Here is a 144,179-nt window from a genome sequence, read left to right on the forward strand (position 1 = left end):
GTGGTGTTCTGTTATTGGACTTCTGTGCTAGTCACGGTTTGTCCATAACGAACACCATGTTCGAGCACAAGGGTGTCCATAAGTGCACGTGGCACCAGGACACCCTAGGCAGGAGGTCGATGATCGACTTTGTAGTTGTGTCGTCTGGCCTCCGGCCGCGTGTCTCGGACACTCGGGTGAAGAGAGGGGCGGAGCTGTCAACTGATCACCACCTGGTGGTGAGCTGGATCCGCTGGCAGGGGAGGAAGCCGGTCAGACCTGGCAGGCCCAAGCGTGTTGTGAGGGTCTGCTGGGAACGTCTGGTGGATCCCTCTGTCAGTGGGGTCTTCAACTCCCACCTCCGGAAGAGCTTCACCCAGATTCCGGGGGAGGCGGGGGACATGGAGTCAGAGTGGACTCTGTTCTCCTCCTCCATTGTCGATGCGGCTGCTCGTAGTTGTGGCCGTAAGGTCTCTGGTGCCTGTCGCGGCGGCAATCCCCGAACCCGGTGGTGGCGCCCGGAAGTAAGGGATGCCGTCAAGCTGAAGAAGGAGTCCTACCTGGCCTTGTTGGCTTGTGGGACTCCTGAGGCAGCTGAGAGGTACCGGCAGGCCAAGCGTGCTGCAGCTCGTGCGGTCGCGGAGGCTAAAACTCGGGTCTGGGAGGAGTTCGGGGAGGCCATGGAGGAAGACTATCGGTCGGCCTCGAAGAGATTCTGGCAAACCATCCGGCGCCTCAGGAGGGGGAAGCAGTGCTTCACCAACACTGTGTACAGTGCGGGTGGGGGGCTGCTGACCTCGACTGGGGATGTCGTCGGGCGGTGGAAGGAGTACTTCGAGGACCTCCTCAATCCCGTCGTCACGTCTTCCAATGAGGAAGCAGAGGCTGAGGACTCGGAGGTGGGCTCGCTCATCACCGGGGCTGAAGTCACCAAGGTGGTGAGAAAGCTCCTTGGTGGCAAGGCTCCGGGGGTGGATGAGATTCGCCCTGAGTACCTTAAGTCTCTGGATGTTGTAGGACTGTCTTGGCTGACACGTCTCTGCAACATCGCGTGGCGGTCGGGGACAGTGCCCCTGGATTGGCAGACCGGGGTGGTGGTCCCTCTCTTTAAAAAGGGGGATCGGAGGGTGTGTTCCAATTACAGAGGAATCACCCTCCTTAGCCTCCCTGGTAAGGTCTACTCCGGGGTGCTGGAGAGGAGGATCCGGCCGATAGTTGAACCTCGGATCCAGGAGGAACAATGCGGTTTTCGTCCTGGTCGTGGCACACTGGACCAACTCTATACCCTTCATCGGGTACTCGAGGGTTCGTGGGAGTTCGCCCAACCAGTCCACATGTGTTTTGTGGATCTGGAGAAAGCGTTCGACCGCGTCCCTCGTGGTGCCCTGTGGGGGGTGCTCCGGGAGTATGGGGTCCGGGGCCCTCTGCTAAGGGCTGTCCGTTCCCTGTATGACCGCAGCAGGAGCTTGGTTCGCATTGCCGGCAGTAAGTCAGACCTGTTCCCGGTGCGTGTTGGTCTCCGCCAGGGCTGCCCTTTGTCACCGGTTCTGTTCATTACTTTTATGGACAGAATTTCTAGGCGCAGCCAGGGGCCGGAGGGTGTCCGGTTTGGGAGCCTCAGAGTCTCGTCTCTGCTGTTTGCGGACGATGTTGTTCTGTTGGCTTCAACGAACCAGGACCTCCAGCACGCACTGGGGCGGTTTGCAGCCGAGTGTGTAGCGGCCGGGATGAGGATCAGCACCTCCAAATCCGAGGCCATGGTTCTCCACCGGAAAAAGGTGGCTTCCCCTCTTCAGGTCGGTGGGGAGTCCTTGCCTCAAGTGGAGGAGTTCAAGTATCTCGGGGTCTTGTTCACGAGTGGGGGACGGATGGAGCGTGAGATCGATAGACGGATCGGTGCGGCGTCAGCAGTGATGCGGTCGCTGTATCGGTCTGTCGTGGTGAAGAGGGAGCTGAGTCGGAGGGCAAAGCTCTCGATTTACCGATCGATCTACGTTCCCACCCTCACCTATGGTCATGAGATTTGGGTCATGACCGAAAGGACAAGATCGCGAATACAAGCGGCCGAAATGAGTTTCCTTCGCAGGGTGGCTGGGCGCACCCTCCGAGATCGGGTGAGGAGCTCAGTTACCCGGGAGGAGCTCGGAGTAGAGTCGCTGCTCCTTCACGTCGAAAGGAGCCAGCTGAGGTGGCTCGGGCATCTGTTTCGGATGCCTCCTGGTCGCCTCCCGCGGGAGGTGTTCCAGGCATGTCCTAGTGGGACAAGGCCTCGTGGAAGACCCAGGACACGGTGGTGGGACTATGTCTCCGAGCTGGCCTGGTGTCGCCTCGGGGTCCCCCCAGAACAGCTGGAGGAGGTGTGTGTGGATCGGGAAGTTTGGGCATCTCTGCTGAGACTGCTGCCCCCGCGACCCGGCCCCGGATAAAGCGGAAGAAAATGGATGGAGGGATGGATGGTGTTATTTCTGAAGTGTTTTCACAGACAAAAATCACATATAGCTGCAAAGTACAGTGAAAATCCATCAACCAAACGCTTTAATACATAAGATTTTTAGAAAACAAACTAGAAATGAAAGTGAAGCTGTTTCTTTCAAGCCAATTAGATCCGATTTTTTTTAAGTTAACCTACAGCTGCCAGTTTAAAACACCTACATTCATTAACATAGAAGTCTCCTCTGATGAAGTATTTACATTGTGCATGAAGGTTTTAATTTGTGTAAGCGATTCTTTTGCAACGGTGATTAACTCTATGTTAATGAAACAAGAAAAGGAAACAGTTAAAAGCACAGGATGTTAGCTGTAGAAATGCACAGACCCTCTTGAGTAATTATTTTGATCACAACTTTCCTCTTCTATAAACATTTTCCTAATAGCACTCAGTTCTGACGGCTCAGCCCACCTGCTCAAGGCTGAAGAGCTCACACTACTGTCCTGTAAATGGAAACAGCGTGGGATATTTTGGGTCCCTGTCACTGTCCCCTGTCACTGTCTCCATGCGTGTCGTCGTGCCCATGAGGGAGGGTGGTGGGGGGGGTTGAGAGGGCCATCAGAGACCGTCCCGCAGGAGGGCTCTTTGCGGCAGATTTAGCACGGTGCATTCCTGCTTTTCAAAGACGTGCTGCTCATGAGTAGACGAGGTGGAGCTGCTGGCACCGTGCCCATATCTGCGCCCCACCCCTCGGGACGCCTGTCTGACATGGGCCGTGCCGAAACTAAAGTAGGCTGCGAGATGAGATTTAGAATCTAATACGGTGCGTGCTGTGCATCAAAACGTGGGAGTTTTTCATATTTCAATGAAGAGGCCGGTCGAAAGTTACAGATAGACGGTCATATCTGGCTCTAGACACATTAATGAGACTGTTTAAAACATGTTGTATGTGGTCCAGTGTGTGGGCAGGGACCCTGGGTGGGACGTGTGTTGTGTCAGCGCCTGTCACTCAGCCCTCTGACAGACAGGAGGGCTGTGGGAACACTAGACAGGGCCGTGCGGGGTCTCCATGGCCTAATGCAGAGGTCCTTTATGGGTTCATCAAACTGAAGCCGCCCCGCCGCAGCGAGCGCAGGAAACAGACTGGCACATGAATGGAGAGATCATGTCAGAGCAGGAGATGGGCCCGGGACAAAGAGAAGAGGGGGGGGGGGTGGGACATGAGGGAGGGAGGGGCAGAGGAAAGAGAGAGAGAGGGTAAAAATAATATGAACTTGGGCTAAAACAGTGTGAGTGTGATGTTGATGGAAAAATAATTAGCTTAAGGCTCCAACACAATGAAGGCAATTGATAAATCAATACAGTTTACACTCAAAAACATGGTCAGGTACATATGGGGCGGCGCTGACTCAGACAGTGGAGCGGGTCGTCCATGACTTTGGCCGTTCAAATCCCGGCTCCCACATGCAGACAGTCATTGTATGCTTGGGGGAAGACACCCACCTGTGTGAATGTAGTGTGTGAGTGGTGGTGGTCGTAGGTAGAAAATGTTTTGAATCCTTTATTTAACCCCCACCTTAACCGAGCACATTTTCCCTTGTTTTGGCGTGACCCAAATCTAAAAGCTTCTTTAAAAAAAAAAGCATCAAAGCAGAAAATGAGGATGAAAATAAAACAAAAATGTGACAGAAAAAGCAACAAAAGAGCGACACAAACACGACTAAACGTGACGAAAACAAGACAAAAAGGCAGAGAAAAGCAGAGAAAAAAAGTGATGACGAAAGCAACAAAAAACGAAGAAAACCAGACAAAGAAGAGACGAACACAGAACAAAAATGTGACATAAACCATGTGACAACTAAACAAAAACATTTCGATCAGTTTTGTAGGTCTTAGCTTTCACTACTCTGGCCTACAGGCTGTAAGCTCCAGTCGAGAAGCTTTTAGATTTGGGTAAAGCTGAAGGTGGGGGGGGGGGTTAGAGGTCAACCAGGAAAGTCCCACTAAGATTAGGGATCTCATTTCCAGGGTAGTTCAGGCCCCAGAGGCAAAGCTATTGTACATGTTTTAACGGTAGGGGAAACCGGACACGGAAACACAGGTGGGAATCGAACCCGGGACCTTCTTGCTGCGTCACTGTGTCGCCCGCGATACTTTATTGATCCTTTAGAGGAAATTACGCTGTTGCAGCACTGACAATTCACCTTTTATCTTTTCAATTATAGACGGTTACGGTACGGGACTGTTTCTGCAAGCACAATCGACAATAGGTGTAAGAATCCATTCATTTCTACCTTTGTGAAACCTTTAAATAGTGAGTTGGAAAGTGAGCAGAGGAGTCTTATCTCTGCTTTTCACCAATGTGCACTTGCGACATTGCTTGGTGATGGTCTGTGTGTAACTCTGAGCAGCTGCCCTGTTCCAAAACAAAAATGTAACCCTCAGGAGACTAATAAACGAAACTATAGCAAACTAAATGGGGAAAAGGGAAAAAGAGGATGGACTGACAAAACAAAAAAACAAGCCAACCACATGCTAGCACTGTGTTAGCGCTGAACTGTGGATATGGTTCAGGTACTAAAGATTAAACTACTGCATGCATGAAAAAAAAGATGTAGGTTTATATCTGTAACAGTGTCTCGGTGCCGCATGTTGAACCCCTCCTAAAGTTTCAGAGCTGGAGGTGAAGCGTGCTCCGATGGAAACAGGCCCATTGTGGAGAGGGCTGCTGTGGCCTCCAGCGGAGCACGGCGCAGTATTGGTAAACAGATCATGTAGCATTGCACCAGCGGCGTCAGGGCTCGCACACAGATGCAGGGAGATAGAGACGGACGCTGCAAGTTAGAATGGGGAGGGGGGAGTTTTTAACACGATAACTTCAGGGGAATGACGGGGGATGACCAGGACGAGAGAGGGTATGAAGCTAAACATGGTTCAGATGATGGATAATAAGTGCAGAGGCGAGGGAGGCTGCAAAGTGAAATTAAAGCATGACATTGGTTTGCAACGATGAGCGCTTGGTGTTGTCAGGGCCCATAGCCAGTGCACTCGCTAAAAGCTAATGCACTAAAGACGCACCTCTTTGTAAATATTTAGTGCTTTTACTCCGTGATGTACAGCATGTGTTGACGCGGCGGGTTTTGGCAATATACTGTGTGAGTTTGGATGAGATTGTCCCATAAATCATAGTTAAATTATGTCTGTCAAAGGAGAGGCCCTGAAGGTCATAATAGATTTCATGACTGTCAATTTGTGAGCTTGCAAGACGGGATCATTTAGAATAAAGGGTGAATTCATTTATTTATTGTCTATAAGGAAAAAAGACGTCGATACAAACACGTAGAACAGATGCCCTATGCCCAATGTAAAGCACAACACTGGAAAAATGACCATCTTAAATGAGATAAATTACTTTAAATTGCTTGTATAAAAGTTCTTCTATGTTGAATTTTATACAAATGCTATAGCGCCAATCGAACAAGAATAAAACCCACTTCAAATCAGACAATTGTTTTTCACTTGAAATGACACAAAATGATCTGAATTAAGAGAATAACAACTACTACTAGAGGTTTTATCTCATCTAAGACCAGACCAAATCTACTCAAACCTTAGAATTAATCTCTTAATTGAAGTAGATTCGTAATTCCTTCCTTAAAGAGGGGGTATTCTGCTTTTTTCAATCACATAGCACCAGTCTATAGCACACTACAATGATGACCAAACCTTCTGTTGGTCTGTAAATGCAGTAAATTAGAATAACTGCCTTGTATAAAATTGCTCTCTCAAAATGGCTGTAGCGAATGTCTTGAAATAGGCCTCTGTCTCTTTAAGAACCTCTGACTCTTTCCGACACGCCCCCTTCACATGCTGCCTGTGGCATCAGTGGGGAGGGGGTTCTGCTGAGGAGCAGTGGTTGGTTACTCAACTGGTGATGAAAGGTCGGAGGCGTCTCCAGGAGGTGGGGGCGTTCCTAGGAGGACTCAGGCAAACCTATCCCTAAAATGGCTGCCATCAGAGTTTTCACAGATTACTCAAAAATACGTGAATGTGCCAAGGCAACACTTCAGGCATGTTTTTAATGAGGGAATGACATAACAACATGATGTAAAGCTTGAAAAAGTCCATTTTGCATAATACCCCCCCTTTAAAACGATTATTCTTTTTCCAGTGCACTTCCTTCAAATGCCAGTGTTGTACATAATATATGACCTAATTGGGTGTATTGACAGTATTTATACCTTTGTTTCTCCCATTTAACTCTAATAATGTTAAAGTACTCTCTGATTTGTGTGATAATGTTTCTCAAACTCATCTTGAGGACCAGAGGTTCTGTGCTGAAGGGCCGGATTTGGCCCTCGGGCCTGACGTTGCCTACCCCTGCCCTACAAGATAGTTTTTGTGTATCTAGCTTGATCCCTTGTGAGAAGATTGAAGTCAAAGTGAAAAGTATCCAGTGACCTTTTTTCCTGGTGCATTATGCAAACTTCTACGCTTCAATCAGTGAGAGTAAATGTCACAACTGAGAGCAAACATTCGACAAACACGCCGAGCATGCCCAATGAAAAAATAGGACAGAGCAGTTGCGGCACGAAGGCTGATGTGTCGGTGGTAGTGAGATTAAAATTCCGCACATTTTTGTGTCAGTTTTTACACAGTTCATGGGTCTCACCTTAAATCACTTCTGCAAATCAGATAACCCGTCTGGTTATCTCAAAGTCCGGCTTCAAGTTGACCTATGTGAGCCTGAATATGTATGTATCCCGCAAACAACCTTTACCCAAATCCTCCATCTTGTTTCCCTCTGAGATCTCCATGAATCAAGGTTTCTACAGGGACTTTGCCCTTTTATGTACGGCTTATTTCCCAGTGACAGATAGGGTACGGAACAACACGGGACGTCCCCATGGAGATGAGCATCAATCTCCCTCGAAAACATATGGAGGCCTAAAAAATGTATACTGCGGTGACCTCTGGCCTCTATAACATGTTTTAGGGGCCTCCCTCTCCTCATGCAGACGTATTTATGATCCGGACAGGACTTGGTCCAAAGAAAACTGGGGCTTTACACTCTGCATTCCTCAAACACAAAACTTGGCACTAAAGAACCGAGAGAGGATAAAGGATGGCGATGACTCCCTTGAGCTCATTTGTTAGGATTGGTAATTGACTTAATAACACATTCATCTCAAATAGATGCTTCTGGACGCCACAGACATTTCACAATAGAGCTCTTTGATGTTGGTCAGCTCTTTGACTAAAATTATGATGAAATATTTTAGTCAAAGTAATATGTTTGCTGACTAAAATTGTACTGAAAGTTAATTCACATGTTTTTTATGTGACTAAAACTATGACTAAAATACCCAGATATTTTTGGAGACTAAAATATGACTAAATAAAAATGAAAAAAATCACCCAAACTTCCAATGACAGTTTCAAAGAGCCACTGCCAAAGGAACAGCTCTGTGCTTTGTTCATGTGGAAGAAGGTCCAGCAGTGGACCTTCATTAAATATGATCATAATAAACACTATATGCAAAGTTGACTAAATTTAGTCGACTAAATTTAAATGCACAAGACAATTATTTGACAAAATTACATTTAGACTATAACTAATTTAATATGTTATAACACTGCTGCTCTGCAATTCTGTTCCTGCAACCTCCACAATCATAGCCAAACACACAGACTTCTACATTGACAGGTGGATGAAGTGTCTTGCTCAAGGGCATCATATCCCAACGTGTACTTACGACATTGTGAGGACCAGTTTGAGTTTTTAACCAACAGAGTGAAGACATTTTTGTAAAGTGAAGAAATTTTGGGTGGTCCTCACTTATTTGAAGGACTGTTTGAGGGTCAAGATGTGGTTTTAGGGTTAGGGTTTTGAATTGGGGTTAGATTAGGGTTAGGGTTAGGGGTTTAGGGTTCAGGGTTAGGGTCTGGGTAATACATTATGTCTATGAGTGTCCTCACTAAGATAGAATTACAGGAGACATCATTTTGGGACAAGGAGTGGCCGCCACAGAGTCCAGATCTTAACCCCACTGAGGATCATTGGGATGTGCTGGAGAAGCCTTTGCACAGTGGTCACACTCCCCCATCATCAATACAAGATCTGGGTGAAAAATGAATATAACACTGGATCTTTTGACATCGCAGAAGCTTAAAGGAATAGTTCACCGTTTTTACATACTGAGATATGTTCTTACTTGAGCTTAGACGAGTTGATACGTACCTGTCTGGTCTTTGTGCGTGCCCGTGGAAGAGTGTAGTAGCTTCCAACTTCACCCCGTTTGGAGCTATAGGAATACATTGGGAGAGGCCAAATGCTAAAATTCTAACATCTTTCGTCTTTTTGCGTGACTGAGCGTGCACAAAGACCAGACAGGTACACATCAACTCGTCTAAGCTCAGGTAAGAACATATCTCAGTATGGAAAAACGGTGACCTATTCCTTTAATGAAACTGTGCCGTAATCAAATCTAATGGTGCTCAAACGAACTATTTGAGCATGTGACCTTTTTTTTGGCCAGGCAGTGTATTTTATTAGATGGTACTTTGTGTGAAAGAGCCACTGATCTACGTATTATCGTGCAACTAGTATGTATGATAGCAAATGAAACATACTAGTTGCAAGCGGGCACTAGCTTAAACCACTTTCAATTGCTATGGTGCTATGGAGATAAGTATACACGATTCTTTTCAATTTACAAACTATGTTACAAGTCCCTGTGGTGTAGCATGAAATTCTGAGGTCAAATTAGTACGCTCATCCAGCACATTTCTTCTATGACTTTGAGCTCTGAACTGGGTTTTTGAGGGCCTTTCTGTGCCTTGGGCTCCAGACAGTAGTACCCTTTACCCCCCAGGCTGAAGCCCCTGAAGTCCCAAAGGTTTCCCCAAGAACCATACGTGATTCAACATATCAACAACTTTGCTCAACAGGCTGATTTCTCAAAGCCCGGGAGCATAAACATTTGAGAGAAAACAGACAAACGATCTGCTGATCTAATACAAGAATCACTTGCATTTCAGAACAAATTTTCAGAGATCTCACCAGGTTCTATAATTGTCTTAAGATTGACTAATTACGGCCATAAAAACTGCGATTTCGATTCAAATTCAAATATTGTATCAGCCCTAGTGTGGACCATAGTCTTGAATCCTTTCCCCCGGCCCCTAAACGCCATTGTGAGCACCAGTCAGTCCTCTGTATCCTGCACACAGTGAGTAGTTTAATTGGTGTTTGTCAGCGGTAGCCGGTGTGGGCCCATCTGCCGCCGCTGGTATCCGGACTTACTGTTATTTCGGGGGGTAAAGCGCCTGTGGCATGGTCCCCCCCTTCAATGGGCCGGGGCGAGCGGTGGGCCCCATGGCTAATCTGCTAATGTATTCCAGAGGTCAGGAGGGTTTCACACCAAATCAATGCAGGGATTTACACAGCTTTCCCAGGAATGTGCCCCATCCGCGCGGCGCTTACAGGGAAAACATCCACCTCTGCAGCCGGCCCGGGACAGCCAATTTTCCGCAGCATTTAACCACAAAACAAGGAAGCAACCAGAGGGACAAAAACAGACTACTTTAATATGTCAACTGGCTGCAAACAAAAGTACGAGGCAGGTGCGGTTTGAAGAGGGTTGCGTCACCACAGTGAATAATCTCCCTCCTTCTAGCTCTCTGCCTCTTTTGCTCCCACCTTCAGGTTATTGCTATGTCACATGAGCAAGTAAACCTCCACAAACATGTTCTTAATATGAAACTGTACACAGACAATGCTATTTTTATTGTGGGTTATTGAAACACTGAGCCACAATAAAGATCATTATTCAAACCCTTAAATAACTTTTAGCAATTTTCCTCCGATTATTGCTGATTTAAGCATTAAATAAGTCTAACCTCCACATCAGTCAATTTAACAGAAAAAATCAGGCAGTTTTCATGGTAATATAATAGTAGTAGGTTATTTTAGTTTACACTCTTTAATTCTTCTTTTATTTTCCCTCACAATCATACAGCTATTGAAACAAAAGGTCTCTGGAAAAGATAAGATAAGCCTTTATTGATCTCACATTGGAGAAATTCACTTGTTTCATGCGCTCTCAAGAACACACAGGGGGTTCAAATAGACAGGAAACGTGCAAAGACAGGAAAGCGTGCACAGAAATGATAGTCAATAGAGGTATCTTATATCACATTAATAAAAAGCTCTATCTGTGACCCACTTTCAGGTCCCAACCCACAAATTGAGAACTACTTAGCTGGTATACATCTTTACAAAGGTAAAGCATCAGAATGTGCTGGCAATGTTACAAGTCAGGTCTTAAGAGAGGCGAGCCCCCTCACAGCAAAGACAAAGACTTTCTAAATGTTACACAGTGTGGCTTTAACAGCCACAATCTATTTGACACACAATCTATTTCAAGCTGTTGTTTGTCTATGTAATTACTATGACTTCTGGGATTTCTGTCGCCCAAAGTCAACAGATTTTAAAATATAAAATACTGGCATTGTCGTTCACATAAAAGCATTTTGACACGTACAGGGCTAGATCTTGTGGCGGCGCACGGGGCGGCGCAGGCTCTTGGCGAATTATTTTCCGAGTGGCAGCGCTATATGTGCCATTCGCCTCCGCCACCTGTGAGGGGGCGTCACAAGAGGAGGTGACTGCACTGATGGAAACACGGCTGACATTCACTTCCTCGCTTACATTGCGCTGTCTTGCGTTCTTTCTTAAGCCTTAGGCTGTCACAGGTCAAACTAAAAACTTTATTTACCCCATCGTGAGCTAAACGATGTTCACGTCTCGAGAGAAAAAGAGCTACAGCGTCCGCTGTGGCGTGGATCGGCCCGTGCTTAGCGTGAACGCGAAGCAAAACAAAAGCACATGTTCACATGTTCAGTCTGGAGTGGCAAGATCACAAAGTGCGCTCCTACTGAGCGCAAAATGTCACGCTAGCGTCTACGTTTTGATGCACAAGATTGGGCCCACAGTGTGTTAGCTGTATTCACCAAGAGAGACCTGGTATCTAATTATATACTTTTTACATGATTACCATGGTAACGTTCACTTCAGAACATTCCATTCCAAACTTTAACTAATCTTAATTAATCTCCATGGCTACAAATTATGGTCTCTAATTGGCCGGTTTCTGTGACATCATCAGTTCTATTGCTGGAATGTGTAGAAGTCTCTGATCTACAGCTCAGATGGGTCAGCTGTGTGCTCTGACCAGCCAGAGATGACCTTTTCTCATGTACATTGCTTAATTTATACATTTACATTTATATTTTCCTTGATAATCTTGCACAGATACCGGCTGCGATGAACTACAGCGTGTTTTTTACAGTTTTTCTTTGCATTGTTCCTTTCTATCAAACCATGTCTTACGTTGAAGGCTGATAAGTTCCCCAGGCAAAGTGACGCTGTTTTCTGGATCACTAGATTGTAGAACTGACTCTTTTCTCTCAGCTTTGAGATAGATTTCTACTCACATAAGGACTTGCTTTAGCAAATGCCAAGAAGGAGAATGGATTTTGGTCTCAGTTCACTAAGAGTATCTCCCTTCCACTCAGACGTCTGTGAACTGGGCTCAGGTGAGTGTCGATGGCCTCCCCCAAGATCTCCCCAAGATCAGCCCGTCTCCCACATGCTCACAACATCGGCAGGGGGTTCTCAGCATAGACCTACCCTGGCTCCCCATTGCAGCAATGGCTGCAACCAAATCCACGGTATTCTCAAGAGACTCGGAGCGCTGAGTCGGCCAGCATCCCTACACTGAGGATGACTCCCAATAGAGAGGTTTTGAAAAGAGACGTACAGAAAGACGTGGCAGCTGCTTGCCTGCCATCCAAGTTCCCTGCCACGGCAAACTCAGACTCCACTCCCTTCGCACCTACAGTTGATGGTGAGGGACGCAGAGCAAGCCCCTCCCCATAGACCGCAGGTGTGAGGGGAGTGGAGTCTGGTCGTGCTGTTATCGGGAGCTTGGAGGGCACGCATGCAGTCTGCTCTCCAAGCTCATGGCTTTCTCACGGCTTTCACATGGTTTTTCTCAGGGCTTTCTCACGGCTTTCTGTACATGTCTCTTCAAAGCCTCTCGATTGGGAGTCATTCTCAGGGATGCTGGACGACTGAGCGCTCCAAGCCTCTTGAGAATACCAAGGATCGGGGTGCAGCCATTGCTACAAAGGGAAGCCAGGGAGGCTCTGCACTGAGTACCCCAGCCTGTGTGATGCGAATGCAGGAGACGGGTGATAGGGATTTGGAGGAGGCCTGTGTCGTGCACTTCAGCGTAGAGACTGCTTGGGGCGAGGCTTGTTTGTAGAGCCCTTGGAGTCCCAGAGTCTCCCAACGTTTTTACTCATAGATACTCTTAGTGAACTGAGAACCAGAATCCACCCTCCATTTTCATCGCTGGTCTTTGTTAAAGCAAGTCCTAATATGAGTCGAAATCTATCTCAGAGCTGAGAGAGAAAGGAGTCGGCATCACATCATCTTTGGGTCTTAGAAAGTTTCACTGAACCAATGTGGGAGAGCCTCTTCAGTAAGACATGGCCACCTTTCTTTCTTTATACAATCTATATCTTTATTCTGTTCATGTACATGTACCATTTGTGTTATTCTTCAACCCTATAGTCCAATAGACTTTTTACTCATGTTTATCTACTTATTATGCTAATTTTTCTGCTTTTATATTTATTTTCTGCTCTATGTGTGAACTTGCATTGGCTTTGATGCCGCTGTTTATTGTTGTCATTATTGTTCCATTGTATTTTCTGTATTGTCTTGTTGTTACAGGAAGATAAGCTGATCTCTTCACGACTGTGGCCATCAATCCATATCTGCTGTATACTTTCATTTTACATGTATTTATTTTTTACATTTTGTATCTTTTTGTGCATCATGTCATTTCATTTGTTCTTGTCTTTGTGTTCTTCTTCAACCCTATAGTCTTACTGAGAGGCTGTAAGTTCCCCTGGTAAAGTGACGCATTTTCTGGATCCCTCCATGTATCCAAACTTCACACAGATCTATCGTATATACCTGAAGTATATCCACGTTAGATTAACATGTGTGGAGTTAGCTGTGATCTTGGGGTCTCAGAAGGTTTCACTGAACCAATGTGGGAGAGCCTCTTCTGTAAGATGAAGCAATTTCATCAGACTGAGCTAAAGCTTCGACTTCAGCTACGAGATGTCACCGGAAGTGAAACAACTTGTTGCAAATTTGCTCCATTCATTACTTATGGCACTTACAGCCATTTTATTATGCTTTTTACTCATGTTTATCCACTTTGATGCTCATTTTTCTGCTTTTATATTTATTTTCTTCTCTATGTGTTGTATTGGCTTTGATGCCAATGCACTGTTTATTGTTGTCATTATTGTTCCATTGAATTTTCTGTATTGTCTTGTTGTTACAGGAAGATAAGCTGATCTCTTCACGACTGTGGCCATCAATCCAGATCTGCTGTATACTTTCATTTTACATGTATTTGTTTTTTACATTTTGTATCTTCCCCTTTCTGGAACCGGCACCTTAACGTGGTGGAGGGGTTTGAGTGCCCGAATGATCCTGGGGGCTCTGTTGTTGGGGCTTCGTGCCCCTGGTAGGGTCTCCCATCGCAAACTGGTCCTAGGTGACGGGTCAGACAAAGAGCGGTTCAGAAGCCCCTTATGAGAGACCAACAGGCCCGTTCAATCGTGAGGCCGTCCCGTGCACCCACCACCTACAGAAGGAGCCATAAGGGGCTGGTGCAATGTGATTTGGGCAGCTCCAACAGCTGCCCCCACGACCCAGCAATGGACAAGTGGAAGAAAATGGATGGATGGATGGATTTTGTATCTTTTTGTGCATCATATCATTTCATTTGTTCTAGTCTTTGTGTTATTCTTACTTACTTACTTACTTACTTATTCTTCAGCCCTATAGTCTTATACAGAGGCTGTAAGTTCCCCTGGTAAAGTGACACATTTTCTGGATCCCTCCATGTATCCAAACTTCACACAGATCTATTGTATATACCTAAAGTATATCCACGTTAGATTAACATGTGTGGAGTTAGCTGTGATCTTGGGGTCTCAGAAGGTTTCACTGAACCACTGTGGGAGAGCCTCTTCTGTAAGATGAAGCATTTTTATCATCATGACTGACCTAAAGCTTCGACTTCAGCTATGAAGAAAAATGTCTTATGAGCATTTATTCTGTTTTTATGCATCTATGCATTATGTTCTGCTATGTGTTCACTCACAATGGCTTTGATGCCAATGCACCATTTTCTGTTATTGTTATTATTATTACATTGTATTTTTCTTTTGTGGATCTGCTGGATATTTTCATTTACTTTTTTTTCATTCTTTTTGTATTTTGCATCTTTGTGTGCATCATGTCATTTAATTTGTACTTGTCTTTGTATTATTCTTCAACCCTAATACACAGCGGCTGTAAGTTCCCCTGGTAAAGTTTCTGGATCCCTTCATGTATCCAAACTATCGTATATACCTAAAGTATGTTCACGTTAGATTAACATGTGTGGAGTTAGTTGTCCCCTCCTGGAACCGCCACCTTAACGTGGTGGAGGGGTTTGAGCACCCGAATGATCCTGGAGCTCTGTTGTTGGGGGCTTCGTGCCCCTTGTCGGGTCTTCCATGGCAAACAGATCCTAAGCAGTGCTTAATTTGTAAATTAGTATTTTCAGGAACACTTTTGGTCTGATGTGATGGATTGGGGGAACAGGCCAAAACATTTGCCGGAACACTCTCATTAGACACCATTATATCAGATATATTTTTTACCCTGAACAAAAATGTAATTGGGGGAATGCGTTCCCCCAAACGGGGGATCAAATTAAGCACTGGTCCTAAGTGACGGGTCAGACAAAGAGCGGTTCAGAAGCCTAACAGGCCTGGTTAGAATCGTGAGGCCGTCCTTCCGTGGACCCACCACCTGCGTGATTTGGGAAGCTCCAACAGCTGCCCCCACGACCCGGTAATGGACATGTGAAAGAAAATGGATGGATGGAGTTAGCTGTAATATTGGGGTATCAGAAGGCTTCGCTGAACCACTGTAAAATGGCGATGGACTGTAGGAGACGTGGCTTCTCCTCTCAAGGCTAATGGAAGCTCCTTCAGGCAAACAGTTTCTATGGCCAAATCTATCATATAGAACAGGGTGAAAGTAAACATAAAAATTGCAAAAGGAAAAATATACAATGATGTTGTGGTGTGTGTTCAGAGAAACACGTGGAGGCGATAATGACAAGGGGCAGCGCGGTGGCTGAGTGGTTAGCGCTCTTGCCTAGAGAAGAAGAAGAAGAAGAAGATCTTTATTTATATAGCGCCTTTCACAGACATATAGTCACAAAGCGCTTTACATGAGACAATTGTACATTCACTCCATACTCAGTGGTGGAAAGCTACGTTTGTAGCTTCAGTTTCCCCTGGGGGAGACTGTCAGAGGCGCTTTCGCGACTACACACGTCTGCGCCAACAGACCCTCTGACCACCACTACTTTCACTCACACATCATTCATCCTGACCTATTGTGCATGTTTTTAGTGGTAGGGGAAACCGGAGTGCCCGGAGGAAACCTACGCAGACACGGGGAGAACATACAAACTCCACACAGAAAGGCCCCGTCCCTGGTGGGAATCGAACCCGGACCTTCTAGCTGTGAAGCGAGAGCACTAACCGCTGTGCTACCGTGCCGCCCATAGAGTTTGCATGTTCTCCCCGTGTCTGCGTAGGTTTCCTCCAGGTACTCCGGTTACTCCTGGTCGCCTCCCGCGGGAGGTGTTCCAGGCATGTCCTAGTGGGACAAGACCTCGTGGAAGACCCAGGACACGGTGGTGGGACTATGTCTCCGAGCTGGCCTGGTGTTGCCTCGGGGTCCCACCAGAACAGCTGGAGGAGGTGTGTGTGGACCGGGAAGTTTGGGCATTTCTGCTGAGACTGCTGCCCCCGCGACCCGGCCCCGGATAAAGCGGAAGAAAATGGATGGATGGATGGATGGATGGATGGAATTGTATAATGACAATCTCTCTTCTTCTTCTCTTAAGTCTGTGTTCAATATTTACAAAAAAGCCTAAAAGTTTCAATGAAAGTCCACGATTAGAGCAATTAGTCCAGTAATATACAGTCTACGGATAAAACTGGAACAAAAATGAGAACATTTAAATAGTAAATGGTCTCAGATGTCGCTTACCTTCATGAGGCCCAAAGCGCTTTACAGCAAGGAACCATTTTGCTTATTTGTGTAGGTTTGGACAATCTTGAAACAAGATTGTCAATGGAACAAGCAGTTTTTTCTTTATTTTTGTTCTATTTCACATGTTGTTATCTTATCGGTCATATGCAAACAAGTGATTACTGAAAGATGGCTGCTGAATGCAAGCTATATCACAAACACAACTGATACAGAATGGCGTAGTGTCTCAAACAGTACAAGATAGACAAAACCACTTTAACTAAGTCCCTCATTCATGGTTAGACTTTAAAGTTCAGGCCTTTGACATCATGTCTCTTTAAAGTTTTGCTAATATTTAACTCTTCCAACATCCTCCTGCACCGATTCATCACAATACTCGATGTTCAAAATCCTCTATACAAAACACTTCCATAGAGTGAGGGGTGTGAGTCGCCTCCCCCTCTGAGTGAGCGCACGGCCCCAGTCCACCTTTGTCTGCGCTCAAAGCTCCAGGGCCAAAGGTCAGGGCCCACCATTTCTCCACCTATCAACTCCTCTGACAGCGCCGCATTGATCGTCAAACGCACCAGAACAAAAGACATATTGGGACAAAATTAATAGCGTATTTTTCAGACCTCTGCGGGGTGTCAGGCGGGAGATGAAAATATGAAATGGGTTATGAATACATTTGACAGAGTGTTGCTGTATTTACATGATAAAAAAAAGAGGTCATCATTGTCTCTTGTTCAGTTTACTACATGGGTCGTGAGAAATGGTGAACTATGAAGAGCTGCCATCTGTCGTGTCACAAAATTACTATTTAAATACATTTGACCAGGTGAAAAGTGACACTGTGTGGCTTTGATTACTGAAAGGGTTGAAGAAGTGGGAAAGTAATTTGGGATATTAAAATGTTGACATAATATAGTTATGTAGCTTTAAATGTGACAGTAGTAGTAGTGGTGGTAGTACAAATTAAGTGGCAGTACAAATAAAGAAGTAGTGGTGTGTCAAAAAGTAAGTAATACTCCGAGTGGAAGTTTTTTGTGGTAACAAAAACCGTGGTGGAGGTAGTGCAGAGAGTAATAGTGAAAGTAACCGTTATGGTAATCATACTACGGCTAGTAATGCACAAGTCATTATAAATTAGAATATAATAAAATAGAAAAACGTAATTGTCTACCATGCACAATGATGGCAGAAATTTGCCTTTAACTCGCTCTCACACAACTCACACAATATATTCTACAATGAGTTCATTGCAGACACAGCAGCAGCAGATTCCCCTCATCAAAAGAAAAGGAACAGACGTGCGACATAACAACGTATTCAGCTCCTTGATGGCAAAGGGCACACATTGTTGTTGGCACAGGGAAGATCTTATGACAGACCCGATGCACTGCTTTCCTTTGATGCTCAGACAAATCGGTTTGTTGTTGGCCTGTGATTTTACTGCCCTGTTAAACAACACTGTTTAGCCTTGTTTTTGACAGTTAAATGACCAAACCAGGACACCGTTAAATATCAGTATGCTCTCAATTAAACACTGATAAACCCTTGTTAAGATGTGATCGCTGCCTTCAAAACATCATCTTTTCATTCTTAACTTCAAAATTCTGGTCTTTCTTTTGATTAGAAGATCACATGACTGAATTGATCCACAGCGACCAAACAGGATTCATTAAATTGAGATTAGCTTCTGATAAAAATAGCTTCTGATCGAAATTAGACGATTATTGCATATCATAAATACTTCCTCAACATCTGATAACAAAAACTCTATTCTATCATTAGACGCTGAGAAGGCGTTTGACTGGCTGGAATGGAGCTATCTGTGGGCTGTGCTTCAGCATATGGGTTTTCCAGTGGATTTTATAAATATGGTTAAAACTCTGTATGCAAATCCATCTGCAATTGTGTTAACGGGTAATGTGTGCTTGCCCTGGTTTACTGTATCTCGCTCATCGCGACAGGGCTGCCCCTTATCTCCTCTGTTATTCTGTCTATCTTTGGAGCCAATAGCACAATTACTCTGACAATCAAAGGAAATTGCTCCAATTAAGGTTCATAATACATTTCATTACATCTCTTTGTATGCCGATGATATTTTAATTTATACAAGTAACCCTTCTGAATCAATACCTTATATTCTTAAAACTTTCAAATCTTTCGGGAACATCTCTGGATACAAAGTTAACTGGGGTAAATCTATGCCATTGGGTCTAACAAGCTTGACTGAATCAACATCCCAATGGTCTCAAATATGAAATATTTGGGGGTTCTTATTAATCCTTCCCTCAATAGGCTGATTGATAACAACTACAAAAAGATGCTGCTGATCTTAAAAGGTCCTCTCCCAATGTCATCCAGGCTCGTTTATCGGTTATTAAAATGAATTTATTGCCTCGTGTTAATTTTATCAGCTTCATGCTACCCTTAGCACCACCTCAAGGCTACTATAAAAAACTACCCTCGCTTATAAACAAATATTTATGGAACCACAAAAAACCAAGGATTAAAATTTCGACCTTATACTGATTGAAATGATCAGGTGGTGTAGGTCTTCCAAATTTTGAGTGGTACTCTTGGTGCTTTGTATTAAGATCACTCTTTTCATGGTCCAAAACCAACAAGTCAGCAGCGTGGATGCCTATTGAAGAAGAATTGATAAAGCCATATGTCATGCCCAATCTCTTATATTCTAAATTACCTTTAAAAATAGTTAAAAGCCAATATGGGCCCATTATTGCACATCTTGTGTCTGTTTGGAATCAAGTCAACAAACATCTAGGCAAAGACAAAGATTTTTTTCTTCAAACACCAATATTTCATAACTATTCTCTCCTTATTGATAAGAAACCTATCTCTTTTCCGACATGGGAATGCAAAGGAGTTCACAATCTAAGAGATATTATAGGACAGCATGGTTTAAGGGAGTTTTATGACTTACAAAAGTGTTTAAAACAATTTACCAGGCTCCTCTTTCTTCTTTTATTTACAGTTGCGAACTGCTATGCGTTCTTATGGGGTCCCTTGGGGATGCACACTAAAAAATCATCCTCTCCACACCATTTTGAGCAAAGCAAAAGCCACTGACATTGTCTCGGACATGTACACACTATTAGTTTGTTCTTCACAAAAAATATTGCCTATTGAACAACTTTGGAAAACGGAATTGAGGGACCACTTGGAGTGTGATTGGAATCACATTTGGTCAAACATCTCTCTCTCTTCAAGAAATCCCAATCACCAAATGATCCATTATAAAATTATTCACTGAGCCTATTTCTATCCTAGAAGACTGCATCTAATGAAATTAAAAGATAATCAATATTGTGATTTCTGTCCAGACAATACCATTGGCACTTTTCTTCATATGGTGTGGCAATGCCCTGGGGTTTTACATTTTGGGGAAAACGTTACAAAGATGCTCTCAAACATCATGGACAGAGCCATACCTTGCACTCCGAGGCTTCTTTTGTTAGGTGATACTTCCAACTTAAATCTGACGATTAATAATCGTAGAAACTTATTAGCCGGCCTTACTGCTGCTCAAAAGATGGTGGTTTGCCGATGGAAGACAGTGCAGCCTCTGACTGTGAGGGAATGGCTCCTGTCCTACAGAGATATCATTCAGTTGGAGCTCTCTGCCGCTCGAATGCATGGAGCAAAAACTGAAAATATCTCATGCTGGTCCAATTTATTAAATACATCCAAACTGGATTAGATTTCAAGATATAAACTACAGTGTTACAATGAACATACTTTTATTACATAATTATATGTACTATGTGAATTGATTGATGTATTGTACATAGCCATATACTGCTGTTTCTGTGGATGTCTTTGACGGAGGAAAGTAGCACCTTGTATTGCTCAACTGTACATTTTGCTTCACTTATATATGTTAACCTGGACAGGGTTTTATTTTTTGTTTTATTTTATATTTTATTTTTTGTTATTTATTTATTTATCTATTTTTTTGTTTTTGGGGACTGCTTTTTACGCAAATTTGAGTTTCTCTGCCCATCAAAGCAATTAATAAAACTCAAAGTTGGCTGAGTTGTCATCTGCACAACCTCTATAGTGTGAAGTGAAGAAGAAACCACCATATTATTGTAGATTAGATAAAACATTTCCATCTGCAGTTAAGTGCAAAGTGAATCTGACCCTGAGGTGCCTGTACTTCTTAAACCTAAGTATAAGCAGTACTGTGTTGTAATGACAGCGTGAAGGGGGCGTGTGCTCTGTGGGCGGAGTCTAAGGGTAAAGTGGGCAGGGCTCGTAGTTTGAACCTCAGGATTCCCAGGCGTCAGTTTACAGGTGTGTCAGCTTCACTTTCACTGTTTCTGCTTTTCCCACAACAGCAGCAGAAACACCACAGGCTCCACAGCAGTGAACAGATAGAGATTACTGCGCTCGTTCCGGCCTGTTCCCACTGCGTCACAGCGATAACATGACAGATAATGTGTTTTATTTGACACAGAGCTGTAGTGGATTGTAAATGTGAGACTACTGTTTTGACACCTATGACTATCTGTTATCTGGATACAAATAAAACTGTCATAGCTTTAGTATTTCACAACAATGTCACTGTTAGTTAGAGATAAAAGTGAAAAGGTTCTGTCAACAAACATGTCAGGCTTTCATTTTTACATGACAACAGATGTAGAGCTTACTTAATAACAAAGCTAAGCAAAAACATTGACTTAACCTTTTCATCTTAGAACAGTGGTTCTCAAACTTTCCACACCAAGCCACACCTCCCAGGTACCACCAGGCCCGGATCAAGATTGAATCAGGACTTAACTGGGTCTGAAAAGGGTTAGGGACTAACTTGGACTGGATACTACTCTATAATCCAGAAAAGTACCTAATCTAAATTTATTGCTTAAGCACAATAATAAAAATTGCAGACGATCTTACCACGAGTAATGCAACTACCACAATTTGAAAAGCACCGTCTTAAAATACTCCTCCAGCTACGTTCTCTGACCATGTACCTTCCTCATGATCTGCAAATGGGTCTCGGGGTGCTACACTGAGGTCTACTGCTCCCAGGGTTGGGGAGTACCTAAAAACATGTATTTATAATACTCATTTTGAGTAACTGTATTCTGGTAAAGAGAGTATTTAGAATACAGTTACTTTCCAAATATCAAGGGAATACATCCCAGTACTCTTAAATTTTAGCTCCATATTCACAACATTATTGAGAAAGAACATTTAATGTTGACCTGTTTTTCCGCCTAATAAATAAAGATAAATATTTAGATTTAAAACGCCTTTTGCCACAGTTTATACAAACACTGTGCGTCACTTGATGCTGTATCTGCTGCTCCTGTGCTTTTGCCAAGAGAGTTTTTTATCCAAATATATTTATTGAATTTACAGTTAAAATCACATTGGTCACTCACACTTTGTTCACTCATACCCTTAACTGCATTCATCCACTCACTCGTTCACTCTGTCACGCACACATGCACACTTGAGGAGAGAGGCGCAATCGAGACTTCAAACTAAAGGCTCACAGTGGTATAGACACATTACATTATTTGAGAGAATACTCGGATATTGTATATATCCATCCATCCTGTACTGGCTCAGGATCAGCAGAGGGTCCAGTCCATAACAAGATGGATGAATATTGCTTGGCATCAAGGGAGCCCAGGAAGCAATCGCTGGATCAGCCGTTCACACGGAGGCACTTAAAAAGGAAAGTTAAAAAAATAAAAAATAATAATAAATAAAATAAAGTAAAATATTATATATATATATATATATATATATATATATATATATATATATATATATATATATATATATATTCACCTTCATAACTATACAAAAGTGTAACAGTAAAAATTATTTGAAACCATCATACAGAGACAAATAAGTGTAAACATGATAAGGAAACATTATAGTAAAAAAAACAAAAACAAAAAAAAAGAATTATATGTAGAAAAATATATATTAGAGAGAGGAAAAAAAAATATATATATATAAAAATAAAAAAAATGCCAACAAGTTAGGATTCAATATATTTCAATAAAGGATTCCAGGTTATTTCCCATTTGTTCATATTTGTAGAGTTTATAAATCTTATTTTTTCAAGAGTCATTACGTTCACAAGTTCATTTAGCCAGTTCCTGAAGTTCGGTGCAGATGACGTTTTCCACTCTTTGAGAAGGAGTCTTTTGGCCAAGAGAGTTTTTGAGTTCCTAATTTATGGTAAGTGAGTTTTAAACAGGTGTTCCAACAATCTTAAATTTTGTAATTATACGACACATTTATACATAAATATAATGACAATCAATGTGAAAGTATTGAAACAGAATTCAAAGTATTCAGAATACAGTACGCTGATAAGACAAAGTAGCGGAATGCGTTACAAAATACATTTTAAGGCAAGTATTCAGTACTCAGTAACTAAATGCAATTTCAAAGAAGAGAACTCTTCAGTAATGGACAATGAAGTTCACCTTAACCATGAAATCATATGCTCATTATTAAAAGTAAAGCTGTAGAACCGAGTGCTGCACAGATTATTGTAACCAGCTACTACGCCAATTTGTCTGTTTATGTTTTAATGTCAAAAACACCATTATAATAGACTGAAAATTGCAATTTATAATGCATCACACGCTCTAAATAAAGTTTCAAAAGCTGTAGATGGAGCATTAAATGTGATGAATTATGGATGAGTTAGAGATTCCTGTTGACAGAAGTCCTGACTCTCACTTTGGTATTTAGATTAAACCAGTTCTGACAGATGCATTACTTCTAACTTTGTCATCTCTCGTCAGTGAAACCCATTTACAGGTTGATGTTATCAGTGGAGCTGCTTCTGAACACGCTTCATGTCTGTACAAGCTCTCCATTTTAATTAGAGGTCTGGTTCAAAGATTAGCACAAACAATACGGGCACAATAGTGTTTCTCTGCACTTTGATCCTAAAGGGTTTGAATAAACGCGTGATTACAGGTTTTTCCGCTGCATTATTAAAAACAGCAGTTGAGCAGCTTGGGACAACTGTAACGTGGAGTTGTGTTAAAAGCGTTGAATTATACCAAACCAGGCATTAGGGAAAGGAACCTTATTTGTACAGGCTTTTCACAGACACACATGAGGCGCTTCACTGGAGACAACTTTTCATTCACTCTATCACTCTCAGTCACTTCTGCCGTTGCCACTCTGCACCATCTTACCATCACTCACTCACTCACTATTCACTCGGGTGTTCCCTCACGATCTGCCATCCAGGTACCAAGCAGCCCGACCCTGCTTAGCATCCAAAATCAGACGTGGCGGTTCTGGCCCGTTTTAACAGGGGCTAAACGCAGCCGATGGAGAGTCATCAGTGGAGCTCCAGACCTCAACAGGAAATGACATCACCCCTACTTTTCCCCCTGCAACATTTATTCAAATTAATATCAATAAAATGTCTTTCTATCCTTAAGGTTCAGATTAGGGTTTGGTTCAGGGTTAGTTTGGATTAGTTTGTTCTGCGGAGGTGACGTAATTTCCTGTGGAAAAGTGGAGCTCCACTGATCACATGCCTCTCCATCGGCTGCGTTCAAACCCTCCTCGCCTGTTTGACGCCCCTCACTCAAAATGCAACACTTTGACACGACAATTTTGATAATTTTGCTGTTTTACACATAGCCAATACTTAACAGGTCAAATTTCTGTGATCCCTGGCATCATAATATACGTATGCATGTAGTTTTACAAATTATTTTGCAGTTTTGAGGCAAGGCAAGTTTATTTATATCGTGCATTTCACACACAAGGTGGTGTAACGTTGATAGTGTAAGCTTAATTCTTTCTGTTATTTTTGAAAAGGCTGAAATTGTTAACAAGTCAGATTTCTCAAAATAAAACGCTCTTTTGACTAAAAGGTTGAATCACTGAATCACAGCTGTGCACGACATAGTGCTGTTCTCGACTGCCATGTCGCCAAAATCAAAAACCTCCACTGAAGGTCAGAAGAGATCGGGCATTCACAGTTTAGCCAAATTTGATCCTCCAAGGGGCTTGATCTTATAATAATGCATTAGTCTTATATAGTGCTTTTCCAGATGCTCAAAGTCGCTTTACAATTTCGTGCATTATTCATTCACATCATACTTGGTGACAGTAAGCTGCCCTGGGGTAGACTGATGGAAGCGAGGCAACCAGTCTGTGCCATCGGCCCCTCCGACCACCACTCACTCACTCTCTCACTACATTCACCCAGGATTCCTGGTGTTACCGAACGGTCTCCAATCCAAGTACCGACAAGGCCCTTCCCTGTTCAGCTTCCGAGATGTGAAAGACTCGAGCATAGCATAAGCTGCAAGATGTTGTTTGGATAAGAAGAGTTTATGCTTTGATTGATTTTTTTCCACTGTCACTAGTTTCTAGATACTACTAGACTATTTTTATTTATTTAATTTGACCTTTATTTAACCAGGAAAGTCCCACTGAGATAAAGAATCTCTTTTACAGAGGAGTCCTGGCCCCAGAGGGGAACCTATTGTACATATTTTAAACTAAAACATGCAAAATATTATTGTGTTTGGCCCAGTTCTATACGTTTCCATTTTGGTCCTCATGATAAAAGGCTGGACACCCCTGTGCTAGAGTCAGAAGTACTTTAACATGTAGTGAGGTGTAATGTTACTCCTCTCCATAATGCGCTGAAATAAGTAAGTGCATGTAAAACACTTGTGTAAAAGCATCTCGTTACTTTGCGCCTCAGATGATATCAATCTCAGAGACTTGTTTCTGCTCAAACTTCATTTAAATTCCCAACGAACTTCTTGCACTTCTGCACTGTTGGATCTATTCAGTCTTTTTTTTGGCCTGGCCCCATTTTTCCAGTGATTTGATCATGATGGATGGATCCGACGCTAGCGGGGCACCCAAACTGCAGAGACGGGCTGCTACACTTGATTAATTTATTTGTACTTGTTTCTTTTTTCACTGAGAATAACGGCAGCCTTTCTCAAGTCGACTGTTTACATAAAAATGCTATACTTTTCCTGGCCGTGCTCCAAGATTGGTGCAGAAATATTCTTTATATAAAAGAAACCTTGAATAGCACTTTTGTCTATCGGTGTCCGGTGGTACCAAGAACATTGCAAGTTTTATAGGGTTGAATTTGCATCGCTGTAGGTAAAGGGGCAGGAGACACGCTGTGCGGAGACTGGCCGATGATGCGGAGAGATATGAAGTCATTGCTCAACAGTGTGATTAGGTCTTGCGAGCGCTGAGCGATAAGACACAACAATGTAAATCTGTCCGTCAGAAGGCTGGGGGCGGGCAAGCTGCAACAGGCAGCTGAGGAGTACAGAGAGTTCATGCAGACACAGTTTGGTGGATTATGAAGAAAGTGCAGACAAAGCAGAAGGTAACAGGAGAATGAAAAGAAAACACTGTAGCCAGGTTTCCCCAGAAAGCAAGATCATTGTGCTAACGGAATGTATTAACTGCAAGAAATGTATGTGGAATAGTTTGGTAAAAACCATGAGCAAAAAGAAGAGCTGCTCCTGGCTATAGTCCTGGGCTCTTGACCTCTGTTCCTCTAAGAGATCCCTGGTTAACTGAAGGATGAGTCAAATGCTAAGCACAAATTTCCACAGAAAGTGTACAAATACACAGAACATGCAGTATATGTGACCCTTTACCTTCACAACAAACTTCATGAAGTTTGAAAGTTCTTCCCAAGTTGGTGTGGGTTTCAAGGTAACGGCGAAGATCTCAAATAGCCCTTTTCCACCAAGCTCATGCTGGTTCTGGGACGGTTCCAGCTTCAGAACCGATTCTTTCATGTTCACTCACAAAAATGTTGGCTCTTGGTTCTAAGAATTGGGAACCAGTTAAGAGCTGGACCATGAAACGAGTACCATTGATGTCTGGGGGCGTGGCTTTCATTTCCAGGAAAACAACCAACGATACCTAACATTTTTAAAAGACTGAAGGTCTAGTTCGTGCAAACTTTCAATAAAAAGGGAGAAATGGAGAAGCCAAAACTCTGTTTAAGAAGGTTACTGCCTTCTTGCTGTGTGATCTTTAAAACTAGAGGGTACAGTTAGTACTAAGAAATCCAAGAACTGTTAACGGCTGGCTATGACAGAAGCACAGACCAACTGCTTAACAAACTAAAAGAAAACCTTACTTTTGTAAAAACCAGAAGCAGCAGTCGTGAGAAGTCATTTACTACCCGTGTTTTATAACAAATGACACCCCACACACTAGCTTTTATTTTGGTGGAAAACCAAGTCAATACAGCACAGAACCTTGGTGGAAAAGTATCTCAAAATGGGTCCCCAGGTGTTACACGGCGGTCGCTCGCGGCTCCAGACAGGTCGCACTATTGAAGGATGGTTTAACTGTAAAGGATTTATTTCCCTATGTACCGTGTGGAACAAAGCAGTCGCAGTCACATACGTATCTGTCAAAACATGCACAATAGCCTAATCTTCCATCTGGGTTCGCCTTGAGGTTCTCTGCCTGCTCCTCCAGACAGGTTTCCTTGAGGCACTGGTTCTATAGTGTTTCTGAAGATACGTAACTTCAAATGCCCTGTTGCTATTAGGGAGATTGGACGATTATGGTTAATTATGCATTTATGTAATTATAACACACTTTTGACAGTACCTCCAGCACAGGAAGGAGCAAGTTCAAAGCTTCAACTGTCCTTCCCAAATCACAAACATCCAAAGTGCCCAGTGACAAAACATGCTCCAATTCTCACTCCGTATCTCTGCATGTGTCAGTCCGTGTATGAGTGTATCTATGTGTCTGGATGCATTGCAGAGGCAGTTACGGGGTCAAAAGTCGCGGGCCCTGGCGGGGAGGTGAGCCCCCTTGGGACTGCTCAGCCCAATTTAAAACTCTAGATTGGCGTTCACGGTCAAAATAGTTAACCCCGGCTCACCTCGTCCTCCCTTAAGAAAACATGTGCTCTAGCTCAATGACCCAGTCTGGTTTAACAGAGAGGCACTGACACATGTCTAAAGACCTGCTGGATAAACAGCGCTATAGACGCATTACGCACAACACTGCAACTATTTACTGAAGTGTTTAGTGGCGGTGCGTTAAGGAGCCAGTGCAGTGAAATAAGTATAGTGTCGTGAGTAATATAGCGGAAAAAGCAGGAGTCGTAGCAGTAGTAGTAGTTGACGAAGAAAGATTGTTTGTACGGCACAATTTGTACACAAAGTCATCCAAGGGGCTTTACAAGAACAGTTAGTAATAGGAAAAGTAAAAAAAATATAAAGCCTTCTGCAGCAGTAGTACTAGCAGTAGTAGTAGTAGTAGAAGAATAATGCATCAAACTTAAACGCCGGGAAAGGGTTAGCACACATTTCTAAACTCATTTACTTTGCACTTTTGTACTCATGAGTTGCAGTAATGGTTTAAGTGTACACTATTGTTATCTGATGTCTCTTGAAACCTGTTTGTAACGTCAGATGAAGACAGACTCAAGTATTTGTTTCAGCTCAGGCCAAGTCTTTTGGCTCACTTTTTGTTGAATGCTTGGCCTGTACATGCGAGAACATTTTCTATGTGTAACAATAAGGAAATTAGAATAAAATAAAAATAGAACAAAAATGAGAACAGACTATAAAAAATAGAATATCAAGGTGAAAAGTTTACAGTCTAAGTGCAGGCTGTCAATAAGTGACGCTGGTACAGAGATTATTGCATGTAGTTTTACAAAGGGTTGCACATGTTACAGTTTTGTTGTACTGTCTGACAGCAGTGGGGATGAAGGCCCTGCTCCTTCTTGCACTGAGGGTGCCTCAGTCTTCCACTGAAAGAGCTGCTCAGCTCCTCTACAGTCCCGTGTAGTGGGTGGGAGGTGTTGTCCATGAGGGAGGTGATCTTGGCTAATACCCTCCTGTCCCTCACCTCCTCCACAGAGTCCAGGGGGCAGCCCAGGACGGAGCTGACGCTCCTGACCAGCTTCTTCTGTCTGTTCTTGTCCCGCTCTGTGCACACGGCAGCGTAGTGGAGAGCAGAGGCTATACCACAGAGTCATTAAAAGTCCTGAGCAGAGGCCTGCTCACTCCAAAGGACCTCAGTCCTCTCAGAAGATGACTTAGATTGCGTCCATGTTGTTTGCTGCAGTAATAATAGTAGCAATGAGCAGTAGTATTAGCAATACTAGTAGTGGTGGGTTAAAGTGCTGACAGAAGTGTAAAGTACTGGAAGCTGCTGCTCTACACATAATGAAAGTTGTAGCAGTAGTTTTTAATCTGTTTGAAACCGGTTTTGAGCAGGACTGGGTAATGTCTGTTTACACCAGTAGTTTACCGATACTTGATTGATGATACAGGTGCATGAATGATTTGATAATGAGAACCAGTACAATAATGTTAATTTTATGCCATGAAAGACTAATTTATAAATATATATAACTGAATCAAGCTGAAACAACCAAACAACTTTGTTTAGTGCTGCCTCAGGTTCCACCAGGCATCAAATTGTGCTGTCTAAAGACTTTTTTCTTTGCCGGTACCTTAATTTTTTGTTCAATAATGGTAGTGCCTATATATTTTTTCTTTAAACTAAGTGATATAATTAATCAGTATCCTGCCCTAATTTTGAAGGAGGTTTCAGTATAAGCAGCAGTATCAAACCAAAAGTAGCAGTATTTGCAGTAGTAGCAGTTGTAGTGGTTGTAGGAGCAGCGACAGTAGCAGCAGCGATCTTTACTGGCACTTCTGCAAACTCAGGAGCAGCAGTAGCCGTAAACTCCCGCACCTATAACATTTCCCAGCTCCCGTCGAGCCCAGTGAACACACAGAGAAACCATAAACAGAGTTAAATGTGGGAAGAGGGGGAAGGGTCTCCGCATCGCACCAAGGTCAAGTCTATAACTGCCTGCGCGCTCTGTGATTTAGACTCTGCGGTCCGGGGCTCGGCCAATCACTGCGCTGCCTGCGCACGAGGAGGCGGGGCTTGGGAGGTGTTGAAAACCTGGTGGTAATGGCTTGTCGATGACATCAGGACACAGAGCACAGGCTTTCTTTGGCCCGGGGTTCATAGGTCAGACAGCCCATTCACTCGCCCTGTGATTTATTCGCCCGGGCCCCCTCCGATACATAAACACAATGAATGCAGTGTATGAAGGGAATGCTCTGTTGTAAAGGTGGGCACTCCTACGCCGCCCCGTTGCAGGCCTCTTTAGTATGCGCTCCATCAAAGTGAGTGACAAGAAACAGTTTGTAAAGATCTACCAGACGACAGGCCCGGATCATCTCCTAAAGGTGTAAAGACCCACAATAGGAACCACCTGCTCCTGAAATGCAGTGAAAGTCCCGTTGAGAGGCCGGGCACATTTAAAGATAGCATCAGTGTTGCTGTTAGAGGCGGCAGGGGAGAGCAAAGGATTATGGGGAAGCAGGGCAGACAACCCCGGGGCTGTCAGTCAGAGGGATGGGTACAGTCCGAACAGGTTTTGGTGTTTTGTGCACGGTTTAATGTTTAACTCGCCTCCCCAATGTCCCAGGACAGAGGATCTCGCTACAGTCAGCGCTAATGCCTAACAAGCATGTCCGGGGAAGGAAGCAGGAGGCTTACGAATCTGGTACTCTTTAACAAAAGGGGAGTATTACAAGAAATAAATGTGTAGTGCTCACCAGAATTAATATGTATACAGTGGGGGGGAAAAGTGCACCATACTTCACAGTGAGGGGATAGGGTTTTGGTGTTGCTGTGCTGCTCCATTTGTCCTCCTCACATGACGCTGTGTTTTCCTCCCAAACTATTCAACTATGGGTTAATCAGTCCACGGCAAATTTTCCAGTAGTGCTGTGGAGCATCCAAGAGCTCAGAATCATAGTGTGGATCTGTTTTGTTGCCTCAGGGCCTGGACAACGTGCTATCATCAATGGAAAAATTAATTCATAAGTTTATCAAGATAATTGGCAGAAAAACCTGAGCCATTCACAAAAGCGTGAAATAAGTAAGTGACTTGTATTGTATTAAATAGCTGGCTGATCCTTCTTTTCTGAAGTTGGAGATTAGATGCTCACAATGATCAGGATGAATCTTGGACCAGTCCTCTTTACAAAACTGCTGCAGTTCAGTGAGATTCAGGAGGTGTACTCACTTATTCCGCCCTCTCCTGTGAATGTTTACATGTTCTGGCCCAAAAAAATATGATCAAATGTAAATGTTTGGGTGGTATTAGTTTAAGCAGACACTGTTTACTCATTCTTATGTTTTTGATAAAGATCAGACCACATTTAGTGACCAATTTAGGCAGAAATGTGAGAACGGTGTACTCACTTTTTCCACCCACTGTATATACACTGTCTATAAAATGTATGAGCAAACCTTGTGCAACAAAAACACAAAATGAAATCTTTCTCTTAAAGCCACAATGCAAAACATTCCAGGTTATACTGTACGTTTGTTATGTCATACGAGCAACTAAGAAAACTCCCAAAAAAGTTAAGGGTCAGTAAAGAAATATGTTTTTGAGTTACTTTGCACTAATACCCCCCTTAACAAAACAAAGGTTCTTTGTTCTGTTTGTTGGATTAAATGTAGCGTTAAACTGGGGGGAAGATGGTGCCTTATTCTGAACAGTAAATAGAAGCCTTTTGTGCTAATCATACGGTCGGTCACCTGCCAGTCACCTTATTAATGCAATAATAGTCATTGACAAAAACACAAAAGCAAAGATACTGCACTTATTATGCCTTGATCTCACACGACTGTGCGGAAAGCCAGTCATTAGTTCAAGAAGAAGACGTAAGTAATCACTCACTCACCTGATTTATTCTCAGTATAAACAGAGACGTGTGAGTCATGGTGAGTGACGTCAGAGGAGTCTTCAGAGGAGCTGCAGGGAGCGACTGGACATAACTCATAACAGCCTGGAAAACAACAGAAAAACACCTGTATTGGTAAAAATGAGTCATCCACATCGAAGGTGAGCTCGTGGGTCAGTCAAACCATGAAAAATGAACAGTGACAACCGTGGAGGAATGGATGAAAAGTTTGTAACCAGACATACATGATTGAAGATTCATTCAGTAGATTCAAAACCCGTTACTGAAACTATAAGGTTGGAGATAAAAACTAAACACACAAGAACGAAACAAGATATCAAGAAATAATCAGAGCAGCCAAAATATCTACTCAAGTAAGAGTAATGCTACCCAAATATTTACTTAGGTGAGAGTAAAAAAGTACTGGAGAAAGGTTTACTTGAGTAGTGTGAGTACCATGTGTGAGCGTAAAAGTCTGATTTATGGTCTAATAGTGACAAAAATGATGAGAAGCAAAACATGGAATAATATGAAAATGTTTATATATTTCAAATAAAACACTAGAAAACATAAAAAGAAATCATTATGAAGAATTAAGTACACAAAACACAAAAAACGTATTGTAAATGTATTACATGCCAGAATTAAGATTTGCCACTTAAAGATTTGCTCACAGAGTCACGAGTCACTATTTTTTTCTCGAGTAAGAGAAAAGACTTTATTATTACTGTATGAGTAAAAAGTGTCAGTTTATTTGACACTACCCTTCATACACTGATGAACCTAACAAAATTTTGAACAATGTAATGTGCACTTTATCATTGTGTAATAACCTGTACCTATGTGTTAGATACACAATGGAATAATACGTAGTTTATAGGTACATAATGTAATAAGACATAATTCTAACTCTAACTCTAAACCCAAACCTAACCCTAAAGGTCTCATGTCCTATTAAATTATGTACTTACAAAGTACTAATACAAATTATTTCATTGTGTGCGTACCAAATAGGTACAAGTTATTACAGATTGTTACAGAGCACATTACATTGTACTAAATTTAGTTAGTTTCTTTAGTGCATTATGTAATGTAACGTACTACCCACATACTATCCTTGCAATATTAGGTGACACAATTTCAAGGAACCACACAATGTCGCAAAATCACTGAGATCTTTTATCTGACTGAGATTTTCATACTTTTTGTAAACACAAGATTTAAAAATGTGCAAAATTTCAGCTGTTGTCATGATTTTCCTACTTCACCTCAGTTACATTTTGGTTTAAAGTTTTGCCCAAAGAATGAGATCAGCAGACTACCTAAACATCCCGAAATGACCAGCTTATTCTGTCAATGGATTTCTTCTTCCCTGATGGCACAGGCATATTCCAAGATGACGATGCCAGGATTCATTGGGCTCACATTGTGAAAGAGTGGTTCAGGGAGCATGAGAGTCCAGATCTTATCCCCATTGAGAATCTTTGGGATGTGCTGGAGAAAGCTACACAGTGGTCACACTTTCCCATCATCAATAGAATACAAGAAATCTAGCTTATTGAAACACTGCCAATATACCACAACTTACACACGGAAGCAAGAATATTTCTACTTATATAGTATTATTATGATCCATGGTTCATATTGTCATGCTGCTGTTTGTGATTTGCCATTTCACCTACATCCACCATCCACTCAGTAACCTCCAGCTTTTCAACCTGTAAATATCCCCCTTTCCCCCTTCTCTTTTGGACTCCAGCTCATTGTACAGGCATCCCAGCTATTCGCCCGCTGTGGAGTCGTGAGGTGTGGAAACATGTGAGGAATCTGCGCCCCCTCCCTGGATGGTGCCTGCCCCCGTTACCTGCTGAGGGGGAGGAGAGCGCTGTCCCGATGAGCTTATTACGCCCTATCAGTGGCTGTGAGGAGGAGGGTCAGATGACTTATGGAGTGATGCCTAAAAAGCTCAAAGGAGAAAGCCTGGGGATGTCTCGTGTCAAGGAAGAGTGGGAGGTCTATGGGGTTTTGGCCTGGATGCAGACATAGACAGCAGAAATGAAAGGGCCCATGATTTGTGAAATACCAAATCAATAATAAAAGAGAAGACACAGTATTGACTTATGTTGAAAAGTCTGGCATCAACTTAAAGAGAGGGTAGGATTATTTTGGTAATATTTTCTCAACATTACATAACTTTGTCCCAAGATATGAAGCAAAAAAGTTTAAATCCAACAAACAAACAAACAAATAAACAAACAAACAAACAAACAAACAAACAAACAAACAAACGAACGAACGAACGAACGAACGAACAAACAAACAAACAAACAAACAAACAAACAAACAAAAGAAAACAAAACCTTTGTCTTGTAGTAGCCATCACTGATCACTATTATAAATGATTGTTCCAGTCCCAAGTCTGGTTAAAACAGGTGTTGTTGTCTGCCACTTGGTGTGAAACACATTCCCAACCAATATAGTAGGTGTATTGTTACTTAACCTCTTAACTCCCACCTGAACGGATTCCATTTTCGTTTGGCTTTACCCTAATCAAAAAGCTTCTTGGGGGAAAAGGCACCAAACAGCCACAAAAATGGGAAGAAAACAAGGATGTATTGTAAACTCAACCAAAAAGTGACAAAAACTCAACCAAAAAGTGACAAAAACTCAACCAAAAAGTGACGAAAATTCAACAAAAAAGTGACAAAAACTCAACAAAAATGTGACCAAAATTGAAAAATTGAAAAAAAAAAAAAACATTTCAAATGAGGTGCTACACAGGCCTATATAATAGCCAAAGAGGACAGAATGAATTTGGTTTAGGTGGGTGGTAAACGGATTCCATTTTCTCCAGTTTGGCTTTACCCTAATCAAAAAGCTTCTTGGGAAAAAGGCACCAAAACAGCCACAAAAAATGAGAAGAAATCAAGGATGTATCAACCAAAAAGTGACAAAAATTCAACCAAAAAGTGACAAAAACTCAACCAAAAAGTGACAAAAATTCAACCAAAAAATTACACAAACTCAACAAAAATGTGACCAAAATTGAAAAAAATAAATAAAAATACATTTCAAATGAGGTGCTACACAGGCCTATATAATAGCCAAAGAGGACGGAATGCATTTGGTTTAGGCGGGTGGTAAGAGGTTAAAAGTCATCATCAAGTAGAAGTAAAAAGTAATGACCCGAATAAAACAACAAAGTTTCTCAGTTATCCAGGTAGTTGATTAAAACTCAAAAGCTGAGAAAAGTAAGTCCAGTTGTTTTGATTTACTGTTTTTGAGTTTTAATGACTCTGATGATTAATAAAGTAAAAAAAACAAAACTGGTGAAAACACAACTTGAGTTAAAGGGACGGAGTTTAAAAATGTTTCCTCCCCCTACATGTTCCTAATCTGTAGAATGAGCTCTGACCTATTCACCACAACTGCCTCTAAAATCCTGCACCGTCGCTCAAAAAGTTGTTAATTCGGGTCCGAAGTGCCGTCATGCACGAGTTTAATATAGAACTTGCAGTTTTGCGTAAGACCTGAGGTGGCAGTAGTGAGTGTAAAAATGACCAACTTGCATCTAGTCCCTTTAAGTGTAAAAGTCTTATGTTTCAGAGTTGCTACAATAGGACAGACACCACCTCCATAAATACATACAAATCATCAAATGGACTTGGTTTAGGTAAAGTTGAGGACGTTTCGCTTCTAAGCATTTTCTTACCTCTTTAGGTCATAAAAGACACTTGTTATCCAAACTAGAGTGGTCTAAATAAGACTCCAGGCTCCTCCCACATTACTTAAACTTTGATTAATTTTCATATGTCAGCTAGGAGAAGAAGAGGAGCTTTACATGAGACAAAAGCTTTGGTCATAAACAGATTTTCTTAAGATGGGAAGAGAAACCAAATGCTTTACTCAAGTGGGAACACTGTTTCTGATGAAGAACAGAAGTAAAAAACCACAGTGATAAAGCTACTCCAAGAAGAGCACTTACTGTAAATGTAACCGACTATGCCAACATGAGCATTGCAATAATTTGTTTGCCTTGCATAAGTATTTAGCATCGCACATACCAAAACCTTGCCATTTTGTTTTGGCGCCATCCCTCACTCCCCTCTCCTCTCTTTCCCTCGGTCCATTCATATCTGTCTAACACATACGTCTGTGTGGTAACCCTGCCTGTCCCGTTCGAGTCGGGGGTCCTGTTACCCCTCTGCCACATGTCTTTGCAGAGAGGGGCGACTGTATGGTTCAAATTAAGACCCTGAGGCGTCCCCTCTTCTCCCAAACTTCTCCACAAGTCCTCACCCCCATCCCACGACTGTCCGCGCATTTGTTTCATATTCTCGACAGGATGTGACTCACGCACGTCTGATGTTCTAACTGCACGAAGTCAGTGATACAGCACGAGTAGGTAGGAAAAAAAAAAAACACATGCTGGATTTTGCTGCAGTAAAGTTATCAAAACATTTCACCCACGTCCGTGATGGAGAGCAGCACCTTCCAGGAAGCGGGGAGACAGATAGCCACGGCGGAGAACAAGCCTGTTTTGTGCTGCTTGAATGTCTCTGCTAGGGCCCATTCACGCAGACTGGAGGAGGGAGTTCTGTTTTTATGGAAAACTTCAACTCGAGGAAGTGGCCTGGAGAGTAGGAGAGAGCAGAGAGGCGCTGCATTAGTAAGCTACACCAGCGCTATCCGGCAACAGATTCATAACTCGGAGGCTGCTGTGCAAAAAAACGCTCATATTTGGTCACAGCTTTTGTTTCTTTTTCGTTTAGGTTTTTTTTTTGCGTTCGCTACAACAAATCCTGCCGTGAACTGAACATTTGTTTTACACCTCGAGAATCCTGTCAGATCTTCAAGGCTATATATTCTATGACCGCAGGATGGGAGACTATGAATGCCAGGGAGCTTGAGTGGGTGTGATGGCACAGATTGGCAGCCTCCCTTTCATCATTCTAGGGCAGCTTTGGCTACAAACCATCAACGCCGAGTATGGAGTGAATGAACTTCCACCTGAACCGAGCACATTGTCTCCAGTTCAGCTTTACCCAAATCTAAAAGCTTCTTGGTGAAAATGGTCAAAACAGCAGCGAAAATGAGACGAAAACGAGGATGAAAATGCAACAAAAGAGCCAGAAAAACGTGACGAAAACGCAACGAAAAAGCCACAAAAGAGCAACAAAAAAGTGACAAAATCCGACAAAAATCCGACAAAAACATGACGTAAAAAAAAGTTTTAAAAAAGTGGCGACAGCGCAGCAACAACGTGAGGTAAAAGCTCAATTTAGATGAGTTTTGCAGGTCTTAGCTTTCAAATGAGGCGTTACACTGGCATATAGGCTGTGACCTTTCAGATTTGGGTAAAGCTGAACTAGAGAAGGGGGCAGGGGTTAAGAAATTGAAATTGAAGAATGACTTTAAAGGGACAATACGGAGTTTAAAAATGTTAAAGCTAAGTATTTTCCTCCCCCTTTATGTTCCAGCCATGTCCTCATGTGTAGAATGAGCTCAGACCATGTTCACCACAACTGCCTTTAAAATCCTGCACTGTCACTCAAGAAGTTGATAATTCGGGTCTGAAGTGTCGTCATGCACAAGCTTAATATAGAAGCTGCAGTTACGCGTAAGACCAGAGGTGGCAGTGGTGAGCATAACATGACTAACTTGCATCTAGTCTCTTTAAACATCTTGAAAAGCAGTCAAAAGTGCATTATTATCTAACAACAAATGTCCATTGCAACGCTCCCGTCTTCTCTCCATCCAGGCTTTGGAGAAGGAAGCTATACATTGTGTTTATAGTGTCATAGTTTTTTTGTTACATATCCTTTAAAGATACGAAAGACCTGAGATTTGAAAAATCCACGATTCTCTTGCCAAGTCTGGACAAAGGCAGCGGACAGTTAGCATTGATTACTTCATTTGAGTGCGTTTTGCATTAGCATAGCAGCAGGGGGTCTCCTAATGACTGCGGAGGACTTCAAACCCCCGCCATCACGATTAGTTAGACAGAGCTTTTGCACTTATCTCTGCACGGAAACGCTGAATATCGGAGAAGCCTCCTGACGAGGGACTGTTCCAATAACATCTATAGACTCGGACAGTTAATCAATATGTTCATCTTGGACACTGATTGCCGGCTATTAACCTGTCACTTCCTCTGGCTGTGTCTTCCCCTTTTGGGTCGGAACAGAGGCACAGGAGGGATTAAAAGGTTCAAAATGAATTGGGACTATGACAGTTTGATGGATACCTCAGTGGAAGGGCATTGAGTCTGTCTTGATGTAAAAATAAATTAGGGGGTTGTAAATAGACTTATGTTGTACGAGGAAAGAGGCAAAAATGGAGAAGCAGCAGGGGGTATTTTGTGTCACCCCTGAAAAATGCGTCTTCTTCCCCCCGAATCCTTTCCCTGTGGCCAACCTGTCAGGCCCAGTGTTATCGGATGGCTTTACTGGTCGAGGTAGAGATGGGAGCAAAGCAGAGCCGAAAAAACAGCCTCATTCAAACAGGCCAGAAAAAAGCGGTTAGTGGCTCTTTCGAGACTGAATAGAAACGTTTCCCTTCACCTGCTTACAAAAAGAGGGCTTCGTCACGAAAAATAAAAGTTTTTTTCTGCCTGTGAGAGCACTTGAACCAATGCAGGCGACAGCTCGAGGCGGTGGGGGAGCGACGACAGGGGGCCACTGTTCACTCTCCCAGGATGGAAACATAGGAGGAGACTCTGAATACAGGGTTGAGTTTATTTGACTATAGGCGTTTGGTGCTCAGGTAGATGCAGCCATCAAAACTACTGCAGCTGTGACTCCCACTATGAACTTATAAACACTATATATATGGTTCACTACAGAGAGAAGATGCATTCAGCAAAGTGTTTCATGGAGATACAAGATGAGACCGATTGACCCCGCGGACAACATTAATCTATTGCATGTTTCAACATTGATATAATCATTTTCTATGTCTTTGTCATTTAATAAGAAGTCATGACTGATGCACTGATTTCAACGAAACAATATTGCACCTTTAATTTCATTAAAACTAAATGAAAATTCTTTGTGTCAGGCTTTGTTTTAGCATTTGTCTCTTTATTACTGGTATAAAAAAAGAATACAAGGTTAGAACACAGCAGGTACCGAAAAAAAAAAAAAAAAGAATATAACTTATATAAAATATATGTTTTGATGCCTCTTGAGTCAAGGTACAGCATTAAACTTAAAATAAATGATAAACGTTTAAATGAAACATTCTTTTGTGGAATAAATTCACATTATTGCGCTGTTTTATGGTTCTAGATGACAAACATTTTAGTAAAGGTATCAGAAAAAGTATTGTTTAAGTATTGAAAACCACGAATTGAAAACGAAAATAACAGTATCCAGCCCTACTCTTTATTGTTTGCCGTAAGAAGTAGGGATTATATAATTTTAGAGCATAGCAGGGATTCCCAAAGTGGGCAGATTCATCTCTTCACCCTTTGACTTAGCCTGAAAAGGGGTAGACTTATTCTATGTGTGAAATTCCAAACCGTGTCATATGTGAAACTGTGAAACTGATCTCTTGCATGCAAAACATTGTTGAGTTCAGTCCTTGCACAAACAACCAGTTGGCCTCAAGCAAAAAACGTTTCGTAACCCTTGGCTTAGAGAGCGCATCTTTAATGTGCTCATTTGATCAAAGCTTTAACCACTGTGCCACAAACAAATCTATCTACAGTGTTTTATAGCATATACTTACTATTTTTCAAATGTTGTTTACCATTGTTGTGTTTGCATCTCACTGACTCTGTAACAAGGCTTGTGGGACACTTGTTGGACTCGCTGCACATCACAGCCGCTAGGAGGCGCGCTTACCGCGGGGCTCCAGCGAGAGTCGGAGGAGTATAGAGCACTGGGCCACGGATGGGGCCCTCGCCTTGTTGCACGGGGTAAAAACGAGTCGAGCGCGGGACAGCCAGCCAGGCTGCGCTGCAGTTTGATGGGCGGAGAAAGGCTGAAGCGGCCAGGAAACGGCTCGAATTACAACTGGGGGTGCTCGGGGGGGAATGACACCCACTGGAGCGAAGGAGGAGGGCAGTGTGTGGAGACGTAAGGAGCAGAAAAAACCTCGTAAACCTGACAAAGCGTCTGAGGAACAGTACGAGGGCAGGCTGCGGAAGAGACGCACGACAGACGCTCGCTTACGTGGGGACAGTTCACATCGCGAGGATTGTATGACACTTTGCGTTTGGACAGCGACGCGTTTTCCAACCTCTTTCCCTCGTCCTCGCGGAGACTCTGCAGACTCTGCGCGGCTTTGACAAGTGGAGACGCGGCATGTAGCAGAAACTTGGGAGACTTGGAGGAGCAAAGTTTCGGAGAGGGGGGGGGGGGACTGCGCTGCGAGATTTTCCGACGAGTTCTCAAAAGGATAACGAGCGAAAAAAGTGGGATTTCTTTTTTTTGCGTGGCACTGGACTACATTACCACCTGAGTTTGGATTATACCTGAGCGCGCTTTGGTCACGGCGGCTGGAGGAGCTGTACAGCCGAAAAGAGCAGCGCGTCGTATAGATTTTTTTTTTTGGTGCATTGTGGAGTCGGAGCATTCCTGTGTGTGGATTCAGCTCATGCTCTCTCCTCCCTTATCTGTGCATGCCAAAACAGATACCTCCACGACTTTAGCGCTTACAAGTAAGTCCTCTCTCCAAGTCTCAACCCACGTAGCCTATGTTTGCGCTTGTTTACGCACTGTCGGATAACTTTTTACGCAAATCATCTTCGAATCCTTCAGTATGTTGACTTTGGGGAAGTAAACTAAAGCGTGTCATATCAAGTCTAAACTGACTGACACATGAGTATTTCAACTCATTATGACAAACCCATCTTGAGAAGGACTATTAGCTGGGCCTGTGTTTATCAAAATCAATGAATGTTTACTTTATGGAGACGCGCCACACAGCCCCTTTGCATCATCACCGTTCAGACCCCCCCATTAACGAGCGCCCTGGTTATTTATTACTTGGCTTAATTTTCTACATTACGTTTACGGTGCCAATTATCCCGTGACCGCACTTGTTTTTTCCACTGCCTCGGTGCCGGAGCCCTAAATCACTGAGCGCCTCCAAATGAGCCCCCATTGTCAACGGGAGCCAAGTTGATTTGAATTTCAATGGGAACGTAATCAGCGCCAAAGAAATTTCATTCAGAGGCTGTTTTTTTTTTTTTCCCTCTTTTTTTTTGGGTTTAATGAAAGTCGCGGTGCACCGGTGCATGCGTGGATACCTCGTGCGTCCCCGCTGTCACGACGCACCACGGCACTGCGGACACATCTGCAAAGAGTTGAAGGGTCTGAACTGAGATTATGTCATATGCGAATGCGATCAATTTTTTGTGTGTGTGTGTGCGAGAGGCTCGTAGCGCCATAACACGCGCGCCAAGCCACCGTTTTGGGTCATAAAAAGTTTGACATTGATTTTAGATTGAATGTTTTAGAATATGCATCACGGGGTTACATTGGTCAAAACATGTTGAAATAGTTAGGTTGATGTGGAATGATTTTGCACGTGTATTGTTGCTTTACTATTTGAATGCCCTTTTGTGCGTATACCACCACTTTCTCCCCCAAATGCCCATTGCGCATCACTGGTCAATGGGTTAATGTGTAAATAGAAGGAGCTATGCTTTAACTAGTTCCTCTCTGCCTGTTGTGTGCGCGTCTGTGGCGACCGCAAATCGATATCTCCAGCTGGAGCGAGAAGGAGCGCAGGGAAGCGTGACTCCGCCAAACCTCTGGAGACTCCGGTGTACACACTTGCAAACGCAGATGTCCGGCCGCGCACATGCATGCAGGCGCAAAGTAGCCCCAAATATAACAGCGCTGCGTTTCAGTGACCACCTTTTAAGCATTTTATAATCGAATCACGAAATCGCAGGCAGTGACCCGTCGCGCGTAAGTGGCATTAAGACGGAGGCGGAGAGGCGCAGCAACAGGTTTGGTGCATCTGTTGCGCACGGGAATCAAATCGTCGCATCTCAGCCATTGACACATTTGCACACACACAAAAAAAAGAAAAAAGTCTACTTCAATGTGATTTATTGCTCCCCAATTTTTAATCTCTTTTCCATTTAGAAAAAAGCTATCAAAGTGGTATTCAAATTCCTCGCCGCATGAGGTCTGGTTGATCCCACATTTCCATATAAAAGGCTCTCATCTTTGAATAAGCGATGACTCACGAGATGAGACGGGTTTACTCGCTGTGAATGACCGCTTTTTGGCGCTGCTGTACCGGGCTAATTGGCTTGCCTAAAGACTAACTAGTGCGCTGCCTACAATTATCGTTTCGAATGGCGGGAGTGGATGCGTTTCTGCCGGTGCCTCAGTGCCTCGGTATTTCTGTGGCACAGCGAGTTTGACAGCATTTTGCAACACCGTCTATCGTCTGTGGCGCTGTTGATTTAGGGTAATCCTGCGGTTCTCAAGCAGCGGGTTGGGAAGCTGAAAGCGGGCTGTCAAAGATCTGATTCCAAATTTCACAAGGAGGTGTCAAGGAAAACGTTTGGATAAGAGCAACAGCACTGAAGAAATAGTCAAACAAAGTAGAATCTCCTTATTACACTTCCTATATTAGAGTAAAAGCCGTGTTAAGACAGATATTGCGATTTTGTCATTTTTTTTAAAGGCCTATACAGATATTTCCAGTTAAAACAAAGTATTACTGTGCTGTTAGTTTGCTTTAAAGTTAATAGACAGTTTATTGACTACATGCTTTTGATGCCACACTTACGGTAACGTTTCTGTTGTTGTCTTTCTTCAGGCGATTGGCTAAATTCCAGTGAGTGACAGGCCGACCCTCAGCAGTTGATGGTTTGCCGGACGTCCTCAGATGGGATCAGTGTCCAGGGGGAGGTGGAGGAGAGGGGGGGTATGGGGCTTCTCTAACGGGATGGCCCGGCTGCTGGCTGCCGTGGCGCTGCTGTCTCTGCTGTCGCTCAGCGTGGCACGGCCGCCCCTCACCGCCGCCAAAGACGAGGAGACCACAGAGGAGCCCGAAGGTAAGACTGAGACTCCCAACGCGAGACAGGCCTAGACTGGGACGGGACAGGGACACTGACTGACTGACAGTGGGGTGTTTCTGTTGTTTCTCCGACTCGTAAACCTGGTTCAAATTGAAACATGGAGCTCTTACTGGTGGAATTGATCTGACAAGGGAAGTCTTTTGAAGCTTGTAAACAGAAGGTCAGAAGTACTGCACTGGGTCAAAAAACAGTCTTTAAAAATGTTTGAAACACTGTAAAATCAGGTGCTTTTCCAGGATGAAACAAAGCATGGAGGTAGAAGAAACTTTCCTTGTGGTTGTGGAGTGAGAGATCCGAGACACTCTCTCCATAAAGCACTTTCATCCTCATCAGAGTGCCTCGGATCTCTTTTGCCACACTCACTCCACAACCCAAGGCACGTTCCCTCTACCTCCGTCGTTTGAAGCTTGTTACGTTGAAATTCAATATTTATTTGAAGTTTGTGTGTTCTTTAGAGCAGTAGAGCTTGGTAATTGAAACTCTTTTCAAAAGCATTTAAATGTTTAAATACTGTAAGACTAAAGTTTAAAAACCCAATTCCTTACCAACCAGTCCAGTGTTGTTTTATGTCTCATCTTGCTTTTGATGAATCGTGATCTTTAGAAATTTCAATGGGAGGTTTCAAATTGACGTGTGAACCTCTAAATGTAACCGCAGTTGTCATACGTGGAAGCAGAGAGAGGAGGGAAAGTGGTTTATCAGCAAATAGAAACAAGAAAGAAAGAATGTTTGACTTTTATCCAGAAACGTGAAATGAGTTAGTGTCATGCTACTATTTCATTCAAATAAAGCTTTAAGTTTCTTGGGAATATTGGCCATGCATGGAGCTCTATACTAAAATAAACTTTACATATATCCCCCTGTGTCTGCAGCTAAGTGGCAGTAGATAAAATAACTATACAAGCTTAGTTGGTTAAGAGACTGACAGTGATTAATTACACGCCTGTACTAATAAAACAGTCACCGAGAAGATGTGACAGTCTCGATTTCACAACACAAAACTCATATAAACTTTAGATAACATCTTGCCTGACCGGTTGGTGTATATCTGCCCCCGAACCAGTACGCGGGTTCTCACTTTTGAGTTTTTTCACCTCCAGTCGCTCGTGTCTGCGGAGGTTCAGAGCGCAGAGGTATGCCGGAGTGTGGGAGGACATGAGCTGTGAAATGGGTGGGACACTGTTTGTACTGGCACTGCGCTGGTGCCCTTCCCCAGCTGGAGACAGAAAAACAGCCTCGTCTTCCAACTCTTTCCAAGTCAATTATTTGAAAAAGCCATTTCATTTTTTTTTTTTTGACGTCTTCAGCAAAATCATGAGCAATTTGACCGATTTCTCTCCCCGTCTCCAACTCCTGGCGTCTGCTGTTAAAGTGGTTTGTTGTGATGGATGGCAACGCACATTCCTCAAAGCCTTTTGTTCGCAGGCCTTCATCAGCATGCTAATTGTAAGCTAGCATCACTTTTTGAGCTGCTCCTCTAACTTCTCCTTTGTTTCTTGACCCTTGGCCCAGGGGTCAGCTGCGGGTCTTACCTGGTGGGTCTAATGAGAAGCTTTGGTAAAGTTGTTGTTGTTGATGTCTCAGACTGTTTGGCTCCATGCTGGGCGATCCCGGGCTCCAGTTCACGATAGCGTTTTCATGCTAAGAAGAAGGTTGCTCCAAGTGGTAGCCCAGGAGTGTCCGGTCAGATTAATACGGGTCACCTTGACGTTTCCCTGTCACTTCGAGGACCACTCAAAGCATAGAAAGTGGATGTTTTGCATGTCTTGCTATTCTACATCACAAGACATTTTAAGACTCACAAATATCCATCAACGGTCAGAACTCGGTGACCTTTTTGTGTCAGACCTGAGCCAGTCATGGGTAAACATAAAGAGTTGCATTGGTAAGGATCTCACACAGCACTAGTAATTGCAGATTTTATAGACCCTGTGCTCGTGTAAAGATTGGGTTTAGTGAGTTACAGTGGTTGTATTTAGGGTCAATTCATATTCTCTTCCTTGAGTTTCACTTGGTTGTTTTGATGAAGCTCCATGTCGAACCCTGGAATGTTTAAATTGGTGGTTTAATAAGTTTCCCGCAAATGACGGGCCCTTAAAAAGTTGTTAAAACAAAAAAAAAAGCAGGATTTGTGCGTGTTTGACTTGTATGCTTTAGATGGAGGGATTATCCAGCGGTGTGGTCAGGTGATGGGAGATTAGGGAGTTCAATGAGGAGAAGTCACATGATCAGGGTCCAGGGGGCGCTCAAGATTGACCCCTTTTATCTGATCTGGGGTCAACGCTGCACACGGTAAAGGCTGATGGGATTTAGATCCGCTGCAGCTGCGGGTGATTCAATCCGAGGGTCACACCGCGATTCAAAGTGGGCAACACCATCATCTTATACTTTATATCTACGGCTGACCCAATGAACTATACTTACAATTTCAAAGCTGACTAAAGTTTTTTTCCATTTGGCTTCTCTGTTTGATATATGTTGACCCCCTACATAAGAACTGAATCTGTCATATAGCCTTGTTAAAGCATTAAATAAGCCTACAATGCTGAGATCATTATAAAAAACAACTTTTTAACAGATTCAGGCAGTGTTTTTTGTAATTTTTCCATAGATATAGGAGAGGCTCTCAAATCTTTAACTCCAAGTACCACTTCAGTGTAAATTTTGGGCTACTACAAGACTGAAACCAAGTCTAAAACAGGACTAAACTGGGTCAAAACTGTGACTACACCATGCCTAAAGTTTAAAACAGAAACTAACCAAAAATGGGACAAAACACATGAACATTTTTGTTAACTCTGTAGAAAATCAAACGTTCTCAATTACACGTTTTTCGGGTAACTTGCCCTTCATGCTGCCAGTCTTCATCAGTGCGATTTAAAGTCTTTCTAACCAGCAGCTTGAAGGCACAGAAAAATTAGTAAGACAGATTGGTGGATGATTAAGCCCCCTTTAGCTTTGCGTTGCCCCCTCTCCTGCCCCTGCCCCTGCATGGCCTGAAGCCCCGGCCACCCTGCACCGCGTGTGGGAGCTGTAATTGTTGTAGCTCTTGCTGTTGCATATCAATGTCCCGGCGGCCCACGCCTGCTGCTGCTGCTCTGCTGGTGGCCTGTGTTAGTTTGTTTGCAGGACGGTTGCTGTAAGAGTCGTAGTGTGTCAGATTTAGTTGTCCATAACAGAGCTATTGTTGCCGCTGCGGTATCTATGGCACTGTTTACCTTGTTCAGCGTTTGCTTAGTGATTAAAATATCCGCGGGTGGCCTAACAGTGGTGCCAGCCTTAAAGGTGTGTCTGCAGTGTGTAGCTGTGGCTTTATGGACGCTGTGGTCGAGCCTTTTTTTTTTTTTTTGAATAGACCATGGGATAACGGAGGGCTAACGAATAAAAAACAGATGAGGGAAGTTGCCTGGATGTCCTGAAGTCAGACATGCCACATGTGCACTTAAAGGGGCTATACGGAGTTTAAAAAAATATATATATTACATATTCCAGCAATGTCCTAATGTGTAGAATGAGTCCAGACCTGTTCACCACAACTGCCTCTAAAATCCTGCACTGCCACTCAAAAAGTTGTTACTTCAGGTCCGAATTACCATCATGCACAAGCTTAAAGTGATAGTCTGGAAGTGTAAATCTTTTACAAATTTTATAAAATGTGCAAAATGAACCACCTAGTTTTACATTTGGATGTAAAGTAAGTAATAATATATATATATTCATTTTTGGAAAGTCCCTCCTTCTCGGATCTCAGCAACTAATCAGAGTCTAGTATCCTATGACCAATGAGGCGAGATTTTCCTGTGAACCAACCTGTCAGGTCCAATCAGGTGGGAGGGGGAGGAGCTTGATCGTATACTTTTTAAAATTCTGTTCCTGCTCTCCTCATTTTGCAAACTGGGCTTAATAGTTAAAGAGGGGAGGGATTTGACTGTTTACTTTCAAATTTCACTCGTACCTCGCCTCTCTTTGCAAACTTACAGACTATCACTTTAATATAGAAGGTGCAGTTACACGTATGACCTGAGGTGGCGGTAGTGTAGAGTATAAAATGACCAACTTGCATCTAACCCCTTTAAAATTACATGAATTAATAAAAAGAAATAATTAATCTCTGGTTTCGGGAACTTGAAACACCATTTACTTATTATGATTTTGTAATGGTAGAAAAAGTAGTATTTCTCTTTGTTTTGGTCTGATAAAATGTTGAGAAATAAAACAAGCTCAGATTTGCAGCATTAATAATTGCCTTTCGCAACATCACATGGCAAAAATCTGACCTGCAAAACTAAACTGAGCCGAACGTCATGCAAGTCCCCCATTATGTAAGTTCTGCTTATGGGAATTCACAGTACCGTCATCATTATACAGCCCTATTACCAGGAACAGACTCAAGTCAACAGCATCCAAGTGCGTCTGTCCTTTGTTTACGAAGGTGGGAAAGTCAAGGCATCGCTGCATCTGCAATAGTCTTCTGTCCACACAGTAGGAGCGAGGCCGTAAAAGTATAAAAGTGTCAGCTGGCCAGTTAATAGGCCTCAGTTTATATATGCGTGTGTGTGGACTTGAACTCCAAACAAATGCTGAGAGACTCGGGCTGGCGCTGGTGTGACCGGGGGGCACTTGGACTTGAAATACGACCTTCACGGAGTTTTATTAGCCTGTTGCTGCCTGGTGTTAATCTAAAAGGTTCACAGCCCGCGGGGAGTCAATAGCCTGCGTGAGTTTAAGTGTTTGCTTTGGGAGATGTGGTCAGAGAGCGTCTTGTCACCGCGGCGTTTTGACTTCACACCGGCGTGATAAGAGAGTTGAGGATGACAGTAGTTTATTTTTCATACACGATGCAGCTTCAACTACAGAGAAACACATTAGAAAAGCTGTCGACGCTTCAAGCATCGGTGCTCATAAAGATGAACACAAAGATTTTCCAAATAGATTGACATTCCTAGGCTTACTTTGTACATATTGTTTTATAAATAATGAAGTATTTCCAACTCTCTTATTGTGTATTTATTAAAGGGTTGAATTTTTTTTTTTTTTTTTTTACAATAGCCCAATCTTTACAAACAAACAATTATATTTAAGATTTAGCTACAAATTTTACGCAGCTTTCTTTAATTTGACAAATTTTGTGTTGTTTATAGTTTAACTTCCTTATTGGACGCCGACAGGAAGTGACATGGATAGAGGCAAACAATTGTAAACTGTTGCCGTGCCAACCATGTTAAGTCAATGGGAAATTATTACTTACAACAGATGTTATCCTAATAAGTCATATTTCCAAAAGCATTAATTAAAACCTGTCATATGCACTTTTGACCATAAAACAGAAATACACAGCTGTACCAAGAGAGAGGGAGGTTGCTGCTTGTTTACACGGCGCCATGATGTGTATTTTTTTTTATGGTTCCAGCAAACCATCTACTTGATCTAAGACATAGAATATGATAATGCTGCAAAGTTTGGAAAACAGAATGGGGGGAAAAAAGTGAATTTCATCACAAAATGACTTCAAGGTAGCTATGCTAATATGCTGACAAAGTGTGATATAAAACATGCCCTAACACTTCAAACACCTATTCTGCGCCTAAAGTTTAGAGGATATTTTGACAAAGGGGTGTTTCTGATAAAACTAAAGAGGTCGGGTCGGGTTCAGGGCACTGGGGGGTAACGGGGCATTTTGAAGGAGGGGGGTTGTGGGAGCTGGGGTCGTCGCCATGGACACCAGCAGGAGCCAGTTCATGCAGCAGCTCCTTTGTCATCATAAAAAGACTAAAGAGGATTTGAATGAGAAAAGCCACAGACATCAGTGAGGAGCGGCAGACACACACAAGAAGAGTGAAGCCTAAAGTCCCCGGGCCGAGGGGACGTGAGGAGGATTCAACCCGCTTTAATGTGATTTGGCTGAGGGAGACTGAGAGATGGCACTCATTACGTTTAGTCCACCTTTCCCATCGACAGAAGCTACGGGGAGGAGAGGGGAGATTTTAAAGATGAAGTGGCTTTCTGGGGAGTGATGGGCTCTTTTAAATACGACGGCAGACTTTAAAGGGAGATGGAGGAGGCAGAATCTGCACTAGAGTATTAAACATGCAGAGTAGTTGTTGTATGCTAAGTCATAGAAGAAGTGCAAGTAGTAGTTGTGGATAGTAATTAAAGTTAATAACGAATTAATATGCTGAAGCAGTACTACATATTGACTATTCATCAATAAAGTTACTGATTTAGGCATTGTGAAAAGTCATTAGACCAAAAATGCAACCCACATTAGCCTCGGGGGACATTTCTAGTTAAGTTTGGTTAGTCAATAATGCAAATAACACTTGAAAGGCCCTATAGCTGATCTTTTGATAACAAACAATGACAGAGGAAGTCACTAAAAACAATTCTTAACTTTCTTAATATATCTGTAGCATCCCAATTCTTCTAATTTCACAATTTTGCGGTCAGTTCTCAAGATCAGATGTCACAGAAATGTTAGAAAACTATAGAAATTGACTCAAATGCCGATATTTGGGGATTTTACTATATCGACTATCGCCTTTTGCATTGGAAAGAGGGAAGTCAGGTGAATATGGACATGCTGTATGTCATTTGGAAGTACAGAACCTGAAGAATTCAATCGCTGAGTAAGTTTTAACCTCCACAATCGTATTTTCGATCACCGGGCAAAATGCTGCGGTTAGCAACAGTATTAATCGGCCACTGCTGGAGTGGCCAAGTACGCTATTTATGTTTTTACAGCATTGTAGACCAGACAGTTGGTAAAATCAGCCAAAAATATCAGTCAGAAATTTGACTTAAAACCCATATCGGTCGACCTCTAATAAGTAGGTGTTTTTCTCACACATGCCAGAGTTTACAATACACTAAAGTAGGACAAAACAAATTTCGTTCCATTTCTAGAGAGAAAAATCAGGTATGGTGCCAAAAAGATGTTTAATAGAATTCTGCATAGTAACAGAGTGGGTGGCACTTAGCAAAAACGAATGGCGTCTAGTCTGACTTTGAGTTACTGAGTTACGTGCCCGCACCATAAGACTGGCACTTGTTGATGGCATGCCCCACTGCAGGCCCATTGTTGCTGGGAAAAGCTTTAATTCTTGCCTCATGTGATCCCTATAGCTGGAAGATAGCAAACCCAAGCTCATGATCGGCCAGAGAAATGGCGGTGCCTCACTATTTCCACATCAACAATTCAACACAGATGGCAGGAGAGTTTTCAAAACCATAACGTTGTCCAAAGTTTTGTGTTATGAAAAATATTTTAGAGCGAACAAAGGCACAAACACACTGCACTCTCGACATCTTCTCCTGGCTCCGAATGATTTGACAGGCAGAGAGACAGACGGGCCCGAGCAGATGTGAAGACGTTTGCGAGAATTGCCTCCTTCATCTGGGGCTCCTGCTAGACTAATTATTGTGAGCCGAGATGGTGTGAGAGATGAGATAGTGAGTGGAGAGGGCAGCCCGATCACACCTGATAGACACGTGTAATAGCACAAGAAAAGACGGCGCTCCCCAGGCGAGAGATAGAGCCTTAAAATGATAGTGATGAAAAAGGGAGGAGAGAGAGAGAGAGAGAGAGGCGCTTTGATAGAAATGGAGGGAAAGTATTTTTGCGAGCGTGAAGGAGGATCCCGCGGCGTCCAAAACTTTGCGAGATGAAAAAGCTGGAGTGAAACGTTTCAAGTCTTTAGCTCAGCGTGCGTCCCAGGCCTGACCAGCCGCGAGAGGAGAGGACGCCGTCTGCTCAACACTAGATAATGGATTACAGAGAGGATGGAGGTGAGGAAAAGGAAAGGCAGACTGTGATGTAGCGTTCATATAGCATTGAGGGCCCTTCTGTTATAGGGCCTTCGATGGGAAACACCCTCGAAAGGCAGCCAATTGAAATATCCACTCTCACATTCACTCACGAGTGGATTCACCTATTCACCTACACAAGCATGCTGCACATATAGAGCACTGCAGACTCCTCTTTACCAGGGTTTTCTCTCATCTCGCTGGTCCTTCACTAAAACCGCGGTTCTCAAACTTTTAAGAACCACTTTATATGATATTTGAGCATCCGCATTAGTGCCAGGGCTTAAAAAGTGTGTAAAATACTGGACTAAAAGATGTCTGAACACATTAACACACAACTAAAGCATTAGTAAAATAATCTATAACTTATAATGAATAAATTCCAGTATAGCAGATGACCCTGAGTGCCACACGGTGAAGCCCAAATGCCTCGGTACACGGCCACATTTGGAGAAACGCCGCTCGAAAGCACATAAAGGAATAGTTCAGCTGATTTGAAAATGCCTCGAATATACACTACCAATCAAAAGTTTGGGGTCACTTAAAATGCCTTTATTTTTGAAGGAAAAGCACAAGGATAACATTAAATTAATCAGAAAGGCAATTGTTAATGTGATAAATTACTATTCAAGTTGGCGATTTTTAATGGAATATCTACAAGTGACCATAACTCCAGCGTTCTCTTGGTACATGGTGTTAAAGGTGAATTGATGACTTGTTCTGATCAGAGAAGCTACAAAACTTACTTTCCTTTAAGATAGTTGAGTATCTGGAGCATCAGCATTTGAACTTTATTCTGAAACTTGCACCTTTATTCTTGTTCTGAGAAATGAAAGCTATTCCATATACGCGATTTCATGGAAAACATAAACCTGTCTGGGTGAGCGCAAAACTTTTGAACGGTAGTGTTCTCGCTCGGCACAGGTTTCCCATGAAGAATCTGGCATGTCGGAGGTGTCAACAGGTTTGGGGCGGGTCAGGGTCAGGTCAGCGGGGTCGCGAGGGTCTCCGTGTGTTTGGGGAGGTGTTTCTGAGAGAGGTGGGGGGGTGGGGGGTGGGACAAGGAGGAGGTGAGAGGAAGAAAGAGTGCGGAGAAAGGGAGACAGCTGGTGATGGGACAAAGGTGCAGCTCACACGTGCATGCATGTTGTTCTTTAATCGAACAGGAGACGGCGTTCCCATCCATGACAAAAACATCGACATTTTGCGGGTCTGGATCGACTTTCACTAAAGCGTCTTGTTTCTTGTAAGAAGTGCTGACAGGAGAGACGCCTGGCGGTGCAAGTATCAGGAAAAATCCAGGTGGTGCATTGCTTAGTCATTCTGAAATCTATAGCCAAGCCTTATATCGAACTTCTCCCATAGAAAAAAAAGGCCTGAATCTTTCACCTATACTCGCATCCTTCATAGTGTAGGCGATTGTTTTGAAAATGGTGAAGACTAGACTACAGACTTTTTCCTCAAGTCAACATTTCTCTACATCAACCCCATTCAAATCTGTAGAGTCACAACAACAACAACAACATCAACAACAACAACCATAGCAGTTCCCACAAATCTCATCCCGTTCAGCCCTGTTTGACAGCGTGACATTTAGGCCCATACTTCACCTAGTTCTCATAACACTCCCGTGCCGAAAAACTTCACCTCGCACATGCCCCCAACCTTTAAGACGAGTCTGGAGCCGGCCATGTCATAGCGTCTGGTTTGTAAAAATCCTGCCTTAAAAGGTATTTGAGAAAGCTTCCATCAATCAGCGCTGCTCCACCTCTTATCTGGCCACCCACAGTCTCTCTGCCTTAGCGCTCAGGGGGAGAGGGTTAATTATTTCCGGATTGAAGACAATGCGGGGACTGTACCTGTGCGCACTGACTTGCCCACAGGGGACATTTAGACTCTTAAAAAACATGCCCGTATCGCTGGCTCGTGCCTCGAGGTAGGACTACTGCTTCCTGCACAGGCAGCTGAGGTATGCCAGTACACACAGAGGAGTACTGTAGTGAGAGTATTATTATGAAATGCTCTGTCGTAATAACAAATACTCCTCGTAACTTTAGCCCCATGCAGTCCAAGGCTTTCGCTATGATTTCTTGTTGGCACTTTCTTAAACCAAATCCAGTCTAATCCCCACAAAAGCCTCTTAACGCTTTGCTATTGAAGAGACTATTATTGTCGTTAGAAAATTCTTTGTTAGAAGTGTGAAGTGGCAGCTTTTGTGTTGAAAATGTGGGATAGTGTTTATCCTAATAAGACATGTTTGTACTTTGACGCACAGTAATGGCAGTATAATGGTCATAAGACGGGAATACAGTGGTTCTTGAAAGTGTTATAACATGGCAATTATGGTAAATACAAGGAAACAGGACACACAAATGTATATTATTTCAATGTAATAGGGCTGAACCAAACCAAACCCATACAACACATAACCTGGTATCCTTTTTTTTTTTTTTTTTAGAATACCAGGAAATGTGGTATTTTCTTGATAATACCATGGAAACATCCCTAGTTCCCAATGCCATTTCCATCCTATAATCATACATTTTGAACACTTTTTATACCGTGCTGCGTCTGTAGCAGTGACGTCTTTGGTCGTATACCGGTTGTGCACACTCACGACAGTCATAGCCAGATGACACAATGTACTCACGCGCACTCACAGAGACTTGGATTTTCTCCCAGATGTGAAGTTTTTACGCACTTTGGAGTCAAGCTGAGCCTCATACACTGTGCTTTGGCCGGCAGATTTTGTGCAGGGGTTATAAGTCCTCCATGGCCATGTTATGAAAGCGTTGGAAACCAGCAGAGTCAGGCTATGGTCAGGTCAAAAGTTTACAATCCAAAATGCAAAAAACAACAACCAACAAAGCAACCTTACCCTCCCTTTCTTGTCCCCTGCTGTAAAAAGAAAGAAAGAAATGCTTCGTCTTCTGGCTGCTTGCTTTGCACAGATGAGAGGAGTTTGATTACTTGTTTTTTATTTGCTCATATACTCACCAATATACACATCCGCTGCTTGGCTTCACTTAGAAAAGGTGTTTTGGAAAATGGGGGACAGCTATGTTCAATTTTCACCTGCATTGATTTGTTTTCTGTACACACTGTTGGGAGATTAACTGCATGCTCTAAATCTATAAAGACCAATGATAGACTCTGTCACAGAAAAGTGGTATTTTACTCTGGGAAGATTGTGATAATGATAATGAGGTGATTTATATGGGCCTATTCTTCCTGTGCATATAATGAAGTGCTTCCATGGGGTCATGTGGTGATTTTGTTTCTGACACTCTGGCTTGTCTCTTCCTCTCCCTTCTCTGTCTGTCCTTGTGCACCTTCCTCCTACCTGCCCCTCACTCCTGCAGAGGCGTCCAACAAATACCAAATTTCTAAGCCCACGCTGTGCTCAGTGCACCCGGGGGAGGTGCTGAAGCTGAGCTGCCCGCTGCCACTGACGGGGACCATCACCTGGACCAAAGATGGCCGCTCTCTGGGCGCCAACAATCGCACGCTGATAGAGCAGGACGTGCTGCAGATCCGTGACACTACGGCCAAGGACTCAGGCCTGTACGCCTGCACCAGTGTGGGCACAGACACAGTGTGCTTCATAGTCAATGTCACAGGTGAGTCAGGAGCAGGCAGGCTGTGAGTGTAGGGCTGAGTTACAGTCAGAACATGGCCATGGATGGAAGCCCCAGGCAGTATTCTGGAGGCAAAAACACGTGTTACTGTCAAGACATTTGTGTTGGAGTGAATGGTTCAAGTGCTCAGTGGCAGAGTGGTTAGCACTTCTGCCTCACACCAGGTTTCTGGAGTTAATGCTTGATGTGGCGTTGGCATGTCCCCTGTCTGTTACTGTTGTTTGTCTTTAGTTTTGTACAAAAATGCGAACTCATGAATCTAAATTTAAAAGTAACTGTGTGAATGTCACTGTGTGTTGCATCAAACAAAAGGTGTACTTACCTCAGGCCCATAGAGGACAACTGTGAGGCCTGTTACTGATGTGGTTCATATTAGTTTGGTGTGTACAGTATTGGCCAACACAGTATTTACATCTAGCTCTAAAGTCTGCAGGGTTGAGTGAACACTGAAACGCTGCATGCATGAGGGGAGGTTGTATGAGGCGGCAGTAGTAACCCTGGTTGCTCTGTGCAGATGCCATCTCGTCGGGGGATGACGAGGACGATACTGAGCGCTCGGAGGACACAGGGGCGGACGGGGAGCAGTTGAGTGAGTATTAAGGGGCAAATGAGTGAAGTTAGACTAGTCTGTGTCCGGCCCTCATTCCATATGTGCTGTATGGAAGAGTTTGTCTGCTTTTTGACCGCATAGTGATAAGTTGCAGAAATTGTCTGCCATTAATGCTTAATAAATGGGGACCGTCGGGGGCTTGGTTTTGCTTTGGCAGTGTTTGTCACTAATGCATTTTGCTACAGTGCATGCTGCTTCTCACAGAATTGCCCTGTGTCTTTGAATTTGTTCACAATGATTTATGCAACTACACATAATCAACAATTGTTGTTATAGCCCATATTATATTAACCTTTTGTACAAAATATTAAGCCATTTTGGTAAATCACTTGATTTTAGGCTGCATTGATAAATTCATGCATGTAAGTTTCGGAAACTTGCAAAAAATATCATATCAATAACATACTATAAAGTTGTCGTTATTATGTTTCTTATAACCACGGCACGAGTGCACAGTGGTTACTATTTACAATAGGTTAGGATGAGAGTGTGTTTGAGAGTGTGAGTGTGAGACAATGAATGCAAATTAGCCCAAGTCCCAAATTAGTCCTGCGTGTTTACGTGCACGAGTCCCATGTCTGTTCATTGACATGCACTGTCCCAACCAAATGAAACAAATAAAATATATGTTCAAATGATTGTTATCACAATATTGGGTGATGAGAAATTCATATTGCAAGAACCTAAAAATTTACAGAACTTCAGCTTTAGATCCAATTTAGATCAGTTTATTCTTATTTTGGTCCTGATTTTCTTTTGACATAAATTGCTCAAAACTACCAGTGTTGAAATGGTAAAATATCGCAATAATATGATTAAAATCAACACTCAAAACAGTTATCGAAGACTGTATTTTTCTCATATTGAGCAGACTTATCTTTAACCCATACCAGTAATTCTCAAACGTTTGGTTTGGGTTCAGAAAATTGCTTTGTTTTCAATACTGGCAGGCCTAAACACACTGGTCACCTCTGCCTTGCTCTGCACACCTCTTCTATAGCATTCCTGTCTAGCCCTTTACTGTGAAGTTTGTGTGGATCTGTGTACGTCTCCCAGGCGCGGTCCTCCAGGGAATATAGGGATTCTTAGCATTCCTCCTACTAACGTCTCTCGTGTAGTTTGGCTTCATGGGGCCAAGCCAAGCAGCCATCTATCCACCCAGCCAGCCAGCCAGCCATGCAGTCAGCTGGGCTCATCCATTATAAAAAACACCCCATCTGGACCCGGTTACCCACCTGATGGCCGTCTGTGTGTGTGAGAAAGAGAAAGTTCCTCGCTCCAAAACCTCGCCTGCTAACTTCCCTGCTAGTATTTAGTTTATATAGCCACGCGCACACATGCTTTGCACCCGTATACACACGCACACACACTCCGAAGTCAAGATGAGGGCTTCCACATCTTGTTAAAATTCTCCACACGCAGTTCTCCTCCCCCACTACGGGCGGACTGTAATTGCCTGAAATCCATTAAATATGGGGGGAAGAGAGAGAGAGACTTAGTGTGGAAAAATAGTGGAAGGGGAATAGATCCAGCAACAAAACAAAGAGAAAGCTGTTCTGGCAGTTCGCAAGCAGTTGCTTACAAAACTAGGGTTATTATTGAAATGTAATTCTAAAAGAAAAAAGTGTAGAAGAAGAAGAAGAAGAAGAAGAAAGAGGAGTGAGCTGAATCAGGACCAAAAGATTTCTGAGTTTTGGAGTCAAGAGGGGAGGTAGAGGGAATACTATGTGGGCGTGGTAGAAAGCATAGTCCTGTTTTTTCCCCCCTCGACTTCAAACAGGGCTTGGGCACGGGGCCATAGTTGAAACAAAGCGTTTTGATTTGACTTTGAGGAGAAGTTTCAGGAGCCGAGGTCGGGGAGGGGAGACGGTCCGCAGAGTTTGTGCTTCGTCATTAAAAGAGCGGTGTTATTGGAGGAGACACAGAGGAGACTTGAGAGGGAAGACTGTAATTTTTTTTTGGGGGGGGGACACCGATGGGAGGGGGCGGCTGATGTCATTTAGTTATAAAGCCACGTGGAGCTCTGGCTTTTAGACCTGTTGATTTAAGGATCTTGGAACAGTGCTTTTCAGTGTGTTGGAGTTTTAGCTTATTGTAAATCGATACCATTTCCAATCCTTTATAGAGTCCGTATATGCGGTTATTTACAAAGAAATGTAAAACACATTGCCCCTTTGACTTGACTTACTGAGATGTTAGACTTGGAAGAAAAACATGCCCAGAGGTATTTAATAGGCAGCATACTATGTAACCCTTTAGGCTCTAAAAAGTTACATAGTGTGAGTCAAAAGTACAGCCACTGTATCATCTTTGCGTTGGTAAAAAGCCTAAATGGAGAGACTCAGGAAGGGCAAGGCATCTGAATGTAAGAACAGATATAGGCCACTACTGTATATTCAACAAGAAATAAGAATTTATTGACCTAAACAGTTGGGACTCAAGGAAAATAGAGGGAACACGAAACTGTCCCCTACATTGTACAACACTGGAACCGTTCTGCGCTGAAAGTGTGTATCTACCGACGGCATGAATTTGCTAGCAGTTCTTTAACAGGACGTTCCCTTCTGCTGTCTGCTGAGAGATGATTTGAAGTCCAGACCAGGGCAGTCTCCCCTTTTTTTTCTTCTTCAATAAACATTATTTCAAACTTTAAAAAGTGAAATATCATTGCTGGAATACCCCAAGGAATGTTTTTGCCCCTCAATTATGCATGACAGGGTCGCTTTAATCTGTGGCATTCACTTCTGTTAGTCTCACAATTGTATTTTTCAGTCAAACCACGTTCTTCCTGTTGCTCACACAAGGCCATAGCACAGCCAGTTAACACGGACATGGAAGCATTTAGCGGTAGAGCTCGCGAGGGCAGCCTGGCGTCATCGCTGCACAGTCAGATAACCTCAACTCACCCCCGGTCCGCTGCAGGACAAACAGCCGTGGAGCGGGGGGTCTCCGGATACTGAGGGGCTTGCGGGACAGTGAGAGTCTCCGTCCTGGCCCCATCTGGAGCGGTGGAGACAGTGGGGCAGAGAGAGAGAGAGAGAGAGAGAGAGAGCGAGGGGGTACTGGAGAGGGTCGCCCTGTTTGAAGTGTTGCCCCGCCGGACGGAAGAGCATGGGAAACAGCCCCGCTCACCTTTCAAGTCCTCACCTCATCCTCCGACCCCGTCGCCAATATGGGGGTCAGGGGTCGCCGAGAAGAGACAGCCTCGCAATGGGCCAGTCTGCGCCTCATCTGTCTGTGTCAGAGCGTGGACGGAACTGGGGCGATTGGAAAAACATGCAATCTTCATCACAAATATACTTCGCCGTAGAAAGAGATGCACAGTAATACGGAGCAATGGGCTATTCAATTTGCACACTTCAAACTACTATCAAAGTCACCACAATCTATGAAAAAATAGTCGCAGATTGAGGCTACTTTTTTCATACTAGATACTTTTTGCTAATGTGATGCAAAGCTAGTCACTCTTCCTGCTCAAAAAGTGCCTATCCCCTATGTTTAAACGGTATTGTAATATACAAGCAGGCTGCTGACATCGATTTGGCAGCTGATGATTGTGCAGCAACAAGAAATGGAATAAAATGCAGAAGTCTCCGATTTACTGTGTGCCTCTACATATACATACTAGTAGACTATAGGAAAATGCAGGAAGAGGATCTCCAATGACTTATTATACTTTGTACCATATGCAGTCCAGGAAGGAAGAGCGCTGTTTACTGACTTGTCTATCCAAGTATGCATGTCTTGTCCGGTTGTCCGTGCCAGAGAAATTCATGGCAAGTGTCTGATAGTGTGTGTGCGAAGTGAAGCGGATTGTCAGCATTTGGGAGGAGGGGAGGGTGACCGTATCAGGCCATCTCCCGGGCCTTATTTACATGTTTACGAGGGCTCTTATCAGCCGGGTATTCCCTTTTGCCGCTCGTACTTCTGCTCCGAGCGAAAGGGAAGTTCTGGTCCGGCGTATGGGCCGTTTGGGTTGTTGTTTGACTTTGAGCTTGGAGTGGAGTCCCATCTGTTTAGGCAATCACGCGCCCAGGTGCAGAGCGGAGAAAGCGGAGCGGAGTGGAGGGGGGGGCGGGGGGGGGGCTCCGGAGGAACGTCCAGCTGAGAAACACAGGCTGGAGCTGGGACAAATGGGAGCCTGGGAAGTGATGGATTTCAGGAAGTCTTGTTGAAGGCTAGAGGCTGTTCAAAGTTATTGCATTCTGGCTAAACGCAATTGTCGTTGTTGAGTTTGAGGATCGACTTCCTGGATATGGTTACTTCCACGTGACACACTGTATATTGAACAGATTGTCCTCAAAAATAACGATCGATCTGGTTTAGTTTCAATTAGCTTTACAGTTGTGTCTAACACATTTTAAGCACATACAAAATGGATGCACGTAAACCAAAAAGAAACAATAGGTAACACTATATAGAAAGCATTACCAACAATACTGGGTAACTATGAACCTTGCATGATCATCTCTTTCTCTAAAAAGCATGCAGTGTTTAGAAATACAATATCTTGATGCAACCGATGCAAGTTTTGGGCCTGGCACAATTAATATTATTTCCAATTTCAGACTATATCTATGCTTTAGTTTTGCTTTAATGCCTGTCTTTCCCCTTGCATACACCTAATTTAGTCATATTGCGTCCTCTTTTTAGACCTGGTTTAGCTCATATTTAGTCTTAGCCTCTTCCTTGTGGTACTAAACATATATTTGTTTTAAGGTGGAACATAGAGGGACTAGTTTGCAAACCGCTGGTCAAAATAAGAGATTACTTATCAGGTCGAGGCTCATGTGATTTTTAGATTCTTAATGGCCTTTCCAAATATACTAACACTAATATTTGCTCAAAAGAGACTTAACTGTAATCTTTAATGGTTGATAATGGTTTCCTAAATGTGATATAGCTGCACCAGCCAAGTGACAGGCTGATAAACAGGAGAGCTCTGGTAATTGTAGGAAGTGTAGGGAGTGAAAGAAAGCTGCTAAGTGGAATAAGATGAAATTGAATGTGATGGTCCAGTTACCCTGTTGGCAACGCCCAGCCACTTTCTCCCCCCAGAGCTCATGTTTAGCCTCCAGTGTGTGTTTTCATTTAGCCCCGTGTCTATGTGTGTGTGATCTATGTCCTGTGTGTGTATATATGGGGTGCCTTTTGGTTGCGGGTCATATCTAAGTGGGGTTTGGAAAGTGTTAAGATTGGTTCGGCCTTGGCTCCCCCGCAGTCACGCTTGCTCACACTGTATCTGCCTTTCTCAGCCCAATAGCCTGCAGCCTGAACTGTTAAACACTACAGTACTGTGTTACCAAAAAAAAAAAAAAAAAGCAAAGAGAGAAAGATGGCTTAAATGAACAATGAGCACACAACTAGAAGCAGTTGTGGAGACCTCTGCCAAGGCGCTGGACATGTCTCGCGATCGTGCAGAGCTTGGACCTTCCGCCACAAAGCTGCTACTGTGTTGTCGAGTGCTTCTGATAAAGATAATACTTTTGCACTAACCTCCTTTGCGCCTTCCTTTCCAGGTGCCCCCTACTGGACGTCGTCGTCGAAGATGGAGAAGAAGTTGCACGCGGTGCCAGCTGCGAACACAGTGAAGTTCCGCTGTGCTGCAGGAGGCAAACCCACCCCCAAACTGCGCTGGCTCAAGAACAACAGGCCTTTCCGCCAGGAGGACCGCATGGGGGGCTACAAGGTAAAAGACAAACAGCCAATACGTGAAATTGATTTAGTACAAATGTCTAGCGGTCTTGTCTGTTTTTGTTGGAGTATTGAGTGTCACAAACTTTGCCACAGAATTATCTTCCACTGAATTACCAACATTAGGTTATACTGCTAACACATGTATGTAAACTATTTCTATTGCCATGTCTCCACCGATAGTGCTACTCCTCAAGAAGGACAGCATTTTGATTCCTTTAAACAGCAAATTAAATGTCAAACATATCCTGGCCATTATTAAAAAGCCACTACTGTTTATACTGCAATAAACAAATACAAAAATACGTTTTTCTTTGGAATTTTCACCTTAATTTGAGCAGCAAGTTAAATAATTTGCCCATAGAACAAGTCGTTTTGCTCTTTAAGAGACTAGATGCAAGTTGGTCATTTTATACTCACTACTGCCACCTCAGGTCTTACACGTAACTGCAATTTCTATATTAAACTCGTGCATGACGGCACTTCAGGCCGAAGTCACAACTTTCTGAGTGACAGTGCAGGATTTTAGAGGCAGTTGTGGTGAATAGGCCTGGGCTCATTCTACACCAGAGGACGTTGCTGGAACATGTAGGCGGAGGAAACACAAGTAAAACATCTTATTATGATAAGATCAAATTTCTTATTACATACCATTCTTGCCTCGTTTTACTACTGCAAGTCAGAGTTACACAAATTAATGTCAAATAATTCCAGTGATTTAAACAAGATATCAAATTTTAAAGCCTCGCCCTTGCTGTTCTAAAATATTTTTGCTTTAGTCTCACTATTCTTTTGCTAATATTTGCAGCTACATCTACAAATACCCACATATTAAGCATTTCCACCTCTTAAAGGCTCTTTCTATCCTGCCGCTCTTCTATCCCCCTTTTCACCCATCAGTGGACAGTCAGGCGGACAAAGCAGAGGAAAGCCGGTGTTTCTTGTGTGAAATTGAAATTGCTCATCCGTGCGCCTCCTCACGCTGGGACACTTTGCTCAGCCCACCTCCTGTAACCGCGTCTCGCTCCCCACCCCACTCACTTCCCGTGAGTCGGAAACCCAAGGCCCCGGGACGTGAGGGTTAAATGCCCCTAGACAGTGAGGTATAGAGAGAAGTGAGATCGAAATGTGCCGCGAATACCGAGGTAACTCAATCAGGGAGAACTGGTCCTGCTGGCTCCGCTGCGGCAACGCTAACTCCAGCTTAAATTCAAACGGGGTTTACAAACACGGTCGCTAAGATGGTTAAAGTTTAAACGCGAGGAGCATCGTGTTCCGGGCGACTTGTTGACATTGTGTTTGCTCAATTCTCCATAAAGGCACCTAACAAGTCGAACAAATGAATAATGAATAGACTAATACAATGTTAATATCAACATAGATTACTTTCTACACGTCACTTGGCACCGCTTTGAGACACAACAATGCTAAAGGGAAGAAAAAAAGTGTTGCTCGACTTCCGAATTAGCTGTTTCTCTGCCGTGACATGTCTGGGCATCCGAAGGCTATTTTGTTGGAAAGAATAGACAGCAAAGAAATGAACATGCAAACTGGCCTCGAGCTGCGGATTTATTCCCCAGACATAATGTGGATGATGTTTTTTGTAGCTTCTATTATTGCCATCTTTCATTCCCCTGTATTTAGCCATTGCTAGCTAAAAGTTGGTTCAGGATACAAAATAAAATACATATGAGGCGCAGCAGCTTGCAGCAAGAAGGTCCTGGGTTTGATTCCCACCTAGACCTTTCTGTGTGGAGTTTGCATGGTACTCCGGTTTCCCCTACCACTAAAAACATGTACAAGAGGTTTCCCTTTGGGGCCAAGACTCACCTGGAAATAAGATTCCTAATATCAGTGGGAATTTCCCTCTTAACCCCCACCTGAACCGAGCGCATTTTCTCCAGTTGGGCCGACCTTACCCCAATCTAAAAGCTTCTTGACTGGAGAGCTATTGGCCAGTGTAACATCTCATTTGAAAGCTAAGACCAACAAAACTGATCTAAACTGGTCTTTCTCCTTGCATTTTTTTTTTTGTCTCGTTGTCATCATTGTTTTTTTTTTTTTAAATCACTTTTCTGCTGCTGTTTTGTGACTTTTTCCCTTGCATTTTATAAACCTTTTCCATCACGGGTTTCAATAAATGTTTGTCCTTTGCACTGTAATATTATTCTATTATCTATTATTATTTAAAGCCACGTAGAATTTTACCCAATAACTAAAATTGAAATACAGGCATTCATTTTATGACAGATATTTTCATCATTGAAAAATACCTTATAATGTACAAACAAACATGTGCTTTTGCTGTGAGCTGCTCACCTCTCCTAAGACATGACTGTAACTTTACCGGGAGTGGGTACGTCTCCAGCTCGTCTCCATGGAGATGTGACTAGAAGGCACTAGAATTTCAGATTTAAACAGGTCCTCATCCAAATCCATTCTTTGATTAACCACTGTAGTTGTAGTATTTTCTGTGTCGAGCTCATCGGAAGCATGTTTTGTACTGATGGCAACAGTATAAATTTAGTCCAAAATGTTATGCAGTGTGCCTTTAATAAGCTCTACTTTGATGCTCTAAGCTTTCGAGTCATCCAGGTGCGTCCCATAAGGGTAAAGGTTTTTTTTTTTAGGTGAGAGAAGAACTAATCCACTAGAGGACAAAAAACATTTAAAAGCATTCTCCAAAGTCAACCAATGCTGTGAATCCTGAGCACCATAGTATGTTAAAACTCACTTGTTCCTCTTAAAAAGGCTCTTATTGTTGGTTCCTAACAATTCCAATGCCCCGCTGTCTCTCCCGCAGGTACGAAGCCAACACTGGACCCTGATCATGGAGAGCGTGGTGCCGTCAGATAAGGGCAACTACACCTGCCTGGTCGAGAATGAGTTCGGAGCGATCAACCACACGTACACCCTGGACGTAGTAGGTCAGTACGGGCGGGAAACAGCTGTCAAAAGTCTGTGTGTGTTTGAACGCTGTGAGCGGAGGGCTCCTACAGTGAAACGCTGGTGTTTATGGCCTCATTGTTTGATGGTCCAGGTGCGCTCAGAAGCAGGTGCGAGTCAAGCGGCCATGCCAAAAACCCAACAGATGTCAACAGTTTTAATGCAGCTTCATATTAAACCCCGAGTGACTATGGGAAATCGACCTTTGCAGAGTAAATACAAATGAGTTTCTGTTCAGAGCGTCGTGACTTTTAGAAGCAGCTGTCACATTCCAGGGCTCCTCTCACACTTTCGGAAATTTGTTCAATTCTTTAATGAAATTGCTGGAATGTTTCCATCACTATAAGCAGTATTGTTATTATTACAAGTTGCGCGAATGGTCTACATCGTCACAACAAATGTTAGAATATCGCTTGATTGGATAAAGATGTGCATTTTTCCTATTTACATGTTCAACCAAATTTGTCATTGTTGAAAGCCATGTAAAGACATCAATCAGATTCTATTGGGTGCAGTAGTTTGTTGCAGGTATGTGATTTGGCCATGGGTTGCTGCAATTCATTGGCTTCTGTTCTATCTATAAGGCCTCAGAAATGCTTAACATTGTGCACTTAACATTTGTGAGTAAAAAAGCTACAGATTGTCACCAGGTTAAATTGTGTCATCGAGTCACCCACACATGAAGCTGCTATCATCAGCACTACTCCACGGAGTTCAGACCCAACTCACTCAACCTTTCATTGCGACCTTTGGAGCCCAGAGAGCAGAGAGTGTTTTCTGCTCTGTTTGCAAAATCAATAGTGGACATTGGTTACAAAAGGAGTGAGTAAATGCATGTGTGACTGTGTGCTCTGGTGTCACCTCTCATCAATGTGGACTCTTTCTCATTTTGGCCTCATTCGAACCCCCCAGATGACGCATGCAAGACTGATGAGCTGTCAATAGAGCACTGATAGAAGTATTAATAGCTTTAACTTGCACATGTATCTTAATAAGTGATACTATTAAGCTACAACAAGGTTTTGAAGCCATGTAACTTTTATTTCCCGAATATTAAGCTACGAGTTGGCACCACAGGCATCTTTTGTTCTGGCTGCACAAAAACATGGAAGTACAATATAGAACATACACCAAGCAGCCCCTATACCCAGGCCCCTGTATAGGCTCTACTAAAGCACTCCCTCAGAACCACATATTTCTGTTTTTTGTTGAGTTTTATTGCCGAGCAGAGCAGTAAACTCCTTCTCGTCTGGCTCCACAGCCGCTGCCCCCTGCACCCAGTAACCTCCTGTTTTATTTCAATACATTATCCAGGGGTCGAGCGAGGGAGAGAAGGGGCAGAGAAGGGTGGGGGGGGTCGAGAGAGAGCGCTTATCAGCGCTCGTGTCCAAATGACCTGCGGGATTAGCCATTCAAACCAGGCTTCACGGGTTAAAAAACTCGGCTCAAGAGAGAGGATGATCATCAGACATTCACGAAGCTTAAAAGCGGCGTGTCTTAGAAAGTCTTAGCACTGGCACCGATTAGCTTTGCGGGGGCTTTGTTTGTCGACCCGTGCCAACCTGTGGATGCCACCCTGATCCCGAGCTGGAGCGAGCGGTGAGGTTACCCAGAGTTCACTGGTCTCACATGGGGCGCCGCAGAAAGTCCCTGGAGGACGTGTGCTCCGTCATTCTGCTGTCAGCCCGCCCCCGAGATACAATTTAACCAATGGGTAATGAATTAGTTTGCATTGTTTTTACTTGGGACAAAAGGAAAGTTTACATTTGATCATTCATGGCTCGGACATGTGACCCTTCACCTTCTGTCTCTTGACCCACTGTTTTGGCAAAGTCCTACCATCGATCGACTTTTCAGCGCTAGCTTCACACAGGTTTGACTGAACTTTTTTTGTTGTTGCAAATTTCCCTGTCAATCTTCCCCTAAACAAAGAGGCCTACCTGTCCTACTTTTACCACTTTTGATAGACACGCAGACGCATAAAATGATCTCAGCCAGAGTCGTTTTTCTTTTTTTTTTTGGTTGCTCAGATAAGGCAGTGCGGCGTAGGAGGAGAAGCCAGCGAAGCGATAAACAGGGCCAACACGAGGAATGTGCAGTGAGGAGGTGCGGGACGGTTCAGGGCAAATATCTGACAGCAAGCATGAAGACCGACACAGGCAGACAGACATATGGGCTCCCTGCCCCTGCATCTGCGGATACCTCTGCTATCTCCGCTCACGCCGCTAATTCTCTTGCCTTTTTTAGACCGGGTTTCTTGTAAGTCCAACCTCCACCGCTCCTCTTCTGTGTCCATCACTTTGACTAAAATGGACCATAGCAAAACACTTAAATCAATTTGAAGGGACAACTCTTTCAAATGCATTGTCAAAACTGGCAATGAATACACAGTGTAGAATCCAAATACTTTTATGCAAACAAGAACTCTTGTATTTTTCATTTTAAAATCTCTTCTGGCTGATTATTATGGAAGGCTCCAGGAATCTTAGCCATTTTAATGACACAATCCAGAGCTTCCTTAGATTACTTTGAAGCCTAGCGAAAAATATGTATTATTTTGACATAGTAAGTCCCTGCTTTTACCTGCAAAAGCTTTCAAGATAAAAATGTAGGGCACAAGCTAAGCTAAACGATGACTTTAGTAGGGAAATCATGTAAACCTTTTCAGTATTTCTATCAAACGCTTTACATTTTTGATCGGGAACATGCGGGAATTATAATTTCTGCCTATTCTTTCCATAAGGACAAAGCATTTGTAAACAGAAACAGATTTGCTGAGCCTGCCCCATTGAAATTCCAACAATGCTCCTGTGTCGCTCACTCTCCTGACATTTTTAGCCCTAGTTCTTCTTAAGCCCAGCCCCTGCTTCTATATTCTCCATCACTTCTCCTCACCATCCCCCCCCTGTCTTGACCCGCCCCCGACCTTATACTCCACCAACTTAATCCAAAGCGCCCACCTCGGGGCTTTGTTTTGGAAAGCCACTGCTCTGCCCCGAGCTGAGTGATGTCATTTTGAGCCTGGAGGTGGGGGTGGGTGCGCTGGTCGCTCGCTCGCTGTACGGGATGGGGTCCTCCAGAGCTGGCCCATTTGAAAGAAGGCCATTGTTCAGGTCTAGTATTTGGATTCGCCGGCCAAATGTTTTGCCTGTAAAAGAATGCAGGTGGCGAGAGCGCGTTGGTATGTTTCCCCTTTTGAACTCTGACATTGTTTACATCTTTTAGTCACGTGCGGCACGCAGGGGGTATGTGCAGTTTAGCAACACATTCTTGCTTGGCTTGAGTGATGCTATTTTGAAAGAATAGGATGCCAAAGTCTTACGTAGGAGAAAAAGTAACATTCATAGCTGACATGATGGTGGGATGGTTAGCGGTCAAGCCTCACAGGTTCAGTGTTTGACACCTGGACTGGGGGCTTTTCTGTCTTGAGTTTGGTTCAAATGCAAAGGATTTATTTCTCTTCAGGGACAATAAAGTGAATTCGACCCTGCACCTGATCGTTACACTGGAAAAATGACCATCTTAAAGGGAATATACATCATTTTGAACCTTTTTAGTAAAAATGTGACGAAATTGATATTTTTCCCCGCCTTTTTTGGAGTCACTATGTTACGAAGAAGGCAAACCCCTTTTTCGTAACCATTTGGGTTGACCAACATTAACAAATCATAATATGGCACAAACTTCACACATCAGGCGGATTTTTTCTCAAATTACTACTTTTACAAAAGTAAGAAAGAATTTAATACTACAAAATGAAAAAATGTCAGGTGTAGCTGTAATTTTAGTTGGTTTGAACTGATCTAAGAGAAGATAGAAATGCTACTTCCAATGGAACAAGCATAAATCCCACTCGAAATCAGACAAATTAACTTTTAAAATTATTATTTTTTTCACTTGAAATGATACAAAATAATCTGAATTAAGAAGGGTAACACTTTATAATAACTACATCTTATTTAGCATTATGACACTTAAAGCAGTACTAAGTAACTTGCTTACATTAATGAAATCCTTTCCGTAGTCCCTCTGGGAGTAATACAAGTGTTAATGGGACGATTGGGGGGTCTTTCATCTCCCCCTGGTGTCTCTGGCCGGAAAACTTTGCTGCCACCGGGTTGGAGGCCCCAATACACACTAATGGAATCACAAAGAAGAAGCTAACAGGCTAACGGGCAAAGCTAACTGGGGGCTAGCGCCACTTAAACAGTACTTACAGCCAAGTTTGAGTGAAAAAAAATATCTCCATTGTGTAATTGTATAATATTTACTCTCACGGACAATTAATAAGTAAAAATGGAACATGGTGCGACCCCTGCAGTGGCGCTTATGGCCTCTAGGGGCACGAGTTACTTAGTACTGCTTTAATTCATCATGAACAATTCATTAGTGAAGTGTGACTAACAGTTAATAACTACTTAATGCCTAACTCATAATGAATAGCTCTTCACATACTTCACTTATTCATTACTGACACTTATCTATGTGAATGAATTGTTCATGAAGAATTAAGCATTAATTCATCATTTATTAAGGCTAAATAAGCTGTAGTTATTATAAAGTGTCACCGATGTATGTCATTTTTTCCTTAAGATGATGATTCTTTTTTCGTGTAGTTTACAGACAATGAAAGAGGAAGCTTGAATACTCTCTAAACTTATACCTAACTCTCTAATGCCTGACGCCTTTAAATGTTCACAGTCGGCCCACCTCTGCACATACATTGTACTTGACCAAGCCCCTCCCGCTGCATAGTTTGAAGTGCTTTGCTTTTACACATAAATGGCCATGCTTCTAGTTCTGCGTGAAGCGCGGTGGGAGTAGAAACACATTCCACGTCCAGAACGCAAACTCCATTTTTTTTCACGCGGATAAACTCACGGAGGCTCAAAGAAAAGCTAAAATGATTCCCCTTTTATTACATTGTGCATTTCTTGCACATTTTCTGCTTTCTTTAGACGCTTATGAAGATATGACAGGAAATGAACGGGAGAGTAGATTCAAAGCCGGAGAGATCAGCCGTGAATGAGTAATAATGTTGACCAGATATGGTTTTATTACTGCAAAGATTTCTATTTGCACCTTAGTCTTCAAAAGCATGTATATAAATGTTTTTTTTTTTGGTTGGGATCTGCATTTTTTTCAGGTTTTGGTTGGCATGACTCTCTTGATTTTTGGGAATGACCTTATCTTGTATTTCCCACAGAGCGCTCCCCTCACCGGCCGATCCTCCAGGCTGGACTCCCGGCGAACACCACGGTCCATGTTGGAGAGGACGCACGGTTCGTCTGCAAAGTCTACAGCGACGCCCAGCCGCACATTCAGTGGCTCAAGCACATCACTCAGAACGGCAGTCGCTACGGCCCGGACGGACACCCGTACGTGCGCGTGCTCAAGGTAAAAAAAACCCACAGCATTTTCATTCCATTTCTTAAAAGCGAAATCCATCTTTTTTTTTTCCAGCACTCGCAGGTGTTTCCCAGCTTCAAAGCTCCTCATAATTACCCACATTATCAGCTGAGGTATTTGAAGTGCTCAGGCTATGTCCACACTAAGTCATAAGGTTTTTTGGTCAGCTTAAATCTTTCGAGTGACACTAAGAATGAAGCAGGTGCAGATTAAGCTCGAAAAACGCTTGATTTGTGAAAATGGGTCACTGAAAATCTAACTATACAAGCATAAAAAGTTGAAAAAAAAAGTTGGTTAATAAACGTGCCTTCAAATGTCTTCTGCTTTAAGATAGTTTTGGTTAGTGCAGGGTAAAAAAAAAATCCCCAGCACATAATGTAGTTGACTTTGTTTGTTAACCCTTGCTTTGTTTCCTTATCATGTGACTTCTGCAGAAGGAAACACCATTCAGTCAAAACAATTTTCCGCATTAAGGGAGAAAACTCATGGATTTGATGTTTTTAACTCAACCCCGAGCCTGAACCAAGCACATTCTCTCCAGTTTAACCTAACCCAAAGCTTCTTGAAAAGAGCAACAATAACGAGACATGAATGTGATGAAAAAGCGATGAAATTGTAAAACAAGGAAGCCAAAAGAGTGAGGAAACGTGACCAAAAAAGGGGTAAAAAAAAGTGACAACAATGCACAAAAACACAACGAAAAAGTGACAAAAATGTGACAGAAACGCAACCAAAAAAAAGCAACAAAAGAGCTACAAAAACGGGACCAAAAGTGATGAAAAAGGGGGGAAAATGCAATGACAAAAACGTTAAAAAAGTGACAACGCGGCAGCAACGTGATCCGTTTTGTTTGGTCTTAGCTTTCAAATGAGGCGTTACACTGGCCTATAGGCTGAAAGCTCTAGTAAAGAAGCTTTTAGATTTGGGAAAAGCAGAACTGGAGAGAATGCGCTTGGTTAAGGCGGGGGTTACAAGGTTAACACGGAGCTAGGCCTGTCACAATAACAAATTTGAAGATCGATATATATTGAGGCAGAAAAGTACCGCGATAAACGATATTATTGACTCTAACGATACTGGATACTGTCTCTCTCTCAGGCATAAATGAAAATGACAAAGTGTTGATATAGTAATTATCGTGACAGCCTTACACGGAGCCTTTCATTAGAGGGTCATTCTGGGTCTATCTCTTTCCCTACAGCTCTTAATACACCTGAATGTTCAATATACATAACTGCATTTGTGTCCCATATTAAAGGTTACTCTCATGTATGAATTTCCAGCGTTCTGGCATTAACAGCACAGACGTGGAGTTACTGACCCTCACCAACGTGACGGAGAAAGACGCTGGGGAGTATATCTGTAAAGTCTCCAATTATATAGGCGAGGCGAACCAGTCGGGATGGCTCACGGTTATCCCAGGTAAAACCATTCAAGACTTGGCCCCGCCCCCTCCACCCTCCGTGCTCCTCTCAATGCTGTGGTGGTCCTCCTCATGGTGGCGTCTTGGTGGTTCCCTGGACCTTCTCTCCTCCTAAAAAAAAAGTGGATCTTTATTTTTCAGCTTTGTCCATGCACTGCAGAGGCGGGTGAAGCCATGGAAGCGTGCTGTTTCTCCGCACCGCGCTTTCCATGTTGGTCGTTGTGGAAATGCATGGGTTTATCTTTACATTTAGGGTGACGGGAACCTTCAGGGTTTCATTCGCTTTCTTGTGTATATTTTCCCGTGTTGTAGTGGCGGCACAGACGGTAGAAATTAATGGACCAAGCGATTGGGAGTGAGGGTTAGTGCCAAGAAACATATTCATAACTGCCTGGCCACCCAAGATGATTCCCAATAAAAGTCATTTAGTCTAGAAACATTGGTTTGTTTGATCTGTGGGGTATTTTCAGGACAACATCTGATAAACATAACGGATCACACAAAGATAACATGGCGCAAAGCTTATTGACAAAGCTATTTTGTCAATATCGCCCAACTCAACCCATAGAAGCAACAAGAAAACCTCCCATAACTTAGAGCGTCCATTAATTTTGACTGTCTATGGATAGTGTGTTGGGTCTGTTCTATGCCTTTTTACACGTGACTTCCTGCTTCTCTTGTAAACTCCAGCAGCCTGGGATGGGACCTCATCGATGGACACGGCCCAGATTGTGTTTTCATCATACTCTTCTTGGTGTTTTGGGACTCATTTGTTTCTATCTTTTCTTTCTTCTTTATCCCTCTCTCTACCTCCTTGCTTCCTTCCCCTCAGACGGCCGGTGTTAACACCACAGATAAGGAGATTGAGGTTCTCTACTTGCCCAATGTTACTTTTGAAGATGCTGGGGAGTATACATGCTTGGCGGGTAATTCTATCGGGATCTCCTATCAAACTGCTTGGTTGACGGTGCTTCCAGGTACATATACTGGTCTATATACGCCTTTTCATTACCGTATTCCATTTTTGTACATATTATTGGTTTTGACAGCATAAAAGGCATGTCCCACGGTCTTGTTTACTGATCTCTTGGTCCGTTAGTTTTATCCATATTTATAAATGTTTCACTCTTATTCATTGTATTTCTAGCCCATTGTGTAAACCTGGGCTAGTCCTCCTATGGACAGACAAATGTTTTCTTAGTTTAGAGTCTCTACTGCAATGAAATAACGATATAATCTTGGTATATCACGTATTCCCTAATTTCACCTGGACTTCATGTTCCCGTTGAAAGCCCAGTGCAGATAAGAATGTAGTTTACTCAGACCTCGTGCTCTGAGACGGAAGTGTAGTTCCCAGAGCAGCTCGAGTGACTCCAGACTGCATTCGGGACGGGGACCTGCCTTTTTGCCTTGTGTAATATCTCTCTTCCCTACTCCCCTGGGAGTGCTATATTTTCACCTCATATTTTAACTGCATGTCTACTCTGCATGTGTTTCTATTGCTCCACGAGAGCTTCCCACACACTGTTTCCTGGCACTGATAATTGGCTACTTCTAAGATCTTTATTTCTTCTTGAAATAAAGATAGAAAGTCATAGCTTAACACGTTTTTGAAGTTGGCTTGACTTTCTCAATTATCGGAGCCAAGTATCTCAACTTATACCATAAAATGCCCGTTGTTTAATCCTACTTTATATCCCCTGCTGCACATCTGTTTGTTATTATTCTTACCGTAGTCTTGCATACGTAGAACTCACGATCTGCACAAGTTCACTTTAGGATAAACAGATGAGAGATGACTGACATCAGCTTTGATACGAGATTTTAAATAAGATTGATAGTGAGCACGTAGCTGTCTCAATACAGCAACACAGACAATCCTGTTATGTTAAAACATAAAGGCCATATTTTGATAGTAAACAATAGCGTATGAAGATCACAGGCCAACATATCCCCCTGAGAGTAATGTGTAATATTTATTGCCCCTGGCGCGCTCGATCTGCCCCACTGGCGCCTGTGAGGCGGGGGTATCTGTGTTAGCTGTGTGGTTTTTGGACACATTGAAACAAGGCAGAGGTTGCTTCACCTCCAGCTGGCTCTGCACAGGCCGCGGAGCACAAGGGGCTGTGGTCTGAAGGCCCATGCATTATGGAACAGGCCATTTTTGTCCAGCACACTTCAACTTCCTCCGCAGGAAGTTCAATAGGATGTACAGTAATGGATTCGTACAACGGAGTGCACTGCGGGTTCAGAGGTCAGCTGGGGCAAAGATTTATAATGTGAACCGTATGTACACGAGAAATCTGGAATTTAACCCAGGCACAACAGCAACGGCATTGGTATTTGAAAAGTTTTATCTTATATAATACATCATGAAGCTAATGTCTTGTTTTGTCAATAGTAAATCCATAGTGGTACATGCGTGTAAACAAGTTTCTGTCGTTCTTTCTAAAATGTGCTAGTTTGCCTTCTTGAAAGTGGAAGAAAACATTGTAGTTTTAAAGTGCACCATCCTCCCTCGACTGAAACTGTTCCATAATGCGTGGGCTTCGTATACAGTCTCTGCCCAGAACATACACATACGCAGGCAGTCACAATATGAGTCACAATATATGAATCTGTTTAGACTGACCTGTCCCACACACAGGGCATGACAGCAAAAGTAAGCATCCTACCTTCAGAGAAGAGCAACTCTTAAGATCTCTGTTTAGTTTGCCTGCTCACAGAGATCACATCCAGTCATCTCAAGTACATATTTGACAAACCTTAGAACCATCTGTGTTTAGAGACGGGAGTTCTTCAGCCATTTACCTGTTAATCCTCACCCTCCTCCATCTTTTGCTAGCTCCCACTGACAGGGCTATAGGCCCCATCCCTCCCGACTACGTGGAGATTGCCATTTACTGCGCGGGTGTCTTCCTGATCGCCTGCATGGTGGGCATCGTGGTGGTGTGCCGGATGAAGAACAAGGCCAAGAAACCAGACTTTGGGGGTCAACCGGCAGTGCACAAACTGAGCAAGCAGATCCCTCTGCGCCGCCAGGTAACAGAAAGTAGATAAAGAGTTCGAACGGCATCTAACACCTCTAGAGGAGACAAACAGTAACACACAAGAAAATGTTGCAGTCAATTTGCAACAATAGTAAAAAAAAATACATTTACCACAGTAACTCTAAATAATAACCTATAGTATGAGCTAATGTCAAACCTATTAGCAATGATTTTAGTGTCGCGACCTAAACAATCCGATCAAAACAATGACAATATTTATTATTTTACACTAGATTGATACAGATACAGATTGATTTGAGAAAGTAATGCGACCTTAATATAAGTTAAATAACACAATGATGTTTTATGTTCAAAGTTATCCTACACAAATTTACGATAAACAAGAAGAATATTCAAGTAGCCTTTAGATTCATCTACTTTTTTTTAATCTAAAACCCCTGCTAAGTGCTTATCTACCCCTAAATCTCCATTTAGCTGTGCTGTATATCTACTTTGCAAATTAGCTCTCCATTAGCAGCACCATTAGCTATTAGCTTTTAGTGACAGCCATTGATTCCATGTTGATAGTGGCTACCATTAACCTAAATAACATATTAAATTTAGTCCTATACAGTATATAGGCCTATACACAAAATAGGAAAAAAAAACACAGATATGATTGCTCTAAACCAAAATAAATATGGCTTTTTAACACAATCAAAGGGTGTTTGAAACATTAATTTAGCCTTAGAACAGGGGCACACTTTACTTTGGTATTTTAAACAATGCACCTCCAGCCATATTTAAAGAGGCATGCATTTCTGAGCAAGTTAGCACTGCTGCCCTGGAAGATTTTTGTCTATGTTTGAACCCTGCTTCTCCCTCAAGGGAAATTAAAAGCCTCAGTCCAAAGGCACAAAGTGTTGGATTACTTTGTGTGGAGGGGCTGCAAAGAATCCCGGTGTCAAGGTAAGGTTAGATGGACGGGTGCCGAGATAAGTCCCGCTGACAGTGGTCGAAGAAGTTGCCCTCATCTGTCTAAATAATGGTTTGTTTTTAGCCTGACGTTGGTGTTTACTGCCCTAGAGGCACATTCTTTAAAAGTTTAACGAGAACTACAAAGAAGTGTTAATGCTTATAAACTGAATGCACTCCAATCCAAATCATCTCCTCTAGAAATGCCCAGGATTTCCAGGATCAGAGAACCTAGACTTTGGTGATCAGCCAATATTTCTTTTTCCCATAGGTTTCCGCCGATTCCAGCTCATCAATGAACTCTAATACACCGTTGGTTCGAATAACAACCAGGAGGAGTTCAGCGCACGACGACCCCATACCGGAGTACGACCTGCCTGAGGATCCTCGCTGGGAGTTTTCACGGGACAGGTAATGATCTTTCAGTGGATCAACAAATGCTACTCTTAGCCCAGGTTTTTAAAGTATTGGACTGGGTTGATGGAGTCCTAACGTCCTCATAACCAGCTTGAATATATAGAATTAATTTACAAACGAGCACGAAGAGAAGAGGAAAAAATATGTTTGTATTACATATTACTGTTTCAACAATGTAGCTGAGTTACACTACTTTCAGTTACTTTTGAGTTACTTTTGGCAAAATGTAAACTGAATATAGTTATAAAGCCACCAAGCAAAAATGCAGTCAAATATTTCCTTTTCCTTCGCTTTCCCCCATTCTCTTGTGTTTTGTTTTGAGGACATTAACTACACACAACTGCAGTTCTTATACACCAGTGTCCAACTTGATCTGGCATGCTGCGTTATATTTACTTGAAATGTAATGACTAAAATATTCCCATAACATGTTCTATTCCTTAGTTACTGAAAAAGTAACAGATTTTTGTAACTCATTGCTTTTGTAGTACATTTATCGCCAACACTGATGACAACTGAGACACAGACATATTCATGCGATTGTCAAAAATTTACTAACCAAGAGCAACACAAATCAGAATCAGAATCAGATTTTTGTGGAAAGAGGGGAGCAATAAGAACTAGATTCCCCAGAAACTCCAAAAGCTTTTTGTATGCATTGATCATTATCAGAATCAGAATCGTTTTTATTGCCATGGTTATGAAAAGGTTCACAACTAGGATTTCGGTCGATCGTGCAACATGAAACATAAAACATTACTACATGCGTAAGAAGATTGCATTTAAACTATGATAAAGACATCCACAATTGACATAGAACAACAGCGTGAGTGTAGGACATATCACATAGTGCCATAGAGCAGCGCAAATGGTTGGAAGTTATTATGTTCAAGCTTGATAAAGAGTTATTGCTACATGTTGAGTTTATTTGGTGTCAATTTTGTAGAAAACCAACAGTTCAAGTGCGTGTTTGGTTCCAATAAGCTAAATATTCCTGTATGAGCATCTATGATAAAAGCTACATCTTGGTTACAAAACACCTTTGGCTGTTGGCGTATACAGAAATCCTTTGATTACACATTTTATAAAGTCAGCCGAGGCTTTCATATGACTCAAGATGACTACACAAATCTTTATTGTAAAGGTCAGTAGACAGTAGCTCTCAGTGTCAAAATGAATAGGACTATATTTACAATGAATAAAAGCTTTTGCGTCACGTGAAACGCACTGCTCACTTTCCCAGCACTGCACCCTCGTCCACAAAGCCATTACTATTTATTAAAATCTCATAATTAAATAGTTGTAGGCCGCACCCATTAGTACAACAAGAGTGTGTCTCACCACGGTTTCTGATACAAGCACTCCTGCTAAGTTAAAACCATGACAGAGATGGCTACTGTTTGAGCTTAAGTTTGTCCTGACCTGGCACCCGTTCAACCTGCGCTCTCTCATAAACATTTCGCGCCTGCACTGCCGATGCTAAGGGACGGTGCTCCTGTGCTAATTAGTGGTTAGCGCCGCTGCTGCTGCTAGCTTTTGTCGCCGGCGTGTTTGGGCTCGGAGTGTTGTTCATACCAGAGGAATTAGAAGTGCTGAGGTTTCACTTAGTCACAGCTACAGCAGCCAACCCTGAGCTCCTATGGTGGATTTAATAAAGCAGCAAAGGTTAGCGGAGCTTGATACCAGGGATGGAAAGTGACTTCTTCTGTTGCAATTTCAAAGTAACTCTCACTTTCTAAAGATTTACTTGAGCACATTCTGGAGGAAAACATTTTTAACTTCTACTCCTCTCTGTTTCTTAAAGGGACCGAGTTTAAAAATGTTAAAAATTATGTATTTTCTTCCCCATACATGTTCCAACAATATCCCAATGTGTAGAATGAGCCCAGACCTTTTCACCACAACTGCCTCTAAAATCCTGCACTGTCACTCAAAACGGTGTTACTTCGGGTCCGAATTGCCGTCATGCACGATCTTAATATAGAAGGTGCAGTTACACATATGACCTGAGGTGGCAGTAGTGAGTATAAAATGGCGAACTTGCATCTAGCCCCTTTAAGGGATTAGATTATGTATGGGAAATATATCAGCTGATGGCGTTACAGAGTAGCTTCAGGTTGAGTGGCACCAGTTGCAGCAATGGTAGTAGTAGTAGTAGTAGTAGTTAAAAAAACTTGCGATATGTGATATAAGTGAGCTATAGTGCAATAACGATATTATTATGATATTTAAGTGTCAACATGGTAAGGCAAGGAAACTTTATTTACACTGCACATTTTGTACACAGGGCATCTCAGTGCGCCTCACAAAAGAAGATATGTGAAATTACAATCAGGTTAAGTTGAGGAAAAGCACATACATAAAGAAATCAAGACATGGGAAATACACAGTACACGAGGTCACGTGCAGAATTTGTTTGTTTTTCGAAAACACTCATTCACGACCAAAACAAGACTAAAATGGAATCAACGGTATCAAACTGAACTTTTGCACATTTATATGTTTTGTTTTTGTTTTTAGATTACAGTTTGCATAAAAAAGGGTCAATCAGTCTGAGGGAAGAGTTTAGTGATTGTCCAATGTCTTGTGATCTTGTATCACCTAATATTGCTACTTTTTGCTACATTGTGCAGCCCTGATTCTGAAAGTACAGAAGACGTTTTATCTTTATCTTGATTACGGATACCCATTAGTTATTACCGCAGCAATAACTTTTCTTCCTGGGGTCCACATAAAACAAGACGCAAACATGTACTGTAACACACAACAGTAGTCCATATGTAAACAAAGCAGGTTAAGCTGACATTATGAGTTACAAGTAGAATTTACAGTTACATCACAGATATTTAAGTTGTGCAGTGTCTTATATACATACAAATACAATATACACTTACATTTTTTAGAATAATTTCTCTCATAAGTTGCCTTTTTTGGCTTCTTTTAAAATGTCTTCTCTTTACTGATCTGTGTTAAATATGGAGGTAGATGATTCCACACTGATGCAGCTCTATACAACATTGACTCCTTCAAGGCATTAGTTTTCGGTAGTGAGTAATGCATTTGAACTGCTTGTCTCATATGGTACCCATGTACTGGGGTGTTTTCGTGTTGCAGACGTGATTTGTCACTCACCAAAGAGTCACTGACCAAGTTTCTTAAGAGACAAAATGATCGGTAAACAAGAGCAACCTAATGCAGGTGACAGCTTGAAAACATTTATGCTGAACACAATAGAGTTGTTGCCGTAGTTTTCAGCTTGTGTGGTAAAAGTAGAAGTGGTAGTAGTAGCCTTGTAGTAATGCTGATAGTGACTGCAGTAGTGGTGGCAGTTGAAGTCGAGATGAACATGGTCATTTTGGTAATATATGGTAATATAATAAAGCCTACATAGACTGGCTGAAAGTTATATGGTAATATGTGAAGTTCTGTGGAGCATTACATTGAAAATGAAAATGGAAAATCCCAAACTCTGCCCTAAAACAAAGGCCTGCCGTATGTCAGAATGTCGCGTATAATAATTTTGTTACCGCACCATCAACTCTGATCAAATTCTTTTCTGATGTGGTTGCCCCACTTCGAGCCGCATTTGTCCAAAGTTTTGTTTCGTAGCGATGAAACAACAGCCACTGGGGGGATGTTATGCTTGGGCTAAGTAAATCTTTTCTCTTTGGGTCTTTATTCCCGTCCTGTCATCCCAGCGCCGGGGGGATCATGTTGGGATAGGAGAACACAGACGAATGCTAACGTTTGCGGTTTGCGCGAAAGGGAAAAATAACATTGATTATGTGTGGCTGGACGGACAGAATAGCTGCCATTGAGCGTGCCGAGTAGTGAGGACAGATAGGGGATTGTGTTACTACAGCGGGGCGCCGGGCGTAAGGCTCTAGGCATCACAGCACGCCGCTCCACTGTTTACATAGAGACCAATGTGCATTTTAGCACTAGGACCAACACATGTCACTCACAGGGGGAAAAAAATACACCGGCCAGGGTGCATAGCAGGTTCAGGGGTCAGAGAGGTGACAGGGCTATGATTGATAATGCGAAAGAGCACATGCAATGTAGCTACAGGAAGGAGAACAAATAGGCCTCTGTTGCTATGCCCCACAATAACATACAACACATTCAGTGGGTGATTACAGAGATCATTATTTTTTTGGCTTCTTTGAATGATTGCAATCTGAAATTTCAAGGATGAACATGTCAGTAATTATGTTTAAGTTCTTAAATGTATTCCTTAAAAAACATTTGTGGCCCACTGTTGACGGAACATGTGTTATCTTACAACTCTATTAAAGCATCATCATAAAAAAAACAACATTACCCTTTTTTTTAACCAGCAACAATTATAGATGCGATCATGCACGGAAAGTTCTGCACAGTTTCTGCGACCAATAGTTCTCAAATGTTTGTGAAGGCTCTCATTCGTACATGAGTCCAGTCGACAATTTTCACTACGAATAGTTCTCAAAGCATGTAGGACCAAACAAACATTGAGTACCACACAATCCTTCTAAATCAGTGGTTCCCAACCTTTATTGTCTTGTGTACCCCTTGGGCCTTTCAATGGTCGTCCGTGTACCCCCTACCTCAGGGGTTTTGCAGTTTATTTAGAAAGTAGTTACTTAAAAATGGTATTTGCAAGAAAAACAAAAACAATGTTGCGGTCAAAATAAACCTAAAATTCTTCCAAGGCAACATATTTTACTGAAAAATATAGCTTTTCTTATAAAAATTATGTTCAATTTCCCCCTTTTTTCAATCTGAAATTGTTTCAAGTACCCCCTGCTAGGTCCTCGAGTACCCCCAGGGGTTCCCGTACCCCTGGTTGGGAAACACTGTTCTAAATAATGACTAGTGAAACTCTGAACAAAGACTCCCTTTTCTTTCTTATTTATAGCATTCAAACACCAACACTTTGTCTCTCTATTAGGTAGAGACTGGTTTTGCCACTGGAAGCGTCCCATCCTATAGAAAGACTGTTATAAATGGTTGCACATGAGCTGCAAAACAAAACAGCTTTACTGCATTGTATATCTCAAAGCTGAGGTCTTTCCACTGTAATAACTTGTAATGCATCTATTCCTGATCATGCCAACATAAGTCAAACAATTATGAAATGTATGTCTCTCTGTAAACCTTTAGCAATTGCTTTAGCATGACCTTGGCACAGGCTCTGGCCAGCGCACTAGTAACACACATACCAACGCACTGAAACAGAGAAAGCAATCTAGTAAAAACTACAGGGCGGGGCAGAGATGGCGCTGTGCCTAGTTTCATTCTCTCGCACTTAATCTTACCTGTTTATTCTTCACTGTAATGAATCAATGCCCGGCCAGTTCGGGTCAACGGCTTAAGCTTACGTCTCACTTTGTCTTTTATTTTTTTGTCCCGTGTTTTGGATACAGGTTGACACTGGGCAAGCCCCTAGGTGAAGGCTGCTTTGGCCAAGTTGTAATGGCAGAGGCCCTTGGCATCGATAAGGACAAACCCAAGGAGGCCGTAACAGTGGCAGTCAAGATGCTGAAAGGTAAGAGCATTTCCCCTGCCCCGACTGTGTTACAGGTGGGATGAAACGGTAAACGTCTGGCTTGTGCTGGGACTGAGATACCGGCCCATTGAGATACAGTGTACAGTTGCAATCAAGATAGTGTGATCAAATCTCATGTGGCCAGCAGCAAATGTAAATGTTCCAAATCTACTATGATGTCTGGAAAAAAATAAATTAGACAAAGTGCTCAGGAAGTCAATGATAGAATTAGTAATTTGGGGGGAAGGTGTTCTTTGGTGTTTGGGGAACTAAGACTCAAAAGAAAAACAAAAAACCAAGGCACTCCTCCATTATAATTCTTTATTTACATTTAAAGAGCCTTTATTTTGCTGGGCTGATGAGTGTTAAAATCTTTAAAACATAATGCTGGTGTCTTCCACACGCATCGGCCCCAAACAAGCCTTTGTCAAGAAGTGGAGTACTACTATGATGCCTCTTCAGGGTTCCCGCGGGGCATTAAAAAACATTAAATGAATTATGCCTAAATGAAGGCCTTAAAAGTCATTCTTCAATTTCTTTGAAAATATATTTTTTTCTTTGGAGACAGTGCTATTTTTACTGCATACATATGTCACTATATGCTACGGTCTGAAACCAATTCAACTGCAGTTCCGACTGAAATGTCAGTTTTTTGCTCAAAAGTTTCCTGTTGTTTAGTTTTAATATCAAAATTTCCCCTCATTCCCCTTTTGATTAAATGTTTGCAAATCTTACAAAATTAAATGTCACATTTGTTGCATTAAGAATATAGTACCTAGTATTAAAATATTATTAAAAGGTATTAAGTTTGACTTGCTGCCACCTTTAGAAACCCTGCTTTTGTTTAGAAATGTATTCTTGAGGTGCCCTGGACAACATTTTTTGTAACTCTCTTCAGTTGTAAATTATTATTATTTTTTGATTTGCAGTTCACCCAACTTTGCAAAATATAAATATAAAATATAAGTAGTGACATCTGTAAAAACATTGCAGTACTAAAAGAGGTATACAGTCATAATAGTAGTAGTAGTAAACAAATAATAATTTAGCACTTTCACCCTCCCATTCATACACCAGTGCACATAGACACTGGGGTCAAGGCGGGTCTAAGTGTCTTGCCCAAGGACACAACAACAGCCCCCTTGCTATAAGACGACCCACTGTACCATCTGTCGCCCAAAGAAGTATTTGTTGTAGCAGTGCAGTGTAGTATTTTTGCATCTCATAAGCTACCTTTTATAACAGTGAAAATGTCAACAACCAGAACAATGTCCAATAAACGTGAATCATGAAGTTTCAGCTAAATTGCAAGACAATTAAGGCGTGATGTGGAGGTGGAGACAAGTGTCCCTTTAATCATGAAGACAGACTGAAAGGCCGGGTCCAAAAAGGGGCCCGCAGACGTCACTGTTATGAGTTGTGGGCAACCTAACCACACTTTACATGTGATTTATGCGGCTGTGCGTGGGGCGAGCGGGCCAGAGGAGAGCCGAGGGGAGCCGAGGGGAGCCGAGGGGGGCGGGGCTGTCATTATGATTGGTTATTGGCGCTTGCTGAGTGAGGGCAGGCAGATTGGGGAGGAGGTAAGAGTTCGGGGGCGGTCACATACCTGACCCAGAGCAGCAGCTGGCTCCGACTGCACAAAGAGGCGAGTCAGGCTGGCACAAGCAGTGAGGGAATGAGGCACAGGCGAGAGGAGACTGAGACAGAGCTGAAATGAACAGTAACTTAAAGGTAATACTACGACAGAATACAGACTTCCCATTTGGCAACAGAGACAATGAGCTATTCAACTAGAACTGTAGCTTAAACCTTTCCCCCAAGTATCACATCATAAAGCATTTAACTTTTCAATCATAATCCAAGACATCATTCTGAAAACCAGGTCTAAAAAGAGGCTGAAATAGACCTAAACTTGTCAAACCAGGACTAAACCAAGATTCAATACTGAAGTTTAATCTCCTAACCTGAGCCTTAACCAAGCGCATTTTCTTCTTGACTGGAGTTTACAGCCCATAGTCCAGAGTAACGCCTCATTTGAAAGCTAAGACTAACAAAACTGATCATAACATGTCGTCATTTTTTACGTCATGTTTGTGTTGCTTTTTCATCTCTTTTTTTGTCAAGTTTTCGGCGTGTTCTCGTCACATTTTTGCTGTATTACTGTATCTTTTCTTGCACATTTTGTCGCACATTTTGTCCCTGTTTTTATTTTGTTATTACTGCTTTTCTGGCATATTTTTCTTGCTCTTTTGTCTTTCATCCTTGTTTTTGCTCCTTTTTTTGACGCTGTTTTCAAGAAGCTTTTAGGTTTTGCGTAAAGCCAAACTGGAGAAAATGTGCTCAGTCAAGGCCGGTTTAAGAGGTTAATGCACTAAAGCATAAAGGAAATTGTATCTAAACCAAAATAAAGGATTTTCAGATAACCCCACACAAAACCCAACTGCTCCTTTCTATTAAAGCACCTATCGCTCAACATTCATTATCGTACTCTGCAGTTCAGGGCCGTGGACAGAGACATTCGTGGGATGCCGTTTTGACGCTGTGAAAAGACGTTTGTGCCTGAAGATAATGAATCTAGATTGAACATCTTTAATTCCACCTGCTCCTCCCCCGGGCGCTGAAAGCTCCGCTCTGTAGTCTGTGCGAGGAGAAACTTTAGCCCGCATTGTCTGTCAACCGCACTTAATCAGGGGCACCTCCTAAACAAGGTGTTGCCTGACAGAGCCGCTGCTGTGTCCAGGGGTCAGGAGAGGATCGGATTGAGTGTGTTTGTTTTGCCTGCTCTTTGATTACATTCAAGTCACTTTACATTTCTTTGTGCTGCGCAGACGATGCCACAGAAAAGGACCTGTCTGACCTGGTTTCGGAGATGGAGATGATGAAGATGATTGGGAAGCATAAGAACATCATCAATCTCTTAGGAGCCTGCACGCAAGATGGTAATTCTTTTAATTTTCGTGTCATACCATGCTGTTTTCATCCTACATACTACTTTCATTTGTCATTACTGTGCTGTAAAGCGCAACCAGGCCTTACCTCAAAAATGCTTGTAAAGTAACTTTGGCCTTTTGCCCCATGCAGGCCCGCTGTATGTGATCGTGGAGTACGCCTCTAAAGGAAACCTCAGGGAGTACCTCAGAGCCCGCCGGCCGCCCGGCATGGAATACTCCTACGACATCGCCCGAGTCTCAGACGAACAGCTCACCTTCAAAGACCTCGTGTCCTGCACTTACCAGGTGGCCCGCGGCATGGAGTACTTAGCATCACAGAAGGTAAGAACGGGACCTTAACCAAATGCTTATTATTGTAGCCATCCATCCATCCATCCATCCATTTTCTTCCGCTTTATCTGGGGCCGGGTCGCGGGTATTACTGTAGCCAGCTTTAGTAATTCATGCACATTATGGGAACCATGCGCTGAATATTAGTGCTGAGCAGATAGACACCGAAGTATAAATATTGTGACACTGGAGCCAATATTCACAGTATCAGTCCTCATATCTAATACTTTCATTCTTGTAAATATTTTTTTTCAGACAAATGTATGTAAATGAACTATATCTTCTACAACTTTATCATAAGGGCTGCACTACCGCTCCAGTGGGAAAGACAAAGATGAAGTGCTTGTATTATTGGAATTTGTTCTGATTTTGAGTAGGTTTGGATTATTTTATTGCCTAATGAACTAGACTGATTTTCTCGGCTTGGCCTTTCTTTCTTGGCTTTTTTCCTTTATTCATTTATTTCAGGCAATGGCACAGAAAGTACAGTATACAGTATGTAAACAAGATGATCCATTTCTACCTGAAAGGGGGTGGGAAGAAGATAATTTATTTAATCCCAGCCCCAGGTCCCCATTCAGAAATTAATACATTCAGCTTCACTATTACTTTGTTCAAGGATTATTATACAAATGTTATATCATCAACTTTAATTAATGCATGTTCCAATGGCAATACTATTCGAAGACAGTCTATCAGCATTAAGCACATTTCAAGCTTTTTTTCTTTTAGGTTATTTTTTTTTTTCCTAGAGTCCCCTGTATTCCCAATGTCTTATACACAACAGTGATTTTACACAAGAAAACATGTTTCAGCATGGGAAGACCATCTACTAAAAACACTATCCTAGCCCCCCCTGTCATTGCCCCCCATTGCCCCACAAAAGCCCCTCTGTGTGGTAGCAATAGGAGTTTTTTTTTGTAAACAGAGGGGGTTGCACCAGTGTTGCCTATTCTCTCTCTCACTGGAGGAATGTGACGATTTGAACACGCAAACACAACCGCACATGCGCACTCGCCCTCACTTAGTGTATGTCAGAAATATGTCAGGAATTCCTACCTATCTGAACATGTTAATCAGTGAAGTCACCGTGACAAAGGGTCGCGCAGTGGACAGGTAATGTGGAGGCGGCGGCTTGCATCATAAACGCTTGGAGCCGAGTGTACAGCTGGTTTGAGGCATGATTTACATCTAGCTTTTCCACAGTAACGCTTGACCTTCCTTGTTTTTCTCGCCTTCAGTGTATACACAGAGACTTGGCGGCCAGGAACGTACTCGTCACAGAGAGCAACGTCATGAAGATCGCAGACTTCGGCCTGGCCCGAGACGTCCACAATATCGACTACTATAAAAAGACAACAAATGTAAGCTCTCACACTGCAAGAAACAAAAAACTATTATGCTATTATGTTTAAGTCTGACCATGAAAATGTGGCTCATTCTGTATCATGGGCAGGGAATGGAATTTATAAGGTTTGAATACTTATGTCAGTATAAAACTTGGGACTAGACAGAGTTAAAAAATGTTACAATTATGCAGCCATGTCCTAATGTGTAGAATGAGCCCAGATCTATTCACCACAACTGCCTCTAAAATCCTGCACTGTCACTCAAAAAGTTAATTCGGGGTCCGGAGTGCCGTCATGCACGAGCTTAATATAGAACCTGCAGTTTACACGTAAGACCTGAGGTGGCAGTAGCGAGTATACAAATGTCAACTTCCATCCAGTCCCTTTAAAGGTGCACTATGCAACTTTATATGTGGAAAAATCCTCGATCCTTTGTTTGGAAGGTTTTCACTCCTGATTGACCCTCTCACCAGAAAACCTACAAAACAATTGATCCTGAAGTGTTACAGAGACCACCGTGATCGAAAGTAGATGCGCCATGCTGACCACTCACACAGCTACTGGGTCACTACAAGGTCAAATACAGACAAATATTTAAAAAAAATCTGCGTAAAAAGTTGCATAGTGCCCCTTTAAGTCTTTCAGTAATCATATATTTTGACAGAATTTTTTGAATTTCAATTTTTTAATACAATTATTATTAGGTAGTCAATGTATAATAAATTCCCTGCAAATAATATATATTACTGAAATAGAAGTGATAAAAATAGCTGAATGGTTTAAGAAAAATCTCACACACTGCCAAAACTGAAAAAATACATTTTTCCAGACCATAGCGCTGAAGCGGTGCCTTGATGTCCTTAATATATTTCTTTCCTGATCGATGTAAGATGGGTTGCTTGTCTCCTGCCCTAAGTAGCCTATTCGATGAGCGAATTCCTTCTCTGAAAATGTTGTTAACAAATGGGACTTGCGTTTTTTGATCTATCAAATCCAAAATCATGTTAAAACATAATCAATAAGGTGATGGCTATTCTGGTGTAAAACATGTGATACTGAAAGTTTGCATAAAAGCGAAAGGGCTGAACATTTAAAGGCTGTAATTAATCCAAGCATCCTCAACCATGCGCTTATTTTTATATTATTCCTACTGTATGTATTCATGTGAGCAAGTAGTTAAACACAGAGTCAGTTCAAGAAAACCAACTTATTCTGCAAACCATTTTAACTTTGACGAAACTCATGCAATGTCACCAAACATATGCAACTCAATATGTTAATCCTTGTTTGGTTATAACATTGAATTAGGACCATTCTTTGTCCCATGTTCTGGGTTCCCTCAGCTTTCCCCTCCATCTTGGCTGGTCCTTTGGCAAAAACCTCGAGTTCCCATGCAGCCTCGTGAATGTAGATTGTTGATCCTTCACTCCCTTGTTCCTTTAGCGTCATCGCCACTCACACAATTAGCTAAAAAGACGAAGAGCTTGGGGAGAGAGAGAGAGAGAGAGAGAGAGTGGCTCAACATAATTGACATTTCCAAAGTGGCCCAGTAGCGGTGTCTTTCTTTTTCCCACAGCGGAGCAAAGCACGGCAAATCTGCATTGGTTGCGCATCCTCATTTGGTATGCATGGTTGCCTCCTGTAGCAAGCACGATCACGCTGAGAACTGGCTGACAACAACAACATGGGCAACAATGGAGTGTGATGCTGATGGAGCTGATGATTACGACAATAACAACTGATCTGACGCTGAAACTAATTTACACAGAGCGCTTTTTGTTGTGAAGTCTTTGTTGGATCACGGCATGGAAGGAACAGTGTGTGATATTGCCTGAATTTTGTTATTTTACAAAACGTGATCATTATAAATCGCTCATTATTATTGATAGTAGCCCGTTTTGTGAAATCCCCAGATTATTTCATATTTTTAATAATATAAAATGAGCTGGACTGATAGGAAGGTACTGGTTTAAAATCTCAGACTAGGAAAGGACTGGTACACATAACCATAAACCTTGAGTAAGTATCGAGTATCTGCCCACTGTTCCTTCTGAAGGTCGCCCCAAGATTATTGAAGAATACAGTGGTTCCCAAAGTGGGGTCAGGACCTCCTGGGGGGGTCACCCCACACTGAAGTGGGGACCGCATGATGATTCTGAGATGTTTTTTTTTACATTCCAGACATAGAATTTGATGTATTTTTCAGCACATTCAGCACATATTAGTGAAATTAAGCCCAATATCAAAATACAGCATCCAAACTCTAACCTTGTTAAACCAGATTTGAAATGTTTTGCACCTTATATTACTATAAATGTTATTACATTTTATAGAAGGGGGTCCATAGTTGTTTATTGAGTGATTGGTCGCAGCCACTCAAATTAAGTTTTTAATTTGGACTTCTGATAAAAAAGTTTCAGAACATTTCAAGTGACACAGAGTATTTTGTCACAAAGTTCTGTTGATTCAATAATTTCAGGTCAAGTCCCAGGAACCACTGAAACTGGTCAGGCAACAGTCGAGAACCTTACCTTACAAGGAAATCCCTGGCTGACAGAGAGCCGGCACCAACTTGCCTTATTATTGTCAATCATCGTGTGAAAATCATAAACTTATGATCATATATCAAATAGTGATTTGTTGCTACCCTAATGTTCAAGGTCCCCATCCACTTCAGCCAGACGTTTGTTTTGGTGCTACAGTTGATAAGATTGCAGCGTGCATTAAGCTACTATTCTGATCCTGCCCAAGGTCGCCCTGGCCGTCGTGTTTAGCGTCTGGGCTGCAGCAAACACAGATAAACCCTCTGTTATCTGTGACCCTTTTTATCGGCTGTGCGGCTATAACAATGTAAATGTTCCGATGGGAAATCCTCCTCGCAGACGGATCCAGAAATGCTTCATTCCCCAAACAGCGCTCGCTCACTTATCTGCCTTTGGAGAAGTAACGGGATCTTAACTGGATTCAATCATGCTGATGTGGACAGTTGTCTCAGAGATGATTCTGTAGATCAGATTTGACCTTTCCCCTCCTTGTGTCCGCAGGGCCGTCTGCCAGTAAAATGGATGGCTCCTGAAGCACTTTTTGACCGGGTCTACACACACCAGAGTGACGTGTAAGTATCACACAATCTTACTCAACTCATAATGAACATTAACATTGAGTTTTTGCACTTAAGAGTAGACTTTAATACATCATAGCAAATATAATAACTCCTTTGGTTTCTGTTTTCACGACTGCATGATCTCCCTCCCCACTCTCCTTTCGAGGTAGTTTTAGAGCAATTGGAGATTCATTGTTACTCCTTGTTTTTGAGGCAGGGTCTTGGTTAGGTGTTTTGGTGCTGTACTGGTGAGCTGTAGGTGGGGGGTAGCCAGTTACAAAGGCCCGGGACTGGCCGGTCTGCAGCAAAAGTGAGGATTTCACGCTAGACTTGTAGCCAATGCCGTGTTACTAATCTGAGCGGCTTCAAAGGGCCCTGGAAGGAGCAGGAGTTCGGCAGCACCTCCTCCCCACCGACTAACCCCTCCGCCTTGGATCCTGGCTCGGAAGTCTCCCCTTCTCTCTTCTGGGCCTCCATGGATGTCCAAACGTACACAACAAAGCTCTGGACCCTTTGCAGCAGACAGGCCTCATCCTTCTCCTTTTACCCCCCTGCATGTCCCTCGCTTCACCCTTCGCCATTCAGCAGTGCTTTTGAACATGTGGCTCTGCGCATTGTAGAACCAAACCACGATCAAAATAATCCCCCTCCCACATGTTTTGGGCGTCTTTCTTCGTCTACGTGGATTGCTGACCCGTCTCTGCCTGTCCTTTTCCCTTCTTTGCCCCCTCTTACTCCAAAAGCAGAACAAAGGCAACGTGTCCCTCTTTTTAGCGCGGGAGTCTTATGTGTTCTGACAGCCTTGTTTGAAGTTGGTGCTTCAGACACCGCTGGCTGAAAGTGTCTGTGGCAATTAGATAAATGCCTTTTACGCTGACCCCTGGGAAAGGAGCTCGGTGCGTGTGTGACTCCGTCGCCGGGGTAAACAGTTTTCATCCAGTTAAGTACTCGGATAGACACGGTTTCTTCCCGGCTTCCACAAAGGAGTGTCTACACGTGCGTGTTTGGGCATAAGTAATGAGCGGCACTTATGATGCCCTTTTGCGTTTGGTAGTAATCGATAACCTGAAGAGAGCGTGAGGCTGCAGCCACTCCTGCTAGCTAATTTCATCACTCACTTTTAGTAATAGCCTCTTCATGTAACGTGGGGATGGATCAGAGAAAGGTGTTGGGGAAGTGGGTTGCATCCTCGCGAGCATCATCACAGCGGTGCAGTCCAATCCATACATGACATCAGATTAAATGAATACATGAATCCCAATGTGAGCCAGTTTGACAAATAGGCTCTAGGGATGGAGTTGTGGTTAGCCCGGTAATGGTTGGAGACTGGAAGTGGGCAGTGCAGTAACACAGTAAAATTATATAACGCCATAAACGTCATGCGCGAGTAGTGGCGTTGTATGCTGATGTTTATATGCATGTACTGTAGCCCTTAATCAATGCGAGCGAGATGTTGTGTAAGCCGACCAGTAAATTAGGTCACCTTTTGCAATCGATCTACTTGAACTGATTGCGTCTGTAACCAGGTTTGAAGCGTAAAGTGACCCGGGAGCGTGTTGGCGTGGCCCGTTTGTTTGGCGAGTCAAGGTTGGATGCGGTTGAGCACAAACGTTCACCAAGGAGCGACCTGACGAGCCGCTAATTTGGGACGGAAAGGAGAGCCAAGTGTGTCAACAGAAGATACTACTCCGCGATAGGGAACAGGGAACAAATCTGCTTGTGTCAACAGATGGGGCGAGTGATAAAAACTGGCTCTCCGTGGCTGCGTGCCGAGTCGGACTTTCAGGGTGTGGCGTACAGCGTATACATTTCCTTGTAGGTTATAATACTTTTCTTTGTGAGCGAGCGCAGAGAGGAGACATAAAATCACAAGGAAGTAGTTAAAGTAGATAGAGTCATCTTCGGACGTTGGTTTCTGCTGGGTGGTCCGGTGTTTGTTTTGGTTTGGTGAGGGTGGACAATGTCAGCCTGTGTGAGTGTCCAGAGACAGGCAACAAAAGGCAGCATTGACCCCAGGGCCAAAGTGAGTGGGTCCGCGCCACAAGCCACCGAACGGCAGAAAGAAGCCATTGACACCACTGCAGGGGCATTGTCGAGGTTTACAGGCTAAAGCGACTAATGTAAATGATCTGGTGGTTCAAAGATAATCCACCCTTTTAAAATTCCTATACAGCATTTTTGTCTTCAGAGTGGCACCAGTCATCCAGATTCATCTTCCAATAGTAAATTCCTTTCCTCTATAGAATTCAACACAATAATAATAGAGCCAGTACCAACTAAGGCTATGAGAACAAATAGCTCTAATGCTCATTCATATTTTGATTGGAGAGAATGGGAATTATTAAGTTATTAATTATGGAGCCTTGTGCTTGTGTGGGTAAATTTATACTGATTCTGACGCATCCTTTCTTTTTGTCTCCGTAGCTGGTCGTTTGGGGTGCTGATGTGGGAAATCTTCACCCTTGGGGGCTCCCCTTACCCCGGCATCCCTGTTGAGGAGCTCTTCAAGTTACTAAAGGAGGGACATCGCATGGACAAGCCCGGCAACTGCACCAACGAGCTGTAAGTGCCGTCTCTCTGCATATTTCAAACTCCCTCACTATACTTTTTAGACCCATGTTTTTTGGGCTTGCAATACTCATTTCCTACATTTCCTAGACGTTAAAGTTGTAGAGTTTACATGTTCTCCCCATGTCTGTGTAGGTTTCGCCGGGTAGTCTGGTTTCTCCAACACTAAAAACATGTACAGCAGGCCTGAATGAATGAGAGTGTGTTTGCCTGCGTGAGTGGTTTGTGGTGGTCGTAGGGGCAGATGGCGCAGATTGCCCGCCTCACTTCTGTCAGTCTACCCCAGGAGCGGTGGCTGTGGCTAAAATAGTAGCTTACAACCACCAAGGATGGCGTGAATGAATAATGATTACAGTGCTGCGCTTAGAGAAACTTGATAACACATGTTTGTAAAGTGCAATACAAGTGTAAGCCATTATAATTACAAGCATGTTTTGGTCAGACAATGATAGACACAGCTTGGTGGACCACTATAGAGAAAATTAGCTGTTTTAGATGCCAACACTGCGTTTTTAAAATGGGCATGTAGTGTTCAAAGAAATGTAATCCACTTTATGCCCCAGCTCTAAAGGGCGACATAAAGTGACACCAAAGAACTCTGTCCCTTTAGCGATAGACAAAGTAGAGCGACATGAAGCTTAGTGTCTTTTACATGAATAGACAATGACATAACTTGTCTAACTTGTCACTGTTTTCTGAAGGTACATGATGATGAAAGACTGCTGGCACGCCATCTCATCACACAGACCCACCTTCAAGCAGCTCGTAGAGGATCTGGACCGGATCCTGACCCTCAGCTCCAACGAGGTGGGCACGGCTCCTCATTTTTCATCACTCGCACAGAAACACAGCAACAAAAAAAAGCTCAATTTTCCATCTTGAAACCATTCAGGGTGGTCGGCCTAGCTGTAATTTCCTGGCAAATAGGAGCCCGGCATTTCATAACAATAAAATGGAATATGCTACATTCCTACGCAGAACATGTTCTCAGTCCAATCTAAATGCAGCGGGTGCCAGTGCGTGGAGGGCGCTGCACAATATTGCTGAAAGTTTTAGGAGTGCGGGTTGCTGACACAAGGCCCTCAACACTGACCAAAAAGTGGCCTAACAATCCGATCCAGGCCCAATGTGGCTGCTGTGGCTTATTAAAATTGCCCAATCATCACCACCATGATTCCCTTTCCTATAATGGCTGTGCTTTTTCCATCCCCTCTCCTGTCTTGTGCGATATCCGCAGAACGACCTGAAAAGAGACCGTCAATGTGGAAAGCTGTCAAGACTGGTCTGTTTTGGAAAAGGGAACTTTGTGAATTTATGCCAAAAAAGCCCAACTCGGAGTTTGAACTTTTGAAATGTAATAAAGCAGCGTTTTTTCCCCCCCTCCCTCCTCCCTTGTGCGTCTCTGCCCCAAACCGCTGGCAGATGTGGAGGTCCTCAGTAATGCGAGCCTGTGCTTGTTGAGCTGGGAAAATGGAAGCCAGCGCTCATTTTCTAGAAAACCCCAAAACCTTTTTCAAAACTTGCACCCATGAAAGAGCAGAGGAAAGACAGAGGGTGCCTAACATGAAGTACAACATCACACCGGGCTCGGAGATCAGTGCCAGGATTTGGGGGATTCTTCGTTTTCATTTTTGTGGGACAGTCCGTCGTGGGCTGCCAGTTTCTGTATTTGCTTTATGTCAGACATTAGATCTGTTCGGATTGATACTTAGATACATAGACCCAAACTGCGGTCTATGTTTCTTTGTTGCTCAAAACCACATGGAATTGTTTTCATGGAACAAGACGTTGTCAATGTCAAAAAATATTGCAAGTTTGTGCGGAAAAATCTGGTTTTAGGCTTCTAACTAACAATCTCTAAAACAATGTGTCTATCAAAGTTGATGGGGGGAAAACAGATCTATCGATTAATTACCTCAACTCTGAAATCAGTTTTGCTATTCAAGAGACTTGTTGCATGTTTAAGAGGGGAAAAAAACATAAACCAGTTACTATATTACTCATGTTGAACCGCTATATAAGATTAATAAACAGAAGAATAGCAATTGTTGGCAATTCATGTTCCAAAATTCACTAGACTGTGTGGTACCAGGCCTGCTGTGTCTAGACATCAATTTATTGCCTTTTATTCCTGCAAATATTTTCATAACAGTATCCAGTTTGAGATTATTTTTCTGCTCCGTTTCACAAACCCTTCCAGAGTGATTTGGCTTGGATTAGATAAATATTATAATGAAGGTGATACGGCTCCTCTCCGCTGTTCTCAGCCTCCTTCGGAAAGTCCCAGTCTGTGTTGACATGGTTTCATTGTACTATTTATGCTCTTCAATACTTTAGACATTCCTTTAGAACATGCGGAGTGGAAAAGAGCAATGTAAACTTTAGTTCCTAAGGCCGACGTAAGAGTAAATGTTTGTGAATCTAGGGCGACACTGGCTTTGGAGGTTGAATGGTTGTTATAAGACGTAACCTGTTCTATTCCCACTATAGGATGTTGATATCCTGTTTTTATATTCTTGAACATGATACTCTATTTGGGTACATGGTGTGGGTATAGGTTAAACAATAGATGACTTAACTAGTAGTTGTCCAGGTTATGTGCAAGTCCATATTAGCTTGTATCTTACCTAACCTTGTCCTTTGTCTCTTCATTGCAGGAGTACCTAGACCTGTGCACCCCGACAGAGCAGTATTCCCCCAGTTTCCCGGACACGCGCAGCTCGTGTTCCTCCGGCGACGACTCTGTGTTTTCTCACGACCCGTTACCGGACGAGCCCTGCCTCCCCAAATACCAGCACATCAACGGGAACGTTAAAACATGAGCCTTACAGCAAAGACTTTAAAACTGACCCCAACAAGAAAACAGCTTCTTCAAGACACTTCTTCCAACACCCTTCTCCTCTTTGGTCCCAGTGGACTCATGGGCCTAGGGCGGGACGGGGTCAAAAGTGGTCTTAAATTTTTGGATATTGCAGAAAGACTGAGTGGACAAACGCTTCTTGCAAAAAATCCGCCATCTTCCAGACTTCAAGTTCTCATATTTTGGGGAGTGGCACTTCTTCCTCAACATTGACACTTTTTCGGTGAATCAACTCCACGGGCTGCCATTCCAAGACTGATATTTCTGCCTTAGGGGGAATGTACCTGCGGACCAATGTGAACTTGAAAACCATGGACTCGGAAAGGAAAAAAAAAATGGACTAAAAGAAAGTTTCAACTAACAATCCAGAGAAATAGGAGATCTATAGAGACAGCTTTCCTGTTTATTTTGTAATATTGATGCATTTCTTTTTTCCATTTCTTTATATGAACCCTTCCAATTATTCTGGAGAAAAAAAAAACAAATCAGTATAATGTATAGTGCTGGGTATATTTGTAAATATATTCAAATATGTAAAAATATATATTATATATTTACATGAATTATTTTTTGTATGGACTCCAAAATAACCACAACCCTCACCAACCAAGGTACGCTAATGGATGTGTCCTATATTTCTGTTTCATGCACACATGCACTCATAGACATAGACAGTAGAAATGACGGATGAGAAACTATGGGGGCTTTGGGAATGTATACGCTTATAGGTTATTAATCTATTTAAAAATCTGGCTGCACTTGATGTATAGCACAGTAATAACACGGTAATAGCATGGAAATAGCATGGGAATAAGGGAGTAAAGCATTTTGCAGCCTTGTTTCCATGTTATTACCTAGAAAATACAATGTTGCTATACTTTAAAGGTTTAGTGATATTACTATGATCTAAATTATGTGTGTCCATGTAATTTAATGCTGTTTCCATCCTAATACCATGCTATTACTGTGCTGTAAAGTAGGGTGCAACTGAAAAATTTGTCACAAATTATACAGGTACAGCTAGTGTAGCTAGTGATGCTAACGGTACTACCTAAAGAACAACATATAGCATTTAAAAATGTCGCTGTTGTCTCAGCTAAGTGTCCTAAATCAAGTAAATTTGCCTTAAATCTGCGGTTCTCAACTGGTGGGGTTGAATGTAACTTTATTGTTCACTGTTAAATATATGTGCCATATAGGTTAAATGAATGAAATAAAATAAATGTAAAAAAAAAAAAAAAAAAAAGATTCCTGCCAGTTGAGAGCCTCAGCTTTACAGTATTGTGTGGCTGCACGGGGAATTAGCTGTGGAGATTTAAACTAATATAATAATAAAACAACTTAGCAACACATAGACCTCGTAAAGTGAAGTGGTGAATGTATATAAAATGACAATGTTTGTTTATATTTTTGAATGGGAGCCTGTCTTCACTTTACCTTCGTAGTCTCTTGGTCCATTCGGATTTCTACTGCCTATGGCCACACATGTCTGTTTTACTCTCTCTCAGTAACACAGTGGAGCATTGGCTTTTCAGGGACTGAGGTAGCACGTTAATTTATTGACTTATGTTGTTTTTAAATAAATCTGAGGAAAAAAAAGAGAAAAAAACTTAAAGATTATGACAGAGTATGGCATTAATAATGGTTGTAATACAGAAATAATCCATGAAATTTTATGGTAATTTAAAATGATCTTTCAGCAGTAACAGAAAAGCTATTTTTAGTGGGTTTGAAAGATCCTGGTTTTGTATTTTTTATATATGAATGTGAATTTTAAGTTAAAATTTTACAAACTGTACATTTTATAGTCCGCTAATCCCTTTTGTATGTACAGTAGATGTTGGTACCATTTCTATCCAGACTTCTTTCCTAACTTTAGTAAAAGAGTCGGATTTCTGGATATTTAAAGACAGTTTGGAAACGAAAGGCAATTTTGGTAACTACTAGCTCTTGTAGACTAAAAGTAGACTCCAAATTTTTACTTGACAGAATTGAGAGCGGAAAACAAAGTATTAAATCATTGAAATGTTGTTTTTTACTGGACCAAGGTTTTGGATTTTGCAAGTGTTCATGCCACATTTGCGAAATAAACAATAGAAAATACATCTTTGTGTAAGTGTTTTGAGTGCCAACAATAGCCAACCACATGTGCTATAGTTACAGTTTAATATCAAACACTGTTTCTTTGAACAGCACACGTTGTTATAAATGTCATGTGGGTGGAGGTGTGTATGCTGTCCGAGCGGTTTAAAGACTAGAGTAAATTGTGCTTTACTTTGCAAACGGAGGGATTTCCCATAATATTTCACATTAATGCTACATACAGGGCGGTTCTGCTGAGAAAGAGCTTCTAAAGAATAATATATATTTCTTCAATGTTAGGTTTAGGGGTGTGTCTATTATACTAAGTACGGTACTATTATTACCATTAGATTTCACTTACACAAATATTATTCAGAGCAGTCATTCCCAAGATCAGATCCAAAGAGAGGGCCACATTTCAAAATACCTTTTTCTTAAGTTGACGTAAACCCTGGGAATTTGCAAAGTCAAATAATTTTCATGATAATTAACGAGAATTTATGGGAATAAAGACTATTTGCTTTTTTACAGACATATGTGAACTGCAGAGTAAGAAGCTGATATAATAATAGTATTTCATCTAAATATCTTTCACAGGAGATTTGACATGTGTCATGTTTGACCACAAGGGTTTGAACAGGATGGTTTTAGGTGTAGAGCCAATACAAAGAGGACATTTTGGAAATGAAATAGACTCTTTATATGTCTGTCCACCTGGTGTATATTCACTAAGAGTGTGCAATACTACGATATTATATTGTTCCATAATTTTGTTCTGTTCGTCATGTGTTCCCAACCCGCTCCTCCTCAGGCCTGGCACGTGAATTTAACCAATCACATCAAGTGTGACAAAACAATATCATCATATAAAACATTACCATCCCTTTCTGACACACACTATTAGTATAGTAGTGAATGATTCAACAAGATTTAGCCGCACTGCAGAATGTAGGTTTTAAAAAGTTGAGGATTATGTTTTGTGTTGTTTGACAGACGTAATGGGGCCTCACACTTCCTGCATGGGTTAGAAAAAACAAAAACATAATAAAACTTGTTAATTCAACATAAATGCAAAGATTTTTAGCATTTTGAGCAATTATAGCTCATGTTTTAAAATGTGAAATCATGTGCACGTAAAGAAAAGTGAGCAAGGAGTGAAGAACTGGGCTGGACAGAGTTTTAAATTGGCCTCAAGCACCCTCTGCAGGCAGCAGTGGGAATGACGTGTTATAAAACCATGAAAACAAAATAGCATTTCAGCCAAGGGCAATTTCAAAATACATCTTCACAGCTAGACGGTCCCGGGTTTGATTCCCACCTGGACGGAGCCTTTCTGTGTGGAGTTTGCATGTTCTCCCCGTGTCTGCGAGGGTTTCCTCTGGGTACTCCAGCTTCCCCTACCACAAAAAACATGTACAATAGGCCAGTATGAATGAGCATGTACGTTAATGTATGATGGTGGTCAGAGGGACCGTTGGCGCAGGCGCGTGCAGTCCCGACAGCTTTACTGTCAGTCTACCCCAGGAGAAATTGTCTCATCTAAAGCGCTTTGTGGCTATGTCTGTGAAAGGCGCTATATAAATAAAGTTCTTCTTCTACATTGTGTTGTGAATTGACAAACACGGCAAATAACCAATCTCAAAAAAGTAGGTTTTGCATGACATGATTAAAAAAATACTAATAAATTGCCCCACCATTAGCCACCATTAGCCATTAGAGTTAGATTACTGTGCGGTGTCCTATTCATTACGCTCGCTCTCCTTGGATACAAGTCAATTTGAGCGGGCCGAGGCTGATAGCTGCCAGACTGAAATGAGCTGATTGATTCTCCAGTCTCTTATCAGTATAGATTTAATTCAGCAGAGTAAGCGTCTGATCAAGCCCGGGATTATTTGCAAGTAAATCAAGCTTGATCTATAGCGGAGTGGCATCGGAGTGGCGGGCATAGATTTAGGTCTCAGATCAAGCCAATATAATTCATACTACACAACAGTTATCTAACATGGCCGAACATCAAGTGTCATTTAGGTAAACGACAATTTCAAGACAACAGACAATGACAGAATTAAAGAAAATGTTATTACGTTTGCCTTTGTTAATTTATGGGCACTTCACAAATAAATAAATACAATTCTATTCTACTGGTGTATAGCTAAAAGTCTAAACATGTCGTGGCTTCTTGCTGTTTTTCTTTGCTGTGTTGCAGAGAAGTCTCCATCCTGAAAATAAACCATTATCTAGAAGTTTCCATTGCCGCAGATTCCAAAACAAAACTGCACGGGCTACTGCTCTTTTCCACCTCAGATCTCGCAGCGCTGGCTGTTTATTGAAACTGTAAATAAAGTAAGTAACCTGAGCGTGTACTTGTGTCATAGAGGCCTGCACACACACATCAGCGGGCACGTCGAGAGGATGGAACAATATAATCCTTTATGTTGCTTCGTACTGTCACTCCCCCTTCAGCCCAGAGCACAATAGACAGGCGTAGTAGTGATAAAAGTGCGCAATAGCCGGAGTGCGTATCCGGCTTCCCCCAAAGTTAATAAGGGGTGTAGGCTTGATCCGACCACTCTCTTCCTCCAATCTGAGGGCAATCCTTCAGGGCCAATTGAATGGAAAAAGAGGAATGTTATTTTGGGGACTGACGTCTCGCTCCAAGCCCCTTTTCAGGATCCGGAGACAAGAGAGGACACGTCTGCGGCAGGAAAAGTCACAGTAGCTAAATGTGAATGTTAATGCTGAACAAGTCCGAGCCTGGTTAATCCCGCCTGATGCTAAAGAACACATTATTTACACATAAATCCGATATAGTACCACGAAATAAAGAGGATCCACTGCAAGTAATCTTACTTTTTGAAAATGCGTCATGTAGTAAAAAGGCATGAGGGCTCACATATAATTACTGGATTACTTAAACTATTATGGCACTAATCATGCATTGCAATAGAAGGATATATCTTTCAAGAGCCGGCGTTATATTGGATCCTAATTTTTGAAGCAAATGAAAACATACCATCCAAAAAAAAAATAAGATGAACTACAAACCCTACACTGCAAAAAGTAAATATCAAGCATTGTCTTAAATGTCTTGAATTGAGAAAATGTTACTAGTTTTGAGCAGTTTTCACTCATTTAGACTTTTTCCTGATCTGACCAAGTTTACTCTGCTCTTTTGAGGACGTTTACGACTAGTTTTAAGGGAAATCTCGCTTGAAATAAGAAAGTAAAACTGCCAATGAGATAAGACCCATGTTCTTACCCCATTGGCAAAGAAAATTACTTGAAATAAGGACAAAATGTATTGAAACAAGTCAGAATCATCTCAAAACAAGTAATATGATCTGGATCAAAAGCCCAACTACATCTTTCCTCGTCAAAACATCTCAAATTCGGATTATTATGCTCAAATTGAGCCTTTTATACTAATCTAGTTAATTAGTTTGTGCAGTGTACAGCTAAAAAATCTGGTTGTAGGGGAAAATAAAGGAAAAAAAATAGAAAGAAATAAACAACCGATATGTTCATGGGTTACGGATGCCATTTGTAGGACTTCTGAGCGTTCAAGTATACTTTGTTTTAAATGTTTACTATGCATGGTTCACATTTACATTGTATTGTATGGTATTGTATTTTAGGAGCATTTGCAGAAATTTGGTATTAATCCGCCATTTCTAATTGCTGAAGTACCCAAACCTCACAGCTGTATGCGTTTTCTCACCAAGCTATTTGTGTTGCAATGTATTTCAAGTGGCCAATCCACTTCTTAAAACATAATATAATGGCCATACCTTTTGAATGCCTGAGATGACCAGCTGAGTGACTGGTTGGTATTGGTCAGAAAGTCTGGCTTGGGTCAGTCTACCCCAAGGGCAGCTGTGGCTACATACCACAGAGTATGGAGTGAATGATAAATTGTCTTTTGTGAAGTACTTTGGGTGTCATGAGAAAGGACCTGTACAAATAAGATTCCGGTCAAAAATATGTGATGTGTCAAAACACCTTTTACTTATAGCAGTCAACTCCATTAATAACATGAACATAGCACTGATTGTGTAGCAAAGGCAGGCATTGAATAAAAGTAAAAGTGGTGGTATGAAGTGATTTGTGTATAAGTTTCTTACCCCATAAGTAAACATGACCCACCACAGTCTCCTAAGACCTAAACGAGTTTCTCATTTTGTGGACTTTTCTCCATGGTTTTCAAATGCTCTGGAGATTAACCTGGTGACCCCCACATATTAGCTTTGATTGACTTTGGTGGGAGAGGCCAGGACAGCAGGACTCAAGAAGGCCACCGAATGCTCCATAACAGGACAGGCACGAGGCAAAGCACAGCGAAACATCCGACACACGACCATCTGGCTGTAGGACGACCCATGACTTACTGGAGTGTCCTGACATTGCATTTGATTTTAGGTCATTTTTACTCCAAACTTGTTGTTTCTTCCTGCCCTCTGGTTCCCTCCTTGGCCTTAACGCTGTCCTCCCTCACGTAGCCATCTGGTGGGGCCTGGCGTGTTTGCACAAGGCTTGGTCCTCTGGAATGTCAACATGGGGCTTTGTGAAAGAGCTGGAGGAGCCCACATCTAGAGCAGATAAGCCCCCGGCAGCACACACAGAGGTGGGGTAGCGGGGTAAAGGGTTAGGGAGAGAGAAGGGGTCCGGCTCCGGGGGGTGGAGCTCGGGGGTAGTCTTAACAAAGCTGCTAAATGACCTCCATAGACAGGGTTTAATCCTGAACTTTCTCTTCCCTCCGCGTCACTTCATCTTCTGCAAATATTTTTCCTTTGTGAGAGGCAGATATTTAAGTAAAGGCCTCAGACACTGGCCAATCAAGACATAACATGGGCCTAACAGCACTGTGGAAAAGCACTCTCGTCTCACATCAGCATGTTCCATTCCCAGAACAGGCGGGACCTTTCTGAGAGGAGCTTGGATGTTCTCCCCAGGTCCGACACACCAGTTTGCCCGATTACCCGAAAACTTGCAATCTTAGGCCAATCCACAGGCTAGGTACTTCTCGGCTTCACTGTGGTCGCCCACTGCTCCTGAGGATGCACTGAGGAGCTGGATTCAGTCAGTTAGGGGCTGTAACATCTGGAACAGCATCCCTCTCACTATAAGAGAATACCCTATGTTTAGCACTTTCATCAAATCAACAATGTGCTCATAAACCATCTCGGACCCTGAGAACTTCAGGGAGGGGTCTCCTGGTGGTTCCCAGAGTCAATGATGGAGTCAGTGGAACAGTCTTCATGACGATGTGAGACAGGCCTCAACTCTAACAATGTTCAAATCCAGGCTGAAAACAGTTCTTTTTGCCCGTGCATATGACAACTGAGAGTATTTTATCTGCACTCTTGCCTTTCACTGTAACTGATTAATTTTATGTTGATGTTTTATTGATTTTATCTGTTTTCTTGTAATTTCATGCAATGCAATTGCCTTGCCTCATAAGACCGTACATATCTCATGGTGCAGGACTGAGCCAAGTGTCAGGATCCTCTGCACAGGTGTTGCTTTGTAAAAAATAACTGTACATATTTATCTTCATAATGTCCTCTGTTTGAACTGTATGACCTGCCCTTGCACCAACATTTCTGTTGTGCAAGTCACAGAACTAACATATGTTTTATGAATTGTGGAGGGACAACAGCCAATACTGACATTTACTGTCCATGTCAAATAAACAAATAAACAAATGAAGGATGGGTCAAATGCAGAAGACTGATTTTCTTAATGTGAGCAATAAACAGTTCTAGTCCGTTGATTCATGGAGGACAGGCTGGAAGTGAAGGTGGGTAAAGGTAAAGCTAGAAGTGGAGTGTTCACAAAGTAATAGGTCAAGTTTGATTGGTTTATATCAGATTTGAATTGAACAACAGTTGTGAATATTTTGAAGGTGGATTGTGTATGCAAAGGTGCTTAATTTCATTCTGATGTTCATATGATGTGTAAAATAGAGAAAAAATAAAAAGTAGTTCTTATTTATGACCCACAACGCTGTTAACGCCTCTTTCTGCTCATAACAAAGCAAACAAATAAACACCATTGTTCGATTAAGGCCTGTCCCGTGTCTGTTTTGTGCGAGGGCAAACAAGTCAGCAGCGCAATCCTTAGTGGTGCAATTGTGTCCAAAACACATCATAATTTGTAAATTTCACTCAGAGTTAGTTTATAAGGTTGCTTTGTTATAATGCTGAGTCTGAGAGTTTAAAGTAACAGAACTTGGAGTGTGTACAGTGGAAAACGGGATAAAATTGTTTAGAGAAAGATAATAGGCTGAGGCTGCCAGGTTTTACACAATCGCAGTTTGAGAGTTTGGATTGCTTTTGTTTGTTCAGTAAGCACAAGTTTCAAGTGTAGAACAGTAGATCATTTACTGTTGAAAATAGCCAAAAGGGGGGGTAATGTAATACAATGTGTACTGCCCTCCATTGTTTGCAAAGAATGTCTAAATAATACTGCACACACAAACAGTGTGAGTAGTTTAGTCATGTTTTTCTCTATTGTTTTGAATGAAACCATTTGGAATCAAAAAACAAGAACTGTTTTCAGTTTGCATTAATTACAGGATAATGTCGACGTAAAAAAAAAAAAAATCTGAGGATTGTATTGGAGAAAATACCATCAACAATGAAGTGTGCTGACATTAGATTAAAGTAGATTACTGTGTTAGAAAGCCAATCAAGTTTGAACAAGCAGGGCAATAATATTTGATTTTGCTACAATAAAAAAAAACTACTGTACTGGGAGCATTTATAGTATTTTGCTTAATACACATAGGTATGAATTCACTTTGGTAATTTCTTCTTCTACTGCTGAAGCGTTCTGATCTGTATCTCCTTGATTTTGTTGCATCAAACATAGAACCTGGAAGTTTCCTCTATTGTTTCAATGCCCATAATTCATCACCGGACCCGTTCTGCCCAAGAACTGCGTGGAGGCTTTTGTTTTGTTTTTAACATGGTTTATCCCCTCTGCTGCAAGCGGAGGATGCTCCAAGCGAGACACTTACAAGAGCCATTCATACTCATCAAGTTTCTTTTCCATACTTATAGATCTATAAAACAAAATATAACTGCTGAGGTCTCCAAAGACATGAGGTTTATGTACCACATTACACATTGTTTATTGGATGCATACTATAAGGTTAAAACCGTTCAAAATATGTGGTATTTTTAAAGGGGGGGTATTATGCAAAATCGACTTTTTCAAGCTTTACATCATGTTATTATGTCACTCCCTCATTAAAAACATGCCTGAAATGTTGCCTTGGCACATTCACGTATTTTTGAGTAAGAGTAGAACCCCCTCCCCACTGATGCCACAGACAGCGTGTGGAGGGGGCGTGTCGGAAGGGTCAGAGGTTCTTAAAGAGACAGAGGCCTATTTCAAGACATTCGCTACAGCCATTTTGAGAGAGCAATTTTATACAAGCAGTTATTTTAATTTGCTGCATTTACAGACCAACAGAAGGTTTCGTCATCATTGTAGTGTGCTATAGACTGGTGCTATGTGATTGGAAAAAAGCATAATACCCCCTCTTTAAGATGCTTCCAGTCTTTGAATACTTTATGCCAAACTAGAGAGTCTTAAATGCCGGACCACACTATTTCTAGTTTGAGGTGTGAGAAACCGCTGCCCCTGGTAATGACATAAATACCAAGTAGCCTTATTAGCTGTTGAGTTGTTACTCTCTCCTCTCCCGCAGCTCTGGGTGTGTTGTATAAATACGCTGAGTCACTGTGCACCTGTGCCCAGAAATGCCAATCACAGCCCGGTGCCCGCCGCTCAGCCCTGGTCCCCTGCGTCCTGTCTCACACTGATGATGTCATCACTGACATCAAAAGCCATAAAGTTTGATGTGGGTTTAAGATGCCAGTCCAAAAGTGTCAGACACAGGTTTTCCACTGCACAGGAGTTTTCGACTCGTTCCTATTAATAGTGATTTAATTTGAGAGTGTGTCAAAGACAGGGCAGCAGTGGCTCAGAGGGTAGAGCGTCCACTTAACTTTAAAAGATGGTGGTTCTGTTGAATACTGAATACTGTTGATTTGTTATTGGACAAGCCTTATATTTGTAGCGGTGTAAAAATGCATGGAGTATGATGGTATTCCTGTGAGGGCCTCTTGGTAGGCACATGCATTTTTTAAGATACAGTACAGCACAAAATCTTCAAGTCAGATTTGTTGTGAGCATTTTCTCTCTCAAACCCCAGTGTACGTAACATTCTTGCTCATGAATGTTTAACTCTGACAGCATTCATAAATGCAGGCGCGTTTACTATGTTTTTCCAAACTTTTATCCATTCACTTTTGCATGTCATGCATGTCTCACGGCATCCATTCTATAGTTAATGGCAGCGCTCTGGGAAACCGTGAATCAGATGTTGTCTTGTACTACGTCTCAAAGATCGACATGGACAAGGCCAAGTTTTTCAATAATCTACAGCCTTCCCCTCACGCAACTTCAGAACGGTCCAGAGAGCAATATTTTAGTGGCAGGAGGACAGAAAGATGGCAGTAATCGTGGCGCTGATAGTGAAAAGTCTGACCTCGGAGTCAGTTGAGATATATGTTACTGTACATGCAAAGCAGCTAACCACTTCAACATAGTTACTGTCAGGAGTCAATGCAGAGCAGGGCTAATAAAAGAGCCTAAAAAAAAAACAAGCACTCATAAACGGTGTCTAATTGAAACAGTGCAGGAGGCCGGCGTAGCGAGATATGACTCCCAAGGGTCCACACTGGAATAGTGTAGCGGTACAGAGGGAGGGGGTGAGAGAGAGAGAAGAAGCAGGAAGTTGAACAGAGGAGTGGAGAGAATAAAAAGGGAGGTTTGGACTGTTGCAGTGGTTTTAAAATGTGAAATGTGTGGAGATTAATATGCAAAATGTCTGAAGACTGTCTCAAGTCCGTGGGAAAGGTTTACCAATACCAACTGCACGTGCAAAATAAACCTTAATCATGATTCTTTAATAAAAGAATATGTGAGATGTAGATCAGTCAACAAAATTAATTGCCTATATAATTTAGCAAAGTAAATCATACAGGCAAGTTTGTGTGACGGGGGGATTAAACAATAAACTACTTGTAGGCTAATGATGTAATTACTACACCAGGCTTTGGCACAATGAAAACAAAAATGAATCTACACGAACACAGCGTGTATATATGGTCTTATATAAAGAGTTTTGTTCAAAAGTGTGCATACTCAGCTGTGGATCTTGGCACCTTGATGACAAACGTTTTCACGACAGCCCCACAGTGACGGATGAGGATTATAAATCACACAGGGGGCACAAATCAACACATGCAGCCCCCACTCACCTGCACAGCTCCATATGCAGCAAGCTCACTGTTTTCTCCGAGTGCCAACACAGCTCCTTTCACGACTACTGCTATGACGTGTTTTGTTAGTACAGAGGAGGGAGATGTTCTCAGCTTCAGAAATTATTTGTTTCAGTAGCTCAAACCTTCATGTCTATGAAAAGTAACAGAATAAAAAGTAAATAGGTGCTTTATTTGTACCATTTTGTCCCCTCCTGGAACCGCCACCTTAACGTGGTGGAGGGGTTTGAGCACCCGAATGATCCTGGGGGCTATGTTGTCGGGGGCTTTGTGCCCCTGGTAGGGTCTCCCATGGCAAACAGGTCCTGGGTGACGGGTCAGACAAAGAGCGGTTCAGAAGCCCCTTATGAGAGACCAAAAGGCCCGGTGAGAATCGTGAGGCCGTCCTTCTGTGGACCCACCACCTGCAGGAGGAGCCATAGGGGGCGGGTGCAATGTGATTTGGGCAGCTCCAACTGCTGCCCCCACGACCCGGCAACGGACAAGTGGAAGAAAATGGATGGATGGATGGATGGATGGATGGATTTGTACCACTGTGGGCCAACCTGACCAGCATGTTTTTGGAGGTCAGGGAAACCGGAATACTGTCTCCAGTCTCGAGCGTGGTGTCCTGCACTGGTCAGCTCATCCACCACTTCCTTCCTCAGCCTTCTGTGCAGCTTCTTCCGCCCCACAACAGTCTTTCACCATCTTTTCCTTATTTGTCCCTTCCTTGTTTCCTGTAGCTCCTCTTATGACGCCTCCACTGTGCTGCAGGTGTGGGGGGAATCTTGTTGCCTCTTCAGTGTTTCAGAAGGAGAAAATTGTACCTCACAAATGTCTCAAATTGTTTACTTTAAAAAAAAAAAAAAGTCCTTTATGGCTAGTACAGACTCTCTGCAGTAAAAATCAGCTGAACCTCACAAAAACAAAGCAAAGATGTACAAAAGGATCCAGTAAAACAATGTGGAAATGCAGTTTGCAGAAAAATGTAAAAAAAGCCCGCTCTTATATATACTGTAAGTAAATTTGTCACCAATATACCAGATATGAACATGTCTAAAAAAGGGATGTATAGGTAAATATATGTAAAGGGATAGTCCAATGATGGGAATAGAAGTTTACATTTAAAGAGCGATATAAAAAGCACTTTCAAGTTTGATCAAGGCAAACCTTATGCCCTCTCTCCCTCCTCTTTTGCCCGTTCTGACACTGGTGATGGCGCGCTGCTGAAAGTTCTGGATGAAAACAGCGTTTGGAAACTGTTGCTCCTTTGTGATTCGTACAGAGAGGTTATTAAATAAAAGTGCTCAGTGAGTGACGTGTTTTTATACCGGCCTGTCTGCTGCGAACAACAGGAGCCAGCCCTGTCCTGCCCGGGCAAGGCATGGCACCGAAACAAGTAACAGGTAATTACAGCTCAGGGTTAATCACTTAGCTCAAAAACTTTTTAGTCTTACAAGTTTTTTCTCTTTTTTTTTCCTGCGTGTTTTTCTGATTTCCCGCTACTAGCCAAAACTTAATGATTGATTGTCATTCACAGACAATAGGCTACTTAATGCTATAACAACTGATACACAGTAATCGTTGGAGCCAAACAAACACAGCATTTGTTTTCACTACCATGAACCAGTGTGTGTCGCAATATCTTGAACTGAATCCAACTCGTTCAAAGACAATGATGGGTGTCAGTGCTTTGAGAAATTTTTCGCGCTCAAGGTGGATGAGAGCTATCGAGGGCCAGGCAGTTCAAGGTGTGCTGCAGGCATAGAGAAGACGCGCAGACAGTGTGTGAGAGAGTGTGTGTTTAGGGTTCAACTGTGGGTTAGAATCCATCTCCACTACGGCTTGACACTTCTGTTCATTTTTCACATTTTCCAGAGAGCGCGAGTGTGCGTCTGTGACTTCAAATGGCCTCTGTAAGTCTGGCTGTGTGCGAGAAGATCAATAGGTGAGCGGTCAATAGTTCCTCTGCTGCTCGGACATGTATTCTACATTTGCTATGGGTCCACGGTGCGATATATAGATAATGCATTGCAGGTATTAAAATCATGTTTCATTGGTTTTTACCACAAGAGTTTAAATTGCTGGGTATGGACTTACTCATCTCTCGCTTTCAAATCCCCAGGGCCATTTTAAGGACCAGGAAGACAGTAAATAATGGATAGAGGAATGCTCAGGGAAGCTGGTTATATTTGCCTCAATAACCCGACAAGGCAATGTTACTTTTATAGTTGTATTACAGTTTAATATGATATTGTGCTTAATATTCTGTATATTATATTTAAAAATCGGTCAAGCTTAAAAAAGGGCCAAACTGTTACTTTCTACAAAGGTGGGTACTTTTAATAGATGAGCCTCACGGTGACTGCATGTATAAAAGTGAAACTTTATGTTCGTTTTCAACAAGCAAAGTCAATAAAACACTACACATATACTACAAAAACTACAAAGATTGACATCATTTGGCTGGTTTCACATCTGTATAGCCATAATAACATAGACATTGACGCTATATATACAAACGTTCCACACTTTTGGACCCTAACATGCTCCTTCGTAGAAGAAAAACAGTGAGATCAACCGAGCTGCATAAATGGTCCATGGAACGAAGAGTTCGTTTGCTTCTCTCTATGTGTCATATTTTGGAATCATTGTATCTAAATGTCAATGCCCATGTGTGCATTAATATCCCCTCTGCGGCTCAGTGAGGTGTCTGCCCCTGACTGACAGGGAGCAGGGGAGAAGAGAGGAGTCGGAGCGGGGGCTGAAAAGGTGCTTTGTGCTGCTTGGGTCGGTCCCGTGGCTGCAGCCTGTCAGAGGTTGTGGTTCTAGGCTAAAGTCCAAGCCTTCAGACCCTCTCTCTCTCTCTCTCTCCACTGGCACACGACACGCACCACCATCTGGAGCGGAGTGACGAGCACCGACTCTCCATGAGCTGTTCTCGTTCGGGATGGGCCTCAATCGGAGCGGCCCGACTCAGACGCACCACAGAGGGCTGCACAAATAAACCAACGGGGTCCGGGCGAAATTCCTTGGCTGCAGAGCGGCAAATGGAGAGCAGTTCCCATGAGAGAGTGGCAGAGTGGCCGCACACAGACAGGGACAGAGCATAGTGGAAAAGCAAGCTCATGTATTCGGGAGGGAAGCTATGTGAAATAAATGCAATTTCATTATAGTCAAAGTTTAATTACATTTAAAGGTGAGATGGAAACTTATTTTTATGGAACTGAAGTGGAAACCATTTTGAATCATCGAGAGCACATCTTTACACACCTTGACTACGTATAAGTGTGATGTGTGTGTCTGTGTGTGAGTAAGTGCTGGTGGTTTTCAGAAGGGTTGTTGGCACAGCAGCTACGTTGACATTGGTTTGCTTCAGGATAGTTGTGGCTTTTATAACAGCTTCATTAAAGATATTCTAGTTCAATAATCAACATAAAAAAAAGTTTATCACTTCATTGTATTCTAGTCTTGATCTCCTTATAAAGTTCTGTTGATCCCACGTTGGTAATCACTGGTATACAGTAACCAAAGCTAAACCACACTTGGATCCAACCAGGTCTATAAAATTCACAAATGTAGAAAACATTGCTTTGGCCTAAGGCAGTACCTCAACATTTGCTGCACAGCGCAAGGCAAAGCAGTTTTATAACATAACCATTTAAAATGAGGAGATAATGAGGTGAGTATTAGAATGATTACGATGCCAAAGTTGTTCCCAGAGACCTGCCCAGGTTTAGCATTTGGTCTCTTTTGTGTGAAATCCCTGACAACTGATGAAGATGAGTCACTCCGATCAACGGTGATTTATCATGTTTATGAAATACTTGCCCTGGCTGTCAACAGAGGAGCCGAGCGGGAATAAACGGCTCAAAAAGTGGTGCTCCAAACACAATTAACCAAAGTGGCACAGACAGACTGACTCCCCGCGCACTCACTCTTTCATGGCTTTGTTTAGGTTTCGCATCCAGGCACATTCTACACAAGATGTGGGTATAAGGAGGAACAAAAAAAATAGGTGCAGAGCCTAGCACTGATTTAGAATTTTTTTTAAAGAAAGAAGTAGTAACTAGAGCAGAGGTAACTTGTAACTGGGTCCTTACACGACTGGATACTACTAAATTTACTGCATATAGCATAGTATTTGAGTCATTTATAGCCAATCTCCTTTAAAATCTTGTTGGATAAGTAGGTAGTCAACGTATTTTGCAAAAGGAGGTACTTGAATTTAAAGCAGAAGTAAGTAACTTGTTTACCTTAAAGGGACTATACGGAGTTTAAAAATGTTAAAACTAAGTATGTTCCTCCCCCTACATGTTCCAACAATGTCCTAATGTGTAGAATGAGCTCAGACCTGTTCACCACAATGGCCTCTAAAATCCTGCACCGTCACTAAAAAAGGTGTTTTTTGGGTCCGAAGTGCCGTCATGCACGAGCTTAATATAGAAGCTGCAGTTACGTATAAGACCTGAGGTGGCAGTAGTGAGCATAAAAATGACTAACTTGCATCTAGCCCCTTTAATAAATCCTTTTCATAGTCAATCTGGGGGATGATGGGATGATTAGTGGGTCTTCGATCTCCCCCTGGTGTCCAGAAAACCACGCTTGCAACTTTCCCTGCTCCGACCCGGTGGCGCAATACTACGCACTAATGGCATCACAAGGAAGAAGCTAACAGGCTAACGGGCAAAGCTTACTGTGGGCTTGCGCCACTTTAGCAGTGTTTACAGCCAAGGATAAGTGACAAAAAATATCTCCATTGTGTAACTGAATGTGCAATATCCCTCTCTCCCTTTGTCTTTTCCATCAGCGTAGTATTTGCTCACACGGACAATTAACTAGTAAAAAAAAAACAACGAAACATGCTACGACAACATGCGCTCTAGGGCCATGAGTAAAACCTTTGTAGAGCAATATTTTCATTCCCGAATGCAGAATAATGCAGCATTGGATGTGTGCCCATCTCTTCTCTTATTTCTTGGTACAGCAAATCCATCTTTTGCTTATGTCCTGGGTAGCAGCAGTAGTAGAGTAGTAATGGTGTAGTGTTGGGCATTGGCCACAATTGAGTGTATCTCGATGTAATTGCCCATTAAACTATACATATTCTTAAGAAAAATGTTCTTACAGATGCATTATATGGAGGTTTAAGCCTGATTCTTTACATGACTGTTATTTGACCAGGAAAGTCCCACTTCGAGATGATGCACAATATAGGAGACCCCATAATGCATGTTTTATTGGTAGAGGGAAAAGAAACACCCTAAGTAAACCATTCAAACACTCGGGAAGAACATGCAAACTCCACGCAGAAAGGCCTTGTTTGGTTAGAGAAATCAAACCATGGACCTTCTTGCTGAGGTGCATCAACCGTCGTACTGCACCAGATTATAGCCAAGTAGCTTCTTCCATCCATTTAGTCTGTAATGATATTAGTAGTTTTCCTGCACTTGTGAATAGGCCGCATCAGTACATTTCACTTTACTTTGTCACTATTTTTTCCCTCTCTCCACAATGCGCCATTCACTTAGTGTCAAAGCTGCCTTTCTCCCACTCTCGAGATCAAATCAGAGTCTCGCCCTGGACTCCAAACCAAGATAATTCATGGTACATTTACAGGCAGAGAGAAGAATGTGAACCATATTGCGCTGGGTGTTTTAGTGCTGTAGCCTTCTGTACTGTTACCACCCCCCTCCCCGAAAACAGAGTCAAATTCCTCTGCCGTTCTGGAGTGGGCCCAAGCCAAGCAAATTATGGAGCAAAATCTTTTTATATGAACCCCAGTCACGCTAAAAAACATGGCTAAGTCTGCAGCTCTCCCCTTTCCCGGAGCAGGCAGAGCTTTATCCCTTTCATTCGAACAAAGCTACATTATGACGGGTTCTTGAGGCCCGTATAATTGAATAGGAAAAAGATAGACTAAAGAATTTGAATGCAGGAACCACAAAAGAAAGTTCTAGAGATGACTGAAAACTTAACCTGAGCCATGTCGCAGAATGTGCATCTTTAAGTCTTTGTCAGATCAGATGAGCGTCAAAAACCGAACAGTAATCCAGCAAAAACCATGATAAATTAGGAATAGGAAAAAGCAGTTCGTTTTTCAGAGCTTTGGTGGACTTCAAAAACAAGCAAGAGGATGGAGAAATATGTTGTTAATTAACATGGTTAACCAGTACTTTGTCCAAAAGTGTTCCCAGTCGCTAAACCATGCAAGATAAAGGAGCTCAAAGTCGATATGACATTTTAAGGAGGGTAATAAAGAGGGCTGATAAATCTTGATAAACTGGGCTGTATGTATAATAATAATAATTATCAAAAAAGCCACAAAAGAGCAACAGAAGAACGACAAAAAGCAATGAAAATGTGAGGAAAACACATTACAAAAAGATATTTAAAAAAAGTAAAGACAATACGGCAACAACACAAGAGAAATTATTTCTCTCGTGTAGTTTAGATTAGTTTTGTAAATCCAACTACCCAAGTAAAGCTGAAGTGGAGAAAATGCACTTGGTTAAAGGAACAGGCCACCATTTTTACATACTGAAATATGTTCTTGCCTGAGCTTAGACGAGTTGATGGGTAACCGTCTGGTCTTTGTGAGTGCCCTCAGTCACGCAAAACGATGAAGATGTTGTTAGCATTGGGCCTCTCCCAATGTATTCATATAGCTCCAAACGGGGGTGAAGTTGGAAGCGACCAAGCTCTTCCACAGGCATGCACATAGACCAGACAGGTAAGAACATATTTCAGTATGTAAAAACGGTGGCCTATTCCTTTAAGAGGTTAAATAATATGAATGTTCTAGACATATACTAGAAAAGAAATAGCCAAGCTCTTAATTTCCTGGTTGATCTACTTTCCTGGAACCTCGGGATCCCCTGGAAGAGATGTTGGATGTGAAGGGAGTCTGCCTCCGAGCTAGACCCCGGACAAGGCAGAAGAAGATGGATGGATGTTCTAATTAAATCCACGGATTCTCAAATGGCAGGTCCACACGAGTGAGTAACTGGCCAGACGAGTCATTTAAAGTCTAGACAAGTGACCCAGATGAAAATATAATCTCAAAACACACACACAATCAGCGCACCTCAAAGCAAACATATAAAGGGTTTACTTTAACAATGAATAGAGCTCCTCCTTTGATATTACTGTAAGCTTCAATGTGTAATGCAGTACAGCTTCTCTGTAAAGAATCTTTCCTGCCCACTGGACAATGAAATGACAATTGTTTTAAAAGACTTGAATGTATGAACTATATAAAATGCTTTTATATGTCTGAGTGCCTTTGAGAGTCAGGAAAATATCTGAAACATCAAAGGACAATGTCTCAACATGAAGCTTTATACGTTTTAATAAATTGAATTTTCCCCTCAACCATGAAAGTCCGCTCAATGAGGCGCTGGCACCGCTTTGTTTCTGTGCCAGGGCGCTGCACATTAGCCGCAGAGTTGAGTCCTGTGTGAAGCTCTCAAATGGGCCTGTTGTTTACAGTAGTGTTAAGTGCGTGGCCCTCCAGGATCAGTCAGAGCAGTAATCCCCTCTCCAGCCCTGTGAGGCCCAAGTGTGTAAGTGGACATGGGTGATGGCAGACAGGCGCCGGCCCACCACCACTACTATTCACTGGACAGGCTGTTTTCGGCCTACGAACCCAGCACACTCGTGTAAAGCCGTCGTCCAATTCTTAGGATGAGTGAGTGAAATCGAAACCCAGAACGAAATGATCAGATGGTAAGGTTTCCGTCCCATTGCTGGCGTTGACCCCTTCTCGCTGGGCTCTCCCTGCGTTTTTATGTCATGTCACCTTGTAAAACGGGCTTTATGGTCTTCCCAGGCCTCGCGGCGGAGAGCGCAGAGGTGGATTGTGGGAGCTTTGTTTTGGAGCGAGTGACAGCAGAGCATCTCCAGAGGACCCGCTCGGCTCACGGACAGGAAACGCTGCAACAGGAGGACTACAGTTGTGCCGCTCTGCTGTACTGGGTGAACTTACCGTGACTCCAAAACAGGAAGTGACTGAGTCTGACCAGGTTCAGGCCATAAACATCCACAATATATTCACCTGTGCCCCAAAATAAGCTACACTAGACTTGCACCTGTACAAGACCAGATGGTGAAGCAGTTCCGTACAGGACTATTGGTTTCTTCAAGATTCAAGGTTTGCATGAAAAAAATATGGCTGGATGCCCAAGTATATCAGAATCAGTATAACTTTATTGGGAAAATCTCTTAGTTACAGCCAAAATTGCCCAGAAAGAAAGACTATTTTGTTATATATATATATATATATATATATATATATATATATATATATATATATATATATATATATATATAATTATATTTTTTTTCAATCCAGCACATAACTGCAGGGTGTAAGATGCTGGCAGGGAAAGCTTACATGGAGCGCCATAACCAAGTGGCTGGTATAGTGTACAGGAACATCTGTGCAGAGTATGGGCTGGAAACCCCAAGGTCAAAGTGGGAAACACCTCCAAAGGTGGTCGAGAATGACCGAGCCAAGATCCTGTGGGACTTCCAGATACAGACGGACAAAATGGTAATAGCGAACCAACCGGACATTGTGGTGGTGGACAAAGAGCAGAGGAAAGCCGTTGTGATCGACATAGCAATACCAAGCGACTTCAACATCAGGAAAAAGGAACACGAGAAACTAGACAAATACCAGGGGCTCAGAGAAGAGCTGGCGAAAACCTGGAGGGTGAAGGCATCAGTGGTGCCCGTGGTCGTTGGGGCACTCGGGGCAGTGACCCCCAAACTGGAGGAGATCCCATGAAAAATCCAAACGGACATCTCGGTCCAGAAAAGTGCAGTTTTAGGAACAGCAAAGATACTGCGCAGAACCCTCAAGCTCCCAGGCCTCTGGTAGAGGACCCGAGCAGGAGGAGAAAGAGACCGCCCGCGGAGGGTGAGGAAGAGTTTTTTTAAATATATATACATATAAATTACCTAAGCATAAAAAAACTCAAGATCCCAGGACCTGTTAAACTACACTGCACTCTTCAAGAACTAAATAGAGTTCGGGAATGTGACGTCATATCGCTAAGCATTATGGGATTAGCAGCAATTGCAAACAAATGGAGATTTTAAAAGATAAAATACTAGAGTTATTCTCCACATTAGAACACTAGGACACCACAGTGTGTTAGATAAAGTTACCAGCAGTAACTCAGCAGCTAACAGAGTTGTTCCACTGCTATTTTCTCCACTGTATATGTTTTTAGCTAACGTCAATGGAAATGTATGCTAACAGCTGCAAAGATGGCGGATCTCCATGGTAACTGTGGAATTTCCCAAACTCAATTCAAGTACACAGGTTTGTGAACCTTTGCCATGAGGATATAGTTGGCAGATATAGTTGTACATTATTTTCTTAGTGCTTTCCCTTTTGCTACTTCATTTTAACCTGTTGGTGTTTAATGTGGAGATACTGGATAGACTTTTTAAAGATTACAAAAAAAAGGCTTTTTGAGAACACAAAGTAATAAAAGCAACAACTTATTCAAAACTTATTTGTACACAAGCAAGCAGGAAGAGGAGTAAACCAATCAGTGAAGGGCAGTCAGCGGCTGCGGTTCTGCGTTAATATTTGGACAGGTTTACGAATCACAAAACTCACCTACTGCTGTCAATGTGTTTTTGGTCATTTACCATCAATTAGAAAAAGCTCTCCCATGCGCCGCCGTTGTTATTGTTGTAGATTCAGGGGCCTCACGCATCTCAAGAGTGACGCTGCTCGCAAACACGCGAAATCCTTATTACACGGATCCATTAGCGTTTGGCAAAAGCAGGCACCCTTTCCCAGTGTATAAATTATACAGGGGGCATCATTCTGGATGCCAGGTTAGCTCTTACTATCTTGTTGTGCAGACACATAATAAAATGCCCGGTGCTTTAAAAGGAGTGATCACTTTAACGACACTGACCAGCAGAAAGACGACAGAGATGAGTTTGCACCTGTAGGATTGAAAAAGAATGAAAGGAATGGTGTGGCTAATGCTGTTTTGAAATAAACTAATGAAATCACTTTTTCTTTGAACTGTAAGCTAAGCTATTTAAAGCCATTATAAAGAAATTAATTAACTTTTGGCGACTCTAAAATGCATCAAATTAAAGTCTTTCTCTGGCACCCCGTTTAGTCCTAATGTAATTACCTTGGACTAGAAACAAAACTATTGAGTGCTTCCGCAGAAATGAGCCGAGGGAGGGGAGTATTTTGTTCGCGTGTTAATCTAATCATGTAGGTGTTGCCCTGAAGCGCTGCGGTCCCATATCAGCCACTGGAACGTCTCCGCTTCCTGTGCTCCTCCTCTCTCCCCCCCCCTCACGCACCCCTCCTGCACTGGAACGTCCCACGCTGGGATGGCGAGGGGGGCCGCGCAGACGTGTTCAACAGCAACACTTTAAATCAAGCAATTAGTGCTCAGTGGGGGCCGAGCACTTTTAGTATGTTTTATATATGACCACTGGGAAGCTGTAAAGTATTAGAGCAGTAACAGTCTGCTCTCAAATGACACGCACAGATACTATTCAGGGCGGATTTTAATTTCGAAATGAGGTTACAATATTGTAGATACATAACTTTCTGGTTCAAAAATTACTTATTTACACATAAAAAAATGTCTGAAAAGGTTGAGAAAGGAGCAGCAAAACACGGGTAACGCTTGTGTCCGACTTTTGCAATTGGTTATTTCCCAATTTGGAAGGACAGACTGAATAAAAACATTCTTCTTCCCGAGGTAATGTGTATTCACGACGTGCCACAAAAGCGTTTATGAAATCGTTTTGATTAAAATGAGAGTGGTCCATGTCTCTCCCCAAAAGAAATGATTCAGTCTGTTTTCTGGGTAATCTCGAGATTGCATGGCCGCCTTTGTGGTTTTGAAACAAGGTTAATTGCACGCAAATCTAAAAGGCCGGTCTATATGCGGCTGCATCAACAGTAAGTCTGGATGTTTACGGTATTTTTCCTCATATTTTCTCTTTTTCTCCACGGCGTCAGTCAGGCTACTTTTATGCATTTTCCCAGAACAAATAAACAAGCCAAAATGAACATAATGAACGTTGAGCGACTCCAGTCCTAAAAGCGCCGTTCAAGGCCTACGTCGTCACAGAAGCAAGTAGTGTTTCCCAACTAAGGCATTTCTCAATTTTCTTTGCCGTAGTGTTTCGGTGATAGATATCTCGAGGCGCACTCAACACAGTCCCTAAATAAACACAAGCAGAGAGTGTTCTTGCAGAGACTGGGAAACGGGGAGACTGTGGGTGCCACTGAGGAGCAGACCACACCGACGGATCACCGGGGCCGGCCGTGCAAACTGAAGGAACAAAACTGCTGAAAATGTCCTAAAGAACTTGTAGGCCAACATTAAGATCATACAATAAGCCTGTGTTGATTTAACAAGATATTTTCGACTAAATTATGGAGAGACCATGACTTCTTTACACCCACACCTTAATTGACAGACGTTCACAGCTCAAATATAGAGCATTTCTCTAGACCTCCTCTTCAGTTGTGAGCCATTGTTATAAAACAGCACCAGCAAACCAGACAGCACAGTAACCTGACTACCCTATCTTGACCTAAAGCACTTGGAAAGCACCTTTGCCAAGTGAATTCCAACCTACATTCAGACAATGAGCCGAACCCACACCAAAAACCGATGTCTTTTGTTGACGACGGATGAAGCAGGTCTTATTTGACGATGGCAAATATCTCAAGACCAAAAAAAAAAATCTGTGGATTCAGTTGAGCTAGAGCTATAACTCAAAAAGATTATGTTAGAGAACCACACGGACTATACGATTTAATTGAATGTGAAAAAAACGACAAAAAACAAACAAAATTCCGACCATTAGGAGCTTCATAGACTTTTTTAATCCACAAAAGTTATAACAGCTGCGATGACAGAATGACAATTATACTTTCTTCTTTTAGTATATGGTTAAAAAAAAAGGCAAAGTACTCCCGCTGCTTTCACATTGTCCCAATAAAGGATTGAAAGATGGCTCAATCACCGAAAACAAACGTCCTTCCATGGACACATAATGGCTAACTATAACTTTATAGAAGAGGTAAATAGTAGAGGAGGTTTGATGCACTAACATTTAGAATTAAACTGGGCAAGATTATCTGTATAGCACAAATCATGCACAAGGCAATTCAAATGCTTCACACAAAATTACAAGAAAGCAAATTAAATCAATCCATAAAACATCAACATAAAAAAAAAAATACAGTAAAAAGAAAGAGTGCAGATAAAATACTTTCAGACTAGAGGTGAAAATAACTGTTTTCAGCCAGAAATTTGAACATTGTCAGAGTTGAGGCCTTACTCACACCCTCATGAAGATGTTCCAGAAACGCAGAATCGCCGTGTTTAGTCTTGACTCTGGGAACCACCAGGAGACCCCTCCCGGAAGTTCTTAGGGCCCGAGATGGTTCATACGGCTGTGAAATGTCAGAGATGTACTTCGGTGCTAAACCATGAAAAGACTAAACTCTATTCTCTGAGCGACAGGAAGCCAGTGCAGAGACCAGAGCACTGGACTAATATGGTCGTATTTCCTGGTTCTGGATGTACAGCAGCTGTAACAGTGAGCAGGCCGTAACAGTATAACCTGCTGGAGACAAACGCATGGATAAGTCTCTCTAAGTCTGGTTTTGACACTATTCCTCTGATCTTAGCAATGTTTCTGAGATGGTAAAAAGCTGCTGATGTTATTGCTTTGATGTGTTAAAGTTCAGGTCTGAGTCCAAGATTTCTAACCTGATTTTTTGGTTTTAGAGAGAGAGAGACTCAATGTGACTGATAACACTTTCTCTTTGTGTCTGTGGCATAAAGTTCATGAATGAAGACCAGAAGTGTAGCTTTAAAAAAAAAAATGTTTTAGAAATTCTCCATGGGCACAAAACGTACTTATTAAATGTATATTGTCTGAAAGTGTACACTCGAGCTCTAGACGGGTTGCAGAGATCGAAGACAGAGATGTCTGTCACACAGACACTTTGAGGGCAAATTTAATCTCCATAATGATGCACATCCATCACTGGGAGGTAAATATGAACACTGTGGGATGGTATGAATCATGTCTGATAGATGAGAGCCATTTCATCTGCAGACTGAAGACGAGCACTGACGTAACGCCGTATAAGGATTTGATTTCCTATTAGTTCAGTGAAGTGGGCACACACACAGATCATTTATTTAGTACAGTACAAATAAGCAGAGACAGGAATGGATGATGGCGTTTTCCTAAGTTCTGTATTAAATTCTGTATTTATATATACATGAATGGACGACAGACAAGGCCGATTACAAAATCACAAGTCTGATAGCATTTTTTCTCAACAGTTGCTCTATATATTTGCCTCTCAGTTTCAGTAAAATATTAGCTGTAAACTTCTTTTTTGGCACGGCTGTTGTGTGGCTTTCAATGTAGAGGACCTATGTTTCTCTATTCTAACCTTGATTTTCCTCACTGAAGTCATGTCCATTGGTAGACCTGGGTGTTGTTGACTGTCGCGGTGATAAACGATGCTGTGGCCTCCACCTTCAGGACCTGTGTGAATGACTCTATGGTTTCCTGTGTGGCATACTCCCCAGTCAGACAATTTACGACGGAGGATGTTTGGTCTTCCTCTCGCCGCGGGGCAGGAAAAGTGCTGAAATATGTGTAAGCAATAAAAGACCAGCGCGTGGGGTTTCAATGGTACGAGCAGCAACTAAACACTGACATGTATAAGCAAATATAGGGAGGGCGTAATGCCGGAGTGAGCGCAAGGAAACACTGGAAGCAGTGATCGAGAAACGAGAGAGTAAAGGGAGACCGGAGAAGGCTGTTTTTTCACTGGGAGGAGAGGGACATTTCTAAAATACCAAATTAATCAAGACCTGACTTCAACTCACGCGCAGAGAAAGGCTTTTTGCACATCATCTGTCTTCAGTGTTTGGCCTAGCGCTCCTTTAATGCTACTGCAACAAGAAATATTACAGTTTCACTGCCCAGTTAATCGTCAAATGATTCTGGAGGTAAACTTTACTCTCGTATTAAGCTGTACAGTGCTATAATGTCTATAGTGACCTTTAATAGAGCTGGAAATGATTTTGTTTCCTATCAGAAGGTCTAAGGATATACTGTAATGTTTTGTAATTCAGGTTCGCATCAATCAATGTCGTATCATTGTACAAAATTCTGCATTGATGGTTGATTTGCTGGAGGGAACTTTGGATGAAGAAAAACTAAAACTACTGCTAAAAGGTACAATATTTTGTGCTTTAACGCAGAATTGAAATAACAAATTATACGTGCATCATCATCAGCTAAAAACAATAACACTATAGTGGTGATCAAAGTCCACAACATTCATTGGAAATGCCACAAACTTCCTTTTCCATGAAGACGTTTCAGACTATTAATTGTGGTGTTGTTGGTGACCCAAAAAGAATGCACTACAACCAACACCAAACCAAAACATGGAAAATTACTGCATTTAGAGGCGGCCGCATTCTTCCGTGGAAAAAGGAACTATTTAATTCAGAGTCAGAAAAGCTTAGGCCATGAACAATCATTCACTGACTTGTTAATTATAAGGTTGCTTTAGTGTAGACCATTTCTCAGACCAAAAGTGGTACTGGCGCTGTCATAAGTTGCATTGGACCAAGTGTATAAGCCGCACTGTTATTAAGGTGTTTTTCCCCCTTTTGGTCAACGTAGCATTCCTTTTGAGGTGTGAAGCTTGGCGTTTTTTAAGCCTCTGCATGTATGGCCAGAGTAAGGCAAACACATCGCTGAGTAACAGTGACAAAAGGCCTGCTAACTTCAGATATAGGGGTGAATGTATGCAATTGGAGTGGTGTTTTCTTATGTGCAGCGGGGTGGAAAGTCTAAAAGTGTGAGGATATTTATCTCGCTGCTGCCCAAAGTTTGACGAGGCGGTGCTTACACAGTGGAGACATTGTTTCTCTGGGTAATAAGCTGACTGGACAGGCTCCAGTTAAAATAGTATGAAGGACGAGATGGGAATCTATTTACCCGTTTTCACATTCTTGAGGCAGCCGTGCTCACCTCTGCGCTCTGCCGCTGCTGCTGTGGGGGAGACATTCAAAACTACAGTGTAATGATGAGACCATATTTTCACTTAAGGGGAAAATGCAGTGGTTTAAGTGTTTTGCTTCAACAATCGGATTATAAGGAGTGAAGCCGTGAAGTTGCTTACAATACTGGATGTAAGTATGCTTGAGAGCAGGTTAGTAGGTTCTGCACAGATTGTGTCAATGAGCAAAACACTTAACTGACCTTCTGTGTTGTTAGTTTATGAGTCGCTCTTAACCAAGAAAGCCCTAGGTTCGATTAGTGGGACAGGTGTGGCCTTTCTGTGAGGAGTTTGCATGTCCGCCACCAGTAGAGCTGACCATGGTAAAGGTTAACGCTTGTGCTTCACAGCTAGAAGGTCCCGGGTTCGATTCCCACCTGGACGGGGCCTTTCTGTGTGGAGTTTGCCTGTTCTCACTATGTCTGTGTAGGTTTCCTCCGGGCACTCGTTTCCCCTACCATTAAAATAGTCCAGGATGAATGAGAGTGTGTTTGAGCGTGTGAGTGTGGGACAACGGATGGAAATTAGCCGACAGCTACAATCCGGCGTGGTGTGTTTATTCACATGCACTGTCCCTACCAAATAAACAAATAAATAAATAAAATATTGGACAGGCACCGCCCGGGGAGCCATCTCCAGGTGTGGAGCCAGGTTAATAGTCAGAAACACCTGGCTGGAGGATAAACCTATTGTACGTGTTTTTGTGGCAGGAGAAACCGGAGTACCCGGATGAAAGCTACGCAAACACGGGGAGAACATGCAAACGGCACAAAAAAAGGCCCCATCTTGTCTTCTAGCTACTGCCTTTGGTAAAAACAAAGCACAAGCTATCATCTGTAACTAACAGCAAGCTAACGATTCAATGGTGCTGTAATAAATGGAGCTTGAGTGCAGGACGGCTCAGAACTTGTATGGTCATTGTTTAAGAGCATTAAGGATCTATGTATTATGCAACAAAATCTAGGAAGCACAAATTAAAGCGTCTCTGCAGAGGAAGAAACTACATTAAACGAGCAAAAAATACTCTTCCTGTTATATTTTTCATCTCTAAAAGCTCAAAAATGTCTATAACAAGACTTCTCAATAAGTTTGTTTACAATGGCTCGAATAAACATTTGTCGTTATTTGACCTCTACTCTAATGTTTTCGGTTTAGCTTTGGACCACTTCTTCCACCCCTGACTGCGATTATATTGAGGAATGCTGACCCGCACTGAAACCCTACCTTATGGGGTGAATGAATACTGCTGAAATCCTTTAATGGGGCGTTTGGAAGCGGCCCTCTCCCCACACGGGACACGTCTCCAAACTGTGGCGCACTGTAAAATTATGGCCCAATTAAGTCCGGGTCGAGGAAGGCGGGGGCTTGTGGTTCAGTTTCAGACTCTAAGTGCTGCTACTACTTTTGGTGTGATGCTATCTGCCAGAGCTCGTGGGGGAAGCAGAAATCTTGCCCTCACCCCCACCCTTTACGAAACCGAGGGTGCAGACATTTTGGTGCCATGAGGTCCGGAACCAGTAATGGGCCAAGTATATAGGGCCTAATAAGTTTCTCTTGTGTTGCAATGGCAGGCTGCGGTCGGGGATATAACCGCTGCTTATCTGCAGTTTGGACACCAGCCAGAAGTGATGCACATAATTGATAGAGTACGTAAATCCATGATGAGGTGAGATATTAACACTTCATTTTTATTGTTTATCGAGCCTATCAACGAGGTTTAGGGTTTTCTTGTGCAAGTTTGTGAGCTCAGTATGCACACCCTTCAATTTATTCCTATGCTTTAATCTCAGATAATCTTTATTTTTCTACTGCCTTCTCCATTTTGTTCTCCCTAAAAAAATCTGCACTCTGGCTCATAGAGAGACTGTACATTACTGACTCATCGGCAATGAATGACGTTTACGACAGACCTGAATTTAGGGTTAAAATATAATAAGTCTGCAATGTATAGGGTTTGAATACTTTCACTAGTTATTATACTTTTAAGAGAAATAGTTGGAGCCAAGAGTCAAACCCACAACGTTAAGGACAGAACAGTGATTTATGTCCATCAGAGGCGACTGACAGCACTGCATTTTTTGTTGTTTGTGTAATATCCAGTATCTACCAAGAGAAAAGTATAAAAACGGCATAAACAATAAAACACACGTTATTCAACCTCTTACCCCCCCGCAATGTATTTTCTCCAGTTCGGCTTCACCCAAATCTAAAAGCATCTTGACTGGAGAGGCCAGTGTAACACCTCATTTGAAAGCTAAGATCTACAAAACGGATATAAACCGATCTTTTCCCTTGCGTTGTTGCCGAGTTGTAGTCACGTCTTTTTCATTTTCACACTTTTTTGTTGAGTTTTCGTCCATTTTTTTTGCAACATTTTCACCACTTTATTTTGTTGTGTTCTTGTCACATTTTTGTAGCTTTCTGTTGCTCTTTTGTGTCACATTTTTGTTGCACTTTCAACGCTTTTTATTTTATTTATTGTTGCGTTCTTGTCACATGTGTTTTGCTTTTTGTGGCTTTGTATTCTCACTTTTTGTTGCATTTTCTAGGTTTTTTTTGTGCTATTTAAAAAAAAAAAAAAGCTCAGTTAAGGCGGGGGTTAAGAGGTTTAAAAGTCCTTCTAATATATCGTATTGAAAGATTTACATTTGTGGTGAATGTTAGAAAAAGTAACAAAATTTTGTTCTGGCTACAACAAGCTCGTTTCTTTTCTGCTTTTCATTTTGCAATATGCCTTTGCAATTATGTCACAACCAACTTGGACAACAAGAGCATAAAGTTATTCATATAATATCGATTCATTTTTTTCCAATTGTAAAGTTCAAAACACATCAAGCTATAGATGTTTTGCAAGATTTAATTTCCCGCTCCATCTGACTTCCTCTCTATGGCGAGTGTCAACATAAACCAAAGAGTCGCATGTAAGTTATAACTTGTATTAGTCACACCCACAACAAAACAATGCCCTCATCATGCAAAATCTCTAAAGATGTTTTCCACAACTCTAAACACTCCATTTCATTTGTGACATATTTTTGACAAATTACAAACCATTGTGAAGTTAACGAGGATTGGGCAAGCGGAGACGGTTTGGAGCGCGACGTGGGCTGTTTCTGAAAGCCAAAATGATGTCAAAAAATAACGATACTTCTTTGACCGTCACAAACCATATGGTGCCACTTATGTGAAGCTAAAAAAACTTGTTGATGCTGAAGTAAGAAATATGTTTGTTTACTTAAGCTTTTATGGATTCCGAGTTTGTGCAATGGATAAATATTTATGGCCAGCTCTTCATGAATGATAGAAAGCGATCCAGGAGATGGCTGTGGCCGAATTTTGATACTTGAGGTGATTTCGACACGGCATGCTGAATGAATATTGTTTATTCACATGGATCATTTGCAATGCAGCGGTTCTTAAACTTTTCATACTGAGAGTAAATACCATGAGTAAAGTTTGACCAACTCAGAATTTTAAAATATACAGGCTAAAAAGCACAGAAGGTCCATTCTGCGCGGTTTGTGTGAATGGGGTTGAACTACCAACGCAGCGCGGAAATAATAAAATAATAATAATATTTTTTATGCGTAGCTCTTGAGATAAGGCTGCTGATAAGTGCTCACCTTTTGAAGTTTAGAAGCCTCTATATCCTTTGCCCAGGGCTGGTTGTTGCAGAAAAGTCTAAAACTCTTCTTCAGGAGTCAATATCACAAACATAGCTCAAAGCAAACTCATATTATTTCATGCCCCTGTGATGAGTGTTTCTGTTCCCTTCACATTTCACGTGCTACTGGCACATGCTTTGGTTTGACATAAACAAACAGCGCCTGGTTTGCTTGGGCAGGTGTGAGGGCTGGCCAGCAGGGGGCAGGTAGATAGAGAATTAGGAATATATTTTGCCTAGTTTTATTTATTCAAGAGCCGTATGGAGTTTCTTTGAGATCTCCTTGGTATCCAACAGGTCTCAATTAAATTGCAAGGATGTCACAGAAACATCTCAACAAATAGTCTTCGCGACACAACTGCTTGAGACCGCGTAGACCATAGGAGACCACAGGGAGACTTGTCTCTGCTGAAAGACTTGCCTTATCTCCAGGGGACGTCTCAGAGACATCTAAGTGACCAGCATTAACAACGAGTCTCCAACTAGTCTCAAACTAGCCTGCAGGCCGGTGAGACAGGCCCTTCAAAGAGTTACAATACCAGTACCTGATCAATTATTTTTCAAACACAGTTAAAAAATAATAGTGCCCAGTATGATTGCATCTAACTAACTAATTACCAATTTGACGAGACAGCACGCTACATCACACAACAGCACGGCACACTGACTATATTGCCTCCAGACACGCATGAGCGGGGTGAAATTAATCGCAACAATGCATTTAATTTCACCCGAACAATATCCTCTATACATTGTACGCAGATGCTCCGGAGCTCACGAGGAAAGATAGGGCACAACGGCAATTGCGAGTGAAGTGAACCAGAAGCAGCAATATAGTAAGTTAGTTTCGGGTTACACAGACGATGACCCCCTTTAAGCAACAGAGAGTGATTCATTGTGAGGCTAAGAGGTGATCAATGGTCCATTGCATCAGATAAGGGGCTGACTGGGTGGCAGCAGAGATCCCCATTCAAGAGTTCAGTGTAAACAAAGTGGGGCTCAAGTCACCCAAGAACACCCGAAAATTAAAACACAATCAGGGCTTTTGAGGGTGGGCAGCGGCTGGGGCAGACCGGTCATGGGTGAAGAGGGTTATACAAGGGGTCTATCATTTTTACGAAAATACTCGATGTTCAAGGAGGAATATAAGTATCTTTACAGGTATTGGTGATCATTATCTTGCAAGTTATTGGTGAGAAAATGTTATGTTGGCCTAAAATGGTCTCAACATTTGCTGCCAATCGCATCTGTTTCTTTAAGACCCTCCTCCCCATGCAAACCATCAAAACAGCTTATCCGGGTCTGGAAATGTTGCCAGTCAGACAAAACAACAAAACCAACAAAACTTTGGTTGTAATTGTTGCTCTGTGAAGGAGGAATTAGCCGAGTATGTAAGGCCAAGCAGGAGGAGCTTGGGGGAAATTGGAGGAGCAATGTATGAGCAGAGAGTACTATGGAAGATTACTCAAACATGCATGAGACCAGCACAAGACCTAACTGTTATCGGTAAAGATGTGTGATAGATTTGGCGTCCCTCGACAGACTTTGCTCCTGTGAGAGCTGTGGAGTTGCTTTGGTTCGCATTACGAAGGAATCAGCCAGACAGAATTTGGTGTTATGAATGATAGACGATGCGGTAATGGGCTGAAGATGTGCCACAGATAGCTCCAGATGCAAAGAGAGCCAGGGCTGAGTGATGAGCAGAAGTGTGCGAGAGGACCTCCATCTTGGTGCTGTTAGCTCCAGTTGGTTTGTGGATGAGGTCAGACATGAGGACAAACACCTGTTCAGAGCTGGCTGACCGCAGCGCTGATGTGTAGAATAAAAAAGGCAAGAATCACTAAACATCTGCAGGACTGGAAGCTGCAGGGTCATAAAAGTCAGTGATAAAAAAATGCGCATTAAAACGACATCAACCCGTGACACTGCCATGGCACTGATAAAGAAATCTGTTTATTAACATAGTATATTACCTTCCATGCAGTGAATTGCATAGTGGCAAAGGAAAGTAGTCGTATGGTCTCCCTGCCAAGTCTCTCTTTTATCCAGGCTTGTATGGAGTATGTGTCTCTGTACGCTTTTTGGTCTGCCAAACCTTTGCATTACAACTCATTACAACAACAGCAAACCTTTATATTTGCATCATCCTTTAAAGTTACAAAATTCCTTGCTTTTTTGCAGTCAAGTCAGCAGTAAGACAGTCAGCCATTTGCAAGCATAAGAGTGATGATTTAAAATGTGTGTGCTGCGCTTGTTTTGAAAGTTGTCAATGTAAACTCTGATTCACTGCTCTTAAAGTGAACATATTGTGCATAATTGTGGCTTTTTTATGTTGTCAAACTTATAATAATATGTGTGTATGGAAAAGAAGATTTCAGTCAACATGGACTGTGTTGGTTTGCATCTTGAAGTTAAATTGGAGCGCCCTCTGCAGGCAATAGTGGGAGTTGTATTTGCTAAACACATTAAATAATAAGTATTTTTTTGCTAACAGCATGTGAACAAATTGGTATTAAATGCAGTCAGAGAATAGATGAAGGATTAGAGGATTTGTATATGAGGTTGACACTTCCCGGCTCTGTCTAATTGAGTAGTCTCCACCTTTTTTTTTTTTAAATCCGTTGAGCTACTTTTACAATACAAGAACAAGAGCTACTTATGCTTCAAGTACACTTCTGTAAAATGAGGCTTTCATCCAGGAGAAATAGTAGCCAAAATGGTATTTCAAAGGAACTTGAGCTTGAATTTAGTCGTTACTTCACAATATCGACCAACAGAAAATGCATCTAAAATTTGAGTCATCAAGCGTATGCAGAGCTGTTGATAGTGTTTGGCGAGCTATACTGTACCTGGAAAGTCTCCCAAGCTACTAGTTGGAGTCACTGATCTAAATAATGGCTCAAAATCCAGGAAATACAGAATTGAGCGCTTTTGCATTAGAAGAACAAACAACCAAACATTAAACATGATCACACAAATGAGGAAGCAAAATTCTTCTCCAGGTACATTTTTAAACAATTCCAGAAAATGTTTGCTATTATGTCCCCTTAAGACAAAGTGTTGCATTTAAAATAAGTTTCAAACCTCTTTCAAGACCATATACTGTGAAATTTTATTTACATAAATGTGTCCTTTGATAACAGTATGATAGCATTCAATCAGGAGTACAATATTTTAGCTTAGACCGTGGACATATTCTGAGTCATGCTGCTTTGCGTACAGTCGCTCTATTGAGCAACACTGATTCCTCAGCGACCATTAAGTTAAATTGCTCCACCGTAACAGCACTTGAAAAGCTCTTTCTTTTGCTGTGACATTGAATATTCCACACACACCTGCGCTTCATAATTGGGTTTTATTCATGAATCTAAAAATATCTGACAGACTTCCTCTTGGACTTCCTGTTGTCTTTGACTGTGACAAAGGCCCGTCACTTATTTACGTCAAGGTGTTGGCAGGTTTTTCACAGCAGACAATGGGCTAAGCTGTGGCGTGGCCTCACTTTTGCGCCGCTTTGTACGGCGCTCTTTGCTTTTGTAAAAGGCAAACAGAGTCGTACTCATTGACACACAAAAGTACAATAGCAAAAGTATTGTGTAAGTGAAGGATTGCTCTGTCACGTGAGAAACCAAGTGTAGGCGGTGGATTTGAGGGCAGGTTTTGAGGACATGCTGACAGATATAAGGAATAGGAGATGCAGTGGTATTTTCAAGGATAGGTTAACACATAGTGGATAGACTGTATCTTCTAATTCACGGGTAAATGTTCGATCCAGTGATTATGAATAATGCACAACTGTGTTTTGTTACTGACCTCTAGTTGCCTAAAGTAAATACGTTGGTAATATCTCGCAATAACTTTGAGATTGTTCATGATCAACACCTGAAATTATTCATGTCTCAGGGATACGCAACAGAGAATATGTAATTGTATGGACTACGCAATGTCATTTAACCCCCTGGATAATCTGAGGAATATAATTTAATAATAATAATAATAATAATAATAATAATAATGCATTATATAGCGCTTTCTGGACACTCAAAGACGCTTTACATTGCACTATTCGTTCACTCCATACTCGGTGGTGGTAAGCTACTGTTGTAGCCACAGCTGCCCTAGGGTAGACTGACGGAAGCGAGGCAGTCTGCGCCATCGGCCCCTCCGACCACCACCCACTCACTCACGCATTACATTCGCTAGGCTTCCTGGTGTTACTAAACGGTCTCCCATCCAAGTACCGACCAGGCCCTTCCCTGCTTAGCTTCCAAGGTCTGACGGGATTGGGCATAGCAAAGGCGGTATGACCACTGTTATGTTTTCACATAACAGATGCAAATACCCATTAGAAATACTTAAGAACCCTGACAATTTAGTCAATTCCGTAAAAATGTCCTTAGGTTGGGAGTTTCCAAAATTAATTAATCATTGGAAAGACATACAAAGTGAAATCAAATTGCTTAGGTGTTGAAATTCAATTGGAACCGAATGTCATAATATTGGGGATATTCCCTAGCAATATACAACAAAAAATACTGCTCTTAATTGCCAAGAAAATGATTACATTCACATGGCTCAAACCTTAGCCCCCACCATTACCCAATGGAAAAATCAACTGAAAGAAGTGTAGCACATAGAGCAGATAACAGCAAGATCGGTCTTTGATTAAAAGATATATTGCAGTTTGATTTCATGTACCGTACCCATTGTGTATATGTGTGTTTTTTGTTGTTGTTTCATTCTTTGTATGTGCTGAAAAATGTGAAAAAAAATAAAATAAAGTCAGGCCTCTAGATGGTTATCAGCATTAATATTTGCACAGCATGGCTTGATGCTGGGCCATCATGGGGAAGCTCACTAAAAACAAAAATCAGCCTATGACAGAGTAAACTATCTACCCCTGAATTAAACGATCAATCGAGTTAATGTTTACATGTTTTCAAATCTGACATTGAAAACATGCAAACATCCTAAATGCCTATCTTATATTATGTATCAGAAAGTAGCTATGTTTCTTCAAACATGGAAACTGATCCGTGATGATTAAAAGGTGACTGCTGGAACGAATTTGGTTAAAATAACAATAGCTTACATGTCCACTTCATAGATTCAGCGCCCCCCTGCACAAATCTGTCTGGCTTCATCTAAGTCTCGCTCCGCTGATTGGCCCTCCAGTTTGGGGATATGTTTTTGTTTTGTCTTCACAGAGCTCAGCCTTCTGCCTCTGCCTCCTGTGGCTCTGACCAGGACCCGCATGTTTCCAGTTAGCCCACAGTGGAAGTCTCTCATTTGACAAACGGCAGATACGCTCGGAGGGGGGGGTGGACCCGGGGTTTGGGCCGTCCACATGAAGGAGGACGTTTGGAGAAAGCAACTTTTACTAATTCCACAAAACACGCGCACTCGTTGCTCACAAGTGACTTGGGTCGATTGGGATGCTCCATAACAGATGCACAAAGTGTGGTTTGCAAACTGCGGTACCGCTGCAATAGGAAGCAAATGTTAAATAACGTCAGTTGGTCGTATGTTGGGTGCTTAAGTTCAATGTGTTTTTAGCACAATAAAGAAGAATCTTAAAGTCTTACATCACTCCTCTACTTTATTTCATGCTAAAACAAACTAATCTCATGGTGAAGATTGTAACGAACAAGGAAACATTCTTAGTTTTATCCCAGTTATCATTATCACTATGATCTTTGCATCCTATTACCATTTTATTACTATTCTGTAACGGGAGCACACGGATTGTTTTATGTCTTTTTGTCTCTTTTTCACTTTCTGTATTTTCCGGACTTTATAGTTTGGCGGGGGATGCGTCTTAGCAACTAATATGCGACTTATATCCCTTTTTAAAAATTAAAATACATAATTTCACATGCCGCTATGGATACAGACGGCATCACGTCATAGAAGGGGGCGTAGCGTCTTTTGGGAACCACTCTTTTTAGCCAAAAAACGTATTTATCAAATACAAATAAAGTGCAGTGTAAATCGGGTCCATATGGATGTTTTCAAACAGCAGATTGTTCTGTAGAAGTGAAAAAAACAGCAGTCAAAGCAAGCGCCAGCTAGCGTTAGCGTGATGCTAACATGTAGCATCATGTTAGCATTCTCCGTTTTTTTTATGTATTCTGTTGAACCACTTCGCTCCTCTCCATGTCTTTGTATTTTTATTTAGTAGAAAACTATTCATAATTCAGCATTTGTTAAAGTACTTTTTGAATAAGTAGAGAAAGTTTAGATTTTTCTCAAAATTGTTTTCCCCCTTGACTGTTTTCAAAAAAGACCATATATGGGCGATTCCAGAGATGCCGTCTGTATCTATAGAGGGCATTGCAGGCTATTCAAGCCGCAGAAAGAAAGTTTGGAGTGAGCGAGAAACTTGTGAGGGACCGGCCAAAAGCGGAGGTTACTCTAACTGCAATGAAGAAAACAAAAAAAGATAATCACAGGCTAAAAGCTCAATGGCCACAGCTAGAGGAATGAGTTTGCAAATGAGAGCTTGGAAAACCATGCTGCCGGGAGAGGCTTGTCAACGGTGCAGTTGTTACGCCTCCATGCCCGAGTCGTTGCCACGGCGATTGTTCAGAAGTGACACCGAGGATGAAGATTTCAATGGATTTTGTGATTTGGAGTGAGATTGAGAGTTTGGTATGTTCTTTATGATATAGTTATCGGAACTGTTTATGTGACGTTAACATACCAGACATCCGTTTTATGTAGCTAACCATCAATGTGTCACGTTAGCATACCATACCTCTATTCAGCATGTGTATTTTTTTTCATTAGGCCTTTTTTGGCAAGTGTGTCTCACACTTCGGAGCGACTTACAGTCCGGAAAATACAGTAGTCATGAAGACCAGTAAGTCCTGGTGTAATTCTCAGTTAGTGCTGAACTTGTTTAATTCAGTCAAAATGTAGTCCTGGTTTACCCTTTTGAACTACATTTTGTTAGTTTATTTATCATTTATTTTTTTAGTTCAGGTACTGTTTTGTGGTATTGTATTGGCATTTTATTTATGAGCTTATCCATTATTTATAAGACTGAGTACTCATTTTTGCTGTAGTTGTTGCTAGTACAGACACACATTTTCTAGCCTTATACTTGTTTACAGTTCATGACCGGATGCACAAATTGAACTTGTCTGTTGGGGTGTGAAGATGCTCCCAGCAGAATGAAGCGTTGAAACAATCCTTCCCTTGGATCCTTGTGTGACAGCAAATGCTTTGTGCAGTCGGCCTTGTTTAAGTCCCTCTTCTCAGAAATGCCTTCTCCAGCTCTGGGTCAGTTTGAGTTTATGCTTCAGTTGTAAATCTGCGCTTGACAACGGAGGATAAGCGCAGACGGACTGTGGCTGTTCTCTGTCGGGGTGATATCAGCGGAGATTATACCAAACACATGATGCAACATTCGTATAAACCATGAGTGAAAACTAAACAGGAAAATCAATTTTAAAAAAAAGAGAAACAGGCGCAAGATTCAAGGCAAAAAACACTCACTGGGGGTGTATAGAATGGCATAGGGATACACTGTACTTACAAAGGGAACAAAGAGGAAGTTACCCCCAAGTAGGTTTACCATGGTAGTTTCTGCTACTGTAACTACTACAACAGCAAATCACGTTCAGTTCAATTCATCACTGCTGTATAGGGTTAAGTTTTGAATATACAGTACTTTAATCTATTTCTACATAGAACGATCTCATAGAAAGTCTCACTTTTTTTTTTAGATTTGACGTCACTAGATGGAATAATGAGCTGCTACAAAATTTGGTGCCAGATATCCTTAATCTCTTAACCGAGCAAATTTCTCTTGTTCGGCTTTACCCAATTCTAAAAGTTTCTCGACCTCGACTAGAGCTCACAGCCTTATGCCTCATTTGAAAGCTGAGACCTACAAAACTAATCGTAACTCTTTTGTCATGTTGTCGCCGCTTTTTTGTCGCATTGTTTAGGCACACTGCGTTACATTTTGGGCTATACTGTTGCCATCAGTACAAAACATTTCTCTAATGACCAGCTCGACACAGAAAATGCTATAACTGCAGTGGATAATCAAAGAATGGATTTGGATGAGGACCATATCTGTTTAAATCTGAAATTCTGTTGACTTTAGTCACATCTCCAATGAGGCGAGCAGGAGACGTACCCCCTCCCGGTAAAGTTACAGTCATGTCTTAGGAGAGCTGAGGCCGCTCACAGTAAAATTACATGTTTGTTTGAGATATTTTTTAATGCTGAAAATATCTCTCATAAAATAAAAGCTTGTATTTCAATTTTATTTTTGGGGTAAAATTCTACGCGGTGTGGCTTTAAGCGTTTGTGTTGTGTTTTCATAGTTTTTTTGTTGTGTTTTGGTCACCTTTTCATCGCATTTTTGTCTCTCTTTTGTGGCTTTCATATTGATTTTTTGTTGCTTTTCAATCATTTTTTTGTCATGTTTTTATACTTTTTTTGTCAGTTTTTCTGTGGCTTTTTTGTTGCTTCTCCGGCACATTTTTGTTGAACTTTTGCCACTTTTTTGCTTCAAGTTTTTGGGTAAAACCAAACTGTTGAAAATGTGGGGGTCAAGAGGTTAAAGTAAGCTTTAAATCAAGCTTGAATGATTACTCCATATTTGTAGTTGAGAAGAATAAAAATAAATCTCACAAATAGAAATAGTGGATCCCATAGCAGGGTCATATTTTTATGGATGCACCTTTTAATACAACATTTCCATGTGCTGAAATATAAGCAACATGCATTTATTGTCTTAAACTTTGGCCATTTGTAATGAAACTCACATGGCGCCATGGTGTTATAGGTAACAGATACGTACACGCATCAGTGATAATAATAACAGATATAAAACAGCGAGAGTGAAAAACATATTTTACTGCGATGCTCAGTGGATCTTTCCTTTACCCGGGGCAATAGTCTGAGGGAGACAGCGCAGTATCGATTGCTTGGCTGAAGAAATGAATGATCAGACTGAGCGCTCACCTGAAACATATAATCCTCCAAGAGTTACTGCCTCTGCAGAAGTGGGATAACAATATGTAGAAGTGAGAATCTGAGATGGGAAATAACTAAAGCCAAGTTTGGATGTAATAAAACCTCATTCTACTATGTTGAAAGAGTTATTACCGTTCCTTTGATTACTCAATATCTTTTTAACTTGCACCACAAACATGTTGTGTTGGCTGCACCCTATACAAATCAATACGAAAGCTTTGCCCAAATTGCACTCTCTTTCCCAATGCTACAATCATCTCTAATTTCATTACAAATCAATAAACATAATTTGCTCATATTTGAGGTTGTGGTTATTGGTTATATAAGTGAAAACATCATGCACACTTGTGGTTATATGAAACATTTCGTGGTTTGGTTGGTTTTGGGCAAACAGTGAAAGCTACAGGTCATTTTCGGGTGAAATCTTCAAGCAGCAACAGAAAAGTTTCTTAAAAAACAACATGTTGCAAGTATTTGTTTATGTTGCAAATTCCAAGAGCGTAGGCTGATGTTACAAGAGGAAAACAAATACTGCATTTTAGATACTTCTATGTGAGTCAACAGTGAATAAAGCATAAGGGACAAGTTCTGCAACATTAATCTGGATGCCATCCCACACAAGGTCAAAACTTAGATAAATTTAGCATTTTGATTTATAACTTTCACGCTTATTGTTGGAGAAATGTTGACTTGAATTAACAAATATTGGCAAATATTGAAAGTTTAGCCTTTAAATTGAAAGCTAAATGAAAAACTGTATGTTTGAGTAAAAATAACTCAAAATAACTTATAACGTACACATTATTATCTACTCAAAAGCTTTTAACTGTGTCTAGCACATATCATGGCTAAACTCTGAGCTGTTTTCCTCACAAATGATTGTGAGCAGTCATTTTAATAGACACACATAATGTTTCCTAACAATGTCTGTCGATAAATACTAAAAGCATTGGAAAATAATTATTGATCCGCTTTTGGGTCCCGACCCATCAGTTGAAAACCACTGGTCTAATTTATTAAAACTTAACTAAACAGGAAATAAAACTATTAGTCAGAGGTGTGCGATAAACGTTGTCTTGCTCCACCACCTGCAGTAATAAAGTGTTTGGGGAGTTACAGGAAGAGACTTTGATGTAAGTTTATGGGTGTCTTTTCTATTGTACGTGAACAAGATGGCACATGATGGCACACCTTTTCCCTAGGTAACACCTGCAGTAATAAAACTAGAAAACAAAACGACAGCAAGGAAAAATTACTACTGTATTGGGAAGAGACTGAAAAATGTAAGAAAAAAATTACTTGTTCTTAAAAACATTCTAACTAATTATGAAAAGTCAAATTAAAGCAGAACTAAGTAACTTTTGCCCCTAGAGGCTACAAGCACCACTGCAGCTGTCGTAGCATGTTCCGTTTTATTTTACTCATGAACTGTCCATGAGAGTAAATACTATGCTGAGAAAAGACAAAGGGAAAGAGGGATATTACATTGTGCAACAACCCAATTATATGATGGAGATATTTATTTCTGCTCAAACTTGGCTATACTGCTAAAGTGACGCCAGTCCACAGTTAGCTTTGCCCGTTAGCCTGCTAGCTTCTTCTGATCGTGAAAAACCAAATAACAACGTTTTGCAAAATGTTCATCAAAAAAATCGAAAGCTGTAGACAGAATACTGTCATAAATCTCAGAAATGCGAGCCAAAAAGATTTTGTGGACGACTGAGAGCAGCGAGGGAGATGTTTTACATTAGTGTGTATTGGGGCTGCCGGGTTGGAGGCAGGGAAAGCTGCATCCTCAGAGGGACTACGAAAAGGAATAATTAAGGTAAAAAAGTGGCTTAGTTCTGCTTTAACGGGTTACTTTTTTCACATTTGATTTCAGTCATTGGTGGAGAAACTTACTCATCCAACACTAAAAAGACACACAAGGGGCTGAGGTGTTGCAACTTGTTAGATCCAGGATTATGAGAGATTAGTTGGCCGTTGGAGTCATTGTGGGCAGGGTAAACAAACCACTGTACCCGCTGCTAAAAAAAGACTTATTTCAAATAGAACTCCTCCAAGTGCTCCATTTATGATGTTTATTTCTGCCCTTCAGTGAGTGAGTCGTCCTGGGAGTGGAGCTCTGTCTCTATCCCTCTATGCCAAAAGGCCTAGAGATAATATGCGCAAACAGGCTTTATAACAACACCCTGCTATGGCATGAAGTCATTCTGCAGGACTGTACATGTCGACCAGGCAGTTCACCCAGGAACGGTATACTTTCTCTTTCCCACTGAGTCAAGCCGCCCAAGGGGAGAGGGAGAGAGAGACTTGGAACGAGAATAATCGTGGCATTAAACTGTCACTGAAGTTAGATAAGAAAATTAAATCGTCAGCATTCGTTTGACCTCTTCAACCTGTAACAGTAGATTGTGCAATTTACACGTTCCGTTGAGTTTCGGGAATTCCCGCTGCTCTAAAATAATGGTGGTTATCTGTCAGACACATCTCACTTTAATATACTACCTACTTATTAAAATCAATATATTTTGTCAAAGTGGAGTTGCTATGTTCACAAAGTTTTTCCAGTCAGACACAAAGTGCTAAAAAGCCCTTTGTTTAAAGGGACGATGGCGGAATCCCGGCTCCAAACACGCATATAAACAAACTTGCACACACAGATGCCAGCTACAATGTCTGCATAACCTCACTAACCTCTGGGCTTGATGCCTTTTCAACAGGGGTAACACGGATTGTCTCGCACCTTATGTCATGAACAGCAGCGGCACAGATGAGAGAGCCCAGGTTGAAAAATGTATAGACGCAACCTCACACCACTACATACTTTTAGCAGAAACACAGAATTGCAATTGACAAGTAAATGATCTGATCACTTTATTTTGTAAGTTGTATATATTAACTTAACCTAAAGCCTGCAGCCAAGAGCCAAGTTTTGAAAAGTCCAATGAGTTTGTTGAGTATCTTTCATTGTCATGCATGTTCTGGCAGGCATCATCTTTATAACCTTCTGATTGAAACTGACAAACAAACCTGTAAGAGTGATATGGAAATTTTTTGGCAGGCGTCGAACAAGCACAAGCATATGCATGCGAGCTACAATGGTGACATTTGAGTGGTGCTCAATTCAAATTTAGCTTAACTTAAAGCTTTATGGGCCGCCCTTTAGTAACAGAGGCCCCTTCTGGATCACCCATGTCCCGACAGGGCATTTGTTTCCTAAAAATGAATGTGCTATGGTTGGCATGTAATACATATACATATTTTTTTTGTATGTGTGTTTAGCAACCATGGTCTGAGTTATTATTAGGCTTAAACCTCTAATGTCACCTTTTCACATAATCAAGCTGCTCTGTAGACCATTTAAAACATCAAACAGGTTAACAATACTCAGACAGCACTCTCCTGCACACGTGCCTTTCAATCCACCGCCAAAAACACCCAACATCAAACAACGGAAAGTACCAATCTAGTTGTAATTTAGACAAGTGAACACACATTAATGCTGCTTTTATGCTTCCCACTCTGTTAACATTACCTTTTAATAAGCAGCCATGTCAACTGTGAAATAATTACAGCATTAGCAAACATGGCTTCACACCTTGCCATTGCGTAGTAGTACATAAAAAGCTACAGAAACAAGCCATTATATTCAGGAAGTTCATTGATGGAGGTAATTTTGCGGGAAACGTGGCACACTTTAAAGTGGCTGAATTGTGTATTTTTGAAAAAGTGGGAGGTGACTGTGGGTGTAATGATGGCCATTTGTGTGACAGTCTGTTGATGGTAAAAGTATGGTAACACGAGTTAATCAGCTCCGAGCGCAGTCTGTTTAAGGCTTCAGGCGACTCCCTTATAGAAAAGTGTTGACAGCAGCGCAGCACTTCAGCGTTATGTGGCGAGCTACGAACCAAAAAGGAGAAAAGGAATATTCGTCTGTAGATATTGTGATGGCCTCTGGACAATCCCCAAAATAAACCATATGGAATATATCGGGCATCTTGAAGTTATAGCTATAGACATACGAGAAGTAAAAGAAGAAGAACCACACCAAAACACGGTCTGGCAACTCTGTCAGTAAAGTAGCCGACTATGTACTATGACTGGGTGATGTGTGTGACAAAGTACAAAGATGCCTTTTATTATTAGTATTAATGAACATAAGGTCATTTCCGCTACAGTTAAGTATCACAAAAAGTTTTCAAACTCCACTCCAAAACACATGTTGTTCTGCCATAAGACAGGCTATAGATAAGTTTAAAAATAATTCAAGTTGTTCATTGCTAAACAACAATGTAATGGTTTTATATAGCACTTTTCTGGACATTCAAATTTGCATTGCATTATTCATTCACTCCATACTTAAAAGTTGTGATTCTCTAATCTTCGACAATGAATCAATCACATGGAATTACACACAATCGTATGAATAGCTGTAAAACCGGTCATCAATTATCCTAATAGACAATGCACTGAACCAAATCAGAAGTTGTGACAATGGGCCTTGAACTTCTGATTTGGTTCAGTAGTAACTCTGCTGACCCAAACTTAAACTTGAGTCTCCTTTTGTATAGAAATATGCACTGCCCTTTTCAGAACCTGGGCTTTCGGGTGGAGACGGTGTAAAGAAAACACAGACGCAGGGGAAGTGGATGGACAAATTGCGTGTCGACCTGTCTGGCCAAGGTTCTACTGCCTACTGTGCAAATAAGTTACTGCTGATGACAAGAAATGCCTTTGCGCGGGTCAGATTTCTGCATGATGAATGGTTTGTCCCTTGTATTCACCATCTTACACCATCTTCTGAATACTTAACTACTCTCCAGCCAATTTCGTTTTTGCTTAGACTCAAACCCGATTTCCCCTTTTTATTGCATTCATGCAGAGAGCTTTACCTTCTGACAGAGTTTAAAAAGGCATTATGGGCCAAAACGTTGCATAGATGGAAAGAAAGTGAGGATCGGCACCACGCGGGGCTTTTAAATGAGTTCAGAGGTGCATAAGATCAGGGCGCTGTGGGACCGAGTGATGAGGTGAACTGGAACAGGCCAGAGACAGTCAGTCCAAACCCTGCTCAACTCAGATACATCAAGTCAAGGTTATAAGGATACATGCATAGCAGATGGTGAAAATACTGTATATGCAACAGTTTATTCACCCACATGTACAATCTATTGGGCAGACTTGGTTAGCAAGTGATGAAGAAATGTACTAAAAGCTCAATCACTCTTTGGTACAGGAGCAGAAATTTCAGAAATGTAATAGAGACCTTTGTAGTTTGAAGCCAGAGCTGTAGTGAATGCATAACGGTTCCATGCAAAGAGAAATACCCTGCTCGTCACGATCAATTGTTTCCACAAAATCCGAACAAAACTAGTAAATTCGACTATGAAAATAAATCAGGTCCTTTTGAGACTTCATAAATCATAGTCATAAGTATGTGAATAATGAATCATCGTGACCTATTGGCACATCCTGTCGTAGAATTGTGTCTTGCAGCAGATATGAGAGAAACAAAGAGTAATGGCGGTGTCTGCACAGTAATGCCAGCACAGACCTGCAGTAAATCAGCGCTTTTGGATCCAGTTTTGAAGAGTTTAGCACTAATCCCTCTGTCTATTTTAAACTGGTCCACATGGGGACTATCTGCTCTCTAATGCCACTGAGCCCCTTCTCCATATTGTGCGGATACACTTTTATGTGGGAACAACCAAGCAAGTGTAAAACATACATGATGTGTTTCTGATGATGTAGTAAATTAGTTGAAGGCACACATTTTTATATGAATAATCAAGTCCAAAGGCTTTTTTTCAGATTGTGAAAATTTGATTTGATTGATGCAAACAACTAGGAATTTGTGTATAATTTTGTGAAATCACTTAAAACATTTAGGCACATACAACTCTCATAGACATAATAGAACACCCTGCTCAAACACACAGACAAAAGCTACTAATACTGTAATTGTTAGCATGTGTGTGTGAATGTATCCCAGGTTGACTAAGCCCAGCCATGATACTTTCAATTCAGTTCTAGTCAATTGTCTTTTTTCTGCCAAACATTTTACTCCAGCTTTCCCAAGAGCTTCCAATCTCTGCAAACTATTGTCATGAATAGATGAACGTTTGAACCCCAGTTCCAATCCAAAATACAGCTTACTTTAATAATAATGATATAGGATTTTGCTGAATATATGACAGCCTACTATCATAAAGAATGCGTGTGATCGTACTATAGGCACCTCCACGGGGTCACGTTTTCCCATTTCTTTCATTCTGATGTGTGTGTGTGTGTGATTTTGGAGCCAGGGAAGCAGTAAATCCCAGCTGGTAGATACAAGCAGCTCATGTGGATCTGTGGATGATTAGCTGCATTTCTCTGAGCACATCTCAGGACTGTAAAAGGTGATAAAGACCACAGTAGTCACAGTGGCCCATAAAGGAGATAATTATATTCATTATGGAAAATATGTCAGCCTTCTTTCATCTTTCATGAGGTGTGTGGTCAATGAGAAATGCAGATGAAGTCTGTTATTGTCATGTTAATGCACTTATTCAAGCCATTGCAAGTCAATGAATTCAGTCTGTCAAAGCCAATAAAAAACATTGTATTACATTTAAACTAGCAAATTGGAGGTCCATACCCAAGGTTTTTGACAGAATTTGGCACCATTTTCATTTGAGCTCCCCCCTGTTAGTAGGAGGAAAAGGCTGAACAAAACATTGGCCATGGGTGTCTGTCCACGCCATGTACAGCCTCCACGCAACTCACTTAGTTTATTTAGAAACACAAGATGGGCCCAAGAAGTTAATATCAAATCGCCATTGATTGTTTTCTGTTCTTCAGTAAATATGCCAATAACCATTAGTCAAGTAACTTCCAAATCTTAATTTTGTTTGATGGGATATTGGCCATGGTATTAATTCAGTAAGATCAATGAGAGGGCAATTTTATCAAGTATTTTAAATGTTTATTAACTTCTTATGTCACATTCTGTGCACATGTGGAGAAAATTTAAAACCAGGGGAAACAAAGATGTTCCTTTAGCAAAACATAAACATCTGTAACATCTGTAATCTGAAAAGGGGTACTCTCATCATTCACATGCACCATAGTGGACACAGACCTCGAAAATCTATGACGTGATACTCCATTATCAATCAACAACTAAAAACATATCAAATAAGTTAAATTTGAAGCCAAAAAAAAAAATCCTCCTAGTATACTTAAAGTAATGGCATGCAGTAATAATGCTACAAATAACTCAGTAGTTTAAGTTCAAGTGCCAGAGTCCGCATGCTCAGTGTCACAGTCAGGGCTAATTGCTGTAAACCCGACTGGCTCCATATGACAGAAAGCAGCGCGCCCTAGTGCCGCCAGGTGCACAGAGGACCACATACCTCAGGAAGAGCGCGAGTGAGAGTGTGTGTATTCAAACATGTGGTGCGAGTCTGTTTACTGAAACCAGTTGTGTCACCCGATCGGCAGAGGACGACTTGGGAGTGTGTAGTGTCGGGTTGCTCTCTTGTCTTTGGGGGCAGCGTTAAGTTTCAATCTCCTCCAAGAATCCGAGGCTCAGAATGCACAGGAACAGTTCGCCGCGAGGGAACGACTGCGATTGGTCCATGTAAAGAAAAGCAGCGGTGCAAACGGCAGATACAGTGACAGTGTACAGTTCAGGCTTGACACAGTTTAAATCTCATAATTGCATAAAGAAGGAAGAGCAAACAACACATTCAGGTTGACTGACGTTTGTCTGATCATTGTTGGGTATCTAATGGCGACTGCTGTTGTCGTACAGGGAAACGCAAAAATAGAGTAAAATTGAATTGAAATGAGACAGTCCAAAAGTCTATTGTCTATTTTCTTGTTCAGTCGTGCACTTTTTTTTAATTCTATCTATAGTGTCCAGGAGCCATTGAAGACTTGCACACTGACATACTTGCCTTGGGGCTAAATAACCCCTCAGTAAGAGAAGGTTCAAGTTACTTTCCTGAAACGCTGCAAGCATATCCCTAAGCCAATTTTATAGAACACCAGTTTCTAGCTTGGGTCGCTCCCAAACTTCTGGGCCTAGAAGTTTGTGCCGTCCATCTGGCTCGGGTAAGGAAGGAAGGATTCAGTCAACGCCAGGCAGAGATTTTTTTTAGCAGTATAGCAAGAACTAGGGCCTGACCGATTTGGATATTTGGGGTCCGATGCCGATATGAACGGGGTTGGCATGGCCCATAGCTGATATATTTGAAGTTATTTAATCTGATGCATTTCTTTCAAATAGCCTTTATTTAAACATTTATTATTATATTAAAGGTTTCAATCATAGGAATACGTAGAAATAGGTTGAATTGAGGTTGACCGATATGGGTGCCCAGTTGGCCATACGTCCACTGCTGATATGTTTGGCCAAATAAATAAAAAAAGTCTCGTCTATAATCCTGTGTATGACGCTTCTAAATGTGTCAGTTTTGAACTGTGAGCAGGGGGCGCTGAGGGGCATAGGGCTGATTTATTCAGGACATTAATGTTTAGTAGATACTTCAGAGGGAGCTCGTTTGAAAGACAGAAATCATCAGATTCCAAAACAAAAAAAAATGTCGCTATCTCTTATGGTTCCAAACCAAAGCAAAAGCTTACAACATAAAATATATAACAGGCGTACAAACTTGTGACCGATTTTCACCGAGATGTTTCTCTGCCCCCCTGAGGCCGAGGAAATTGTGGGAGGGTTCATTCTAAAGCTCTCTGTCACTTTCGGTTATTGTAAAACTCCCAAATATGACATGTTTGCGATATTCAAAATTCCAGGCTTCAATATTTGTACTAATAGTATCTTGACAGCTTTGCTAGCTGTCAAGATGGGGCCAGCAATAGCTTAGGTTTTTTTTTCTTCCATTTATTCAGTTGTTGGTAGTTTAAAACCATCTGCCACACCACAAACTAATAGTAGAAATATAACACGTTTTCATTTTTCTATCACTTTCACAGTATTACAGAATGGCGGTCCAGTACTTCTTCCTCTTCTGCTTAATGCAAATGTCTGGTTTGTTTGCTGCACATTGACAGAATGCATCTAGGTCTGCACATGTAACCGTAGCCCGCTGGTGTGTCAGGAGCAGGTTGGGGTTGCCGGGCTGGTCCTTGGGTGAGCCGTGGAGGGGCGCGGGGGGTAAAGCGATCTACCTGAGAACTGCCCAGGGAATTGTGCCCCATTGTGTGGCAGTAAAAGGCCTGGCCCTGCAGCGTGTGTCCAATGAATGAGAGCCACTTGTGCCATTTTACACAACACACAATACCAACACCGCAGCCTGGACCAATCGTATCAACAGACCATTCTTCCCTCGCAGTGCCGTGACCCTGTGTACAAATACCTGCAATTACCACCTCCCAACCCAACTTTAGCTCTAAGTCGAACAATACTGACACCTATTCCTATTGTTTATCTGTAAAAGCACGTGGCTTAGGATTCCACACTATACATGGGCTTGGTTTTTAGCAAGAAACTGATATAGCCCTTTCCCTCCATACAAGACGCTTACACATGCAAGCTGCCACTATTAGAGGCGCAATTATGTTGTTTTCTTCCATTTACTCCTTTGCGAAACAGACTAGTTTAAATTTGTCTCATTTTCAGCTTTGCAGACTTAATGACCTGTTGCTGTGGGTGGCCTAGTTTACACTTAACAATAGATTTAATTACGTATTTTCCAGCGAGAAAACAGCACAGGGTTTGGGATCCAGTGACAGTGGGAAAATGACATAATACCTAAGGTGAAAAGTTTACAGAGCTCACTCTTAGCGCAAGGTTATAATCTTAATAGTTCTAGATAACCATTAGGACAATGCCCCCTATTGGTCACTATAACAGGAGCCAGATGCATTATGCCAATGTTGGAAAGACTTTCATATCTTGTGGAAAATAAGCAAATTTTAAAGAGCCCTTTTGTGGTACAGTAGTCGTAGGGGTAGAAGTAGCAGTAACAGTGACAATAGTAGTGGCTGCATAGGAGCTGATGACTTCTGCAATTCACCAGCCTGAAAATGCCGACATGGTTAGTTGGTAACCCCTTTGTTGCTCTGGGTAGACAAATCCTTATGCCCATGCCATAGAGCCCCAGTGAAGGTTTTTTTGTTGTTGCCAGTTGTGGTCACTTTAAGGTCTTTAAGCCAGGTCCTGCAGTGCACGGCCATGATCGGGACGCCCTCCTTCTTCTATGGGCATCTGCCAAGAAGTTTGCGCCTGTGTGTCCACCATCTCATGCAGGTAAGTGAGGTGGGATTCTCAGGAAAACAACAGACAAGCCTGTTTTCTACAGATGCCTCAGTAAAGATTGAAAGCCAGTCGTTGCCTGTTGGATTAAACAGGGGATGGGGCATGTTGAGTTCCTTCTGAATATGCTCCTTTAAGAACTTTGACAGAGGGTAATGATGTGAATGCCACAGGCCAACATGTCCTATTAAGTTTCACATTTTCCATTTCAGGCATCCTCCACCGAAGTGCCAGAGCTGCACTTTTTTGGTGGTTTCAGGTCGAGACACTTTCGGATGTCAGCCGGTTCGCTCACTAAGATGATTTACAACTGGTCCATAACTGACAGCCAGGATCTATGAGGAGTTAAAAGCTGGGGTTTTCGGGGCAAGACTCAACAGATATGGGTGGTAAAGAGGGTCTTAACTTAAACTACATCTTTGTCCCGTCGCCAAACATCAATGCGCCCGTGGTAAAGCCCGAGATGTTTTGAAAGCCTACAGATGTTGAGATTGTAAAGGATGGGGCTGGGGGCACGCCTTGCACATACAAACTGTCTTTTATTCAGCGCTTGGGCCTGTCACTCCCAGAGCAGAAAGTAAAAGGTGAGAGAAGAATAGAGGAGGGGTCGCGTTAACAACTGCTGTCAATCTCCTCAATGACCTTCACAAAGCATTCTGGTTTTCCATATATATAAGCTATTTATATTCACTTTCATTTGTCTTAGTTCACCGCAGAGAGAGAGTGAATGTGTGCGTTGTCAAACTGATGAGACAGCAGCATGTGATGTTACTCATTTGAATGAATAAGGAGTTGATCTTTATGTCTATATGTTTGTATGCTTATACATACTTATGCTTATAGTGTGGCTTGTTTACATGCATGAGACCCATGTATGTTCATTAACATGCACTGTCCCGACCAAATAAAATGAGTCATATACCATGTTCAGGAATAACATTATTTGAACCATATTTCCATTGTGTAGTTTGGTCATAAGAAGGTCCCATTTTTTTTTAACCTCTTAACCCCCACCTGAACAGAGCACATTTCCTCCACTTTGGCTTTACCCAAATCTAAAAGCTCCATGGTAAAAAAATGTCAATATAACAAAAAAGTGACAAAAACGAAGCAAATAATGACAAAAAAAAAAGCGACAAAGAAGCAATGAAAGAGCGACAAAATGTGGCAGAAAAGCAGCAATAACACTATCAAAAAAGTGACTAAAGAGCTACAAAAAAGGTGACAAACACGTGATAAATGCACAACAAAAAAGTGACAAAAATGCAAAAAGCAATGGAAAAAAAATCTATGAAAAAGCAACAAAAAAAACTATGAAAACGAAAAAAAAAAAAGCTATGGTAAAATATACCACAAAAAAGTGACAAAAACAAACAACAAATGTACCAGAAAAGCAACAATAATACAACAAAAAAGTGGCAAAAATGTGGCGACAACGCACAAGCTAGGATCAGTTTTGTAGGCCTTAGCTTTCAAATGAGGCATTACACAGTTGCTCTCCAGTACAGATTTGGGTAGATTTCATACAGAACTGGAGAAAATGCACTCATTGAAGGCGGGGGGTATAGGTTAAGTGTGCCATGACTTGGAAAAAACTGTGAACCCACCTCTGTTTGGAAAAAAAAAAAAGTAGAAGAGTCTTAAAGGCCTCTGTCAATCATCCTTATGACCTTTCCAACGCGCACTAGCTCTTTCGCCGACGAA

General features: G+C 42.1%; 1 protein-coding gene across 5 annotated transcripts; it reads left to right on the forward strand.

Moving 5' to 3' along the window:
- The first annotated feature begins 39,368 nt into the window (after nt 1–39,368).
- fgfr2 (fibroblast growth factor receptor 2) lies at nt 39,369–94,605 on the forward strand. 5 transcript variants are annotated; one of them, XM_079559729.1, is made up of 18 exons: nt 39,369–40,037; nt 42,161–42,398; nt 53,588–53,845; nt 54,378–54,452; nt 59,993–60,162; nt 62,971–63,094; nt 68,320–68,510; nt 70,778–70,922; nt 72,791–72,987; nt 74,182–74,321; nt 79,736–79,857; nt 82,689–82,799; nt 82,942–83,132; nt 84,383–84,505; nt 87,535–87,605; nt 90,018–90,155; nt 90,863–90,968; nt 92,819–94,605. In XM_079559729.1, exons 2-18 carry the CDS (start codon nt 42,230–42,232, stop codon nt 92,981–92,983), a joined length of 2,496 nt encoding a protein of 831 aa, XP_079415855.1. In that variant the 5' UTR covers nt 39,369–40,037; nt 42,161–42,229; the 3' UTR covers nt 92,984–94,605. The 5 variants fall into 5 exon arrangements, with proteins under 5 accessions (XP_079415855.1, XP_079415856.1, XP_079415854.1 ...); XM_079559728.1 differs by having other exon boundaries at nt 39,370–40,037; nt 72,791–72,993; XM_079559730.1 differs by lacking the exon at nt 54,378–54,452 and having other exon boundaries at nt 72,791–72,993.
- Nucleotides 94,606–144,179: the final 49,574 nt, after the last annotated feature.

The sequence above is a fragment of the Gobius niger genome (assembly GCF_951799975.1).
Source record: "Gobius niger genome assembly, chromosome: 7".
Classification (NCBI taxonomy): domain Eukaryota; kingdom Metazoa; phylum Chordata; class Actinopteri; order Gobiiformes; family Gobiidae; genus Gobius; species Gobius niger.

Excerpts from the sequence above, each read along its gene's own strand:
- fgfr2 (XM_079559728.1), top strand. The coding sequence starts at position 42,230 with ATGGGATCAGTGTCCAGGGGGAGGTGGAGGAGAGGGGGGGTATGGGGC. Across the intron at positions 68,511-70,777 it reads CGTACGTGCGCGTGCTCAAG|ACGGCCGGTGTTAACACCAC; the intron begins GTAAAAAAAACC and ends CCTTCCCCTCAG. Across the intron at positions 90,156-90,862 it reads GGCAACTGCACCAACGAGCT|GTACATGATGATGAAAGACT; the intron begins GTAAGTGCCGTC and ends TGTTTTCTGAAG.